We start from the raw sequence: 132,500 nt of genomic DNA on the forward strand, positions 1-132,500 counted from the left end.
CAGAGCCTCGCATAGCTGAGATTAGCATGGGACTTTAAGCTAGCCTATTCATAATGAGTATAGCACATAAACATTTCCATAGGGGCCTTTCCTTCTCCTACCTCCCCCTACCAACCGCTTTGATTTTCACTCCCTTTCTCTCTCTCTTTCTCCCTCTCTGCCTCACACACACACACACACACACACACACACACCGGGCATACCTTGAATCTCTTTTAACCTCGGCACAGGAAATGCTTCCATGAATGGAAATGTAAATAATAGAAATTCGCCATCGTTGCCAGATGTGGGTTGGGATGTCATCGACGTTTTTTTTTTTTCTTTCTCATTATGGTTCTCTCTCCCCTATCCCCCCGCCCCCCCTCGAAAGAGGAAACTACGGGACCTCCTGCTGACCTCTGACCCGGTGAGGTCAGCATCCACAGAATTCCCAGATGTCAGAGTTCAGAGAAGCCGTTCAGAGGCTCACGTTACGTGCGGGGCTGTGTGGCGCCAGGACGCTTCTACACCACACACACACACACACACACACACACACACACACACACACACACACACACTAAGCTTGGCCCCTACCTGCCACCCACTCCGTATCCAGACCTCTCAGTCTCCTGTCACTATCACTCCAGTCCCTGAGCTGCCATTACGCTCAAAAGCTCGCCATTTTAGTCACCCATGTATTCACTTGGAAATCACCTGTATGGGTTTAGACATTTGAAATCCCACCTCAAAAACTTTGAATATTCACAGAAAACATAAAGACATAAGGACAAGATGAAGACGATTTCAATTAGCCTTTCATAAACAAAGGTAGCAAACTGTAGGCTAGGCCTACTTGTCCTTAGCCTGCTTTACCTCTTCTGTACCTTTATTATACACCTTTCACCTATACTGATTTCTACCTTTAATTAGCTTTTAACGAAAATAGTAGTCCTTAAGGTCTTTATTATTAACCTTAAATTATTTGTAAATGTTTCCAGGTAGCATGCTCATTTGACTGTATCACCCTAACAGCAAAGACAAGTAGCATACAAGTTACCTTTATTTCAAAACAAACACGCGACCGGAAGTGGAAAATCTGATACTTGCTGTTTAGTCATGTCACCACAATAGAAGTGGTGAATCAGTTTTGCACCAGTGTCTTGTAAAAAAAAAGTGTTTGGGTAATCATTCTCTGGAAATTTTCACGTCAGATAGTGTGTTCGTGCCATTATTTAGGTGTCTGACAAGCTCTGAATCTCCAATTTACAGAACCTATGCAAAGTGTAAAAACCCTGCATGAACATCGCACGTGAATAATCACACGATTAGCTACACACGTGAAATAATGACGTGCAATCTACACCCAATTCACGTTTTGTCTCACACATTTTCTTTTGTGTTTATTTTACAGTCACGTGATTCGTTTGTTTTCCACATGATTAAATTGTTTCATATGTAGTGACAGATGTGATTTTCTCACGTGATTTTTTTTTCTGTTTCACGTGAGTTCATGTGCAATTTCAGAGGGCAACGTGCCGAAATACTGAAACCTTTACATGTTTATTTTCCACATGTGATCACATATTAATCATATAATCACATGTGGTGTGAATTTTTCCTAAGAGCAAATATGTTGTCCCAGAAACAAAATTAGGCTAGTAAGAACAAATGAATGTTTTATTTAATTTATTTAATTAGCACATATAACAGAATAATCATATATATATATATATATATATATATATATATATATATATATATATATATATATATATATATATATATATATATATACACACACACACATACATACATATCTTGTAATATAGAAGCACTTTGTAGTGACAGAGCAACTAAGCATCCAACGCTCTTTTGATTAAAATTAGCCTCCCCCACCCACCAGTCAGCATCATGCATATCACCCCCAACCACCAACCAAGCACACCACACTACATCACACCACACAGGCCCCCCAGTCTCACACACACACACACACACACACACACACACACACACAGAGCCCTAATCACGTCTGAAAACGCCTTTCCACTGCCAGTGAAGCTGAAAATATCTTCATAAACAAGGTATGCACAAGACACACAGTCTGATGTTTTGTTTGTTAAAATTAAAACGTGTTGTCGAGTTTAATTTTTCAAAGCTAATTGTTTGGGAACTTCAGAATTCGTTTCCATACCCACACATTTTTTAAGCAATTAAAAGTAAATGCAACTGATTCATTGTTAATGCTGCAGATTGTTGTTGTTTTTTTTGTTGTTGTTTATTTATTTATTTATTTATTTATTTATTTATTTATTTGCTTTCTAGTTCCTTTTGAACCACTCGGATCTTGCTTCTTTTTCACGAAATGACCCACACGCTAATTAAAATAACATTTGTGCTGTTTTTAATTAAAGTAAACGTTTTTAGTTTCACAAGTAGAACGCCACAGTTGGTGCGCGAGCAGCATTCCAAAGTGGGCGTGGCCGCGCTCGGCGTCAGACTTCCTGCCTCTGAGAGGGAAAAAAAATCCCACCACACACACACACACACATACACACTCACATACTATCCAAGAGTGTTTATTCTGCATTTTATCTCATTATTTCACGCTACACCGCGTTGTCATTTAATATTTCGTTTGTCGGAGATATTTTCTTGTTTTCTGTACTTATTTTAAGCGAGAAGTTGCTTTCTAAATGTAATAAATAAATAAATAAAATTCCTGACGGGAAGGAATTGAGCGGTAGGAATATTTCTCATGTGAGTTCATCCAAGTGAACCCAATCCATAATTCCTGCCAGGATATTTAGGCTACCTCATTTGGATGAAACCAGGGTTAGATATATGTCGAGTTACAATCCTGTACAAACGCTTTGGGCTGTATGTGTATCCATTTATTTACCAAGACTAATTAATTGCACATTAATTTAGTAATTACACCGACATAAAACGGATAATAATGTTTAATGTGTAGGGCATGATCGGTTTTAACGAATTATTGCTTGTAAGTCCAAATGAAAAGGCACATTTATTGCAGACTAATAAAACCAAGCATATGAGGAGGAAAGCAGAAAGTTTGTGTTTCATAAATATTTCTAAAATATTTACAAAATTGTTTTAATATACTTGGAATGAGAAATTGTGTCTGAAATTGTTGAAATAATTGACTAATTTAATGCACAAGCAGCTTGGCATTTTTATTTACAGTCAGCTGTTTGTTGTTTTTCAGACAACTAAATACAGCAAATAATAAGAAAATGATTGATTGTTGATTGTTGTCCTGCAAAGTGGTTAAACTGAGAACTTGGAAATGTTATTGAAAATTCAGTTTTAGAGTGTGGACAGTACTTTTTTTGTTGTTTATAATATTTGGCACCAAATTTTCTAAAATAGAAAAGAAAAGAAAAGTTATAATGTATACAGAGAATTGCACTAAAATCTCATGTTTTACAAATGATTGCGGAGTTTATGTTTCATTGCCTTTATGCCCCTTTTCAACGACTTAAAACATTTAATTACATATCACTTCACACTAGGTAGAATATTTAATTTTAAAAAATCACTAAAATGACAGTGTTCTGTCAAACTATGTAACATCAGCATCCCTGGAATTTGAGAAAACACAACACCTTCAGGACATCTGGAAACACCTTATTCATGACTAAAGAATAGTTCTCATTTTTTTCTGTCCTTCATGAAAACTCGTTTTTTGTTGTTGTTTTTTTTTGTTTGTTTGTTTGTTTGTTTGTTTGTTTTTTTAAATGTGTCAGGTTTAAGACCTAATAGTTTACTGGTTTTAAAGTTTACTGGTGTTAAAGTTATTACATCATGCCCAAGTGTGGTAATCTGTAGTATATGGATTTGAATGGTTTCTTCTGTAGTCTTCAAACATTAGCTCCTTCAGGCAGCGAGGATGAGGATGATGAAGAGCCTCTCTGACAGCAAAATGAAAGAAATGATGGCAGAGTCCTAAGTGATTGATTACTTCTCCTATTGATCATGGTGTGATTGATTGGGTTTCACTGGGGGAGGGGGGAGCTGTGTGCTCTGTGTGTGGCGTGTGGATGTTGTGATTGAGCAGGTTGGACTAGGTGAGCTAAATATTCTTTAGCTTATATTTGCCACATTTGGGTAATTTGACAGGGAGTATTTCGAAGTGCCAAGCACATGAAAGATGTTCCTTTGCCATGAGTGTGTTGTTTTCCCAACCACCACTCATGTGTTTTTATACTTGCCCCTCTAGTGTGTGTGTGTGTGAATGTGTGTGTGTGTGTGTGTGTGTGTGTGTGTGAATGTGTGTGTGTGTGTGTGTGTGTGTGTGTGTGTGTGTGTGTGTGTTAATCCCCAGGTTAGACTTCAGACGAATTCCAGGCCTTTGAGGTCTCAGTGTACATACCTCATGCATCAAAGGTCAAAGGCCAATAGCCTCAAGCAAAAGGAACACCCATGACAAGAGGACTGTTCAAATAACCCTGAAATTCCAGGTTCCCAGGTCAAAAAGATGGAGAGGAGGAAAAGGATAAAGAGGAGAGGCAGTGAGAGGAGAGGTGTGTCTGGTGAGGTGAGAGGGTTGGAGATGGAGGATGGATTTTTTTGTTTCCAATTAAAAAAAACATCTCAGGAAGACGGAGCACATCATCAATTCTGTCAAAAAAAAGGAGAAATAAACAGAGAGAAACTTGGAGAGAGAGAAAGAGAGAGAGAGAAAGAGAGAGAGAGGTGGTCCCTTAATGTATCATTGCAAATCAAAGGAAAGCACCAGGAAGTAGAGATAATCTGCTAAGCGAAATATCAGTGTGTTCTCAAAGTATCTTTACACTTTAGAATAAAATTAAAATTCTTAGACTGCTAGTATTTTAGACTTGTTCTTTGACTCTTTTGCTGCTGAGATGATGAAGATGTAAGCATGAGGGGGAGAGAATGAAATAATAAAGATTCCTTTATCAGAAATATCTGCAACCCTTTCTCTAAAAGCATGCATAGCAGAGATGAAGAAGTACAAATGTAAGTCATGCACATGAAAATTTAAACAAAAAGGTGTAACCTAGAATTCAGAAACATTGTCTCTTTATGAACCCTTAAAGATTCTGTGTAGAACTTTATGAAAAAGGGTTTCAGGTTGAATGAGAATTATAGTCATACTCTGTATTTCACTTGTATATGTTTTCAAATGTTAAAATAATATACACACACATTACTGTGCAAATGTTTTAGGCACCCTAATGGTTTTTTTAATACTCATTTTGTCTTAGGTGTTTATTTGATGCCTGCTACATTATTGGATTCATAGCATTTAGAAAGTAACATATTAATTAAGAGACTAAAAACAAAAAACATCAGTTTGTCAGGGATTACATCCAGAAACAGATGCAAGTGTGACAGTCAAAATCTCCAGAAGAACTGTAGCAGGTTCTCAGTTTCCTTATAAAACTACACAAAATGTAGGCCTACGTGAGATTACTGATACATTTCTAAAGGCAAAATTATATCATACTCTTCATATCAGATTTGTTTCATGTAGAGAATTTTTAATTTCATTCATTTTGTTCATCTTTTGAGTACAGCTTTGGTTAGAGAAAAAGAGACAAAACGTACTCCTGCTGTTCATCCATTGATTTCGTCTTTCCTTTTAAAGTGCAAACAAATTGGAAATCACTGTTGTATAATAAAAGATTCAGAGGCAGTTATATCCAAGTGTCCTATTCCTTTTCTATAATTTCCACTAAATTCCTATTCTCGAATATTATTCACTCAAAGCAATATCCTGCCTTTTTTCACCTAATTTCTATCGACAACACACATCCGTAGTGTATGTGTAAGAACACTAGAGTGGAATTTATTTATATATATATATATATATATATATATATATATATATATATATATATATATATATATATATATACACACACACACACACACACACACACACACACACCAGTCAAAAGTTTGTGGACACTCGACTGAAATGTTTCTCATGATCTTAAAAAGCTTTTGATCTGATGGTGTATGATTAAATGTTTGAAATCAGTGTTGTAGACAAAAATGTAATCGTGCCGACGTATATGTTTCTTTCATTAGAAAACAAAAAAATCTAATTATTGGTTTTTATTATTTACAAAAAATTTTTTTAAACAGATGACTCTATATTCAAAGAAATATTCAGAAAAGCAGCCAATAAGACTCCAATGTAGGTGGGAACTCCTGTAATACTGTTTAAAGAGCATCTCAGGGAAATTCCTCAAGAAATCGGGTGAGGAAACGACGGGTGAGAAAAATATCAAATTATTTTGATTTATTTTTGATTTTTTAAATCACAAAATAATTCCCATAGTTCCATTTGTGCTACTCCAGAGTTTTGATGACTTTATTATTATTCTAAAATGTGGGGAGGGGAAAATAAGTAAATAAAGAATGAGTGTGTCTAAACTTTTGACTGGTAGTGTATATACATGTATGTATGAATGAGTTTCCCAAAAGCATCGCAAAAAAGTTGTAATCTTAGAGTATAATATATATATGATGGTTAATTATTGAAAAAGGTTTTTATTCTGTGTATCTTTGAAAAGTACATAAAGTGTATAACCTAAGAACATAAGAAAATTTAATGCACTAAATATTTCATACTTTTATTTGTCATACTGTCTTACTAGAATGTCATCATAAGTTGAAAACATGTGCACGTTTGTTCATAGGTCTGCAGGTACACATGTGCTGACATTTGCATATATTTGTGTGTGTTTGTGAGTGTGTGTGTGTGTGTGTGTGTGTGTGTGTGTGTGTGTGTGTGTGTGTGTGTGTGTGCGCTCAAGTCTCTTCACATGGAGCTGTAAGGTGCTGTGGCCTTCAGGCAGAGACAGAGGCTCCTTCACATTCTTCCACTCTTCTGTGAGATGCAGGGTCAAACGGAGTGCAGGATGTCACTAAAGAGAAAAAAAGAGAAAGATCAGAAAAAACAGCCACCCAGTGAGAGAGAGAGAAAGAGAGAGAGGTGGGGGAAGAGAGGATGGAAGTCTAAAACTAGTCCATCTAGTTCCTCTGTGTCAATATGGTTGTCGTTCCATTACCTCAGTGTACCAGAACATCTTATCTCTCTCTCTGTACCATGTCTTCTGTCTGTTCTCATTTATGTCTTTGGTCACTTTTTTTCCTCTCATGCTTTCTACATACATTTCTGATCTAACCTGAAAACACAAAAAAAGGCATATTTAGCCTCTGTATTGACATTTGTATTGTACAATGTAGCCTTGTAGAAAAGTCACATAAGCTTCACATGTTAACAATCATGTTCCACATGTGCAGTTTCAGAGCATAAATCTTTTTCACATGATCAATTAAATAATCGCATGCGAAAAATGTGTGATTGTTCTGAAAGATATCATTTAAAAAGGTGATTTCTTACTTTTTTTTTTTTAGCTTAGTAGTTTATTAGTTTTCTTGTAAATCAAACAATCAGGAAAGGAGGAGAAAAAGAGGGGAGAGAGTGAAAATAGACAGAAGAGATAAAGAAACTAAGAACAAATGAGAGAATTAACCTAAACGTCTAAAAAGAATGTGCATGAATAACAAATGAAAGAAAAATGGTCAGATTCATACAGATGAAGCTGTAAGTGCAAACACTATCACTACCTTTAACCCCAACCGTATCCTTCCTCTGAGACATGCACATTTTTAAGAGAAGAGAAGAGAAAAGAAGAGAAGAGAAAAATGAGAAGAGAAGAGAAGAGGAGAGGAGAAGGGGAGAAGAAAAGAAAGGAGAATAGAATAGTTGAAGTGCAAACACTATCACTACCTTTAACCACAAACTTATCCTTCATCTGTGTCATGCACACTTTCAAGTGAAGAGAAGAGAAGAAAAGAAAAAATGAGGAGAGAAAAAAAATGAGGAGAGAAGAGAAGAATAAAAAATGAGAAGAGAAGACAAGGAGAGAAGAGAAGACAAGACAAGGCAAGATATGAGAAGCCAAAATAAGAAGAGAAAGGGAGAAAAGGGAGAAAAGGGAGAAAAGAAGAGAAGAGAAGAGAAGAGAAAGCGGAGAAAAGGGGAGAAGAGAAGAGAAGAAAAGAAAAAATGAGATGGGAAGAGAAGAGAATACAAGACAAGAGAAGAAAACATTAGAGGAGAGAAGAAAAGAAGACAAAAATAAAAAGAGAAGAGAAGAAATTAAGAGGAAGAAAAGAGAAGAGACTAAATGAGAATAGAAGAGAAGAGAAGAGGAGAGGAGCGGTGAAGAGAATCAAGGCATGGGTGGGTGTGTTTGAGAGAGAGCGAGAAAGAGCGAGAGAGAGAGTGAGAGAGAATTTGTTCCCCTCATTTGTTGTTCTTTCTTATCTCTTCTCTTTTTTTTAAACAAAGATATTGTTCCACACACAATCCCTCACTCTGCTTTAACATCACCTCAATACAGAAAGGCAGAAATGTATACAGTATGTGTTCCTGCACATCTCTCCTGCTTTTCCTCTCCATCTGTGGTTTTGTGAGGAGCAGAGCTGCTCTGTGATTACGCTTCTCTCGTGCTGTGCTGTGTGATGTGGCGTGGATCAGCGTGGAATACTGATGAACTGTAGGCTATAGATCAGCCAGTTACACCAACCATGACTCATCACATTACCCTACAACCACCACACACACACACACACACACACACACATCAATACAGATGCAGCAATGGCCATTTAATTGATCATTTAATTGACCATTCTTATGTTAACTTATTCGATAATCTGATAAATGTTTCCAAAAAATAGCATGCCAGAATTTTCCTGTGTATTTACATATACACTCACATCTTATCCATTTTCTTATACATCATTGTTTTGAAAGCACAACAAAATCTTTCAATCTTTTTTTCACTTTTTATTTTAACTGAATAATAATTTTAACTTAATTAAATTAAACTTCCCGTTTTTTAGTCCTTTAGTCTTATATTTAAAAAAAAAAAATTGTTTTCACAAATTTGTATTACAGAAGCAAATCTTAGCTTGATTTAGGATTCTTATCTTGTCTTACAAAATCTTAGCTTATCTCTAGTTAAGAAATCTTAAACTGCTACATCAAGTTTGATAATCAACTCTCAGGTCTGTTACTAAGCAACCAACTACAACCAACAACTGCGAAGTAAACTTTCGATTTAAATGGAGTATCTTGAATAGTAAAATCTGTGATGGTTCCTTGGCTTCTGTAATGTTGGTCGCAATTCTTGTGCTAAGTGCATTATCATATTTCAAGGAAGTCTTTCATTATTAACAGTGTTTTTTTGTCAAAGCACAGACCATCATTTGGGTACTCCAAAAGTCTTCCCACAATCAAACATCACAGTTCTTCATCTTATATCATTAATAAACGTAACGCCATTCTCGGACATGGCTATAGTAATGTGATTGTTATCGCTGGCTTCTGACATCAGTGGGATTGTCCTAAAGATAAGACACTTTTTAGATTTTTTTTTTGTCACGTTACGATGCTTCTGTAATACCCTATCTGTATCCTATCTGTAGTTAAGATAAGATAATGCACTTAGGAAATGTTATTCTGTAATATCTTTTGTCCTAAATGAGGTCTTAACTGAAAATGCCATGGTTACCAAACAGATAAGATAGGATTCTAAAGTTAGGATCTTTCTGTAATACACCCCCAGGTGTTCAAAATTGGATGTCGGTGATTAGGGAGTGCAGGTGGAACCTGTCTTATTTACACCCCTCCCTATCTAGTGTCTGGTGTTCCCTTTGCTATAGAAGTGTGTGGTGTCATCATGCCAAGATCTAAAGAGTTCTGTAAGGCCTTCAGAAAAAACATTGTAGATGCCTATGAGTCTGGCAAGAGATTTAAAAAGATCTCTAAGTTATTTGAAATACATCATTCCACTATAAGGAAAATAATCTACAAATTTCAAATTTCAAAGGACTGTCAATTTGTACAGGACTGAACGTCCAAGCAAATTCAGCCCAAGAGCAGACCGTCTGATGCAAAATGAAGTATTTAAGAACCACAAAGGTTCATCACAGGAACTGCTAGTAAGTCTTGCATCTGTTGGTGTCAAAGTACATGTTTCTACAATCAGAAAGAGATTTGACCTGCATGGGAGATTTGACCTGCATTAGACAAATTTGACCTGCATGGGAGGCGTGCCAGGAAAAAGCCTTTGCAAGACCACAGTTTGCCAATGAGCATATAGGCAAAGACTATGATTTTTGGAATAATGTGCTCTGGACAGATGAATCAGAGATAGAGTTGTTTGCCCACAGTAACAGCAGACATGTTTGGTGCAGACTAAAGACAGCTTTTCGGGAGAAGCACCTCATACCAACTGTGGTGGAAATGTTATGGTTTGGAGTTGCTTCACTGCCTCAGGGACTGGACAGCTTGCATTCATTGATTCAACTATGAATTCTGCATCATATCAAAGAGTGCCTGAAAATAATGAGAGGCCATCTGTTCGAAAGTTGAAATTGAACCAAAAGTGGACCTTTCAACAGGATAATTATCTGGAGGGTTATGGAATGGCCTAGTCAAAGCCCGGATTTGAATCCCATTGAAATGTTGTGAGGGGATTTGAAACGGGCAGAACATGCAAGAAAACCCTCAAACATCTTGCAACTGAAAGAATACTGTGTGGAAGAGTGGTCAGAAATTCCAGCAAGCCGATGTCAGAGACTGGTGGACAATTACGCAAAACACCTACAAGAAGTTTTTTTTGCTTAAGGAGGCAATGCTAACTTCAGAGGCCAAGGGTGTAATTACTTTTTCCACAGAGGAATATCACATCTGTTGCTATTTCTGTTCAATAAATGATTGAAAAGCTAATTTTCCTTGTGGTTTTGTTCAAGTATATCAACTTTATTAATAGGCACTGTTTCAAAGATAATCAAAAAATTTGCCAAAAATATCAAAAAAGCCAACAAGTTCCATGGGTTGTACTTATTTTTTCATTTTTTCTTTCATTTTTTCATTATTTTTTATGACTGTAACTGGACTTAATCATCAAAAATAAAAATACTGAATTATTTCAGTTTTATAATTTGGATGGTAAATTTCTAGGGACCTTTTAGGAGCTTATGAATTTAGAAGCATTAATTTCCTCAAATTTGAGACACAGCAACACATATCTCAAAGCCAAGAGTGTTGCACTACCCAGGCAACGTTTGAGCTGCTAGACATCTTCCCACCTTCGGAACCTCTCGCTTTTCCACTAAACCACGTAACTTGGACCATGTAACTCCAACTTCTGACCAGGGGTGTTAGCTGGACTGTTAATCATCTGTGGCTGAGTCCAGATTTTTCTCTATCAAACAAAAATGTTTTTAAAACATTTTAAAAACATACTTCTAAATAGACTGTTTCCATGCAGTGTTTTCTTGCATGAGGGCTAGTTGCTTAAAAAATGTGAAAATTGGACAAAAAGTTGGATTTTATCATTAAAAAAACTTGCTTTGGGTGTTATCACTGTTTGTAGGACTACCAGACCAATAAAATCTCAAACTTTTGGCTATCTAACACGAGACTAGGCTAGTTTGGTGTCGCTAACCAAGGGGAGGCACAACTAAGCTATGGGTTTAACTGCTACAGAGCCATGCAGAGTACGTTATCTGTCCTTATGCTCTGCTCATATCATATTCACGTAACCTGGAACTCAAATAAACCTTTATGCACCTTTTCCTGCTCAGCATATATTTCCACATATTTTCCTGTCTGAGTCCGTTCACTGAAGATAAAATAGAACAGTCTATTCACTGTAGATACAAAATTACAACACTGCTGTCTTCTTTTACTCACATTCAGTTACGTAGTGACAAACCGCTCCAAGTGGAGAATTATTCGGGGCTAAAGCCCCTAATGCCCAGGCCGGGTTATGCTCCTGCATCTGACTAGGAAAAACCAAACAAACCACCTCTTCAACTCCAAAACCTGGGATTGGTCTTCTCAACCCCGAATTCACCAAGTGACTGAACTCAAATCAACATGGCTGCTCACAGCATCAACAATAAACAAAGTAGCATCTCTTACCTTTAAATGAGTTATACTGTATATATTATGTAATGTTTGCTTTAGAATGTGCATTTTTGTCCACACACTACCACTACGGCTCATCACACATGTCTAACGTACAGTTTTAAGCCTGCTAACCTGTAACATATTTCATACAGTTAATCTGTACAGGAATCTTAGTCTGTAAATATATTGGAGACCTATTGATATGCACAACCCCAGTTCCAAAAACGTTGGGACACTATGTAAAATGTAAATAAATGTAAATAAAAACAGAATGCAATGATTTGCAAATCTCATGAACTCATATGTTATTCACAATAGAACACAGAAAAAATATCAAATGTTGATATGTTTTTATATGTTTTAGAATTTGATGGCCGCAACACGTCTCAAAAAAGTTGGGACGGGGCAACAAATGGCTGGAGAAGTAAGTCTTACTAAAAATAAACAGCTGTAGGATAATTGGTTAATTAGATTTGCAGATCATTGCATTCTGTTTTTATTTACATTTTACACAGTATCCCAACTTTTTTCGAATTGGGGTTGTATATTTTTATTCTCTTTAATATGTGGTGTATTGTGAGTTTATTGTGAACTGTTATGTTAAGTCTTAGTCTTCCCTTTTGCTCCTGTGTTGTGGCTGTTGTGGCACCAAATTTCCCCTTGGGGAGCAATAAAGTACTCTCTCTCTCTCTCTCTCTCTCTCTCTCTCTCTCTCTCTCTCTCTCTCTCTCTCTCTCTCTATCTATCTATCTATCTAAATCTGCAACACTGGCTATACAGTTTGCTGTTTTGATGAGGAAGATACACATCATTCCTCACAGGTAGCTAGCTTGTTGCCAACAAAAGTTGAACATGGAGGCATCCATGTCCGTGTTTTTCCGTCTTCATAACTCAAATGCACTGAGGTATAAAATGACATCTGACTTCCCACTCCTCAATGAAGTCGAATGCAGTATCAGACTGTATCACGACATCTTACTGCTAGGTTTAAGTCCAGCCAATTAACAGGTGCGCTGCACTGTGATTGGTCTGCTTCACTCTGAAACTGTCTCATATTCAGATATTTTAGCCAAACCAGTTTTCTAGTACTTCAGAGTAATAAGTAACAGTTGACATACTGCAGTAAGTAATGGAGTGAAAGCAGAATAGTTGTAAGTGCAGTAAGAAGTTCCATATACTTTGTTACTCTCCACAATTGACCAAAATCGTATGATTTCATAGAAGTCACATCAACTTGTAAAACAGAATGTGAAAGATTACATAAATAATACATTTCACTTGCTTTAGTATTAAAGCTCGAAATCCTATTGCTTCCTATTATAATAATTATAATTAGATATAACTGTAATATAATAATTATTATTATCATCTTCATTTTACATAGCTTGTTTCAGGCATTCAGAGACAGTTCAATAAGCTTTTCGACACATGTCCATGAAGATACATGATGAAGAGTTTAGATGAGATGTAATTAAACTGTGAATGAATTTAAATTGTAAATAACTCTTATGACTTGTACAGGACACAACAGGACCAAAGGTTAAAAGTAAAGGATTTTTTTTTTTTTTTACATTATGTTTTATTACATTAAAGTGCAGTACATTGTGGCTGTTTTGTGGTTTGTATTTATTATTTGTCTAATTTGATTAATTGCATCATAAATAGTGCTAACACGATTAATACGAATTACAAATCATCTCATTATTATAGAGATAGATCGAAGATTGCTGAATGTTTAGTCAGTGAGTATGAAATCTATTCATTTTTTTCTGTTCATTATCTTGAGGATTTCACAAAGTCCCAGTATGCAGTCTGATAATAATGAATTTATGACAAAACACTGGAAATATCAAAAGTGTAAAAAGGATATCTGTGTTGATCTAGTTTCACTGAACATCTCTGAAATCCCAGAAGCTTAGAAACAAAATTTAGTACATTTCATTTGACCACAACCTACGAATTTTATACTTTATATTTTTGTTTTATCCATATAAACTGTGAAAACTGTGATGTGACAATAAATCTGAAGTAAATGTTTATAAGAAAGGTTGCACATGATGAAGTGAGGAAAAAACTGAGCACTTTCATTAATCATAAAGTGTAACTAAAAAGGCTAGAAATAGAAATCACTGCTGTATCTAGACTGTTAAAAACAACAGCACCTGAAAAGGTTATTTAGCCTGATACCATAGAAGAACAATTTCCTGAATAAACTTTTAATTGATAGATCTTTAATCATTCTGTTGTGGACACAGAGAGCGAAAATAAATATTATCATTATGTGGAAGGAGCTTTGTGTTGGAAAGATTATCAATCAATTTAATGTCAATAAAAATGGTTAAATAATTGTGAACTGGAAGTTTCTTTAAGGAAAACAACATTTCTATTATTATTTATTGTATTTATTTATTTATTTTACAAAGCCAGACATTGCTCCTCTATGGCATTGCTTTAAAGAACCTTCACTGACACTTCATTTTAAAAACTAAGTATTAGTAAAAGTATTTTGAAGGGATGCAAATGGGACACATGGAGACTGTGTTTGAAAAAGGAAATTGCTAGAAATTTGGGACACACCCCAGGACCAGAGAACTCACTTGACACTAACAGATAATTGAGTTAACCTGTAAACTGTCCTCTAAAGGTGACAGTTATAACACTGTTCATGGTGACACTCACAGAAATAATTAATAAGCTTTCAACAAAATGTTTTAGTGACGCAAAATGGTTCTTTCATGCCATTGCTCTATAGAGCTTTGCTCTTTTATTTTTAACAGGGTGTTTCATAAGAGACGTTTTGTTTTATATTCTGGGTTTTCTTTTGTCTTCTTTTCTTTTCTCTTCTCATTTTTGTCTTCTCTTCTCTACTCTTATATTCTCATCTCATTTTTCTTTGCTATGCTTTTCTTTTGTTCTTTTCTCTTCTTCTCTTGTCTTCTATTCTCCCCTTCTTTTCTTTTCTCTTCTCGATTTTCCCTTTCTTTTCTTTTTTCTTTTCTTTTCTTTTCTTCTCTTCTCTTCTTCTGGGTGCTAGAAAAGCGCATGTTAATTGACCAAATAATCTCAGATCAATATTCTATCCATTTTAGTTTTACTTACAACAAGGTATCAGACTACAAAAAAATTAAAAGCCAGTGTAGCAGCTGAAGGTGAGTTGTACTGACTAAGGAACTCGTTGTATTTCTAAGCCGCTTACCCCGCCCCTTATTTGGTTTCAAGCTGTCGTTTGAACGGTTTAGGTTTGCTTTGGAGCGCCGTTCTTAATTTGTTGTGATTTGCTGTCACCTGGCGGTCATGTAGTGTAACTCTACTTTAACATTTGAGACGGAATCCAATCCAAATAATCCAAGAGCTATTACAAAAAGTCGACAGTGAAAGAAGTCCTGAAAGAGTTTTAAACAAAATGACCAGAAATAAGTATTTTAATTAAAACAAGTTTTTCCCCTCCACAATTCAGGGCAGATTGTAGTTTTAGACAATACATCTTAACAAAATGTACCAGATTTTAAAAATGACCTAAAATACTTGCGTTTTGACATCATTTAAAATATTATTTAACAATAATTAATAAATGTGTGACGTTGTAGCTTTGTCTACCTGTAGGTAAGGAGGATACCATTTCCACGACCCTCCTTTTTTAAATCACTGCACAGAACGATTTTATTAATTTAATTCAGTATTTAAAAATTAGCAAATTTCAATAATGGACTCATTAGAACTTTTAGTTCTGAGATTTTTTTACACACACAGACTCCACACCAGTGACACTGGAAAATGTGAATTTTCAAAGAAATCAAAATAACAGCACTTTTCCTGGTTTTATTGAAATAACAGTTAAATCTTCCACTTAAAGGAATTAATAATAAAACTTTAGGTTGTCAAAAACATTGATTCATTTGCTGATTTTAGGAAAGTTGCGTGAAAGTGAAGATTCGAGCTGAATTTCTCAATCAAGTAGAAATATCGTGGAGAGTTAATAAATAATCATCGTTAGAGGGCGCTGTTTCACAACACTGAAAAAAAGCAGATCATGAAAACGACGTCTTCCCAAGTGAGACTGAAATGGTTTTCTCCGGGAACAAAACAAAACAAAACAAAACAAAACAAAACAAAAAAAAACTGTTGCGTTTTTCTTTTGTGATGCTTTTCCAGGCTTGTACTACAGCTTCTTTCAGTTGTTGTTTGTTTCAGGGTTTCTCCCTTCAGTCTCCTCTTCAGGAAGTGAAATGCTGTTCAACAGGATTAAGGTCTGGTGATTGACTTGGCCAGACAGCTCTCTGATCTTCATGCTGTTTTAGCTTTCTTTCTTTTTTAAAAGAACAAATGCAGTCTTCACAGGTGAAACCTAGGGCTCAGACCAATAGTAGACATTCAGAGCTATTAATTCTTTAAACAATCAATTTAGCAGGGTACAGCCGGGCAGGAAGAAACACGTTCCAATATTTTTTGATCACTTGAAGAAGATAAAAATGTGTGGGTTTGAACAAAAGGTGCCATGTATTAAGTATAAATATAAGGAAATGAAAGCTGAAATTCTGATCTGGCATCTCATATTCATCTTTTGATCTCAGATGTCTTCAATGTATAATGAAAACAATAGAATTTGCCTTGCTGTTCCAATACTTTCAGAGGGGACCATATGTGACATGCTTCTCTCTCTCTCTCTCGACAGAATGCTGTAATTCAGAAGTCAGTACTACCCTGGGTGGTGAAGTGGGTGGTGCTGCTGTCTCCCAGGTTCCTTGGTTTGATCCTTACTATCTGTGCAGATGTTTGCAATTCTCCCCGTGTCTGTGTGAGTTTCCTCAGGGTTCTCAGGTTTCCTCACACTGACCAAAAATATGGATTTAGGTAAGTGTGTGTGTGTGTGTGTGCATGATACCCTGCGTTGAATGGGCATCCCACCCAGGGTGAATTCCCCCACCTTGCACCCAGAGTTCTTGTGATAGATTCCAGGATGTTAAATGAATAAATGGAAAAATAGCCTAGTACTCTGTTCATATCAGCTTCATTCTGTTACACTTAAAGTAACAAGGAGCTAAGGTCAAGCTCTGATATGGAAAACGACATGGAACAAAACATCCAATCTATGCATCAGTCTGATGAACAGGAGTCATACCGATGGACGATCCTCAAGGTAACTTCAGAAGCTTCCGCTGTTTTCTCTACGTCCTCTTGAGATATCCGAAACCATATATTAAAGTGCACACACATATATATGTAAATATATTATACTTATAAATACTGTTATTTTTAACACTTTTTTTAAGCACAAAGATTTTACTGAGTTGAATTTTTTGTGCAATAAATAGGATTAAAAATTACTGACACCTTTAAGACTGAATTTGAGGTTGCTATTTTACAGTTCTTATTCTTCTTCTTCTTTCCACAAAGCTGTATGATGCATAGCAGGAGAGCTTTGATAACAGAGCAAAATATCTCTGTACCCCAAACTACACAGATATCTGTGAATTTGTAGGGGAGAAAAGAAGAAAAAAGAAACTAAGTGTAAAATCATGTTTAGATTACACCAGATCAGCTGTAGTTATACCAGGGACTAGTTATAGACGGATGTGCCTGAAAACTTCTCAATTAAACACCAATGTAATACATACAGCTATGATTATCGAATATTATGTGCTTCAAAGCAGAAATGTTTATGCGTGGATTTTGAAAGGTGGGGGGAAAAGGTATCTGCATTTATAATGACTTTGATTACGTCACGTAGTTGAAAGAACTTTTATTTTGTCGAATTGTGACCCGGAAGTAAATAGTGTGCTCACAGACGGTTAAAAAATGCTGCTCGATTTTTAATATAATTTACACTAAAAAGGTTCAAGATATATTTTCTGTGTCGTAAACTGAGGTTTGTTTATTTCTTTTCGAGGCAGAATTAATCGCGGTTGAATGTATTTGGGTGAGAAATTCAGCTCTTAGCTGTTAACTAGTGCAGAGATGAAGACAGTACTGATGGTGGCTGAAAAGCCCTCTCTGGCTCAGTCCATCGCCAAAATCCTCTCTAAAGGTGAGTGAGAACATCTAAAAAGAAATAAACAAACAACAACAAATGTTAGATTAACTATTTTACCAATTATTTAATTCTTTACTTTTCCTGCTACCATGAAGTAAATATTAATAGTTATATACAGGGCTGGCTGGTGTAAATGTTCTATCAGGGCTAAGCCCTACTTCTCTAGGAAAGAAAATAATACAAACTTTAAAATAAGGTTCATCTTTTGACATATATCAGATTATATGCTGTAAAAAAATTATTATTATTATTATTATTATTATTATTAATAATAATAATAATATTAATAATAATATTTTGTACTTTTGCAGAACCAAGAACAACAGCACCATAAGTGGTCATAATTAAAAATACACAGAATATCATGAAGTAAAAGCTGAGGCTGATTCCTTACTATCCCAGACTGTAGATTCATACGGATCAGTGTTGCTGACTCTTTTCAAGGGAAATTTAAAGAAGCCCTAAGAGCCCATTTATTATTATTATTATTATTATTATTATTATTATTATTATTATATATTTTTTTCCTGTTTTCTCATGATATCCACATAAGAAAAGTTGTTTTCTTGTGATCTTGACTTAATTACCTCATGATCTCGACAAAAAGACGTCATTTGATCATGGGGAAAATCTTGTGCCTTGCGAATGGGACTGATGTTAATGTCAATCACAGTAACACTAGCCAATCGTATGCTCTATATCTGTGAGCTCATTTATGTGGAAGAGGGTAGATGGCGCTTTCCTCTGTGTGTTACTCTGCCTTGTGATGCAGCTTTTTCGAAAACAGATGAGGCTCACTGGTTTCTCAGAGGAGGCACATGTTGACCCTGCCTGCCCTTGGAGCCTTCATCCTCCCTTGTAGTTGTTGTAGAGATGGAAGGTGGGTGGGAATTAGTTAAGACCAAATTAGGAAGAAATGGGAAAAAGTATGAAATACTGGCTTTATAACATTGAACTTTATAACATACAGTTACAATCAAAATGATTAAACCCCCAGTGCAAATCAGGTTTATTGACTTTCAGCTGTTTGCAATGATCAACTCAAACAAAAGCAATTGAAATAGTTCAACACAACAAATGCTTGAAGTGGTGTCCTCAAATTCATCTGAAAATGCAACTTATAATTTTAAAGCTTCTCCAGTTTCAAAATGATTCAACCCCCTGAATTGAATCACTTGCAACAGCACAAATGTGCAAAACAGGTGTTGTCTTAAACACACCTGATACAACTAATCAAGGGCTTCATTAGTTGCACCAGGTGTGTTTGAGCTGGAACACATGAAAGAGCTGAACAAGCTAGGGGTAGAAATGTATGAAATACCTGGACGGGGCAGGAAAAGGAAGATATCAATGGCTGCAGACAGATTTCTGAGAAGGGAGGTTGTGAAAAACCCTTGAGTGACTGCAAAAGACCTGCAGCGAGACCTGGTGGGAACAGGCACTGAGGTTTCAGTGAGCACGGTAAGGCGTGTACTAAACACAGAAGGTGTTCACCACTACTGACCCAAAAGCACAAGAAAAGTCGCTCAAAATCATACGAATAAGCCACAGAAGTTTGGGGATTCTGTTCTGTGGAGCGATGAAGCAAAACTGGAACTTTTCAGCACAATAGATCAGCGGTACGTCTGGAGGAAGAAGAGTGAAGAAAGAACACTCTGTTCACAGTCAAGTATGGTGGAGGCTCGGTGATGCTCTGGGGCTGCTTTGCATTCTCTGGCCCTGGAAACCTGCAGCGTGTGGAAGGCGAGATGGATTCATTGAAGTACCAGGAAATCCTAGGAGAAAACATCAAGCCATCTGTGAGAAAGCTGAAGCTTGGGCATCATTGGACCTTCCAGCAGGACAACGATCCCAAGCATACCTCAAATTCCACCAAGGCTTGGTTGCAGAAGAAGTCCTGGAAGACTCTACAGGGCCATCACAGTCACCTGACTTGAACCCCATAGAAGATCTCTGGTGGGATTTGAAGAATGTGGGTGCAGCACGCAAACCCAAGAATATTACTGAACTGGAGGCCATCGCTCATGAGGAATGGGATAAGATTCCTCAGGAACGCTACCAGAAGCAAGTAGTAAAGATGTTTGCCATGAAGGGGTTGAATAATTTTGAAACTGGAGAAATCATTATAAGTTGCATTTTCAGTTGAATTTGGGGAAACCACTTGAAGCATTCGTTGTGTTGAACTATTTCAATTGCTTTTGTTTGATTTGTTCATCGCAAACAGCTGAAAGTCTGTAAATTTTGACAAAATTTTTTTTGTAAATTTTGATTGCAACTGTATATCTAATGACATATCGACTGTCTTCTTCTGATTTTCTTTTTCTTTATTTTTTTTAAGTTTATCATGAAATTCGCAGGAATTACTCTAGCATCTTTGGCATATCATAAAAACCAAAATCAAACCTTTCTTAAAAAAAAAAAAAGCGTTTTTGAGGTAATTTGATTACATATAATGTAGAAGCTATAAAAGAAAATTAGACCAACAGTTCATTTGAATTTTTTATGCTTTATTATCCATTAACTTTGACAAGTTTTCAGGATATCACTGACACTACATGAGCATTATTGATGGTGCATTTAAAATAAATAAGACAACTTCTGTTTCTGCACACAAACAGAGTTTAACCAGTAAGTTGCTTTATAATAATAATAATAATTACAGGCGATGTTTAGATCCGTCGCGCTGCTGCACATATACAAGCGATGTTAACAGACTCGAACTCCATGGAGTGGTGCATGCATCCCGGGTTTCTCCTGAGCACGGGTATTTTGATGGAGATTGGGATGCTCTCCACACTGAGGCTGCTGTCCACGCCGTTACACGTGTGTTTCGAAAGGCACACGGCTTCGTGAATGACCTGCGGCACGCGCTCCAGATCGATTCTCTCGCTGCAGATAAGAGAACAGCAGAACGTCAAGCTGATTAGTTGGAAAAGTCAGTGAGTTACTTGAGGGTTGCATGGGCACGTGTGACAAAATTATATCATATCATATTAATAGACACCTGCAGGACCTGCGCAAGGTGTGGGGTTCAGTACAGCAAAAAAATGGAGGTTTTTAAAACGAGGCTTGTGGCAAAATCATGAAAATATGCAAGAAACTACAAAGACAATCTGACGAGAAGATTATGCCCTTCTTGCTCTTCTTTCAAATCCTGAATTTTAATTCCTTAAGCAACAGATTGCTGAACACAGATTGCAGGCACTTGTCTGTCACCATTAAAACAAGAGTCAATACTAAACTCATAAACTAGCCTTAAATCAGAATTCTCTAACCTGCCTCCAGTGTGTTTGGAGCCAAAATTTAAAATGTAGATCTCCTGCAAGTCCCTTAGCACTGCATTGACCATCAAAGGGGAATTAAAGGGGAAACGACTTGCATGATAATCTATAGTTAATATTAGGTCTTCCGTGGCGTTCAGGATTTCTTTTGTTATGAAATTCTGCATTCAATTTGTTAGTTTAAAGCTACTTTCTTTCATCTATTTACACTTTGGCAACCAACTTTTCTCTCACCATTGTGACTGCGCTTGTGATGTCCCTCCCCCTGTAACATCAGAGAGGGACACAACCACTAACTAGTCACAAGAATAACTTAAATACCAGAATCACTAATCGCATCAGGAATGTTTTAATCATTATATAATGTGCTTCAGGGTGGAGTTTTCCTCTAACCAAACATGAACTGATCAGCAGAACTCACATGTATGTCCATGCTGCCAGGCTGCGTTCGTTGATGTGACTGGGCAGGTTGGTAACTTGAGTGTAGTAATCCGTCAGACTGGGTATGCAGGCGGGAGATATTGCCTCATCCACTACACAGCCCACGGTGGGGCTGCACAGACTCTGTGGCAACATCAGCAGAGTCAGAGTGAGGAGACTCAAGAGCTGCGAGAGAGAGAGAGAGAGGAATACTACTACTACTACTACTACTACTAATAATAATAATAATAAATTGCATAGCACATTTGAACCCTTTCATGCATAAATTATTTATAAGCATATCCAGGTTTACATGTTTTGAATGAGTAAAATGGGTAAAAAAAAAAAAAAAGGATAACGTTACAACTGGAAAAAAAAATACTTATACAATAATATATAAAAATACAACAATAATATATATATATATATATATATATATATATATATATATATATATATATATATATATATATATATATATATATATTTAAGTGTTTTATATATGAAAGATTAGGAGGTCAAAATTCAATATTTATGATGAGGCATAATAAAGAACTAATATATAATAATAATAAAATTAAAAAAGTATTTTATCACAAAAACAACAACCCCAGATCCATTAATCTGGAGTTCAAAACACAGATCGAGCATTTTTAATGTTTGGTTTGCCAGTGAATGTGTCTGTCCCAGTGAGAGAAGGTGTGACATTCTCTTCTGTAATGTTGAAACATTTTACTAAATTGTATGAATTGTACTACGTCGTATTGTATCCTATCACCTCTTTCATGCGTTGAATTATTGATTGTCTCGTACGTCGTTTATAACCCCGATTATGCATAAAATGGAATATGCCCTCCATGTTAAACTGCCGTTGTAGCTTTCCTGTTGTGCAGAAAGTAGAGAGGGTCCATCCCAAACTTTAAACGTCCATTCTAGAGGAAAGCAGAGTTCACTGAGACACTCACCTGTTGCATGCTGTTCAGTAGTGGAGACGTGGGGAAGTTGCTGGCGAGCGCTGAGATGCAGTCAGTCTGCAAAATGAGAAGCTGCGGATTGAAGCTGATGCTGTTTCCTTCCTATTTATGTCGTCTGTCCTGAATAGGGCCCACCTGAGGTAACCCATGGTTTAAGAAGAAAAAAAAAAAGGGAGCACATCTTCTCCCTCATTATGGTCCCTAATATGCAAATGAGAAGCTCGGCCTTGAGTGAGACACGACAGCAGAACATTTAACCAGTAGCCACTAGTCATCCACGTCTTTGAGTTTAGATTGATTGAGTGAGTGAGTGATTGGGGAAGGGGGTGGTGGCGGTTAAATATTGTATGAATGGCTAGAGAGGATGTACAATCTGTTTTTTTCTCCCCGTCCCTCTGCTCTTTTACTCTTTCACCCATTTGTTCACTAGTTCGCTACGACTCAGGATGGTGGGAAATGGAAGCATGTGTGGTCTTTTCGCTGTGCTAAGTATATTATTTAAACAGAATTTGAGGCTGTTTCAGGACGGGTGTCTTGAGATGACCCCAAGCCTCCCGCTTACCTTAAAATCTACTGATATTTTCCCTATATAGCAATTGTCCACGTGTAGGAATTAGTAAAATTTTAATAGTAATAGTTTAAAAAAGGATCAAACATTATAATTAATTATTTATTTTTTTAAATCTTCTACTGTGTTTGTTTTTCTTTGGGTTTTTTTTTGGGTGGGGGTGAAATCCTAGAAAATGTATATATTTTTAACCAAATATAGCAATATATAGTATTTAGCAAAACATACACTGTAAAAAAATTTTAAAAAGCAGAAAAAAAACGAAGTTTTTAATACGGAGTTGTTTAATTGAGTCTGAACAAAAATATTTTTTTCTTTCAATTCCTTTTTTTTTTAATGTAGAAAGTTAGTAAAGATATACTGGATGCATTTTGCATTGATAATGACAACGTAGGCTAGATCGCAACAGTGATCAGAATAATGAATAGGTTAAAATGATGTTCTGAAGTAATTTGGAGGTGCTTTACAGCTTTTTTTATAACATATATATATATATATAATATATTTTTTTTTGGACTGAAATTGAATTGGGGTCATCTCAGGTGTTTTGAGATGACCCTAAGCCTCCCGTTTGCCTTAAAATATACCGAAAAACGATTTATAATTTGAAAATTTTAAATTAAAATGTTGAAATATAAACACAAATTTGAAAATAATGTCCATTTTTTCCTTTTTATTGTAGAATCGCTGTATATTCGTAACGCTCTCTGTGTTTAACAGGCGGCTGTTCTAGCCGTAAAGGTCTGAACGGAGCATGCTCGGTGCACGAGTACACGGGATTCTTCATGGGCCAGGGCGCGCGCTTTAAGATGACGTCAGTTTGCGGTCACGTCATGAGTCTGGATTTCACAGGCAAGCCATAATTTTATATCCTTAATTTAAAAAAAAAAAAAAACCTTTTTCAACCCAATTCTCCAAATAGTTTAGAGTATATCGTGGGTTCGCAACAATTTCTATAAATTTGTTTTGTCATTATAGATAAGTGTTTACACAGTGCAGTTTAGATAAAATAACTAGACTAGAGGTTCACTAGTACTGTTTATGGCTATTAAAAATGATATTTAATGTAGTTTTGTTCTACTTCTTTTGTCATTATCTATTGAAACTCTTTGTGTGTGCGTTCTTTATAATAGGGAAATACAATAACTGGGATAAAGTGGATCCTGCCGAGCTCTTCAGTAAAGCACCGACCGAGAAGAAAGAAGCCAACCCTAAACTCAACATGGTCAAATTTCTACAGGTACATTTCTTTTTCTTCCCGTATAAAAGCGTAATATGAAATCCAAATAAATAAATTTAATTACAAATGTACTATTTAATCTTTAACATTATAAAAAAAGGTTTTACAGATGATCACTTTTTTCCTGCTTTTCAGTGTGTATATATACCGTGCCCTCCACTAATATTTTGTGTTGATTTTGATGCATGTTTTGGATCATTGTCCTGCTGGAAGATCCAACCACGGCCCATTTTAAACTTTCTGGCAGAGGCAGACAGGTTTTCATTTAATATCTGTTAATATTTGATAGAGTCCAGGATACCATGTATCATAACAAATTGTCCAGGTCCTCTGGTTGAAAAACAGTCCTAAAACATTGAAGAGCCACCACCAAATTTAACCGTGGACAAGAGGTACTTTTCCATATGGCTACCTCTCTGTGTGCTCCAAAAATACCTCTGGTGTTTATTGAAGACGCGAACTGAAGACGCTCGAGTTTGTTTTTGGATGAGAGTAGATGCTTTTTTTTCTTGAAACCCTTCCAAACAACTTGTGGTGATGTCAGTGACTTCAGACTGTAGTTTTGGAGACTTTCTGACCCCAAGACGCAACTAACTTCTGCAATTCTCCAGCTGTGATCCTTGGAGATTTTTTGGCCGATCGAACCGTCCTCTTCACAGTGCGTTGAGACGGTATAGACACACGTCCTCTTCCAGGTTGATTCATAACATTTCCAGTCGACTGGAACTTCTTAATTATTGCCCTGATGGTGGAAATGGGCATTTTCAATGCTTGTGCTATTTTCTTATAGCCACTCCCCATTTTTTGAAGCTCAACAACCTTTTGCCGCACATCCCAGCTATATTCCTTGGTCTTACCCATTGTTATGAATGACTAAGGCAATTTAGCCTATGTGTTACCTCATATTTATACCCCTGTGAAACAGGAAGTCATGGTTGAACGATTTCCTGTTCCTAGTCACCTAGGTGTACTACAATTTTTTATTTTTTTTTTTAATTTCACTGGGAATATACTTCAAATCTATTTTTCTCATATGAATTCATTGGGGTGCCAATAATTGTTGAACACCGATATTTAACAAAGATTTTTAAATATGAAATATGACTAAATATTATGATTTTTAAAAAGACAGTATATTAATTTAAAATAAATCATTGATCTTTGTTTTTTATTTAAACATTACGGTATTCCTGGCAGTTTGTGAGCAAACCAGTACATGGTGTCACAAATGTCTCCATGCATAGAGGACTATGTGTGCCTGCACCACTTCAGTTATGCCTTCATCAGTGGATGCTTGTTAATAAATTCAGCAGCCATGTTTTCTGTTAAAGTCTATCACAACATTATGGAGACTTTTGGGACACCCTGTAATATTTTGGTAAATATCATGTATTAAAATACCTTTAAGAATCATGATGATATATTTTTGTCATATCGTCCACCCCTTGGCTTTAACCATCAGTCCAGTACCAGCTTCCAGTTGTAGAGTTTTTGGTACCTGGTCAGTATGGGTACTCAGCGTTACTTTAGGGGTGTGGCTAAAGGCACTGCTGAAAAATGTTCTTCAGTGACAGGTGTGATGTTTTGTGCTGTGAAAAGCAACGCTGCACGGTTTTATCTTTCCACCTGAGTAAATGTTCATTTCATTGTAACAGCACCAATAAACATGTATGTTTTTATATGATTCAAAAAAGTGTGAAACTTTACAGGGTTTTATGATGCTATTTTCATTTTGCGATCATGTTTATTTAATCAGACAAAGGTATAGTATAGTAAATATGTGTAAGGTTTTCAATGAAGTCCGTTTAACGTTTCATAATCTTTGGTTACTGTAGTAGCATAATCATATGCTATGACCTTCACACTTACCAGATCAAAACACTTATGGAGAGACACTTGAAGAGAAAGACTGTGCCTCAGATAGCGTCCGTGGAAATCGCTGGCTATATATATCAGAATCACACACGGTGTTGATAAAACGGTCACTTTCAGTTTCAGCGTTGCAATTGGTGGAAAATGAACTATTGCTTTTGGTTCAGGTTTGGACCAGTTCTTATTCTGGCCTATTTTTAAAAAGATATTTAATATAATGTGGGGGCATGGCAGCTTATTGATTAGCACGTTTGCCTCGTACCTCCAGGGTTGGGAGTTCGAATCCTACCTCCACCCTGTGTGCTCAGAGTTTGCATGTTCTCCCCGTACTTTGAGGGTTTCCACTTGGTACTCTGGTTTCAAAGACATGCTCTGTAGTCTGATTGGCATTTCCGAATTATCTGTAGTGTGTGATTGTGCCTTGCAATGGGTTGGCACCCCGTCCAGGTTGTCCCCTACCTTGTGCCCTGAGTTCCCTTGGATAGGCTTGATTCTCCCAGCGACCCTGTGTAGGATAAGCGGTACAGAAAATGGATGGATGGATCATTTAATTCCTTTAATCTCTTATAGGTTGAAGCCAAAGGTTGTGACATTGTTGTCTTGTGGCTGGATTGTGATAAAGAAGGAGAGAACATCTGTTTTGAGGTAAGTCTAAGTCCAGTATAATTGATGAGAATCTCACTCTACACATTGTTAATTTTGTGTGTGTGTGATTTAGGTCTTGGATGCCATACAGCCGGTGATGAATACGCCCTACAGTAACGAGCGCACTGTGTACCGTGCCAAGTTCAGCTCCATCACAGATACAGACATCTGTAATGCCATGAACCAGCTGGGAGAACCCAATAAGAACGAGGCTCTGTCTGTGGACGCTCGGCAGGAACTGGACCTCCGGATCGGCTGTGCTTTCACACGGTAAACAGTTGTACGCCGCCGTGCTAAAAGGAGTAGAATCTGACTTTGGGTTTTGACGCTTAGTCAGTTATATATGATTTATATGTACACGCTGAATGCATATATTTTTGGGGATTAACAGCATAATGGTTGTTGGCATATAATCTACCTAAAATGTTACCTTGATGTGTTGTATACTTTTAATACCAGGATGTGTACAGAGTGGCCAACATATACATATTAAGGTCTTATGAGCCAATAGAAACCAAGTAAGTGGGCTCTTTGATCAGTAAAAAAAAAAAAAAGAGGCGCTGGTTATTTCTTACTGTTGCTTGGCGTATATTTGAAAAAGGTAAAAAAAAAAAAAAAAACAGCCATCGATTCCACTGACATTCGTTATTGAAAAGTTTTCTGCTTTTTTTGATCGCAATATCACTTGTCGTTCATTCAGTCCTCGTTCTTAAACCATTCTCATTCCTTCATTCAGATTCCAAACCAAGTACTTTCAGGGAAAATACGGGAACCTGGACTCCTCTCTGATCTCGTTCGGCCCATGCCAGACCCCAACGCTGGGCTTCTGTGTGGAGCGACATGACAAGATCCAGTCCTTCAAACCTGAGACATACTGGGTTATCCAGGCCAAGGTCAGATCATAGTCACCAGTAACAAGGACATGCAGTGTTAATGTTGCAGAGATGGGTGATTCCATTCAACCATGTGCTTTTCGCATTACTCATGAGTTGTTTTGTTTGTTTTTAAACGCAGGTGTTTAAAGGGAAGGAAAGTCCGATCACTCTGGATTGGGATCGCGTGCGGGTGTTTGACCGAGAAATTGGACACATGTTTGTCAATATGGCAAAGTCGGCTAGAGAAACCCTGGTGTGTCCTCAGTCTCCCCACTCCCTCTGAATATCAATGCAATAGAATGTCCTATACATTAAGACAACCCTCTCGTTTCTCAGGTTGAGTCGGTCACTAAGAAAGAGAAAGCCAAGCAGAGACCTCTGGCCTTGAACACAGTGGAGATGTTAAGAGTGGCTAGCTCTGCTTTGGGTAAGAAGCCTTTTACAATAAGACCACTTTCCATCACAAAGTTATTTAGTTATTCTGCAGTGTGTAACTTTTTTTTCGTGAAACTGAAATGGGTAACAACAGTGGCTTAGTGGTTAGTACAATTGCCTCGCACTTCCGGGGTTGGGAGTCCTGCCTCTGCTGTGTGTGCGTGGAGTTTGGATGTTCTCCCCGTGCTTCGAGGGTTTCCTCCAGGTACTCCAGTTTCCTCCTCAGTCCAAACACATGCACTGTAGCCTGATTTGGCATTTCCAAATTGTCCGTATTGTGTGAATGTGTGTGATTGTGCCTTGCGATGGGTTGGCACCCCGTCCAGGGTGTCCCCCACTTTGTGCCCTGAGTTCCCTGGGATAGAGTCTCCCCACGTCCCTGTGTAGGATAAGCAGTATGGAAAATGGTTGGATGGATGGATGGATGGATGGATGATGTTCTTGTGGTACCATGGGTTGTCATGGATACATCATACATCATCATGGTACAACCTTGGATGCACGTTAGTGGTTAGTCATTTATGCAGTTTACATATACCTGCTTTGTGATGGACGTTTTATGAATTAATGTATATAGGAACGGGGGGAAAAAACATCATTATGGTATCCATGTAAGCGAATATTGTGTTTATTTTTGTATATCATGGTTCAATGAGGTTTGTTTGATGTCTGTTGTTGCTTACATTACCCAGCTATCTTTGAACGACTCGCATTCGTTAAAACGTAAATAACCAAAATACTGTACATGCAAGTACACAGAACACAAACCGCTGATCAACTAGTCAGCCAAAATTAGCTAGGTAATTTGCTACAACAACTACAATCATTATAGGTTATTTATTAGTGAACAGCTTAAATGTGGTATTTGTTCAAAAATATCTTGCGTATGCCAGGCGCTCTAGCTCTTTTTCTCTTTTGTGACCTAAAATTGTGGCTGAACATTATGTTTATGAGATGGCACATGATGCACGCCTTCAGAAACTCTCAACAAATCCACCCCCAAGCAGCTCTAACTGGGAAATTTTAATTACAGTGTTTCTAGAGTGACATAGGAGCATCATGGACATTAAAGAGTTATATATTTGGGGCTTCAGCACCATTTCAAGCATGTTTCAAGCGTGTTTGTGTGTGTTTGTGTGTGTGTGTAGGGATGGGTCCTCAGCACACCATGCAGATTGCCGAGCGCTTGTACACACAGGGATACATCAGCTACCCTCGCACTGAGACCACCCACTACCCTGAGAACTTTGACCTCAAGGGGACGCTAAGGCAGCAGGCCAACTGCTCTTACTGGGCCGAGACGGTGAGGCTTATCAGGGACGTCCTAAAATGTCCAGAAAGAAATTTCTCCCGTGCTTAACTTGCTGTCAGAAGTCAAAGATAAATAGAGTAATCAAAATGTCATAACTACTGTCTGCTATGAAAAGAATGGCTGCGTGACCTGGATATAAAGCAGAGTTTCACATTAAGCTGCAGTGTTGTTCACTTTGTCAACAATATGCATGTGAAAACAGGTGAGAGCACTAATCACTGACGGCATTAACCGACCCAGGAAAGGTGTAGATGCAGGAGATCATCCTCCCATCACCCCGATGAGGGCTGCCACTGAGAGCGAGCTCGGTACCAATCCACACATACAATATACAAGCAACCACGTTCTAGCAGATAGAACAGATTTATTTGTGTACATATTGTGTGTCATTCAGAAATGTTATTAGCCTGAATGAACTCTTGTACTAGTGTTGAGTTTTCCATGCTCTCCACGCAGGAAGTGATGGGTGGCGTTTGTACGAGTACATCACACGTCACTTCATAGCCACGGTCAGTCACGATTGCAAGTACCTGCAGACCACTATCGCTTTCCAAATCGGCACTGAGGGATTCTCCTGCACCGGCAAAGCTCTTCTTTCTGCAGGTTCGTGTACCCATGAGTTAGTTAGTGATGTTTGCGAACCATTTCTGGCATGGCTCGTTCGCAATAGTGTGATGTTTTGCATTGGATAGACAAAGGTGATTTAGCTGACAAGTGGAAATCTATCATCCAAAATCTTTGCCTCAGACCAAGTCCAGTTCAGTAGTGATGTCACCTAGACATGCTGATGTGGTTTAGGACACTGTGTGGCTCTATAAACATGAATAAAATTTTACTCTGGTGCTCAACATTGGAGCGTTATAGGGGCGGCCATATTTAGCGCAGTTTGGTATCGTTCCACACCTAGGCCAAAAGGTTGAACAAAGAATTGTACCAGCAACTAAGTTACTAATTATTTTATCTCATATTCGACTCGATACTGATTTTAATGACATTTTTAACAATAATAAAATCCTACACACTGTAGGTTTAACATGCTGTATCTCTCCTCCAGGTTTTACAGAGGTGATGCCGTGGCAGGGTATTGCTCTCGAGGAGGCTTTACCATCATGCGAGAAAGGAGATGCATTTACAGTCGATGAGATTAAACTGCTGGAGAAGCAGACGAGCCCACCCGACTACCTCACCGAGGCTGAGCTCATCACACTCATGGAGAAACACGGCATCGGTGAGAGACCAGGGGGGAGATTCAATTGAGATTCAATTTCACTGTTTATTTATACCCAAGACCTGCTGCTGGAATTATAAAGACTATCCTCTGATCATCCCAAGAACTCTTACAGTCTTACTTTTGAAGTCTCACTGCCAAGTATTGAAATATATTGACCAGCTTCTTTCATAGGAACACCTGTAAACCTGCGCATTCATTAAAAAGAAAAAAGAAAAAGTAGCAGTTCCGTGGGTGGATGTTTTTTGTTTTTCGCACCATTCTGTGTAAACTCTAGAGGGCGTTGTATGTGAAAATCCCGGGAGATCAGCAGTTTCTGAAATACTCAAACCAGCTCCTACAACCATGCCAAATCACTGAGATCACATTATTTCATCTTTCTGATGTTTGATGTGAATATTAACTGAAGCTCTCGACTTGTATATGACTTTATGTACTGGGGGGAGTGGTGGCTTAGCAGTTAAGGCTCTGGGTTACTGATCGGAAGGTCGGGGGTTCAAGTCTCAGCACTGCCAGGCTGCCACTGTTGGGCCCTTGAGCAAGGCCCATAACCCTCTCTGCTCCAGGGGCACTGTATTATGTCTGACCCTGTGCTCTGACCCCAACCTCCTAACATACTGGAGTATGCGAATAAAAGAATTTCACTGTGCTGTAATGTAAATGTGACCAATAAAGACTCATTATCGTTATAATTATCTTATTGTACTGTTGCTACATGATCGACTGATAATTATGTGAATGAGTAGATGTACAGGTTCCTAATAAAGTGGCGATGGTAGCTAGTCCTTTGTGCCAGACTACACCATTTGGATCAGCATATTGACTTATTGTTTTTCCTTGAATTATTGTTGTTCCTTCTTCAGGTACTGATGCTAGTATCCCCGTTCACATCAACAACATCTGTCAGAGGAATTATGTAACCGTGGAGAACGGACGCAAACTCAAACCCACCAATCTGGGAATTGTCCTGGTGCATGGCTACTACAAGATAGGTGAGTGAGGAACGAGTTGATGGAATGACGATGCTTCCTGGTTCAATAGCTGTCATTTTGTGTCTACATGTGTTTATATTTCTGTGTTGGGGTGGGGTGGCGTAGTGGTTGGTATGCTTGCGTATTGTTTGAAAAAAACAAAATGCTTAAAAATGCCTAGAAATAAGTTTAATATCATAATAGGAAATACTAGATACATTTGAATACATTCAACTTTCACTTGCTAAGATGTATTTATTTGCAGTGTGATTAAGTAAACTTAAATTATAATTAATTCTGTGATATCTCAAGGCTTTTCTCTCTGATCGGGGTGTATGTGTGTGTGTGTGTTAGATGCGGAGTTGGTATTGCCCACTATCCGCAGTGCCTTGGAGAAGCAACTGAATCTTATTGCTTTGGGCAAAGCGAACTTCCACCAGGTACTGCAGCACACACTGGACATCTTTAAGAGGAAGTTCCACTACTTTGTCGATTTCATCGCTGGTAAGTGACTTAAACTGGCTTTCTGTCTCAAAATCGGTTTGGTATTACAGAATAGGTTGCTAGATAAAACAGTGCTGCTTTGGTTGTCAAACACGATGGCAAGTTTGAGTTCATATTAGTGTCATATTAGACTTTTTTGGGGGTTTTGGCATAGGGCCACTTAACATGGCTTCACGCTGCTGTTCCAAAAAGCTACTATATAAGTAAGTTTAAAATTCAACAGGTTTTTTGCTCTATTGTTAACTATATCTTGAGGACCGACAACATCAGAGCCACACTCGTCCAAAAAGCTTGATTGATATCTGCAGTGCTATATTAATATAGCACCGCAGTGCTATCCATAGTTTTAGTAAGCAAGTAAGTGAATTTTTTATCAAGCACATTTAAAACAATGTCCATTGTCCAAAGTGCTTTACAACATATATATATATATATATATATATATATATATATATATATATATATAGAAAGGGTTGTATTGAAATTTTATTTAGCTTTAAAGGACAGAGAAAGTGAGGAGGAATTCTTTCCGGAGGAATTGCTTTGGGATTTAATTGGGAGTGCGATTAAAAACTGGCCTTTACTTCAATGCTAAGCTTTCTTTACCATCTCGTTGTTTTTTTCCACCACCCTGACTAGTCAGCATGGCGACTAGTGAATGTATTACTCAACTTGTCTAATATTCACGTGCCATCCCTACTGCTGTTATACAGCCTGCATATGCCAGTAATAGCAGCAGCCATATGTAGTATCTGGACATGTCACGTCATCTCTACAATTAATTGTCGATCCTCTCTGTGTTGTGCAGGTATGGATGAGCTGATGGAGGTGTCCTTCTCGCCGATCGCTGCTACAGGGAAGCCGTTCTCACGCTGTGGGAAGTGCCATCGGTACATGAAGTATATTCAGGTCTATACAGAACCACTAATCACTTTTTTTTTTTCTTTTCTTTTTTTAAATGAGGTCTGGATTCAGAACCGTTATACCGGACAGTTGACAATCCACGGAGTTTGCTTGAATGACATGAAAATGCATTTGTCCTTAGCCATGACTCTATACAGGCAGAATTAGTGGCCTGTAGTTCATTAACTTCTTCACTAAAGTAAGTAAAGCGTTCAATCAGAATGATGTGATAACGTTACAGAAATTCATGCTTCCATTGACGATGCTCTGAACGACCTTCAGCAGTGGAAATGAATGATGCATATGCATGTGCCCAACTGTTTGGACGTCTCTAACTGCAGTCCCTCTGGAATAAACACACACGCACAATACAGCTCTATTTTTATTTCTAAACTCATGATTTAATCATAAATGCTACTCAGTCTGATGTTCTCTTTTAATGTATTAAAGAGATGTTTAGTGATTTAATTTGCCTGATAAGTGGTACACTGACTGAGTGACGTTGGACATAATCAATGAGCGTTGATGTCAGTGGCATGTTTTTCAAACTTTTTAAACTTGCTGACCTTATTAATTCAGCTATTTAGTTTTACTTCCAGTTGAATCCTGTTGAACATTGAGTTCTGAAGTATGAAGTTTTAAATAAAATACATTGAATGACCAACATGGAATGTTTTGGAACAGGGAATTTTTTAAAAATCAACTGGGATAAGCGACCACGTATTAGCATGAACATGTACTAACGTACAGTAGGAAAGTACTTTTTTTAAATAGTGTTAGTGCAATATTTAAATGCAATATAATAATGCAGCAGACCTTGGATATCAGTTTAGTACATTCACTCAATTTTATTTGTGTAGCGCTTTTTTCAGTGGATATTGTCTCAAAGCAGCTTTAAAGAAACGTATAAACACAGGATACAGATTGTAAGTGTGTGAATTTATCCGAGCCTGGTCTGCTTATCCGAGTCTGGTTCGCTTATCCGAGTCTGGTTCGCTTATCCAAGTCTGGTTATTGACCTGAGCAGTTTGCTAATTAAGTAAAAAAAAAAGCATTAATTAGTTTATGGTTTTCAGTTTTCGAACCTGTATATCCTGAATTCTGGCTTCACCCCATGTGCTGTGTGTTTCTTTCAGGCCAAGCCGAGCCGTCTGCACTGTTCACATTGTGATGAGACGTACAGTCTGCCCCAGAATGGAGCCATCAAACTCTACAAGGAGCTCAGGTGTCCTCTGGATGAGTTTGAGTTGGTGCTGTGGACATCGGGCTCCCGCGGGAAAACTTACCCGCTGTGTCCCTACTGCTTCAGCAACCCTCCTTTCAGAGACATGAAGAAAGGTAAGACGAGTATCTTGAAACATGATGCTAACTCAGGGACATACCTTTTAACGTAGTCAGTGATTTCATATGTTTTGATTTAGAGCTGTTACAGTGTAATACAAAGTGGGGTTCACTGTTGTGCAAACAGTTCACTTCTATCTGAAAAAAGTGGTGGCTTTAAAGAGTGGAAGGCCATGTCCTTTATGAGGACTGACAGGCACAGAGGCTGCATTTTCTTTAATGAGACAGACAGGCAAATAGGACATTCCTCCTTTGCTCTGTCTGACAGTCACAGAGGCCACGCCTAATTCAATAACGATGACAGACACAGAGACCATACCTCCTTCACTGGGACTGACAGTCACAGAGGCCACGCCTCCTTCAATAACGATGACAGACACAGAGACCATACCTCCTTCACTGGGACTGACAGACACAGGCCACGCCTCCTTTACTGGGACTAACATACAGAGACCACGCCTCCTTCAATAACGATGACAGGCAGAATGGCCACACCTCCTTGACTTGGACTGACAGACCGAGAGGTCACACCTCCTTCAATAACAATGACCGGCAGAAAGGCTACACCTCCTTCACTGACAGACTGACAGACATATTTGGAAGAGGAGAATTTTGTCAGATATTATTTTATGTGTCATGTGATTTTAACAAGAAATGGCAACATACTCTGTCCCTTTTTCCCTTTTATCACCTTCTCTCTCTCTCTCCCTGCCCTGCAGGTATGGGCTGTAACGAGTGCACCCACCCTTCCTGTCCACACTCTCTCAACTCGCTCGGCATTGGTCAGTGTGTGGAGTGTGAGACAGGCGTGCTCGTCTTCGACCCCAACTCCGGCCCTAAGTGGCGCATGGCCTGCAACAAGTGCACTGTGGTGGTACATTTCTTCGAGCAGGCCCATAAGGTGCAGGTTTCTCAGGAGAGCTGCGAGTCATGCGAGGCTTCTCTGGTTATGGTAGACTTCCATAAAGCGCACTCGCCTCTAGCCGACGGAGAGACGCAACACACCGGCTGTGTTTTCTGCGATCCCATTTTCCAGGATCTGGTGGAGCTCAAGCATGCAGCCATGCGACATCCTATGCACAGAGGAGGCGGGGCCCGGAGAGGAAGGGGGCGGGGCAGAGGGAGGAGGCCTGGAGGACGGGGCAATCCTAAAAAACCGAAAGACAAAATGGCTGCCCTGGCTGCATATTTTGTATAAAAATATACGTTTAGAATATTACAGGGTAGTGTGGAAGTTATTCTGAGGATTTTGACTATTACATCAATAAAATTTTAGTTATACTTGGTTTGTTTCGTCTATTGTTTATTCCTCATGTAGCTTCTGCTGATAAAGTTTAGTAAAGACTCAATCACTGAAAGGTTTCTAAAATGTTACCGATTCAAGAATTTAAGGGAATACGCTATGGTTTTTCAACCTAATGTCTATCCAGCACTCCTGTAGCATATAAGTGATTACCACAGATACTGTCTATACGTTTCGCTGTACTGAGAAGAAAATACTCCAACAAACAGAAACTGGATGTTCTTTTCTCAGCGAAGAGAAACATGTTGAAATTCTTGTTTGTGCTTCTCACACATCCTGGTCTATTGCTTAAAAGAGATTATCAGTATGATACCTGACATTGTGATTAAACCACTTTTAGTTTGCTTTATTCCCTAAAGTGAACAGCTGGTGGCAGTATTGGGCTGTTAGTCTAATGTAACTCTTTATCTGTAAAATTACACAAAAATATCATTCTGTTGATCTCAGAGGAAACGATCTTCGTCTGCGGCTCGCTGATGATGCTTCCTAATGTCTCGAACATTCAAACAATAAGCAGTGCCCAGTCACAGTGTGCAGAAAAGTAATGACTCCAGGATGCAACACAAGTAAACACCCTATTACAGTATGTCTGTGGCTCAGATCAGAACCGAGTTCATTAGAAAAGCTACATTAGGATGGGATGGAATTTACTCTTTGCTAGTCATGGTTAAAAGATAACCTAAGCTAACTGGACAGTTTCAGTTCTAAAATCTGATTGGCTGATTGTAAAAATCCTCAAAATACCCACACTGAGTTGTGCATTAATGCACCAGGTTTTAAACCAATAAAACCGTTATACTGCCACTGAACTTTCCTTAGAATACCTTAATCAATCAAGAAACCATTACAGCAATTCTAATGGTTTCCACTACAAACCATCCATTAAAACCATTACCGTATAAATATCAATTTTTGGTCCTAAATGGTATCCACTAGACATAACATGGCACCAATAAAAGGCAACAAATTACCAGTAGAGACCAACAGGGACCATTACAGTTTTCATTCAAACCAGTACAATTCCCATTAAAACCATTACAAATTCTATTAGGGTTTCTATTATTATTATTATTATTATTATTATTATTATTATTATTATTATTATTTCTTTTTTTACAGCAGGGTTGTCCATTATGTTGCTTAGCAACTAAATCTTACTGTTACCAGACTATAAAAGAACTGTTAGTGTGGAATATTAATAATAAATATATTTATTTATTCAACACTAGATTTCATCATAATTTCATCGCCATTTTTATAAAAGCCTTTATCAAGGGTTTGTGTTACAGTGATTTGTATCAGGGTAAGGCTTTGTGTCGTGCTTAAAAACATCCTTGCTGATGATATACAGATTGAAATGTCTCAGCAGCACGATATGAACTATGTCATAAAGTGTGGGATGAGTTGGAAGTGCTTGGTCTTTGTTTACTTTGTAATAAAGTGATAATGTGGCCAAAAATGAAATGAACACAGTTACCCCTCTTACCTCAAATATGGTCAGTCGAGACCTGTTGTTTGCTTTAGTCACTTTTTTATTGCACGGATAATGTATGTAGCTAATAAGTAAGGGAAAATTATAGCTACCAGTTTACATGCTCACCTCAGATTGTAAAACTGAATGAGAAAGAAATAACCAAAAATGGAGTCATAAATGTACCCGTAAAGAGCTTGTACATCTTTCTCTGATGTTCTGCATTGCATTCAATGCTGAAAAAAACCCAATAGAAACCCTCATAGAATTTGTAATGGGTTTAATGCTTATAATGGGAATTGTATTGGTTTTAATGAAAACTGTACTGGTCCCTGTGGGTCTCTACTAATAATAGTATAATAGTAATGTTGGTCTTTACTAACATTAGTCATTTGCTACCTTATCTTGGTGGCATATGTCTAGTGGATACCATTAAGGACCAATAATGGTAATGGTTTTAATGATTAATAGCTGATGGTTTGTAATGGTATCTGAAGTGGAAACCATTCGAATTTCTTTGATGTTTCTGTTGTTTTTTTCTCAGCAGGGTTTGAAGCTGTTGTGAGGGAAAACTTCACTGTTATGATGCTCGGACACTGGAGACTTCTTCCATAGATGATAAATAAACGTCTCTTTCACCATATAAATGATTATACGTCTGTTAAATAACGTTTAATTTTTTTAATTTGTTTACATGTAAACATGGTAGACGAATACAAATCCCTGTACCTGTAGAAGTTTTTTTTTTGTTTGCAGCTGCTGTTATAGAAAATTAAGCAACACCTCCTGACTAATTAGATTCAAGAATTCAACAATATAATCTTTATTTATTATAAGGGAGTAATGACGCAAAGCAACCACTAGGGGCAGATTTCCTGATGATGCCTCCACAACAAAAACAGATCTCTCAACCAAATCAGACCTTCACAGTCCTGGATGGGCTGTTACTCGGTCAATGCGGATTGTATACGTTGTGTTTTCTGCTCATTTCCGGTCTCCGACTTCCTGCAGAGTCGCATTTGAGCTGAAATCTTTTATATTCGAGAGAAGGGAGTGTCGGAGAAGGACTGAGAGGTTTCTCAGGTATGTATCACGTTTGTGCACATGTACAACAAGCTGTGCTTTTCTGTGCATTCAACAGACACGCTGTGGAACCGGAAATGAAAGTTTGCAGGATGTTGATAAAAGGCCTGCTCGTGCACTGTTACACTGTTACAGCTCTGAATATACAACTGTGACCAAACAGCTGAAAAACGCAGAGCATTTCCAATGCGTTAACACTTAAAATAAGAGGGAAAAGAGGTTAATCATCAGCCTGGTGTTTGTTCTGTAGAAACGACTTGCAAAATAGAGATAAGTGCAGAGATGACACACAGCAGGGCGGTGCAATGTATCGTTTATCAATTAGCATCGTGATAATATTGATCTCTGTGACACCGATATTGCAGACGACTGTACACATTCAGTACGTTTCCATGGACAATATTTTGATATTAACCGAGTAAGACGATACTCTGATTAAGAAACTAGCATGTATACAGCGATTTCTGATGACTTTAATCCGACTAAAGTCATACTCGAAGTAAACACAAATCGAATTAAGACGTGTGGAGTATTCCTGTTTTAGTCCCATTATCGACGTGTATTATAGACACCTTAATCACACTATTAACGTCGTGTAGGAGTTTACAGGACACGTACACACACGGCAGTGCTCCGCCGTTTTACGGCAAACAAGAGAGCACGGCTGCGTCCCAAACCGCGTACTTACGGATGCAGCCCATGGCATCGAGCAGTCGTCTATTAACACGTATAGCACGACAAATAATTAACTCCACTTGAAACTTTCGTAAAATGAAAAATATAAACACGCAAAACTGTATACGGTTCCATAACGAAGACGAACTGTACGTCGATACGTGAAATTCTATAGGGAACGTCGTCTGCTGTTAATCGATCTATGATCTATAACACGTAAAACAGGAACATAAAAGGAATATCCTAAAAGTGACTTATGTAAACACCTTAATCAGAATACTGTCTTATTCAGAATAAGGTCAGTAATTAGATTACTGCTGTTCATGTAAACGTAGTCAATAATATGGATATTGACGCAAGTTGTTCCTTTTCTAAATCACAATAAATTATTTGTTGCTGGATTATTTTACTGATATAGATGTACGGTAATAAATACTAAACACCAGTTTTGTCCTTTTGAAGACGTGTGTAGAATATGCAAGCATTAACTACCTCATGCAACAGGAAAGCTGTTCAATCATGGAGTCTGTGCTGCAAATTGAATTGATTTAATTTATTTATGAATTTATTTGGGTGGCTTAGCGGTTAGCACGTTTGACTCACACCTCTAAAGTTGGTGGTTCGAATCCCGCTTCCACCCTGTGTGTGCAGAGTTTGCATGCTTCGGGGGTTTCCTCAGGGTACTCCGGTTTCCTCCCCCAGTCCGAAGACATGCGGTGGCATTTCCAAATTGTCCGTACTTTGTGAATGTGTGCGCTTGTACCCTGCGATGGATCGGCACTCCATCCACAGCGCCGACCCCCGAAGTCCCTGGGATAAGTTCTCCAGGCTCCACTGTGACCCCGTGTAGGATAAGCGGTATGGAAAATGGATGGATGTATTTATTTATTTTTGGATGTCAGTCTACATTTGTAGCCTCCCTTGGTGTTGATTTGTTTCTATTGTTTACATTCATGTGTATACGTGTATAATGTCCTTATCTTGTTGAGCTTTGCATTTTTAAAATAAATTTTAAAAAATACCTTCTTCTGATCATGTATAATTTTAAATGGTCTGCACTTATATAGCGCTTTTATCCAAAGCGCTTTACACTATTTCATTCACACACATACACACACACACACCAATGGTAGCAGAGCTGCTATGCAAGGCGCTAACTTGCCATCGGGAGCAACTTGGGGTTCAGTGTCTTGCCCAAGGACACTTCGGTACGTGGAGTCACGTGGGCCGGGAATCGAACCGCCAACCCTACGATTAGTAGACAACCCACTCTACCACCTGAACCACAGCCGCCCATTTTAAGTGATTTTAAGTGATAAAACCCCAGAGTTAACTGGGGGGTGTGGCTTATTTAACACAAGTGCTCACTAAACACATTTGCTTGTGTTCATGCAGACAAAGAGAGAAAAACAAGCCCCTCTTTCTCTGTGAATTAAAATAGAGCGTTTGAAGAAGGACAGCATTGTATGCAATTTTGCAACCAGACTACGTCAGGGTCCAGTAACCTCTAGTCCGGCGATTATCAATGATTGACTCTACACTTGAACCAGCACATCTTGTTTAGCAGATCCTCTGTAGAAACTAGCTACGGGGCTAGAGACATTAATCGTAGATTTTCCATTTAATTTATTCTCTCAGACGTTCGTGACAAAAACAGAATGTTAAAAGATGACTGGACAGAGAGGTATGCATTTATCCTCCTCATGTCAAATCCGGAACAGATGTGTCTAATCTGTTCGGAGTTCAAGGCTTTGCCTATTGAAACACTAGCTGTTTGGATTTTGAGCTTTAAATGATGCATGTATAGGTTGCAAGGTATTGCAGAGCATTGGTGCAATCGCTGTAAGCGTGTGAGGCATTCATAATGGCATTGTCTCTGTATCACACAGCTCTGACTCACACGCTTCAGCTTTGCCTGCATTCCAGCGGTCGAGTGTGCTCATCAAAACACGGACTCGCAGGATTAAACCTGTTCAAACAAAACACTGTAGTGAGACGGCAGTGAGAGAATGTGGAAAATGTGGACTGTGTTTGTGTGTGGTTGAATTTTTTTTTTTTTTTCTTTTTCTTTTTAGGTGCGAACAGGAACAAGGCAGATTGCAGAAGTGTCCAGTGTGAGAGAGACGGACCTGTCATCAGTTTGATCACACTCACAAGATCGCGGTGGGGATGAACGAGCAGGACGGAGCTCAGAGTTTTCTGGAAAGTTTTGTGGAGGAGTTTGCGAACCCGCTGGGCCAAGATGACCCGCTTCCTCTCAATCCGCTCAGCCGCACTGTGACCCTGGAGGAGGTGAAGGGTGAAAGCCTGGACCTGGGGCTCCGGCTGCTGTCTTCCAGGTGAGTTACATGGTGTGTGTGTGTGAGTGTGTGTGGCAACGTACAGCAAATGTTGATGTGAACTTTCAAGTCCATTTGTAGCAGTTTGCCATTCTTGCACTTTTGTCTATGATAGAAATTTCACTTTCAGCTGGAGTGAAGTTTATATATAACTGTTTTCATTTCTGAAGCAGGTTGTGTTATGTTCTGTATTCATCACCATGTCATTAGGAAAAGCAATAGCATCAGCTGTCCATTTGTGTCCTGTGTGTGTGTGCGGCGTGGTACGTTATGTTTTTCTTTTTTCTAAGGCATGTGGTGTGGTGAACATGTTTCTTTTACTGTGTGTGTGTGTGTGTGTGTGTGTGTGTGTGTGTGTGTGTGTGTGTGGAGTCACACCTGCCCCTCTCAAACGAGAAGTGTTGCACATTCCTGTAATTCCTCTACACTTTCCTTAATGCTTGCTTTTTTTAAGTTCTTATTATTGATAGCAGCTGCACAAGTTAGCACACTTGGTGCTCTCTCTCTCTGTTCTTGCGCATGTCTCTCGCCCGTCTAAAGCAAAACTCGTACAAATGTAGTTTCCTATCTATTCTCTCTCTGTCAACCTCTCTCTTTCCTCCTGTTGTTCTCTCTGTCTCTCGATCTGTCACTCTCTCATTCTGTCTCGCTCTCTCTCTCATTCTGTCTCGCTCTCTCTCTCGATCTGTCTCTCTCTCTCTCTCGATCTGTCTCTCTCTCGATCTGTCTCTCTCTCTCGATCTGTCGCGCTCTCTCTCTCGATCTGTCGCTCTCTCTCTCGATCTGTCTCGCTCTCTCTCTCGATCTGTCTCGCTCTCTCTCTCGATCTGTCTCGCTCTCTCTCTCGCTCTCTCTCTCGATCTGTCTCGCTCTCTCTCTCGATCTCTCTCTCGATCTGTCGCTCTCTCTCTCGATCTGTCGCTCTCTCTCTCGATCTGTCGCTCTCTCTCTCGATCTGTCGCGCTCTCTCTCTCTCGATCTGTCGCGCTCTCTCTCTCTCGATCTGTCGCGCTCTCTCTCTCTCGATCTGTCGCTCTCTCTCTCGATCTGTCTCTCTCGATCTGTCGCGCTCTCTCTCTCTCTCGATCTGTCGCGCTCTCTCTCTCTCTCGATCTGTCGCTCTCTCTCTCTCGATCTGTCGCGCTCTCTCTCTCGATCTGTCGCGCTCTCTCTCTCTCTCGATCTGTCGCGCTCTCTCTCTCGATCTGTCGCGCTCTCTCTCTCTCGATCTGTCGCTCTCTCTCTCGATCTGTCTCGCTCTCTCTCTCTCGCTCGCTCGCTCGCTCTCTCTCTCTCGATCTGTCTCGCTCTCTCTCGATCTGTCTCGCTCTCTCTCGATCTGTCTCGCTCTCTCTCTCGATCTGTCTCTCTCTCTCTCTCGATCTGTCGCTCTCTCTCTCTCTCGATCTGTCGCTCTCTCTCTTTCTCGATCTGTCGCTCTCTCTCTCTCTCTCTCTCTCTCTCTCTCTCTCTCTCTCTCTCCCTCTAGTCAATTCAAAGTACTTCATTGGCATGATTGTTTACATACAATAAGCATCAGTATAGGTAAGAAAGGAGAAGTAAAAAACAATAATAATAGAATAATAATAAAATAAAGATGATAATAAGAATAATAAAAAAAAAAATAGTAATCTGTCACTCTCTCTCGCTTTTGTCTCTCTGTCTCATTTATCTCATTTATTATTATTTTTTAACTATTTTGTCCTCTATCTCTGTCTCTCTTTCTTTATTTCTTTGTCTGTCTCTTGCTCTCCCCTGCACTCTCACGGTCTCTTCCCCTCTCTATTTCTATCTATATCTCTTTCTCAGTCTGTTTGTGTGTTCGTGTTTTTCTTTCCCATTCTCTCTTTGTTTGTGTCTCTGTCTCTCTCTCTCTCTTTCTGTCTTTCTCTCTCTGTCTGTCTGTATGTGTGTGTGTTTATTTCCCACTCTTTCTGTTTCTGGTACATTCCTCATGGCAGACTTCCTGTTCACGAAAGAACCATTGTTCTACCCACTTCCTTTCGATCAGAGATCATTTCCTGTTAGCATAGCTATAATATTCAGACTGTTGCACCGACCACACTTATCTGATTCAACTTCGAATGGACTGGATCAACTTGTTCATTATTCTGTGACAAAATAAAGTGAAACAGCATGCCGTGTTTTTAGGAAGCAGTGCTCTTGGTGCTCCAGTGTGCTGATCAGCTTCTCAGTGAAGTATAAATATGGGCCTTATATGAAGCAAAAAGAGGATCTAGGCCAACTATAGGATTCTCTTTTTAGCTGGATAATGTGGATGGTAAAATTTTAAAGGTGCAGTTTGTAATTTCTTAAGTGTTTCTACATTGATGATGATGATAATAATTTCAGACAGTGATTTGCATAGTTGCAATGCAACGAACATGGTTTTTTAAGCTGTGTTCACACCAGTGTCTTAATTACGAGATTCCGACTTGTAAAAAGTGTTCATGTCCTCGTAGAACTTATAATTACATCTTGTAAACTAGGAATTTTCGGAGCGCTCTGACTTGTACCTCCTGACCGCTGCAACATCATGTGGAAACGCTCAAAACGGTGGCGGCTTCAGCAGTAAAATGTAGTTAAGTAGTTATCTCATAATATTTGTATAATTGACTATTATTAATGTCTTAATAATGCAAGCTTAATCTGAAAAGAAACAAAAGACATACGCAGCGTATTTATTTTACAGTCGTCAACAACGACGCATAATTCCGAGTCCGAGGACATGAACAGCTCCGAGTAGAACCTCCGGGTTGTCATCTAGTAATTACGGTAATTCCGACATGACGTGAACGCAACATTCACACGCTTCAGGTATCTGTTTACATTTTTATGAACCACAAACTAGCTCCGCCCCCAGCCACTTATAAGGTATAAGTAGTTTGAATAGGGGATGAGGAAAAGAAGGCGGGATCTCAATGGAATATATCACGTTTGAACTTTTATGCTGGGATTCACTGGGAATTGCTTGGGGAAAAGGTGTGAAGGTGAACTCAAGTCGAAATCCTGGGATGACCTGTATAATTCCCACGAGATTAGCAGGAGTGCTCGTTAATTGAGAGACCCCGATATGTTGTGAGGAAAGACGATGATGCATTTTTGACATTGTTTGATTAAAACGTTTGCACTGTATAATGATAACAGCAGGAAAAGTCAAGGAAGAAGTGAAATCTGGAAAATTAGAGCGATTCAGAAATGAGAAAAGGACAAAATTGTTCATCAGATTCATAAACAAACCCGAGCGATTAAAATGTGAATACTCTAAATGAATTGTAGCTATGTTGGATTCTGTTGTAGGTCATATTCTATACAGTGAGATACCATCCAATCACCGCAAGTTTGAGTGACATAAAAGCTGAATATTAGCATTACTCTGATAATCTCCCGGGTTATGAAAGAAATCTCTGGATGTTTTCAGTAACATTGCAGTTCGCATTACGATTCCACCACGCACCTTTAAATAGTTTGCTTTTCCTGTGCCTGTGTTTGCATGCAGGAAGGCCCCTGGCTGGCTGAGCGCGTCGATGTGCCATGCTGCGGTCACTGAGCTTCTGAAAGATGACCTTTCACCTTTCCACTGCCCTAAGGACCCTGAACAGCAGCAGGAGACTGAAGCAGAAGTAGTTTGTGAGTGGCAATGCATTTTGGCTTTCAAACACGTTTTTACGTATCTATCTCAACCCTTTTTGCAGCTTTAGGTTTTTTTTAGAACATGTTGTCAGTGTAAAAGTGTACTGGAGTGGACAATGCAACATGGCTGCCCTCTAGTGTTCCTATAGAGTACTACAGCCTGGCAGTTTTATTCTTTAGATGTTCTCTATAGAGACTATTCATTCTCTTGTTTTGTAAAATCTAATTCTAAAAAAAAAAAAAGAACTCTAAAGTCAATCCAATTTTCTCTCCACAGTGCTGCAGTCTGAGCCTGTTCAGCGTCTGTTTATCAACAAGCTGCAAGAAGTGGGTGTGGCCTGGCAGAAACAGCTGCCCAATCGCACGCCTCGGTCTTCACGGTCTCGCCTCTGTTCTGTCCACGCCATTCGGAACACGCGCAGGAAGATGGAGGATCGTCACGTGTTACTGCCTGAGTTTAACCAACTATTTGGGTTACAGGTCAGGGGTTAGGCTCAGACTTCTTATCACGCTGTGCTAGGTCTTATCACCTTGGCCTGGTTTACTAGAGGCGAGTCCGCTCCTGTGTGAAGTACTGATGTGCCACATCTGAAGGATTGCAGATGTTTTTGTGAGGCAGGAGCGAGACATCTGAATCTGACATTTAATAGGATCATAAAAGATTTGACGAATATGGCAAGAACAAACTCCTTGCTTTGAGGAAAACGTGTAGAAATCTGGGGGAAACGTTTGCGTGGGTGGAGTCATTTTACTTTGTTACTGTACTTATTAAACGTTAGCTTACCAGCAAGCAAAACATTTTTAGGATTGTTTTGAGTTAGCAAAATATTTTCCTCATACCACTAATCGCATAGCGAACTAGCTAGTCATGCAGGGTCGGGATGATGAACGTGCAGTCAGATCTTTTCATCAGTTAAAAATATTGACTTTTTACTCGTGAATACTTGATTTGGACACTGTTTGCTTTCACTCAAGTCGATTTTTAGCGCCGTAGGATTTTGACACCGTTCCCGTACGTTTACTGAAGTACAGTTTCTCTGTGCTTTTCCCTTCCCTGGCTGTTTGTTGTACAGGATGTGATACCTGTAAAGGTTTCTTTCTGAAAACGTTGTCTGGGACTGGTAGGATGGATGATGTCATCGAAAGCCGCAGGGATGGAACGCAGCTTCAGTTGTGAAACTTCTCCGTTTTAAGAACAGTGAAAGGTTAAGTAATGTGATAACTAAACTAGTCATGGAGCAGTCAAGCTAGGAATGAAACTATATTAGCCGTGGTAAGTCTGATCACCTAGCAGTGGAGGTTTAGAGCAGTAGTAGGTTGGTGGTTAAGGCTCTGGGTTACTGATCTGAAGGTCAGGGGTTCAAGCCCCAGCACTGCCAGTTGGGGCTCTTGAGCAAGGCTCTCTGCTCCAGGAGCGCTGCACTCTGACCCCAACCTCCTAACATGCTGGGGTATGCGAAGAAAAGAATTTCACTGTGCTCTAATGTAAATATGAACAATAAAGACCTATTAACTATATTACAAATTCGAAAAGATTTGAAGCCGCGTAGCGAGTAACACGGCATATAGCTGCCTGGTAGAAATGATACGACGTCTATCCTTAATCTACTCCGAGAATGCTGCTGATGAATGTTTTCTTCTTTCCTACAGGACGGTGTGGAGCGTGAGTACTATGCTGTGTTTGATGGTCACGGAGGAGTCGACGCAGCCACCTACAGTTCGACTCACCTGCACGTCATCCTCAGCCAACAAGCGGTGCTGAAGAGTGACCCCAGCACAGCCTTTAAGAAGTCCTTCATACAAACGGACGACATGTTCAGGATCAAGGCCAGGAGAGAGGTACGAGCGAGTGAAGGAGAGGAAACGGAACTGTATTTCATGATAACACCCTGTATTACATTAGGGTGTAGCTCCTATATAGGTATAAAGACTATTTATGTGTCTTAAGTAAAGAATAAACCACTTGGGGGTGTGCTGTTATTGGAAAATAATCAATGATGTGGTATTGTGGTGTGGGCCAATGCAAAGTGGAGTCACTCTTACCACTCTGAAGAGATTTATTTTGCAATAACACGTCCCAAAGTGTTTTATACTTCTTATGACAGCATTTTGTCAACAATGACATTCCTTTATTTCTTAAGAAAATGCCAGGTTCAGGTTACACTCTTTATCCGTTTCTAGTTACACTTAAAGTTGCAGGACACCTGTGAAACAAGTGTTCCTGTCATCACTTACGTTTTAGCAGTTATTCAGTTTAATTCCAGTTTATTTATGTAGCACTTTTTACAGTGGACATTGTCATAAAGCAGTTTTAAAGAAATCTGGATATAAATTTGGTGGCGAGAAAAACTCGCTGAGCCGACAAGAGGAAGAAATCCTGAGACGAACCAGACTCTGATCCATCCATCAGACAGTGCGATTATAAATCAGTCCGGTCATAGCGAGTCGTTTTTCATCGCCTTCTCTTGAAGTAAAAACACAAAGCGCGACATCCTGAAGACTTTCCTGTCGGTAGCTCAGTTGGACTTCTGATTGGAAGATCTTGAGTTCAAATCCCAGCACCGCCAACCTGCCGCTTCTGGGCCCCTGAGCAAGGCCCTTAACCCTTTTGTCTGAATTGTACAACACACAATTGTATAAGTCGTTCTGGATAAGGGCGTCCGCCAAATACCATAAACATAATTGAAAACGCTTTACTATTCCAAAGCCCTGACGCTGGAGACTCCTTCCATGAATGTTAAATAAACATCTTGACTTAAATAGAATTTTTTCCATCCCTTGATAACTGAATGAGCAAGTTTTGAATATTTTGTTGTTGTGCTGTTACCTGGTTGGCTAAAATCATAATTACAATTATATTGCTCTATATTAAAGATTATCATTGTTATTTATCCGAGATATGTAGGCGATTTAGGAACAAACTAGTTTGAAAGCAGCCTTTCACTTTGCACCTGAATTCCTTTAAATGTACACGTTTCTGAATCGTAGGAAGTGAGTTATTAGTCACATTTACTGTGTGGGTCTTTGAAAGGTTGAACACAAATAGACTTAATAAAGTAATAAGTATACCACCTGAGTAGCCAATGAAACATGATTATAATTCCCCAGAGTTAATAAAAACCAAAACAGCAGCTTAGATACAACAACCCCAATCGTATTGAGTTAACAGAGCGATCATGATTAAAATACTGTTAGTAGTGTTATTAATGTACTATATAATTAATGGGACATTGAGTTTAAATATTAGTTATGACAATATTGTATATGGTGGGAAAGATGGTGGTACACAGCATGGGTTAAGATTCTGTCCCAGGGACCAGAAAGTTGTGAATTGAAATCCTGGGACTGAAATAGAGCTAGGTTTTATATTCTGCCAAAGGAATAAGTACAAATGCAACATAAAAAGTGCTCAGAGCAGAACCATCAAGCGTTATAGGAACTGGGCCAAGCCTTAAGAAGAGGTTTCGTCCTCAGGTGTTATTCCAGTGGAAAGTTTCGATAACATTTGTTTAATTTCTGAGAAAATCTCCTACACATATTCACACAGTGTGGATAGATGTTTGGTAAGAAGCTTTTGGGTAGTTTGTGTTGTGTGTGTGTGTGTGTGTGTGTGTGTGTGTGCGTGCGCGCAGGTAGAGATATTAGTCAGCATGGTTGCACCGCTGTAATGTGGGCGCACTGAGAGGCAGAGAAAGTTGCATGAAAGGCTCCGAGTTTAGTCACTGGATGGAGAGAGCTGTGTTGTGTTTTTTTTTGTTGTTGTTTTTTCTGCTCAGTGTTGTTTCTGAGAACAGATCAAATGCTTGGTGCAGCGAGCTGGATTGTATCAGTTCTGATTTGATTGTAGTCTATGAATGTGCGATTGTGTAACGTGTGTGTATGTGTGTGTGGTGCATGTGCAGCGCATGCGCAGTGGCAGTACGGGCGTGGCCGTGTTGCTGGCTGCTGATTGGCTGACTGTGTCCTGGCTGGGCGACTCGCAGGCCATGCTGGTGAGGAAGGGCGAGCCCGTCATCCTCATGGACCCCCATAAACCGGAGAGAGAGGTACGACACACAAATCATGGACGGCCAGTCATACGGTGGATATAAAACGTTTACACGCCCCTGTTAAAATGGCAGGTTTTTGCGTTGAAAAAATGAAACCAGGATAAATCGGGGTGGGGGGGCGGAGGATAAAAAACGTACAATAACCTGGTTGCATAAGTGTCCACACCCCTAAAATAATACTTAGTTGAAGCACTTTTCAATTTTATCACAGCATTCAGTCTTTTTGGGTAAGAGTCAATCATTCTTCCTTGTAAAAGCCTTCTAAATCTATCAGATTGGCTGGGCATCTCCTGTGCACAGCCCTCTTCAGGTCACCCCACAGATTTTTGATTGGATTTAAGTCTGGAGTCTAGCTGGGCCATTCCAAAACCATGAACTTGTTTTGGTGAAGCCATTACCTTGTTGATCTGGAGGTTTGCTTCGGGTCGTTGTCCTGCTGAAAAGTGAAATTCCTCTCCACCTTAATTGAGATCACACTTTTTTCTTCATTCTGATGTTTGATGTGAAGATGAACGGAAGCTCTCGACGTGTATCTGCATGATTTTATGCATTGTCCTGCTGCCACGTGCTTGGCTGATTGGATAACTGCATAAATGAGCAGGTGTATAGGTGTTCCTATTAAAGTGGACAGTGAGGGTTTATCCACACTAAAACGCTCACATGAGCACGGCGATTAATATTCCATACGCTGCTATGTCAAACACCTCAAGATACCGAGCAGCAGAGAAGGGGAGAGGAGAAGAAACACCAGCATGACCAAAATGCAGAGGAAAAACCATACTTTTTTTTTTTTAATGTTTAAAAATATCCATCTACGTGTGGACGGGTCCTTTGCTTCCATGTTCGATAAACTTCCACCTTACACAATACAATCTTTACAGGAAGATAGCCCAAGCAAAATTACAAAAGAAATCAAAACATTTACACACTTTTTATTGATATATATATATAAGTTGAAGTGTCTTAAAGTATGTTGCATGAATGAACACGACCTATTTAGGAGATAATCGCGGTGATAATGAAAATTACTGCAAATTTTTTGCGTAAATGATGACTTTACTTTCTTAATATAAAAAATGCTACATGAATTGAACCTAATCGTAGGCTAGAGGCTATTACTGTGTGGCTCAAACTTTCTGTAATCAGGAAAACACACTTCCAAGTACATTAATCAGCTAATCAAACAGTTTATGTAATGCATTCTAACAGCACTAAACGTGTTCATACATCGGCTGTGTTACGTCTGACGTCCCTTTCGGTGGAAAAAGGGGCACGTAATTATTGTAACCTTGCTAAAGAAATACAAAAGTGGACCAAAAACCTGTCTTCCATATGCAACGTCTGAAAATATGAATAAATGGGATTAAAAAAAAAAAAAGGGTAAAAAACTTAAAGGGCACAGCAATGAAAAGCTAACTGGATTGAAGTCAATTCCCACTATATTAGTAGTATATATGACTGTAGTTAGTTGCATTCTGGACATTCGCCTTTTCCCTCTTCTATTTCTCATGAACAAAACGTCCCAAACGGATATTTTATCCCACCAAAGTAGACGAAAAAGAAAAAAATGTTGTTTTTTTTTGTTTGTTTTCTTTAAGTGTACTTTTGCTCAATCTTGCTGAAGGGAATGTTCCAGAAATGGAGATTACTGCTCTTTTAATTTTGAAGTGAATCCTTAAGAGACCGTTAAGTGCACGAAATGGACGAAGATTTATTTTTCTTGGATTTGTTAAGAGGAGGCTAAAATGGGTGCTGAAAGGGTCGGTTTTCTTCACCTTAAGTGATTTCATGTGTTTAGCCTTCTTTTAGCCGAATCTGTGGGAGAACAATCTTACCAAGTCATCCAATTCATGCACTTTTTACACGGCCTTTTAACTATGCTTTAACTTTTTTTTTATCGTGGATAAAATATTATTCCTTTTAATAGAACCTGTAATCGGCGTGTGAAAGCGGAGCGTTTTAACAGAAAAAGTGCGATCTTTTAGACGTTCCAGGTTTTCTCGTTATTATTTTGGATAAGCTTTAGTTAGTGTAGAATGTAAAGACGTTAGTATACATTTACTTCTCCTAGCTGGTTATTATTTCTGCATGCTCCTGGTGGTCTCTGATGCTCCGCTGTCTGTGCAGGACGAGAAGAAGAGAATAGAGGATCTGGGTGGCTGCATTGCTTTCATGGGCTGCTGGCGTGTTAACGGGACATATGCTGTTTCCCGGGCGATAGGTGAGTAACCACGAAAACGACGTCATTTTTTTTTTTTTTGTCTGAGTGATCTGACTGGAGTTGAGTAAATTACCTCATTTTTAGGTCACTCACTCGCTGTCCCTGTAAGTTATTTGTAGATGTCAGTGCATTGTTACTGACATCTACTGATGTCATTTCTTTTGTATGTTTCTTCCAACAAGCTTCGGAGTTAAAAAAATAAATAAATACTGTACCGTAGCAGTGCGCACGGTCATGTTTTATTCCTCGTTTGTTTTTTCCGTCTCTGACCTTCAGGTGATTTCGATCAGAAGCCGTACGTGTCCAACGCGGCAGACTGCTCCTCGGTTCAGCTGAATGGAGATGAGGACTACGTCCTGTTGGCCTGTGACGGTTTCTTCGATGTTTTGCGGCCAGCTGACGTTCCCGCTCTGGTGCTGGAGGCCCTGCGTGAGACTGGTGGCTCGGGGGAGGACGTCGCTCAGAGCCTTGTGGCTCAGGCTAAAGCTGCAGGCTCCAGCGACAACATCACCGTGCTGCTGGTGTTCCTGCGCGAGCCTCGGGACCTTCTACTCTCAGAGATCACAGCAGGGCAAGTGTGAGAGAGACAGGAGTGTTAGCGCAGACCAATAGAGGGCTGATTATCTCTTTGCCATCTCAGTGTATCTAACATCAAGGCATCATATTGCTCAGTGTCATACTTTTATGCTTAAGGTCGTCGAGGAGCGAAATGATGCCAGTGTTGTTCTTAATATCAGACAAACAGTGTTTTTTTTTTTGTTTTTTTTTTATAATGCTAAAAAGTGATGCCGTTTATTTTACATTTTTTACAGCCTTGTTTTCTATTATACCATTTTTACATGCATAAATCTGTAAGATTGTCACTATTTTTGAATCTCAGTCAAGAGGCGTCATCCTTTTTTTTTTTTTTTTTTTTTTAAATTTAATTTTTAATTTTTATTTTTTCCTAACTTAGCTTTGCCTTGACATATTGACTGTTTATGATGTCCCAGGTGCTTATTGTTCCAAAAAGGAACCGTTCTTAGGGATCACTGTTCTCTGTTTAAAAACAGCGCAAAGTGTGAACGCATCGGTTGCGTATGGAATTAAATTTGTGCCAAAAGTATTGAACGTAACTTTTCAAGAACTGAGCAAAAATATACAATGAGAGAAAAGAGAAACACTCTGAAACTGAAAACGGTGAACTCGGTGGCACGCTCTTCGAATAAACGGCGTTCTTTAACAGTTTTCTAAGCTTCCTTTTCGCTAATCATGGTTTACGAATGCGTTTTCGTTTACGCTTTCCAACTTTCCATTTACGCTCCGCAAGGTTGCGTTCACCATTCTGGCACAACTCTTACGTGTGGGCGGGGCTTAACAGCGATTCATTCTCATTGGCTAGTGAGATTTGGAGCGACAGCTCCTTGACCTGGAAGTAGAGCCTTCAGTTCTCTGCATAGTTATAAGTGTTTGTCCTTTGTAGTGGAAATTATTTACTTACTTAGTCAGTATATTAGTTGGTAATTTAATATTTGAGGTTTGGGTAGTCTCATACGACAATTTTTTCCGAGATGAGCTCTCAGGAGTCTTCATCATCATCCTCCTATTCAGCCGGTTACTCGAGCTATCGATCCAAATCTCACTAGCCAATCAGAGTAAATCGCTGTTAAGCCCCGCCCACACGTGAGAGATGTGCCTGAATGGTGACCGTAAACTTGCAGAGCGTAAAAGAAAACTCTGGCAGCGCATTTGTAAACTGTGATTAGCGGAAATGAAGATTAGAAAACTGTTAACAAAGGGACGCTGTTTATTTGAAGAACGGGTTACGTTTTTGCCACGGAGTTCACTGTATTCAGTCTCGGAGAGTTTTTCTCCTTTCTCATCGTATTTTTTTTTGTTCGTTTCTTGAAAAGTTGCGTTCAATATTTTTAGCACAAATTTAATTCTATAGTTGTGAAGTTATTTTCGTGACATTAGCAAAGTATTGGGTTCAACTTTCTGTTAAGATGTTATGATTTGCCAGTCTGTGTTTTTTTTGTTTTTTTTTTAGTTTCTTTTATTTTTACCTTTATTTATAGCTGTTACAAAGCAGTATAACGTTATAGGCACACCAGCCTGTATTGGTCAAAGCGTCATGCTTTTATAAATATAGATAAAATGCACACTTTTTTTTTTTTTTTTTTGGGTCTTCTTTAGAACGTCAGTCAGTGTTTTTGCATAATTTTTAAAAAATGTTTTAATATGCATTTGTTAATGACATGAACTGTTAGTAGCCTTTTAGTGCCAAAAAAAACAACGTGTTTGCAAGAGTCTAACTTAGCCAGGAGTTCTATGTGTATGTAATCTCCTTTAGTATGTATGTATATAATTAATATAATTAATATAATTTAACTTAAAGGGGCTGTTTGTAATTTTTAGAGTTTTTTTTTTTTTTTTTTTGGCCTGAGAGCTGAACTGCAGTTGCAACAAAAATATTCATAAACCCCACCTCCTCTGTTAAAACTACATATGATTTTTGAGTTTCCTTGTAAATGAAAGTGGAGGAGCTAATTTCAGGGCCAGAAAAATGTAACCAAGTCCTCAAATTTTTTAGGGGGGAAACCCTAGCAACAATATTCAATATTGCAAACCCCAGTTTTCTGAAAGTATTTTTGAAACTTTGATTATTACAGGCCTAGAAGCACTTCTAAACTTTACAGACAACAACTTTAATCCCTTTTCCTCATTGAAAACAGTGTTATGGTGATTAACGTGGTCAGTTTTCCAGACTTTAATTTATTCTAATTCCAGACTAAGACAGATTTTTTGAGTCCAAGCCTGGAAAAACTGTTCCTCCAAACATGTTGGTTCCTCCAAAGAGTAGTTTGTTTGTGTTTGTGTTTGAGGAATATTAACTTGCAGCCAGGCCGGCTTGCTGTCGGGCCACAGGTCCTGCATGCGCTGGGCCGTCTCACGTTACCGTCTGTTCAGATGTCATGAATATTTGAAAGCCTTGTGACATGGAACTAATATGACTGGACCGCGGCTTTAACGCAAGCAGGCTAAAAATAGAGCTAACTATACAGCGAGACGAGGAATGAGAGTGATGATTTAGTGATTTTGGTCTATAGAAAATGCTGAGGAGCGTGACGTGCCGTGATTTTCTTTCACATTTTCATTTTTAATCTGTTTTAACAATCTTGTGTGTGACTATGAATAACTGACTTACAATATCTTCTATCTGCCTCAGAAACGTGTCTTTACTGTTGTTCTGCGCAGCATTGCAGTTTGCAACAATGGTCGGACATTTTGGAGTGATGTATGTGTGATTTTTATTTTTTACAAACTGATAACGTGCATTTTGTATGTGAATAATTGAATAATTCAATGATCTTGTATCTTTCTCGGTAATGACAGTGGTTGCCATGGTTACTGGTATAAATGGACTAGCAGTGCTAACCTCTATTGTGTTTCAAGGATAAAACGACATGAATAGAGGTTTTCCGTTTTTGGCATCCGTACCAGATTATTTCCTGGTTAACAAATGTCGTTAAGCGATATATTTCAGATTTTTGTAGAACCAGCAACAGCACTGATATTAGTTGTAAGAAAAATACACCGAAGGGTATGAAGAAATGCATTATGGGGCTGATTTCTTTCCAGCCCACTCTGGAGATTCATGCAGCCGATCAGGCTATATTTTCTTCGTTGAGTTGATGATGATTAGATTTGAACCCTTAAAATTTTAGGATAGTAGAATGGGTTTTTTTTTTTTTTTTAAACTTCCATTTCATTTTTTAAATTTTTCTCTCCAATTTGCTCACCTGCAAATTCCCACCCATCTCCCCTATCATGCGACAGCTAAGCTACCAACAAGGAAGTGTGAAGACTAGCACGTTTCTGAGATACGTGAAAACCAGCCAACAGCATTGTTTCAAACTGCTGCTCATGCTGCATCACAGGGCAGCGTAACACACTCGGAGGAAAGCACTATCTGCCCTCTTCCGCATACTAGAGCTCATGGACGCCCTTGATTGGTTAGTGTCACTGTGATCGACACTCGTGAGAGAGCATGCCATCCCTCCCACCCTGAGATCACGGCCATGGATGGTCGTAGCGTTGTCGGGGTTCGAATTTACAATCTCCTGACGGATGCTTTTCTGTTGCACCACTTTCACCTTAAGAGCATTCGATTTCTATGACGAGTTTCCCGAGAACCTTTTCTAAATGTTCCTGCAATGTTTTTTAGTCAAGTAAAGTTCTGTCCAACTTTAAACGTGTGAGAAAATCCGTTATCCCCCGAAAGTTTTCAGAACATTTCAGAAACGTTATTTTTGTAACATCACAGCCGAATCGTCGTAGAACCTGTTAAATATGTGACTGAACACCAGGTTTGGATGCTTTTCTCTTGGGTGCTTTCCTGCTATGTGTCGTGTCATGACGTTGAAAACCCTTAGATCAGGAGTGTATGTATTTGACTGTGACCTGCTTTGATTTGGCTATCAGTTATCTCTCTGCTGTTAGTCTGTACAGTCATTGTGTGCCCCTTGCATAATGTGGAAACTTAACCCGTCTGATCTCACATTTCCCATCAGACCAGTAATACTTCATGACTTCACTGGAGATGTAATCAGACATGTTTAGATCAAACTAATATCCTGCGTTACCGATGTATAATGTTGTGTATCAACAAAACACACTTCTTTTTTTTTTTTTTTTTTCCTTTTTTTTCCTTCTTTTTCCGCAGTTGGGTACAGTTTGTCTCATCTCACGCAAATTGTTTTTGAGCAGAGTTAACATTTATAATATTGAACATCATGTATTCTGAGTTTTTATTAACATTGAACAGCCTGTGGTGAATTACTTTCTGTTGCTGAAACAAATCAGTTCATTATTGACTGGATGCAGCGTTCTAAGGGAAACTAGTAGCTTGTTGATGTTTGTATTATTAGAGGACGTGAATCCAGAACACTTAACCCATGTATAACGCATATCTCACACTTTTGTGCCTTATTTTGTTGTAATACAAAAACTGGATTCTTTTTCACATGTACTGAACTGAACCGACCGGCTTGTTCATTCCACTTGAACTTTTCTACGTGCTGTTGTGCTTGTTTTAAACGGTTTATACACTTTTCTACTTTATATCGACGAATAACTTTGATTCCACACTGTTTTTGTATGTCGTTAATACGTAATTTAATGATAACATCGGTCATTTAGAATTGATTCAGGTTTCTGTAAGGAAAAGCCAGTGGATATATTTTGGAAAGCTTTTCCTGGAAAGTATTACATCTGCATTTCATTTGCATTCAGTAACACGAAAGTTGAAATCTAATATTCAGTCGGAATATTAAATAAACGATAACCACATGTCTCATTTGCAGTCTCATTTGTTGCGATTTATCGTAAATTCCATACGTAACTGCTGCTGTAGTAGGCCATCGTTTTTCAAGGTGGTTCAATGTGATTGGTGGTTAAAACAATTAGTGCAAGTCAAACATGGCCAGTTCTTTTACACGTACTGTACCTTCTCACTTTCTACTCATAATAACTTCCAAACATACTTGAATAAACATGTTCATTTCTTTTCTTTCTCTTCTGTTAGAATTTCAGGTGAATGGAGGTATTTATAGCCTAGTGTCCTGATAAATATGTGAAATATAATCCTAAATTGTGGTTCTGTAAAGAGCCGGTGAAAAAAATAATATTAAAATCTGCATTGTCTCACAGCTCCAAGGTCCCCGTGTTCTCGCCTGTGTCTGTGTGGGGGTTTCCTCTGGATTCTCCGGTTTCCTCCCACGTCCTAAAAACATGCGGCTAGGTGAATTGGCTACGCTAAGTTACCCCTAGATGTGAATGAGTGTGTGCAAAAGGAACAGTGTCCTGTCCAGGGTGTGTCCCCGTTCCGTGCCATGTTCCCGGGATAGGCTCCAAACCCACTGGAGTTCTTACTGAAGATGAATTATTGGATATATTGAAAATATTTAAGAAACACCTAGTAGTGTAAATGTAAAAAAAAAAAAAAAAAAAAGGAAATAAATACTCACAAGGAAGTACTTTTGCCAGTAAACTGTGTGTGTGTGATTGTTCCCTTTAATTACTGATGGCTCTGGTCTCAGTCCACATACCCTAAGGAATTATTAACAACTGGGACTGTACAACTACAGAGTTCTGGCCCTGTGTTAATGATGTGATTGTTAGGCTCAGTAGGTGTCAGTTAAAAATTACACACATATACACTTTAAGAAAAAACCTTAAAATAAACACACTCAGAATTTTTTTTTTTTGCTCGAGCACGATTTTCAAACTTTTTGCAGCCAGGGACCCCTTTAACTCTAAAATGAATTTCAATAATAACTTTGCTTTAAAGATAATTTGGATGAATAAAGGTTTGAGCAAAGGGGTTCTTCTTGAAACCTTTTCCAAAAGGAAAGCAGTGTCTTGTAAAGCTCTACCTTTATTTGTTATCCCAGAGGGACAAACTGAACTAGGTTTAGGGCTTTTATAATAATCCCTGCTGAAAAAACCCCCAATAGAAACCTTCATAGAATTTGCAATGGTTTTAATAGTTATAATGGGAATTGTATTGGTTCTAATGGAAACTGTAATGGTACCTTTGGGTCTCTACTGGTAATTTGTTACCTTCTACTGGTGGCATGTTATGTCTAGTGGATACCATTAAGGACCTACGTCCTTAATGCATCTTACTACATAATGGAAACCATTTGGTAATGGTTTTAATGCTTAACAGCTGATGGTTTGTAATGGTATTTGAACTGGAATTTGAATTTCTGTGATGGTTTCTATTGATTTTTCAGCAGGGATGATATGATATATTACATTACATTAATTTCTCCAAGCCGATGTGCAGGACTGATCAACAGTTACCCCAAACTTTTTGTTGCAGTTATTGCTGCACAAGGGGGTCACACCAGATACTGAAAGCAAAGGTTCACATACTTTTGCCACTCACAGATGTGTAATATTGGATCATTTTCCTCAATAAATAAATGACCAAGTATAATATTTTTGTCTGCTTTGTTTAACCGGGTTCTAAAGGGTTCACAAACTTTCAAGCACCACGGTAAATTGGTTTCTTATACAGCTTCACAGCAAAATGTTGGATGAGAACCAGTTTAAGAAGTTAAATAACATGTACTATGTCACATCATGCATGGTCTTATGCACTGCGTTCCTGACACATGATTGGCTGATGGATAAACCTGACTGGAGATCACCACCTGTAATGAGCAGATGTACAGAAAACACTCCTTATCCAACTCGACACTGGATCTCGTACGAGTTCTTGTGGAGTTCTTCACACTCCAAGCAGCGCTGATGAAGGATCACGTGACCTCCCCCGTTATTTCCTGCCGCAGCGGTTTAGCTCGCGCTCCGCTCACAAGCTCCGTCTGCAGTCTCCGTCGCTTTCACTGCATGTCAGCTCTCTCACACACACACACACACGCGCATTATACACTTTTTCCCCCCCTCCTCCTTTACAGCAATTTTTCTTCCCCCCCCCTTTTTTTAAACTCTGCGGAAGAGTAGCGCGTTCAAACTCGGAATACATTCTGGGAAAAATTTTGGGACTCTGCTGTATTAACACCGGAGGTTTCAGTGTGTGTGTGCGCGCGCGCGCCGTGTAGTTTATTTATTATTATTTCCCCCCAGCGATGTCGACGGCAGCAGCAGCTGCGGTGTGTGGCCCTGCTATTGCCGGCGGCGGCGGCCCGATTCCCGGAGCCGGAGCCGAGCTGGTCCGCGGGCAGGCCTTCGACGTCGGGCCACGGTACATCAACCTGTCTTATATCGGCGAAGGCGCTTACGGGATGGTTTGGTAAGTTTAACACATGTTTTACCCCCTAAAAAACATTTTCGCTTTCTTTCCTTCTTGATAGTAAGCGTTCATTCAATCAGTGCAGTGCCAGTTAGGCACTGTTAGGAACAGTTAGAGTTCGGGGTCTGTACACTAGCATACTAAACGGTACGCCAGAATACAGCGTTAACGTTACATTACAGTGGCGTACTATCTCTCCTCCCCTGCATACTACTTAGTGCGCTAGTATGCGCTTTCGGACGCAGCCTTAGTTAGTTAGGTTAGCTCAAGTGGCTAACACATTCACCGTAGAATTTGCATGACTTCTGGGTGAATGTTTTGGCTTGATTACGACCAGAATGTTCACTTTCCGTCGAAAATAAACGCATTTACTAAATTTGCAGCAAATTAAGTGTCGAAAATGTACGGGCTTGCAGCTTTAAAAAATATATATTTCTACATATTATTATTATTATTATTATTATTATTATTATTATTTAAATAAAAAAAAAAAAAAAAACTAGCTAGCTAACTTGAATCACTTGTTGATATGCTGTTTGGTCAAATCATGGGCTAAATACTAAATATTCAGCCCTACGTAGATGTAACAAGCTAAAAAGATTAGTTTTTGTTTTGAATATATATGCTATTCAGTTGTTTGTCGAAGCATAAAATGAAATATGGCGATTTAATGTCTAATTGAAATGAAAGCTTGCTTAAAATATTCAGACATTTTCCTGTACATAGGGTTTGAGCTCTTTCTTACTTATTTTTGTTCTTCTTAGAGACAGATTATTCATAATGGAGGGTGGTTGCAGGCAAGTGATTGCAGTAAGGATATTTTGCAATCTTGGGTAGTTTGCGCCAGGATCAGTGGTCTGGTGCAGTGCCATGTTGCAAAAGTAGCTAACGCGTAACCAAAATGATGCTGGAAGTCTCCATGTGACGTCACAAACGTACTTTGCATATTCATAGGCTTGTCGTGATCATTTGCATATCAACACATGAAGAAGGAAGATTTTACGATTGAACGTATAATAATAATAAAAATGATCAGAATATAAAATACAGTTTCTTCTAGAAATAAATCGTCTTTGATCATGGCACCACAAGCTATTTATGTATTTACGAAATACTACAATTTCTATCAAGAATGCAGAAAACAGAAGCTGTGGTATTGAGTAGTCAGGAAATGGACGGAAAGGAAATATTATGGATGGAATAATGTGCTTTTATTACTTACTTAAATATTGCCAAGAAGACCCTAAACAACAAAGAGGTGGGACAAACAACAGTGATCAGTGATTGGTCGCTGGGAGCAACGGTGCTCAGTGATTGGTCGCTGGGAACAAAGGTGAGCAGTGATTGAATGCTGGGACCAAAGGTGATCAGTGATTGGTCGCTGGGAACAATGGTGATCAGTGATTGGTCGCTGGGAAATACAGTGATCAGTGATTGAATGCTGGGACCAAAGGTGATCAGTGATTGGTCGCTGGGAACAATGGTGATCAGTGATTGGTCGCTGGGAACAACAGTGATCAGTGATTGGTCGCTGGGAACCCCGTCTTGTGCAAGAGCAACTCGGTCTTTACAGACAGGTGGTGAGTTGAGTGAACCTACTCTGTCAACTTGTATAACCAGCAGCTGTGATTTGATCCAGTGCAGGACTTTCGCAAACGGCTGCTGCTCAATTTACTTCTCAAGAGGTCTCAAAATTGGCAACACTGGTGCGGTCTATTATCAACATAAAAACTAGGAATATATCATTTCTGAAACACTGTTGTGATATAATTGACCTTATTGCAATATATTACAAAATCATTCAATATGCTAATAAACCTTCTAACAAATTCAGTTTGTTAATCTCCGTACAATTGTAGGCGCTTTGATATATGTCCCAGTATTTGCTTGATTGATGATAAAACTGGAAATGATTTTGGTCCAGATCATTTGGGGCTGATCAGTGATATTATTTATTCCTTGCCTATGAGTCGAGAGGTTTCTTTTAAGTGATTGATTAAGCATGCACAAAAATGGGTCAGTTTTGATTTCTGCTCGTCCTTAACCAAGTCGAAGCGCACATCCTGTCTGATCCCAGTCCGATGCCGTCCATCTGTTCCCAGTGAGAGGAGTGGTAAGGCATTGAGGGTGATCTCATTATTGGCCCTAGCCTGCTTTGGGTTCTTACACCGAGTGGAATGAATGAGCTGCGCCGCTGGTTTACACCCTGTACGCTACAGAGACGACAGCAAAAAACAGCTCTCGGTGTAAACTTCGCCTCCAAGCTGCAGTATGTCACTCTGTATGGATGTCTGAATCAGGAGGAAGTGAGCTGCTTTCTGAACTTGGCAAGTTGAGACCGACAGGGATGAAATGAATCCCAGTGCATATTTAACTAGCACAGGCATGGAACAAACTGTTGCGTTGGATTACACAGATGGGAAGGGTGTTCTGAAGGCCCGAGGCTTTAGGGACGGGAATCAGGACGAGGCCGTCGAGCCGTTGAACACGTCAGAGCAGCATATTTCTCAGTTTAGATTCAAGTCAGAGGAGTGTTTTTCAACCTGATTTTTATCACATCTGTAGATCACATCTGTACATGCGTTTCCCTGTACTGAGCCAAAATCAGAAAACTGCTTGTTTTCGGCCGCTTGTTTTTGTAAAAATTTTAAAGCTATTATTTTATTAAAAATTGACTCATCTGGAAAGTAGACTATTCTTTCACAGTGAAGAGTTTTCAGATCAGTAGAGATGCATGAAATCACGTTAACCCAGAAAAAAACAGTGCCATTAATAACGATTAAAATAAGCAAAATCAGTTTTTATCATCTTTCTTTACGAACTTTTTTTTTAAGTCACGGTTGGTTGACCCTCCTGTAGATGTAAACACCTCCATATGGACGTGGAGGTTATGGTTTCTATAGTAACATCTCATTCGCATGGACTTGTATGTCGGATGCTCCACCTAATCCTAATCTAATATAAAAAATTTTGTTCTTTTTTTAACAAATACATATAAACATTGGTAATGTGAAGCTATCTGTAAGGAGACATTTATCTAACATACACTATATATGAAAGGAGTCTTCAGCGTCAGTAAGTTTTCCACCAGAGGAAAGTGTTGAAGACCGAGAACAGGAAAGAATCATTGAGTGCGCGGGTGACAATCCTGCTCCGCGTCGGGTCACGCCATACATTTTCAATGAAACGCCCCATATACCTCCTATTTTTATGATTTTGGAGTTTCCGTACTCGCACAGATGCGATAGTTGGAGATCAGGTTAAAAAATGCTGGAGTGGCCTGGAAATCTCTTTCCACATACTTGCGCTCTGTGGGAGCCGTCAAGTCTTCATTATGGCATGTCGCAGCTCGGGGAGATCTCCTCCTTCCCCTCGAGTCCTGCAGTCCCCCGTTTGGCAGATCTTGGCATTCGGATGGACTTTCCGTCCCGCCTTCAGCGCTGAATATGAAACCCTCATTTCCTGTAGCTTCGCATCGGATCTCCCGCATCATCCGAAAGCAGAAAATCACAGAGACCGCGCCTGTCAGCAACTAGCCACATAGTATTCCAGCAGCGGGGGCCAAGGTTTGCTCAAGTGTCAAGGATGACTGATTTCGAAACCCTTTTTTAAATGAGTAGACTCTGTGAGAGTACACCCATATCTGTTGGATTAGAGGATGAGACTTTATAACTAATTATTATTATTATTATTATTATTATTATTATTATTATAATGCAGTGCTGTGGAATTCTCAAATCTGATTGGTCAGGTGATTTTCATTTGATATAAAAGGAGCTCGGTGACGACAAATCGCAAGTTTATCGTTTCTATAGAAACAGCTCATTCACAGGGATATTTATTCAGCATTTTTTTTGGAAGGAGCCTCCAGTTTTCCAACATAGGAGAGTCCTCATGACAGCGGACTTTGTGGTTTCTCTGTAACAAGCTGCATTTTTTTTTTCTCTATTGCTGCTCATGCCTTGTCCCACTCGGAGGAAAGTACTATCCGTCGTCTTCCACATACATGAGCTCACAGACACCCACGATTAGGTCATGTCACTGTGATTGACAGGGTAGAGAGAGTGCGCCATCCCTCCCACTCGGAGAGCACGGACAGTTTTGCTCTCGTTTGATTCGAAGCTGCGACCTCCAGACAGTTGGGCGAATACCGTTCAGACAGTTGTGAGTTCAAACCCCAGCCACGCCAAACTCCCCGTATTGGGTTCTTGAGTGAGATCTTTAACCCTCAAATGCTTGATTAGATCCTTTCTCTGTTGTAAACAGCTTTGGATAAAAAGTCGGGCAAATGATGAAATCAGTAAGTAAATGTTCATGAACGCTTTGGGAATGTTTCTAACCGGATCTGTTTAGAGTTCAGTTGGTTTCAGAAGCTGAAATGAAAGCAGGGAGTGTGTGATGAGGAAATGAGTGATTGAGTGAGTGAGAGAGAGAGAGAGAGAGACAGGAAGAATGGAAACAGGAAAGAGAAAGAGCGAGCGAGAGAGAGGGATAGTCTGAGTAAAAGAGTTAAAAATGATGGGGTGGATTTGGCAGAGATAGAGAAAGTGAGTGCTCAGAGGGAGGGCATTTCAGTTTGTTGTTCACGATCACTGAAGCGGTGGTTCCTGTAAATGTGTGTGTGTGTGTGTGTCTGCTCCCAGCCATCCGCATGCCAGCACTCGTGTCCATTGTGTTGGATTTGAACTCGGGACCTGCTGGAGGTGATGTCACGTCTTGTTCCCTGTGCAGATTTGACTGTTAGGCAGAAACGTTATCTCCTGTAACGATCTCCACGCTTGTGCTAGAGCTCCTGTTTGCTTTAGAGAGGTGTTACACTTTAGTCTTCACATCTGCCCTGCAGTGAAATCACTCCTTAATCATCTCTCATGGTTCCTGATGGCTTGCTGCAGTGTGTGTGTGTGTGTGAGTGATAAGCACCTATTTTGCTTCACACCCTCGCAGGATTTCCAGAGGAACGTGCTTGCTTTTTTTCTTTTTTCTTTAATGGAGCGTGCTGAAAAACCCAACCCTGCTTGTTCTGACCAGCTACGAAAAAACACACCGGCAAAGTTTTCTGCAACCTTAATCCGCGTTCCTTTTTTTTTTTTTTTTTTTAACTTTATCTCAAGAGATGTGTTTATAAGATTTGTAGATTTTTTTTTTTTTTTGTCTTCTGAAGTAAACTAGAAAGGCCTGGGGATTCGCTTATAAAGACCTGCTTTGTTTACTTTGAATTAGACATCCTTTTAGACACGTCCGTTTTCACCTGCTTGTAAATCATTTCAAAATAATGCGCATGTAAACAAGTACACAGACTTCACTTGTACAAATTCCCACAAATGTGCTTCATTAGTTAACAGCTGCTTTCGTAATTCGTCAGGGAAGTTCACTGTTAAAATGGTTTACTGATACTGAGACTCAGCAGCTGATACTGACTCCTCATTGTGGGACAAAAAAGAGAAGGCTTTACATTTCACATCTTGTCAGTTTTAATTGGATTTTTTTTTTTTAATTAAAAAAAAAAAACCTTGTTTATTTATTTATTTATTTATTTATTTCATGCAGATCATAGCCAGTATTGCATATGAACATAACTGACCATTAAAACATGCTGAATAGGTTATATGAACATTAAAAATCCCAACAACTGTGCTAATCTTCGTCAGCTCTCAAAACACAAGCTACGGCATTAAAACCATGTCTTTAATACGTAAGGAATACAATGCTTTATTCCTTATTCATTCTGTTTTTGTGTGTATCTCATACTAAATTGTTTCAGAAATTAAACCAAAATCTAAGATAGAGCAAAGGCAACCAAAATACACTTTTTGGATGATGTTATACCATGTTATGTTAATACCAATTGGGCCTGCGTTAAAATGTATTTGTCCCCATATTTGTTAATTCCCCAAATCTATGAAACTGCATTCATAATGGGGTTCAGCTGGACTAGACACAGCCAGGCCTGATTACTGCAAATCCTGTTCAATCAAATCAACACTTAAATAGAACTTTTACAACAGCATGAAGTTAGGTAAAAGGTTACAAAGCGATTTCAAAGGCTAAATAACCACAGTGAGAGCCATTATCTATGAATGGAAAAACTCTGCACAGTCGTGAACCTTCCCAGAAGTGGCCGGCCTTCCAAAATTCGTCCAAGAGAACAACGACTCATCCAGGAAGTCACAAAAGATTCGTGGACAACATCAAAGGACGTACAGGCCTCTCTTGCATCAATAAAGGTCACTGTTCATGATTCCACTATCAGAAAGACACTGGGCAAAAATGGCATTCATGGAAGAGTGGCGAGGTGAAAACCACTGCTGACCCAGAAGAACATTAAGGCTCGTTTGAATTTTGCCAAAACACACCTTAAGATCCTCAGACCTTTTGGGAGAATGTTCTGGATTGATGAGTCAAAAGTGGAACTGTTTGGAAGGCAGGTGTCCTGTTACATCTGGTGTAAACCAAACAAAGAATTCCACAAAAAGAACATCATATCTATAGTCAAGCATGGTGGTGGCAGTGTGATGGTGTGGGGATGCTTTGCTGCTTCAGGGCCTGGGTAACTTGCAGTAATTTAGGGGAACATGAATTCTGCCCTCTACCAGAAAATCCTAAAGGCGAATATCTGCTCTTCAGCCCGTAAATTGAAACTCAAGCGCAACTGGATTATGCAGTAAGACAATGATCCAAAGCATAAGAGTAAGTCCTAGTCCTAGAAGTAAGTGAAAGACTGATCTCCAGTTATTGGAAGCATTGGGTTGCAGTTATTGCTGCTAAAGCTGGCACAACCAGATTTTAAGTTTAAGGGGGCAATTAGTTTTTCACATTGGTAACAGGTGTTGGATAACCTTTTTTTTTTTTTTTTTTTTTTTTTTGCTTCAGTTAATAAAAAATAGTGTTTAATCAGGGTGCCTTTGTTTTGTTGTATTTCATTTGAAGATCTAAAACTATTTAGTATGAGATGTACACAAAAAGAAAAGAAATCAGGATTTATTCAGGACTTTTTCACAGCGCTGTAAAATGTGACAGACCGTGCTGTTATACGAAAATAATGCACGCCATGCACTACCACCAATACGGGTCAGCAATTTCGATGATGTCATTCTGCACTTCAGTTTCTCATCAGATTTTCTTTCCAATCAAATTCTCTATACAATCTGAAGTGTCCTGTCCCCCCCAATATTATAAAAATCACCTTGCCGAAGTTGCCGCTGTTGAGCCAAAGAAATCATGTCAGTAGTAGTAATATTGGTGGTGGTGGTGGTGGTAGTAGTAGTAGTAATAATAGTAGTAGTAATATTGGTGGTGGTGGTGGTGGTAGTAATATTGGTGGTGGTAGTAGTAGTAATAGTAGTAGTAATATTGGTGATAGTAGTAGTAGTAGTAGTAGTAGTAGTAGTAGTAATATTGGTGGTAGTAGTAATAATAGTAGTAGTAATATTGGTGGTGGTGGTGGTGGTAGTAATATTGGTGGTAGTAGTAGTAGTAATATTGGTGATAGTAGTAGTAGTATTATTGGTGGTGGTAGTAGTAATAATAGTAGTAGTAATATTGGTGGTGGTGGTAGTAATATTGGTGGTAGTAGTAGTAGTATTATTGGTGGTGGTAGTAGTAATAATAGTAGTAGTAATATTGGTGATAGTAGTAGTAGTATTATTGGTGGTAGTAGTAGTAATAGTAGTAATATTGGTGATAGTAGTAGTAGTATTGGTGGTGGTAGTTGTAGTAATAATAGTAGTAGTAGTAGTAGTAGTAATATTGGTGGTGGTGGTAGTAATATTGGTGGTAGTAGTAGTAATAATAGTAGTAGTAATATTGGTGGTAGTATTGTAGTAGTAGTAGTAGTAGTATTGGTGGTAGTAGTAGTATTATTGGTGGTGGTAGTTGTAGTAATAATAGTAGTAGTAATGGTGGTGGTGGTGGTGGTAGTAATATTGGTGGTAGTAGTAGTAATAATAGTAGTAATATTGGTGGTACTAGTAGTAATAATAGTAGTAGTAATATTGGTGGTAGTAGTAATAATAGTAGTAATATTGGTGATAGTAGTAGTAGTATTGGTGGTGGTAGTTGTAGTAATAATAGTAGTAGTAATATTGGTGGTAGTAGTAGTAATAATAGTAGTAATATTGGTGATAGTAGTAGTAGTATTGGTGATAGTAATAGTATTGGTGGTAGTAATATTGGTGGTGGTAGTTGTAGTAATAATAGTAGTAGTAATATTGGTGATAGTGGTAGTAGTAGTATTGGTGGTAGTAGTAGTAGTAATAGTAGTAGTAATATTGGTGATAGTAGTATTGGTGGTAGTAGTAGTAATATTGGTGGTTGTAGTAATAATAGTAGTAGTAATATTGGTGGTGGTGGTAGTAATATTGGTGGTAGTAGTAGTAATAGTAGTAGTAATATTGGTGATAGTAGTAGTAGTACTGGTGATAGTAGTAGTAGTAGTAGTATTGGTGGTGGTAGTAGTAGTAATATTGGTGGTGGTAGTTGTAGTAATAATAGTAGTAGTAATATTGGTGGTGGCGGTGGTGGTGGTAGTAATATTGGTGGTAGTAGTAATAATAGTAGTAATATTGGTGATAGTAGTAGTAGTAGTAGTAGTAGTAGTATTGGTGGTGGTAGTAGTAGTAGTAATAATAGTAGTAGTAATATTGGTGGTGGTGGTAGTAATATTAGTAGTATTGGTGGTAGTAGAAGTAATATTGGTGGTGGTAGTTGTAGTAATAATAGTAGTAGTAATATTGGTGATAGTAGTAGTATTGGTGGTGGTAGTAGTAGTAATATTAGTATAGTTTGGTGGTAGTAGTAGTATTGGTGGTGGTAGTAGTAGTAATATTAGTATAGTTTGGTGGTAGTAGTAGTATTGCTATGAGTGTAAACACTGTGGAGATAAAAACAATGAAAGGTGGGGGAAAAAAAGTCTGTGTGTTTGGTTTGCATCGTATTAATAGTTCTCAAAATAAAAAAAAAAGATGAACGTGCACTAGGGTACTTTACAGTTTGCATGTAATTTGTAACCCTTATTAAATTTATTTAGGATAGTTTACGATATAATCTGAGTGTATGGTTTGTTTTGTGTTTTTATTTAATTAAATGATGTCCCCTTTAGCTTTAACATTACCGTCAGATTTATCTATATATATAAAATTCCATTTTAAAACTGAGTGTCTGTTTGAGCAAATAAAATCCCATGAAGGGGGAAAATGCAAACCTGGTTAGACTGGAACGGATTATAGTTCTCTAAATACAGCATCCTCTCAGCTTTAGTCTACTAAATATACCTCGCTGGTCAGACCTCTGTGTGTTAGTTTCTCACTCTCTGGCTCTGTTTATGTCTGCGTTAGTGATTTGAGATGCTTATCGGCGGCCTGTAGTAAAATGAGCTCTGTGCAGCCCTATTGTGTTCGTCGGAAAGCGCTGAGACGCCGTCGAGTTTATTTAGAGGTAAGAGTTAGTTTTGGAGAAGCGAGCCTTGCTTCGAGCTTTCTTGATCGCTGCAACAGACGGGTGTTGACTGAAGAGATCGGTGCCCTTGATGATGTTGCTCTTTACTGATAGAAGTTTCGGTTGTGTTTTAAGTATCATTTTAGTCTTGCAGCGCATTTCTCACACACGCGCGCACCTTCGGTTCTGAATGGTGCTCTCGACCTTTGCCTTCTTACCTCCGCAGCTTATCTTTCTTTGTACACACACGCGTGCAGAGACATGCAGAACACTCACTCCGACACACCCTTTATGTTTATGTACTAGACACATGGCTGCACTCTCGAATGTACAAGCTCGCATCTCTATACACACATATATACACACACACACACACACACACACACACACGTACATGCACACGCACTTTGCTTGTAGGGGGCTTACTCCGTGGCTACTGCCAGGACTGCAGTTCCATGCCAGGCACTGCTATGGTGCCAGTCGCCATGGTAACATTCCTGCCAATGACGTCAGCGTACCGCCATTCAATCTGGCTGGACGTAGTGTGTCAGGATGAGGAGAATGAGTGAGTGAGAGCGCGCTATATTATTCTGTGTGTATTATTATTATTATTATTATTATTATTATTTCATTCCCCCCAGCCCCCTTCCTCTTGAAACCATTTCTTTTATCAAGCATTGGTTTTGCTTTGTTACACAGAGCCGCCATTCCACATCCAAACGCAGTGGCATAAAAATAAAAAATTCTTCTCCTCCGATTTTCTGCCATTTAGTTGCGGCACAGTAAATTGTCCGTTTCAATTTGCAACAGTATATTTCTCATGCCTGCTTGAACTTAGTCCAGTTTATAGGTGCAATATAAGTGGGAGGGGGAAAAACCCTTTAAACTTCCGTAATTTACCCAGACCTCTAAAACACACGTACGCCAGTACGTTTATACAGTTTATTTTTGGTCATGGCGGGTAAAGTTCTACTTAGTTTTATTAAAGCGGTGAAAGAAGCCGGAATTAGCAGACGACCTGGAGTCTGACGATGTAATGGCGATCTCGCCTGATGTCTGTGCCTGGTGTTGTGAAAGGTCAGACCCCGGTTAATAAGCCCGTGGTCGCCAAGGTGCTGTCTCTGCGATGGCGGGCGGGAAATGTGAGGACCGGACGGCTCGTTTTCATCATGAAGCGCTAACCGTGATGCTTCATGCTATGCAAATCCGTATAGATCTGGTTAGAAGTGTTCAGGCAGCTGTGAAGCTTACACAGACTGCACACTGCTTGCCTTTAATAAAAGATATGTCGGATGAATTCCTGTCTGCTTTTCCAGCGTGAACGCTTGCAACGAGAAATGCCAGACAGGCCACGCCCACTGGTGATTACCATAACTAATAACGTTACCGTTAATAAGTAAAAACTCCATACACACGAGCGACGTTTGTGCATGTGTACGGCGCTTGTTGCTGGTGTGAATGCATGGGTGATATAAGGTTGATTTGAAAGCTTGACTCATCTTTTTATTTTTCCCTGCACACACACTTTTGTGGTAGACTCTGGGCGTCAGAGCTGCAGATTGCTCATCTGGTTGTTTACAGACTGTAAAAATTGCACCGTCTTTCCGTCAAACCCTCGTCTGCCCCCGAACGTGCAGAAATCATTCCTCTTTGAGCTTCTTTATTTATAGATAGAGTTATTATTGTCAGCATCCCCCCCCCCCCCCCCCCCCCCCCTCATTTCACATTTCACAGTCTTCCTTTGTTTCTTAGACCAAAGCTGTAAAGAACAAAGTGAGCTCGGTGTAAAAACTCACTACGCTCTGTCGCCGCCCTCCTTTCGCATCGCCATGGCAACATCCTGTTGCATAACTCCTCTCTGCAAAGTCTTGCCTGTCCGTCTCCGTGGAAACCATATCTCTCTTTCTCTCCCTCTTTATCTTGCTCTCTTCCATCATGCTGACTTTTTTTCTCTCTTCCTTTTTAAAAAAAAAATCTTTCTCCCTCTTTTTATGCTTCTACAGTGTATCTCTCTCGCTTGCTGTTTCTTCACTCTTCATTCCTGTGTGTGTGTGTGTGTGTGTGTACATACATACGTGTGCATGCATGCATGGGTGTTGTTGACTGCGGTAGTTTTATATTCGCTAAGCTAATTGCTAGCCCATCCCCGAGCTGTCCACTCCCTGCAGTAAGTCACTACATCAGCCTTCTGGCAGCTCACAATTACAGCCAGTTTTAAAGATGCAATAAGCGTTTCTTTTTTTAGCGCCTGCTCTGAATGGGGTTAGTCTGTGGAGTTAAGTATATTGTCGAACGCATAACAGCACATATTTCTTGTGGTTACGGGTAGTCCGAACTGAAACGTTGCATCTCTGTAAAACCTGACACATCTATCGCATATATCGTGTGTGCCGACATTGCACTATCCTGATCTGTTTTGTGTGTTTTAACCATGCAAGGCAGATTCACTAGCCAATCACGGAGAACGAATCCAAAAAACGGTTTCTTTATGGCTTTTGAGCGAGTGTTTCTCTGATTTTAAACAAAACCATTTTCATAGAAATTGCCCGAAAATAGCATTAACAATGTGGCTACTAAACTGCGAGGACATGCATGTAGGTTTATAGGAAAAGTTATGAAACCATGAGATTAATAAGCAGGAAATGATTATACGTTTTTCTTATAGAAAATGGCCAAAAAAAATATGGACACCCGATCAATCAGACCCATATGTGCTTTGTTAAACATCCCGTTACAGATTTAGTCCTCCTTTGCCGTTATAATAACCTCCACTCTTCTGGGAAGGCTTTCCACTAGGTTTTGGAGCGTGGCTGTGGGAATTTGTGTTCATTCAGCCACAAGAGCACTAGTGGGGTCAGAGGTCGATGGACTAGTGGGTAGTCCACTTCAGTTCTTCTACAACAACCTCGGCAAGCCATGTCTTCAGGTAGCTCACTTTGTGCACAGGGGCATGGTCGTGCTGGAACATGTGTGGGCCTCTCAGTTCCAGTGAAGAGAAATCTTAACGTCTTAACATTCTACACATTTATTTGCTTCCAACGCTGTGGAAACAGTTTAGGGAAGAACCACATGTGGGTGTGGTGAAGAGATATCCAGACAGTGTTGGTCACTCAGCAGAAACACTATTTCACTGAAGGGGAAAGGACACGGGACGTGAAAGATGCATTTACTCCTGGTCGCAGTTATGTTTGCTCCGAGCCCAGGTGAATTTCACCTGTGTATTCACATGCTTCATTCTCGTGAGCCAGTAGAAAGGATTCAAGCGAGACTGTAGTCGGGAATATACTGGAGGAACCGATGATTATTAAGAAACAGTCGCAAGATTTTTGCCTCGTCTCATCCACATACACATGACAAGCTTGTTAAAATAGTTTTTTTCTACGCTTACTAGTATTTTCTTGTTGGCCATGTTGGCACCTCTGGTGATTATCTAAACCATAAAAGTATGAAGAGTTTGAAAACCGCCTAAAATTTCTTCCCAAATTTGCATCCTACAAGACAGCCGAAACCGACGATGCATCTTTTTCTAACTTTGTTTCAGTGCAACATTGTGCGTTGTAGCGTTACACACCCCGAGGAAAGCGCTATCCGCCCTCTTCTACATGCATGAGCTCACAGACGCTCATGATTGGCTTGTGCCTCTGTGATTGACATGGGGAAGAGAGTGATGCTGTCCCTCCCACCCAGAGAGCACGGACGATTTTGCTCTCACGGCCACGGATGGCCCTGTCGTCGTCGGGATTCAAACTCTCTCCCGGTTACGAGGCGAACACTTTTGCCCCGCTCCAGAGCCCAGGGCGTGGTGTTAATGGAAGCATCAGCGCAAACACGGAGTCCTGACTACACGAGTAGTCCCGGCTTCTCCGTGCTGACTATATATCACTAGTTCTTCATCATTTACATTTACATATTGATAGATTAATGTGGGAATAATCGAGTGATCGATTGTGGGATCGGAGATTGCAGAGTTAACACGATGGAAACATTAAACATCTGCATTTAAACATCTGCGGTTGAAGAAGTTGAAACTAAATCGAGCTGAGATACGGCAGAGAAAGGGAGGACGGTTACCTCAGAGTGAGAGAAATGCAGCGAGTGTTTGAAAGAAGAGATGGATCTGAAGGTCAGCTATAACGGGAGTGTGCGAGTGCCTCTGTTCTACCGTACCGTCAATTTCAAAGAGTCACTATGGCAACACACTTCCAAGCCTTTTCACCGCGCTGAAGTCTGTTGTGTGTAACGGACCATGAGCCGTACACGATCCTTTGAGGGATACGTAAACAAGGTAATATATATTTTTATTCAGTTCGGTGTCCTTATGTTTGCAGTCCTCGTCGTTTCCTCCTGCGTATCGTATCGCACGTCGTCGTCTTCCTCGGCCTTGGAGTTCTGCTGCTGTTGCATGTTTGTGAGAGTAGATGTACACAACACTGCACAATATCACAAATGTCTCACCATGCACATAACACCAAGAGGTCTTCCGACAACTAGGGCTGTCGAATTCGATGGTGAGAAACCAAACGGACCAACCTCCTGTATAGCAATGCATGATGGGAACTTTCACACAAATACCCGTCACGAATAATTTACATGACTATAAACGTTTTAAAACGTTTTTAGAAAATACGTCGATGAGGGATCGATCTGCGGATAACCACGAGCGTACCGGATTGATCTTTTGGTGTTGAATTCCGTGGGCGAGCACATCATGGCAATTCAAAAACAAAGCATTCATTTTAAAATGACGTGTAATGGCTCTTCTCCGGGGTCTGAAAACGCACGGAGATGCTTTTCTGCTCTCCACAGCTGTAAGGAGTGGTTATACGAGTTACCTTTCCCTTTCCGCCTGGCCGTTCTCCTCCGACATCTCACGTCAACAAGGCGTTTCTGCCTGCAAAGCTGGGATTTTATTTATTTATTAATTATCTGTGTAAACTCCCAGAAGATCTGCAGTTTCCGAAACCGGCACCATAACCATGTCCTGGCCAAAGTCCCTTTTTGAGATCCCATTTTATTCTCCATTTCTTTTGATGTGGACATGAACTGAAGCTCTTGACACGTAGCTGCATGATTTTCTGCTTCGCCCGAACGATCGGTCGATCTCACCGGGACAACCTTAGGCCGAATTCCAGCTTCATCCTAAGCGTTACTGTGTGTAAATAAATAAATAAACTGTATATGAAACATTGATGTTTTTTTTTGGTCACTGATATTTAACTACCTTAAATGTTAATAACGCAGGAATACTTTAAACAGTTAGGTTTCATCCTAAAGACTTTTATACTCGCTTATAAAGACTCTGGCAAGAACTGCTTACTACGTGATTTTATCAGTTTTTATATTTAATTAGGATGCGGAATTTCTTCACTTGCATGAAGTATGAGTGAAGAACCTGTTTGTTCAGAACATGCGTCACTGGAAAAACAGGCGTACTTTCACATGTGGATTTCATTTCTTCCCTTTTGAATATGTAAATCTTATTCAAATTTGAACAATGAAACTTCTGTCTGCTCTCATGTTTCCTGAGAGGAATACATTAATAAATAAGTGTTCAGTAATATGTTTTTGTTCAATCTGCTGGTGTACTTTGACGTGGTGTTGATGGGCATCGCTTATGAAAATAAGGCTTGTTTGGGGGGGTTTTTTTTCACGCTGTTTTTGTTTTTCCCCTTAGTTCGGCGTATGATCGGGATAATAAAGTGCGCGTGGCCATAAAGAAGATCAGCCCGTTCGAGCACCAGACGTACTGCCAGCGCACTCTCCGCGAGATCAAGATCCTGCTGCGCTTCAAACATGAGAACATCATCGGCATCAACGACATCATCCGCGCGCCCTCCATCGACCAGATGAAAGACGTGTATCCTTTCCGTGCCACTCGGACTCGTCTGAGCGGACGAAGTAGACCGAACGCACTTGCGCATACACACACACACACACACACACACACACACACACACACACAACCTCTGCATCGCACTACTCTCGGTATCAAGGACGTACACACCTGTAATTGATCCACATCCTTGCCCTCTCAAAACTCAGCTCAAGGTCGACTTAATCATATAGACGGGTCTTATAGGCTGACCTTCTGAAAGTAGCCTGTCTCTGACTCCCTAATCAGATCCCTCTCCATCAATAAAACACCGTCCGGTCAGACAGTCCCAGCGGGTTCATTTCATGTCTGAAAGCTTAGGGTTCAACTGCCGAGTCGGACTTTTTTTCGCCGAAGCTCCGTCTATCTTTCCTTTACGTAACGTAGTAGATGAGTAGGCAGCGGACCCCGTAGTAAACGGTTAATTTTGGCGCAGAAATCAATAGTCCGTAGGCGTTCGGTTGCTCACTGGCAGCGCAAGCGTTCCTGTAGAAAAGGACGAGCCTCTTCTGTTCTGTACACTCAGTCCCTCTCGTGCATCGTGCTCAGGAAGAAGCGGCTTCAAACAGCACTAAGAGATCCTCCTCCTCTTCAGCGGAGGGGTTTTTTGGCTGGATGCACACGTTCACACTGTGTGGGATGGCAGCTGAAATGGCATGGGTTGTTGGAAGCTCTGCCTTGAAATGTACTTTGAGAAATATTTATTTATTTATTTATTTTTCCAGGGTTGTCATTTTCTGTCCTGAAGAGTAGATTATAGAGGGCTTTTTTTTAATTATTTTTTTTATCTAGGTTACATCCTGATCGATGCTACTACGAACGAGAAAAGAAACGTTTCGGTTTGCGTTGGTGATGAGTTGGCGATCACTGTGTTTGGAAGGTTGTGAAAGTCAGTAGGAAGTACGGTTTGTTTTCTTTTCTTTTCTTTTCTCTTTTTTTTTTCTTTTTTTTTTCCGGTTGTTGAACCGGCTTGTCCATTGGGTTCCTACGAATTAAAAGCAGACTCTGCTTATCCTGGGTGCCTGATTTTATTTTTATTATATTTTTTTCACCACTGAATTGTCAGACTCTTTCATCCAAAGCAACTTGTAGTGGAGTCGAAACAGAATCTAAGCTTCGACCTGAGCAGTTCAGAGATTATAGTCTTGCTCAACAGTGGGATTTTCCAGATTCTCGGCCCAGAACCTTAACCACTAAGACACCGCTGCCAGCGTTTTGTACAACTTTTCTAAATAGGATATAATCCGTACATTACTTTATGCTTGAATATACATTTAAACAGTGATAAACATGCAACCAATTTAAGAGGAAACATTAAAAACCAAACCCACTATTCAACACCCAGCAGTAGAAGCGGATAGTTTTTTTTTTTTGTTTTTTTTTCTGAACCAAACAGCTTTCACGTTTGTCCAAACATTACAACCTTCAGTGTGTGTGTGTGTGTGTGTGTGTGTGTGTGGACTTCAGACTAGAAGTTTCTCTAAACTGTATACAACACGTCCTTAACTTGCGCAATCCCCAGCTACATCGTTCAGGACCTGATGGAGACCGATCTGTACAAGCTGCTGAAGACACAGCACCTCAGCAACGATCACATCTGCTACTTCCTGTACCAGATCCTGCGTGGCCTGAAGTACATCCACTCAGCCAATGTACTCCACCGAGACCTGAAGCCCTCCAACCTGCTGCTCAACACCACCTGTGATCTCAAGGTGCACCTTAATAAGCTTAAGACAACTTGAGTAACTGATTCAATGATTATGTTCACAGTCTACGAATGCTTATTAATTCGCCCTGTGCTTCCAGATCTGTGATTTCGGGCTCGCGCGTGTAGCCGATCCGGACCACGATCACACCGGGTTCCTCACGGAGTATGTAGCCACACGCTGGTACCGTGCCCCGGAGATCATGCTCAACTCGAAGGCAAGATGCTTTAATAAATACGATCCCTGTTTCCTTCAGCAATAACCGACCAATAGCACGGATAATCAGGATTAATTTATTCAAAATTGTTAAAGTATCAGAGTTTGCTCGGTTTGGCTCGGATTGAGACAGACCTGTGAACGAGGGATGTCAAAATAACCTGCAAGTTATTGAAGACGTGGCAAAAGTCCCCATGAGATCAAAATTTAGAATGTAGAAAATGACTTCAGTTTGCGAAATTGTTTTGCACGGTTTTTCACAGTGATCTTTGCTGGTAAACGAGACCTTTTTAGCTGTATTCGTGTTCGAGGAGGGCTTTGGCTGAACGTGCAACGTGATGTCACATGACGCGTCTTGGCCCGAGTTTGATCGATTTTTGCGTTGGTTTCTGCGATCGCGAAGTCCTGGAGGGACTGATCCACACGTGTTTTTGATGATACAAGTCCTTGTGAATTAGGTGTTACTATGGAAACGCTGACGTATTAGTGCAAGCACATTAATATCAACCTGTGCTTTGAATTACAGCCAGCAAGTCCACCACCATTTAAGAATACTGAGCGTTTAGATATTTATTCTGTTTGACTTGCAGGGTTATACCAAGTCCATCGATATCTGGTCAGTGGGATGTATTCTGGCTGAGATGCTCTCAAACCGACCCATATTTCCTGGCAAGCACTACCTGGACCAGCTCAATCATATTCTAGGTACGTATTTCTTTTCAAATGCTTAATAATTCAAATGGCTTGCACCATTAAGTAAACCAATAAATATTTAAGGTCTGAAGCAGAAGGCTTTTCTTAAACGCATACAAGAAAGGGTTCAATTTACACGCGCGTTGCTTCATTTTGTGTTTGTGAGCTCTCGGGCCTCAATAAATTCGGGTCTCCATTTTGCCTCCACTGCAGTCACAGTCATTGTGTGTGTGTGTGTGTGTGTGTGTGTGTGTATTGTTTTTAATTCTGATTCATACCCACATTAAATTGTTGTAAAATGTGAGAATTTTACATCGAGAACGTTTCACACCGAGAAAGAAGTGAATCAGGAGCTCAGAGACGTGCAGCCTGAAAGTTATGACTATGACTAGGCATGGGCCGGTTACCGGTTTCAAAGTATGCCGCGGTTTGAAAAAGTCACGGTTTCAAAACCACTAAAATGTTCCGTTTATAATACCGTTCCTGCGGTATGAGCTGGTCTCTCGTCAAAGACGGAAAGTGCAGGAATCCCTCAGGTTGTGTGCAGCGCAGAGAGTAACATGACCCCTCCCCCTCCTGGTTGGTGCGAGCAGTCAGTCACCTGCGTGTAGGATGGCCGAAGGAGGTGAAACCCTGGAACTTTTTCCCCCTGTCGAAAAAGGAAAAAGCTGCAGGTTTCGGCTCACTCACGTGACTGCATTTACATTCATTTAATTAAGAAGAATTCAATTATGTAGTTTATTTATTTAATTATTTAACCTGACATCCATGTTGACGACTGTTCCAAATATTCTATATTTTGGTTAAAAATAAAGTCTAGTGTGTTCAGTGGGGAGAAGGAGTTTTTATTATTTATTTATTTATTTAACCCGGACATTTAAAAAATATCACACTTCAGAGCCGTAATCGTGAAACTACCGTGATTTATTTTTGCGTAAGGTTATCCATCCATCCATCTTGTACCGCTTACTCCTTCTTCAGGGTCACGGAGAACCTGGAGCCTATCCCAGGGAGCATCGGGCACAAGGCGGGGTACACCCTGGACAGGGTGCCAATCCATCGCCGGGCACACTCGTACACACTCACACACCCATTCATACAATACGGACACTTTGGACACGCCAATCAGCCTACCATGCATGTCTTTGGACTGGGGGAGGAAACCAGAGCACCCGGAGGAAACCCCCGCAGCACGGGGAGAACATGCAAACTCCACACACACATGGCCCCGGCGGGAATCGAACCCTGGAGGTGCGAGGCGAACGTGCTAACCACTAAGCCACCACGCGCCCCTGCGTAAGGTTATCATACCGTCAAAATCTCATACCGGCCCATGCCTCACTATGAGTAAGATAAATAAATAGGAGGAAAGGAAGAAAGCGAAGTGACACCTCTGCACATTTCTGAAATGTTTTGTGGTCAAATCTGCACACTAAGAGCCAGATCAGCACTCGATGGTTAACGGATGAAAAAGTCTGAATCGGCTGTTCCTGTAAAGATACTGGAGCCGTCTCGGGTAACTCTCTCTTGCCCTTCTCGCTGATGTACAATCTGATGTTTGATACATTCATCAGCTTCCTGTGTAGTTCACCGTGTGAGATTTCTATCTCTCTGTGCTCGGAGTTGAGAAACGCTTTAACCTTCCACTTATTGCACTGAAATCTTCTTTTTTTTAATTCCCAAGTAGGCTTGGGTAATACTGGTGCAAGAAAGCAACTGTAGAAGTTTTAGTTTTGATGAATTTCCTCTCTGTCGTTTGCTCTGAGAACACTTCCACCGTGCTAATCAGAAGGACGTTTTCCAGTTGATTTGTGTGCCAAGGCAAGCTCTGCCAGAAACAGCAGACGAGCCGATCATCATTCGGACCTGGAACGATTAACAGCCGAACTCGTCAATGTTAACTAACGACCTGGAAGCCCCGCCCCCTTCTCCATCACACCTCAGTAACATTTTAGCCAGCGATCTCAAAGTGAAGTGTGTTTGCGCCGCAAGACCCTGTGTTGAAGCTCTTCGTGAGGTATTGAAGAAAACCTTGCATCATTATGACTGTAAACATGATTAATCATGCACCTCGAGTGTGTTGTGTTGAAAAACTTGTTGCTTCAGATCGAGTTCAGCACCGATCGCGATTTCCCTCTGAGAGTTTGGGGACATGGCCTGCTCAGTTAAAAGCGGTCTTGCTAGATAAATGGGAACACGTGTAATTGTTGTGCAAGTATTCATTTTGGCTCGAGCTGTCTGGAGAAGGCGGCGCATTGTTGGATGGAGATGGTATCTTTTTAGAGATAATGTTTATCCTGTGTTTGGAGGAAGTGCTTTAGCAGTTACACAACAAAATACTGATTCTCAGGAAGCCGAATGCAGAAGCACTCGCTAATTTTACGTTTCCCAAGCTGTCAATCAGATGATGCAATAACGACACTGCTCAGGCGTGCGCTCGACTTCTCACCGCTTCTCACCCCTAATCCTCTTGCCCTTTTTTCTCCACCGGAGTCTGAGTCTTATACAGTTCAGTTCAGTTCAGCAGTGCTTTAATGGCATGGATGTTAGAAATTAGATTGTTGCCAAAGCAATTGGTGCAGGTAGATTAAATTACAATTTACACAAATAAGAGATTTTATATCTGTATTTAAACATTACAAACTGACAGGTATCTGAACATATAGTGCTTACTCAGGGTGTGTGCAGGACACCGGGGGTCTCACTGTTCCTCAGGCCGTCACGTTCACATGTGCGATACAGCGAGTGCTGCAGTGTGTCCTTCTCCTAAGATGATTTTTAGTCTCTCATCTTCTGTTAGTTCACGGAAATTTGGTATTTTGTGAGCGATTTATACACTTTCCTGCTCTCGCTCTCTCTCCATCTGCGAAATCATGGTTTCCCTATACTGCATCATGCATTTCTCACTTATTTATTCTTATTACACCCCACCTCTCTCTCTATCTATCTATCTATCTATCGCTGTCGCGCTCTCTCTCTCTCTCTCTCTCTCTCTCTGTCTCTCTCTCTCTCTCTCTCTCTCTCTCTCTGTGTCCGTCTAATCTCTGTCGTTCTCTCTCTCTCTGTGTGTCTGTCGTTCTCTCTCTATGTCTGTCTAATCTCTCTGTCGTTCTCTCTCACTCTGTGTGTCTGTCTCTCTCTGTCGTTCTCTCTCTCTCTCTCTCTGTGTGTCTGTCTGTCTATCTCTCTGTCATTCTCTCTGTGTGTCTGTCTGTCTATCTCTGTTGTTCTCTCTGTGTCTGTCGTTCTCGCTCTCTCTGTGTCTATCTATTGCTGTCATTCTCTCTCTGTCTATCCCTGTCGTTCTCTCTCTCCCTGTGTCTGTCTCTGTTGTGTTCTCTCTCTGTCTGTCTGTCTGTCTGTCTGTCTGTCTATCTATCTATCTCGGTCGTTCTCTCTCTCTCTCTCTCTCTCTCTCTCTCTCTCTCTCAGGTATCCTTGGCTCTCCCTCACAAGAAGACCTGAACTGCATCATCAACATAAAGGCCAGAAACTACCTGCTCTCTCTGCCGCTGCGCTGCAAAGTGCCCTGGAACCGTCTCTTCCCTAACGCCGACCCTAAAGGTCAGAGTTCATGTCGCGGTTTTCAGTCCAGTACTAAACAACTGAACAGTAGCGGGGCACGATCATGATTCAGGGTTTTCACGGTCTTGCTGTTTTATTGTCTAGCGTTGGATCTGTTGGACAAGATGCTGACCTTTAACCCCCATAAGAGGATTGAGGTGGAGCAGGCCCTGGCGCACCCCTATCTGGAGCAGTACTACGACCCAACTGATGAGGTGAGGTAGCTCTCGAATCCAGGAAGCTCCTTTAATAAGAGATCAGTGAGTCCAAGTCTAATCCTTAACCTTAATTTGATTTTCACCAGCCTGTCGCCGAGGCTCCGTTCAAATTCGACATGGAGCTTGACGACTTGCCCAAAGAGACCCTCAAGGCGCTCATCTTCGAAGAAACGGCACGCTTCCAACCAGGCTACAGACCATAACATAACCGACTACATCTACTACATCTCCAAATTTCACTCTCCGCATACTATTCTTCTTCTTCTTCCCATCATCATTATTACACTGTTTTTTTCTCTCTTATTCTCTCCTGCTTTTTTTTTTCTAGATCAGAATCGCTCTGGATTTCTGTCTCCTCTCTTCTCTCCTCTCTGTCTTCATCCTCTTTCCTCTGTCTCCTCTGAGATTTGAGTTCAAACAAAGTGTGTGTGTGTGTGTGTGTGTGTGTGTGTGTGTGTGTGTGTGTGTGTGTGTGTGTGTGTGAGGTGAAACACGGAGTGCAGGCTGACCAGAATATCATCCGAGGATTCGCTTCTTCGGAGGAAACTCTTTTTATGCTTCAGTAAAAAGCCTGTGATCGTGTAACTGCTGTGCTTAATTATTATTTTCTTTTTAAGAGCTTCTTGTCAGTCTCACTCCCGCTTTCCCGTAAAGCATCCGTAAAGCCATTTTCAAGTCGACGCCAAATTTGGGGTTAAAAAAAAAAAAAAAAAACCCCAAACAAACCCACAGTTCAGTTTGCCACGGTGCCACATGTATAAGGCTTTTAATTAAACTTCTTCAGCTAACATGCCACGTGCCCCTTAAATAATACGGTAATATAATAAGTTTGTTTGGTTTTTTTTTGTTTGTTTTTTTTAATGAAATATTGTATTACTGATTTAGTATAGCGTAGACATTCCTTAAATGTTCCAGATTGGTTGCTGTTTGGAAAAATAAAATAAAAAGAGCTCAAGCACCAAAGACAAACGGGTTATTTGGGCACTTGCAGGGGAGGAGTGGATAGAATTATTATTATTATTATTATTATTATTATTATTATTATTATTTTGGTCCATATAGTTAATAGAGGTAGATATAGAGATGAGCTCCGAATCATGTCGAAGCACAAACAGGGCTATCAGGGATGCAGGAATGGAGGGGGAAGGGGGGGGGGGGGTCAGATATTCTCAAGGGGTAATTTGTGGCTACATGTTGCCACGATTAAAAAAAACAACAACAACAGATTATTACTGAAACATGAGCTAAAAAGTACAGTGCCTCGTCGTTTTTCTCTCCTATATCTTCTTGGCTCTTTTTGCTTTCCTTTTCCAGTGTGTTCCTGCCCTCTCTTTGTCTCTCTTGTCTTCTCTCAATAAGACTGTGTCCTTGCATGACTGTTAAAAAAATCAAATAATAAAAAAAAAGCTTTCTATACAAAGAACATGGAGGTGCCACACTGCTGGGGATTCCACTTCGGGACTCTCAGGTCTTTTTTTTTTGTTGTTGGTGGTGGTGGTTCTTTATATTCCCGCAATCTTTTCTTCTTTCGTCGTTGCTATTGTTGGGGTTTTTGTTTTTTTGTTTTTTAAGTTCCCTCCTTCAACTTTTTCAAGCTTTCAGAACATTTCGGAGAGTAGATTTTTAAGAAACTCGGTCGGGTTAAGTGGGAGAGCAAGACGACAGATTGACGTGGACGTGACGTGTCCAGCCATGGAGATTTTCACTACACAGCAAACCTCACCTTTTACTCGACGCCAATCAAAGCCACGCTTTCTCACGTTAAATCAGTCAAAGTCGTGGACCTTATAGAGCAAACTAGCACTTATCGACTGAACAGTACAAAGAAAATGAGTTTAGAGAACGAGAATCAGACTGCTCTTGGGTTCACTGCTGTTTATATCCAGCATGGCGCCATCTAGTGTGAGGTGCTATAGAGGACATTGTTCAGTTATTAGAGCAGAGAAAACTGGCTGGGTTTTTTTTCTTTTTTTCTTTCTTTTTTTCTTTCTTTATCTTTTTTTTTTCCTTTTCTTTTATTGTTCCTGAAAGGCACTGCAAAATCCTGTAAGATAGCTTCAGCCAAGTCCATGTGCAGCCTGTCTGTTCTGTGTGCCTTTACTCATTATAAATAACGGTTTATTATCGTGCAGTTTTGTTTCGTCGGGGATCAGTTGTGGATTTTTTTTTTTTTTTTTTTTGGTGGTATATTCTTATATACATATATTTAAAAAATAAAAATAAATTAAAAAAAAAAAAAAAGGAAAATCAACAACAACAACAAAAAAATCTTTACTCTGATTTATGTCATTTTAAGTCCAGCGCTTTTGTGATTTTTGTGATTGAGTTTGGGAAGGTATTAATTAAGTAATTAATTAAAAACAAGGCTTTTATTTCTGCCTCGAGTTGCCCCACTGCTCTTTTTTGGTGGGGCACTTCTTGAGCTTTTTGAAGAATTTTTTTTTTTTTTTTTTTTTTTTTTTATTGTAAACTGAATGTCATGTTTCTAGTGGTTATTAATCTTGTTACAGAATTGTAGCCACATATTAAACTCTTCTGTAAGTAATGTTCTAAACCATGGAAGACTTGTTGTGGATTTCACTTGCAGGTTTAAAGTTTCCCCGCCTCTCCCTCGGCTCTCGCCTTCACTGGGGGTGTTGATGTAATCATTTGGGGAAACGTTATAATTGAATATTAATATCTAATTAAAATATGTTGCACCTTGAAGAAAAAAGTAATTACAGATTACAGTAATTACAGATTTTTTTTTTTTTTTAATTACTACTACTACTACTACTACTACTACTACTATGGGGGTAATTTAGCATCTGCCAAGTCATGTAACCTGAACACACCAGAATAAACACTGTATCCTGTTTCACCTTGTTGTTGTTGTTGTTGTTGTTGATTTATTATTATTCCACAGGACTGAAGTCTTCTCCTTAAAGCAGTCACCTGCTCGAGTGTGAAGGTGGATGACGTCATAAAGCGGCTTTAAGCTAATTTGCTCTTTAAGGCCATGGCTCCTGGAGTCTTTGTTGCCATGGGAGCCTGTTGTCCTGATGGCAACAACGTTGGCAGATTAGAAATGAGATTCAGATTCTGCTAGATTTAGGAGACTGGTATAGTGATGGAGTGGATTATATACACACACAGATTTCACTGATTATGCAGAACAACTACAGTTATAAAGGAATCATGTATATGATCATGGTTGATATTGATTAATAATGAGTTGGATTTAGTTTTTGTCAACTTTATGTGCCAAATCAGTGGAAACCTTCATCACTGAAGGGGAAATTGAAATATTGAACCTGAAATATGGATCAGGTGAATAAAGAAATAATCTTTATGGTTTTTGGATCTTGGTTCCATCCATCCATCTTCTTATCCTACAGGGTCACGGGGAACCTGGAACCGATCCCAGGGAGCATTGGGCACAAGGCAGGGTACACCCTGGACAGGGGGTGCCAATCCATCACAAGGCACATTCACACATTCATACACTACGGACACTTCGAACAGCCTACCATGCATGTCTTTGGACTGAGGGAGGAAACTGGAGGAAACCCCCGCAGCACAGGGAGAACATGCACACACAGGGAAGGGACAGGAATCGAACCCCCAACCCTGCAGGTGTGAGCGAACGTACTAACCACTAAGCCACTGTGCGCCCCTGAACCTTGGTTAAAACTATAATACGTAGTGTAATTATGCGTAAGTCTTAATAATACACTCCACACAACACAGATTTACATTAGGGAATGAAGCACTTTAAAAAAATAAATACATAGTTTAAAACACAAATTTAAGACACTGCCCTGTGTGTGTGGAGTTTGCATGTTCTCCCTGTGCTTTGGGGGGGGTTTCTCCAGGTACTCCAGTTTCCTCCCCAGTCCAAAGACCTGAGTTGTAGCCTGATAGGCATTTCCAAGTTGTCCTTAGTGTGTTCATGGGTGTGTGAGTATGTGTGTGATGTGATGGGTTTGCACCCACCTTGTGCCCCCTTTGATAGGCCCCAGGCTCTCTGCAACCATGCGAAGGATAAGCGATACAGAAAATGGATGGATGGCGTTCCAGCCCTAATCAGCTGATGATTATGATGAGCCGAATCAGCTCTGTTTGATTAGCACAGGAATTAAATTGCTTAGGAAAGGTATAGGATCCCCAGGAACAGTGAACCGGGTTCTCATTTGGGTTCTGTGGGTGGAAGCCACAGCATTAAAAATATCTAACGGTTACAGTCAATAATAAACATGATTATACATCTTTGTCTAATGTTCTTAATATGCTCCTAAATCTGCACCGGAATCATAACGGGGTATCTAGAACATGTTTACGCTTCAAGGCGATAAATGTTTGTAAAGTCCTGCATTACTGCATAGTCTCGGCAGAGGGCGACAGAGGGACGCAGATAGTTTGATCAAATGGGCTTGTGGGTTTCATTTAATACTCTAAGAAAATGAATCAATGGGTACCTGTTAACCAGACAGTAATAAACTGTAAATGCTGTATAGACATTTATGCATATTTTATTCATGTTAAATAGAGGATTTGTTATATTTTAGATTCAGACTGATGCTGAAATAATGTATTATTATTATTATTATTATTATTATTATTGTTATTGTTAGTAGTGGTGATAATCATCATCTGAGGTCTAAGCATTAAAAAAATAAAAATAATAATTGTCATATTACTTACATGTCTGTCTACTCTAATTATTATTATTATTATTATTATTATTATTTAATTACTACTACTACTAATAATAATAGCATTTTAAAATAAATATAATTACAAAAAAAATTAAATTGGATTTTTATATTAATTACTTCCTTTAGTTTATGAGACACGCCTGCATACTATATTATTATTAGTAGTAGTAGTAGTAATAATAATAATAATAATAATAATAATAATAATAATAATAATAATAATTCTTGTTTTAAGATTGGTTTAAGATATACAGTTGCCTATTATATGGAGAAAAAGTGGATCTAGTTTTTAGGTTGCAGTCATTTTCTCATGTTACTCTGCTGACAGTGCTGACAATAATTTATATATATATATATATATATATATATATATATATATATATATATATATATATATATATATATATATATAACAAATTATTATAAGGAAACGTGGACTCGAGCTCATAAAACCGCTCAGCCGTGTGTATTTATTTCTCCACCATGTGTAAATTAAGCCTCTTGTCTGATTTTTTTTTAAATTGTTTACCTCTTCCACGTGTCTCGACGACGCGAACCCGCCGCGCGCTCCCGCTGCGACTCCAGCACGTGCCTGCGGCCGGGGAGCGCGCTTGGTAACACAAAACATGGCCGTGTGTGCGTTTTGTCCCGGAGTCACGTCACAGCGCAGCGCTGATTGGCTCGTGGGAGGAGCGAGATGCGCGCACGACACAGAGATAGTTCGAGCAGGTGATTGGTTGAACGCTGGACGGTGAATACTGATTGGTTGTCATGGCAGAGGACGGGCATGGCGTCAATGGCGTGCATTATTTATTTATATTACCCCCCCCCCCCCCCCCCCCCCCCCAGCTCAACACGTTCGCTGCGGCTGGTATCAAAACAAACGCTCAGAAATAAACCCGAGTCAGTGTGGGAAGGCGTGCGGACACGGATGTGCATCGTGGTTAGGCGGTGGGAATATATAAATAAATAAATATATGTAATAATAATTAAAATCCGCATTTAAAAACAACCCGACTAGGCATGTCCGGTTCTAATTTCTACACCGTTTGATGTCGCGCAGAATAAAATAAAGGAAATCCGGCTCCATTGTGGAGATAAAACAGTGATAAACAGGCTATGAACAAGTTATGCCTCCGTTTGCTTGCAGTGTTTCATGGACATCAGGCTCAGTGCTCAGTGGTGCATGTTTGCGCAGACTGAAAAACACTTCTGACTGTAATGCAAGTTCAACTGGAGCGCGTTATTGACAAACCTCGCCGCACAGCCAGGTCGCTTTTTATCTCTTGCATGAATGCTTCGCAAAAATCCGCAGAGTCGGTGTTGACAATAAGGGAAGAAATATGATTAAACACTGAACAATCAAAAAAAAAAAAATTTAAAAATCACAAATCCGTCAGTGGGACATCAGTGCTGCTGAATGAGTAAAACCCCTCCACTTCCTGCAACAGAAAGGTATTTGCATTAAACATTAATTATTGTTTGTTTTGATAAGACTGATAAGGCTAATAAACACATCAGTTCATGCATGATCTCTTATAATGTCTACAAGTGCACGAGTGAAGGTCACACACCTACATTTCTTACCATATATATATATATATATATATATATATATATATATATATATATATATATATATATATATAAAACTATGTATTACTGTATATCATTTTAGATTATTTATATTGCATCTATAGATCTATAAACGCAATTATTCAGTAGGATAAAAGAGAAAGTGTGTAATTGAAGGGAGACGCAGAGTGAAAACAAATGACATCATACCTCTCAGCTTCCTTATATAGCCGATGATCATTTAACACTGAACAGCCTTGCTACTGTGTGAGTAATAAAAGGAGGCTGTTTTATTAATTATTTCCCCAGTCATAAATGAAATCCTAGTGAAACGATGACAGAATGTAAAGCTCTTGACATTTAGGCTGCCTTTTCATTTCCAGCTGGAATATTCTACAGGGATGCTTTTAGTGTCCGTCTTTTATTTTTAGTCCATCATCCCTTCACTTATTATTTATTAGGCATAGCAGATGCTCTTTGACGCATAAGGACGAAGGGGGCCATCATGGATGGATGGATTGGTTTCTAAAACAACCCTGCTGTTTATTCAGCATCGGGACCGCCCATTAGTAGCCTATAGCAGTCAGAAATGACAGTCAGAGTTGTGTTTTTGGTGTTAAACATCAATATGTGTATATTTGTGAGGTTGTCTAGGACACTACAGGGCCGAAAAACTAAGTACCCAAAGCCTACAGGTACATTTTGTTCTTCAAGCTACAAACAATGCATATGTAACCTCAGAAGTGGAACAGTCCAGGTGCTGTTATGTTTGAAATCAAATTCACTTTCATACTAAAAGGATATAAGTATGTACCGTTCAAAGCCAAGTGTTTATTCCTTGGATGTACGCTTTTTCTTTGAAAGTGTATGCAATGTTTACCCCTGTTGACTTTTGTACTATTTCTAGCATAGTAATTAGGTGAGCATTCATGTTTTTAGTTGGAGATCAATAAAATATCTATCTATCTACAGTATCTATCTGTCTATCAAAAATTAATGGTATTGTGCAGGAATATTGAGTTCCTCGAGATACAATCAATGTAATTGTACCCTGAGTGCTATAAATGGACTCCTTAAGGTCTGTCTATCTGTCTGTCTGCTTTCCAGCCATTTCAATACTTTTCCAGTTTTATTTTCCAAGCTTTCAACATTTTCTTTGCCGTGTTATTTTCTTTGTCTTTTTAAAAGGTCATGAAAATGGAAACCAGACAACGTGGTATACATTAGGGAAGCCGATTGTGTGTAGAATAAGGGAATATCTTTAAAAAAAAAAAAACATTTAAAACCTTTGTGTCTACATTACCTTGACAACAGAATACCCACATTTGTCCAAAATCATTTTAATCCCATTGTTTTTCCCAGGTTTGGATATTAGCATGTTTAAATTCCATACTTTTCCTAAATACATACATTCCCACCCACGCCGTTCAGTGTGAATCCTATATCTATATTGCGATTTAATATAAACGCAACCTTGCACCTTGTTTTTATTTACACATCCGGGTTCTCGTTGCCTGCACGGCCCCGCCCCCTCGCTTGTTACTGCACGCCTTGAGTGTCAATCATTTAACGGTCCCGCCTCCCGGTGACGTCCTGGACACAGAGCAGCTAGTCTATCACAAACACAAAGGAGAGCAACAAAGCAGTGACATGAACACAGCAGTTGACACACAACACTGCTCAGGATTCAACAAAACTGAGACCAGACAATCACACAACAGCAAGCAGTCTGCTGTGGGGAAAAATACATCAACAAATCAACAGTTTAGTGTTTATGTCAGAGCTTTGCGCTGAGGAAGAAGATCCTGTTCAGGTGGTGAGTTGAGAGTTTCTATACATATATCATTGTAAAATTCTGCTACTATTATTTTTATTATTATTATTTAACAGCTATATATATGCGTTAATATTCTTTGTATAGATTGAATGGTAATGTAATGACAACCCTCTTCCTTGATTTGCTTGGAGAGAAGAGGAAGCGTTAGCTATGTGGGTATTAGAAACACAAAACAAAAACAAACAACAACAACAACAACAACAAAAAAACGTGGTAGGCATTTAGTCGATATTTAGATAAGGTACAGAAACACACATGGCTTCAGGTTGATCGACATGTCTGCATCATCCAGAGCTGAAATGTGCAGCCGTGTTGCATTGCTCTTCCTCCTGTTAATGATTAAAGTAGCTCTTTGTTTTGCATCCTCGTGCTCACTGGCGCTTTTCCTTTGTTTCTCCTAAAAGATTTTCGCTGACAACTATTTTCTGTCCTTGTTATCCCTGTGCATGCTGTGTTGCGTGTCCTTCTCTATTTGGTTGTCACGCAACGCAGGTAACTATAATAGAAGCACACGCAAAAAAAAGGTAGACAAAGCTTAAGGTTAGAGACGAGGAAGTTTGAGCTGACAAAGTCACAACCATGAAACACTCAAGCAAAAGAGACTCGAATTGTTATTATTGATGGGTTCGGTCCTATTCCAGGCCTTTTTAGCAAGAATGTTATTGCTTTATATAGTTATACTTCAACACTTGTAATCCGACTGATTAGCTTTTATCCCTGAGCCTGAGCTCGCTTCCTTGCGCGGGTGATTCGGTTAGAGTCGATTCTCTGATCTGTACGCGTTGAGGGTTCAGAGTCGAATCTTGGCATGCGATTCCACGCTGTGAAAAGGATTCGATTCAGGCTCACGCGCACACGCACGCACGCACACACGATGCAAACTGAAAGCAGTGGATAGTAGTGTTAACGACACAAAGAGCTGGTGTGGGTTAAACATTGGCGTAAAACACTACAATGTTGTAACTAGCGACAAAATAACGTGTATGTCGAGAGCGAAGAGCTACTGTTAACGTTAAAAACTAACTTGGGTTGCTAACTAAGTCATCATAAAGTATAGTATGTATGTGAGTAAACGTGTCAGGTTTTTGTTTGTTTTGTTATTTTATGGTTTCAATAACACTATACTGTATACTTTACTGTATAAAGCACTCTTCGATATTCTGTTTTAGTATTTGGAGTGAATCGAATGTCTGAATCGATTCCTACAACACCTGAAACCAGAATCGGAGTCGAATCCCAAGAAAAAGTCTGGAGTCGAATCCTTACGATTTGGAGGTTAGCACGCGCGCTCGGTGAACCTCCTTTGTTCTTAAAACGGACGACAGTGACGTCTTTATCTCAACGAGTTAACGACATCGTTTTGTAAAAAAAAAAAAAAAAAAAAAAAAAAAACACAGACTGACACCGAATTAAACTGAACCAAACGTGATAGAATTACTCACAACTAGTGATGTCTCTAAAGATACTAATAAGTATCTTTCATATCAATTCATATTCCTTGTATTTGTACAGCCTTGTCAGTTTAGTTGTCTATCTATCCATGATCTGTTTATAAACAAGCGTTCTCGTGGCACGCTCGCGCCCATGTGTGCGCTCGCTCCAGGTCCTCGTGCGACAGAAGGCAGGCCTCGCGCGCGCGCACACATTTTTCTTGTCTGCATGGCAGTAGCCAGACTTCCTGTTCTGTAGCGGAAGCGTCTTTGTTTTTCTTTTGCATGGTGTTATTGGAGCAGTCCATTAGCTGAGAACTGTAACATTTTCCTGTGGGTTTTTTTTTCCTCCCCCATTGTATGCGCCAGGATGAGAGCTATGAACGGATTTATTCAACCCACATCGTCTAATATTTTGGGAATTTGGCTTACCAGGTCAGCCAGTTTATACCAACAATCAGAGCACGAGCGTCTTGCCAGTGCAAACAAGTTAAGAGGAAGCTGACGCACTGCTGTGAAAGGAAACAGGCAACAGGCTGTAACAGCTGTATGACAGCTCTTTTATTAATAAAGGGGAAAGTAGCTAATGCATGTTTTAAAAAGTCACCAGAAGTCGTCATTGAATCATATTCATTGATTATTGACTCATTGTGATCAACGTGAAGTTTGTGAAAAGTCATAAAATAGAGTTTTTATCAGAATAAAAAATAATGCATTCTAACTTATTGCTTATAGAAAGAATAAGTCTTCGGTCATGGCACCAAGCTATTACTACCAAGAACACAGACAAAAAGAATCAGTGGTAGTATATCATTGGGAAACAAACATGAAGGAAATGTTATGGGTGGAATAACTCGCTTTTATTACTTGTAAATATCTACAAGAATATTGTTACATACGAAGAACATGGAAGTGCACAGGTGGGACAATGGTGATCAGTGATTGTTTGCCGGGAACAATGCAGACGAGTGATTGGTCGTTGTATACATACAACTCAGTCAGGCTTTACACACTGGTGGTGATGAGTCGACTGTATCCGCTCTTTTAACTCGAGTGTCCAGCAGCTCTGGAGAGCCGTATTGCGTGCATGACAGTCACTAATGTTTGCTCAAAAAGTAATTTGATTTGATCTTTTTTTTTTTTTTTTTTTTTAATAGTCACAAACGGGTATTTAAAACGTTGCCAACGCTGTACACCTGTATGCCAACTGGAAGCAAACCATGTCTCATTAGGTGATTTATAACATGAGACATGATAGTCGTTTGCAGGGTTCAGCATGTCTGATTAACACAAAGGTGTCTCGTTCTAACTCCTTTAACACATCGCGTTCATTCATTAGCTCATTAACAAAACAATGGATCTGGATCGGACACTTCTGACTTTTAATGTGTCCACTGGTGAAGCTTTGGATGCAGGTGGTCACTGTTCAGGTTGTGTATTTATTAAGAATAATGCTGATTGTCCCTCAGCATTAATGAAAGGCTTGGCTTGATCTCCTCAGTGCATTAAACAGGTTGCTGCCTCTGTAACATGCCTAAACAAGGATTCAAGTTATTTTCTAGAGGGCAAAAACTTACTCATTCACAATCTGTTCGATGAGAAGCAACTTTTTCCTTATTCATATTTCGGTTTGATTCAAACTATTTAGTTTCACAGCGAACAGTCCAATCCATAAACACATAAAAGTGTTACCATTTTATTTTAAACACTTAATACGTTGTATATGCGCCTTGGGTAAAGATTAGCCTTTAACACTGTAGTCCTTTTGAGTGATCGATAATGGGGTTTTTTTTCTTCCCTGTTCTCTCTCTCTCTCTCTCTCTCTCTCTCTCTCTCTCTCTCTCTCTCTCTCTCTCTCTCCCCCCTCTCTCCCTGGCTTGTTACTCTTCCAAGGTTGTTTTTTCTCCCGTGGTGTTTGTGTGGAGCGTGCCACACACCCACTCCACAACAACGACGGCTTTTGCTTGCATCTTCCAGTGTTTCTTCTGTCAGCAAGTTCAGCAGAGCTGCAACTCATCCAGCGCCAGCGCAGACGAGCCCAGCGAGGAGAACCACGACTGTGAGATGGTGAAGATGACCAAGTCGAAAACCTTCCAGGCTTACCTGCCCAACTGCCATCGCACCTACAGCTGCATCCACTGCCGAGCACACCTGGCCAACCATGATGAGCTCATCTCAAAGGTGAGCAAACGGGTTTGGTGGGGACACGCACACACACACACGCACACGCACACAAATGCAGTGTTGATAAATATGTACACACACTCAACGCCATTATTTATAGGATCGGTAGAACGTCCCTGGAACATAAGCAAGCTCACGAATGCGCGTAATTTAACACTCGCCCGGTAATTAATGACAGGCATTTAAGTGCATTTTAAGGCATTTAAAAATGATTTAATAAACAGAAAAAGAACCTTTCACTTTTTGGTCAAGTTGGTAAAAACTAGACAGCAACGGCGGAATCAGTTTACTATCTAAATGCGTTTCAACGTTAATCATTCACTATATGTGTTAACGACATAGTGTCGAACATAATGGGTTTGTAGAACCTACATAGTGCATTACGTGCTCAATAAAACATCCTTTTTGCACTCGACATTCTTTCCATCAGCATGAAGATTAAAGTATTGACACCCCCTTGCTTTGTTTTAATACAGACTGGCGGATTTGCTGCATTTTGAGCGTAGTCAAGAAAGAGTGCTATGCCAAAGACTCGTACTACAACATTAAAAAAAAAAAAAACTCGACCAGTGATTTCCATTCGTGTCGAGTCAGGGAAAGTCAATTTGCCAATTTCAAGCAGCCTTTGTGCTAATCGATTTGCTGGCTGTGTAGTAGTAGCAGGTTAATCAGCTACTTGTGGGCAACACTGGGTGTAATACAGTGTAATGCCACTATACACTCTTGGCAATACACAGTGCTAATCCATCATACTGACTCCATACAATCTCTGTAATAGGTTCTGAGGTTAATCCACCCTACTGGGTTTCGTTGTTTGTAATAAAAACGCATCAAAGCAGCCGTTCTACATCATGTGTTTTTGCTGATTAGAACCTCGAGTTCATCGGTTCTGGAAACACCTAAGCTGATAATGCTGCAGGCGGATATGATTGCACTCCCGGCGTGTACCGTGCCAGACGCTTCTCTAAGTGTAGTTTGAATAGGATCTCTTTGATGGACTTTGTTTGCTTGCTTGTTTCCAGGTTGCATCGTTTCTCCGTGTTCGTCACCTCGGTCGATCTGAATTCGCCTTGCTTACGGTCATGAAGAAAAAGATCACATGTTAAGTCTTCTGTACTGCAAATGTCTTGCGATTTAGATGTGAACAAACTAAGAATGAAAGTACTACAGTTCATGGTTTTCAAAGCAGTTTCCTGTTTCTGCAATCAGGCTAATGCACGTATGTTGACCTTGAGAACCTGAGGAAACGGTTTCTCAGCCACTATAAGTTGTGATTCTGAAACTGCTGAACACGCAGTAAACAGCTGTTCTGTCAGAATGTGAGCGAGCTTGTATTACTAGTCTACTATTAAAGAACGGAATGAAGTTAAGCGACTATCCTTTGGTAACTTGGTTCAAGCTACCTTGGGGTTGAGATTATTTTTAAACCGAATCACGTGACCTATTTTCCCAAAGCACACTGTGGTCTGCTTGACTCAAACAATCCCAGCTCCACCCAAACAAAAACCCTGCAAGCAAATCCTACATCTTTTATCGCCTTATCACAAGAACAGTAAGCCTCCATAAAGCTAAACAAACCATATGCATGAGGGAAAAATCCACCAAGGCCAACTTTTAGCACCGACCGTGATGTTTATGCTGCAGCTAATCGGCTGGTATTTAGGGGTAATAGTTACATGTTGACATTCTGGTTATGCAAAGTACACCCATTTCCAGTGCACTTAATAACCTTCCTTTTCACTACTTCTTCACTAGAAAGGATCATTTAACAAGTGAAATGCTTGACTGCGCTCGGTATAAAGGACGGAGCTGCTGAAAATTGGCGTTAGTCCATCTAACATGTCCTGAAAGCTTCATTTATGAGATATAGCAGAGAAGAAATGGACAGTGTTAAAGGAGGAATGAGATTGGCCTTTGATAGGGTTCATACTCGTGGCACTTGAAGTAAAAAATCTTGATGTTGAAGTACTATGAAAAACCTCTTTTGTTTGAGAAGTACTTGAAATGAAAATACATTTAGTATGCAGTGTGTTATAAAATGTTTTTTTTTTTAATTATTATTGGTTTGTTAATTTATTTAATTTTGGAAAATCATTGTGCGCCTCACACTTGACAACTTCTGCACTAGTTTGTTGATTGTGTGCATGACGTTTCCAGTGTTTAAGATTTAGCCATAGCATTTATGGTGTTTTATATATACCTTTCTATATGTGAGACACCTGAAAACTTTGCAGACCAAATGGAAATAATGTCCGCTCACCAGAAAAGGCAGTTCACTGAAGGAGACAGGACTTTTGCTTCTGGTAGTGGTTAATTTCGCTTTGTGCTAACTTTTTCTAAACTATCTAGTTGAACCTTGACCTGTGAATTCAAATGGTTTGATCATGTGTGTCAATAGAAACCAAGAAGGTGGGACTGTGGTCACTTTTATCAGTAAAAAAAAAAACAGAGGAGCTCCCCATCAAAATATCCCCATTATGCTTTTTCAGATATAACCGTTCATGTAGTGTGTTATAGAGCTGTGTGCGAATGTAAAAAGTCTGCAAAGTTTCAAAAATCAAAGCGCACGACAAACACTTTTGGGAGTTATTGTATCCCAAAAGAAAGAACCGATTCTGAGCAGCTGAAACGAGTCGTCAGTAATTCCACACTTACTTCCTGTACTAACCTACATAGGTTTGTAACAAACAAAAAAAAGCCACCTCTGGTCTTCATTGACTGCTCGCGAACAATGTGTACTTAAACCCGCCTTCGTTGTTGCCGTAGTATCCGAAGCACGAGCTGTAAAGTGGCGGGGAGCAGCAGCTCATTTGCATTTAAAGAGACACACACGAAAATAGCATGTTTTTGCTTCCACCCAAAAAGGGGCATTTACAGCATGGTGTAATAAATGTTCCAGGGGGGATGGGGTACACTTTGAGCTGAATCTTCAGACACATTCCGGGGACACCTGAGACTAATATTACATCTTGTAAAAAGGGACATAAAAGGTCCTCTTTAAGTCACACCAAACTCTCTGTTTTCTAACTGTGACTTGGCACACGCATGAAAAAAAGATTCTTTTCGCTAACATATGCTGGGGGTTTTTGTGGCAAAGTTCATGTTTTTTTTTTCTCTCCGTCTGCGAGGATTTATTTGTTGGCCATGTTGTCACCTCTTCTTGTGAAATCTCTTGTGTTGTCGCACTGCGTAAAAAAACTTTTGGAAAGTCTTTGAATATCATTGATTACATGAACCCTTGTCCAAGCCCTTCATTAACTCATATTAGTAGGTGATAAGTAAGAGATAAATCCCCCCAAAAAAACCGTCCCAAAAGAAAATAACAGATCAGCATGACGTTAAACAAATTCTTTTTTAGTCTTTATGGCACTAACACCGAAGCAGAGGTTCTGTATACGTTTTGAGTACTCATTGCAAATTACTTGATTTATGCATCATGTAGGATGATGGAAATAAAGACCTGTCTGTCATCATGTCCTAGACTCTGAGGTCAGTCTATAAACCAGAGCCAGTTCAGTCAAATGAGGTGTTGGGCCTTGACCTCAGTCAGCATTCGTGTCTAAACTAATGCAGTAACACTTTCAGCACTCGAGATGCTTTACAAACTCTACATGCTTTATGTGGAAATGTAATTATAGCGCAGGGTTCCTTCTCCATCCCTCTCTCTCTCTCTCTCCTCTACACCATTAGCTGATTGTCACTTTGGGACGATGATATTCTGAGTCCTGCGCTTTATATCTGGCTCGTGCCAAAATCTCTGCATTAGCCTGTTCAGTGTAAGAGCCTCCATGTTTTTGTATATTCTGGGTTTTTTTTTTCTTCTTCCAAGCTTTAGAAGCAGTTTGTATAGCCCAAAATACTTTAGTTTAATATTATAAAGGCAAAATGTAAGCAGACAACAAAATATTTAGTTAAGCAGTGGGATTATTGTCAATTCAAACGAACATTCATAGACATTTGAAAGCGATCATAAACACGAAGTAATTTAAATCTCAAGACTGTCAATTTGAATCCCGATGAGGTCACGGCTCTCCGCACCCAGGAATACTATAGTATACACACAAAAAGCACTTTTTCTGACTATGATTACAGTATGTTCAGTAGCATCACACTCATGAATTTTCCCATTGAACGTTTCAAGAGCATTTAAAGCAGCAGTTTGTAATGTTTAGAGCCCTCTACTGTCTGTGCAGTGAACTGCAGAGTCTACGGAAACACTAAGCTCCTCCCACACTCACCCGATGGTAACTCGCCCACAAAGTAGCTGTGTTTAGGCTATGGGGTGGAGTCTGAATCGATGGGGAAAAAGTTGGATCTAGAAACACTGCCGCTTTAACTGATTCTGCATATCCTTTGCCATCTACACGTATCACTGCCGAAATGAGGCATGATTTTTTGGACTGTCAGGGGACCGCCGAGAATCGGTGCAGCATTCAAAAGAGGATTAGCTATCCAAAGTGTAGCCAAAGAAAATCTCGGATCTCATGCTGGATTTCTGGAGAGGCATCAAACGAGGTTGTCTGCCGGAATGCATGCTCCATTGTGAAAATGCTGCACTCCGGCGTCATCAGGCAGGAGCCCTCTATCCTCGCTGTCTCACACACAGAGCATCTAGGGATGGACGTGTCTCCTGGCTCGCTGCGTTACGAGCAGAAGTAATGAAGAACGAGGACAGAAATCTTTTGTAATACAGATGGAAATGAGTTCAGTTGTTGGTAGGTTTGCTTGGTGACGGATTACGGAAGCACGTGGTCCTCGGGTTGACAAAAGTTCCATTCGATCAATCGATTACAAGTGTGATTCTTACGTAAAGCACAAGAGTTTACGTAATGTTAGCTAGCCCGATCGTGAACTTCACTCCTCATGTTAATTACATAATATCTAATGTTAGTAAGCTTGTTGGTGCATGGTTTTAAATACATAATCGGTAACTTTGTGGACGCTCACTGATGCGTGTTTCCAGCCCTCTGATAGATTTGACAGTTTCTGTTCTCCCGGGTGGCTTTTGTTTATCGTTTGGATCATGTCAAGCCAGCTTCATGCAATGTTAACGTAGTGCTAGTACTGCATGCTAGACATAATGTCGAGCGAGTGACATGTTATGTAATAGCGCTTGGGACGAAAGCCCCGCCCCCTTTCACCCCGAGATCCTATAACGTGGGATGCAGATGAAATTACAACATGTACACCAAAGTGGCTTGTGCGGTCATATAAATCGGTTCATATTGATGCAAAAGCCAGTGTCACTTCCTTTCAAGGTTGAAGTTTGACCTTTTATTATGCAGTTATTTGTTTAGAGCTACCTTGAGGAAATCCTGTCACTGGAAAGCTGCTCTCTTCTTTCTGCCCCATTTACTCTTAACAGATTATCCACCTCTATTTATGTGATTGAGGCTTGTACCTCTTAACTGCACCTGCAGTCAGGCTCTGATTGTAAAGCCCTGGGACAAACCCATCATTGACCGCAGGTCCTCTCAGGACCAGGTGCCTGTGATGGAAACAGTAAATGACCCACTTGTGCCTATTGGCAGATGGATCTCGGGTTACTTGGGCACCAGGAGCCAGGGGAGAGACTGGCTGGTTTGAGTTTTCTGTTCCCAAAGACGTGCAGGGGCTTGGAAAAGAATGAGCTGATTGTGCAGCGATGAGACGACCTCGACTGGGCGTAGACACCCACCATCGTCATGGTTTTGTTCGACGTCCTAAAATCCCAGACAGGATTTCGGCTTTTTGATCTTCCTTGACGGCTCAAGAAGGAGAAAAAACCTACTAGGGCTTGTTTGACTTTAGGGAAATATCCTGACGTGTGTATGCTTAAAAGCTTTTGAACCGCTCTTAGCAGGCATTATTTTCTAAATACATCACATAGGTGGCATACTTACTCCAAATTGCAATTATTTAAGACTGGAAGTTCTGTACTGGTTCAGCTCTCGTTGTGCATGGATCACAAGCTAATGATTACCTTTTAAACACACTTCAGTTAATATAAACAGCATTACGCCGGAGAAAAAGGTTAACCTTTCACTAATCCCCCCCACCCCACCCCAGAAGGACAAATTTGTCTTCAGGTGAACCACCCTGAGCCCTGATCACATCCGCACGTACCACATGTCCACCTGGACCACAAATTGATATCATCTTTCTTGCAGAACATGATGTATTATAAAAAATCATGAGGAGGGAAAAAAAAAAAAGATAGTCAGATAGTCATGCTCTTGTTTTTTTTTTTTTTTTTTTTTATAGAGATCTCCTGCTGTTCTAGCAACAGTTGGCACTCTTGTTAGAAACCTGGCAGCCAGAGAATGCCCTCAGATCATGTCTTCCAGTGCCAGCATGGTAGGGAGATGGAAAAAATATCGTATTGCAGTACTTGAGGACATTTTTACCATATGCGGTATGCAGCAAGATGTTCTGTTTTGCTGAGGTTTTAATAGCACAGAGAAAATTGGAGTCGTATTAATAATAATAGTCATAACATGGAGTTAGAAATTTGAAATGCTTCACAGACAAAAGATCAGAAGGTCAAATCACAGGGTTTTTTTTTATTTTATTAATGCGCTCATTCAAATACTTTATCGTTTCTATAGTAACGGTTTGTTCACAGGGACTTGTATGGCAGGCGCTCTGTATAAGCGGATTAAAAACTGTGTTTAACCAGTGACATGGTGAAGTTCATTTCACATTTATGGAAATAATGTCTCGAGTGTCATATAACAAATGTATTTATGATAAGACATGTTTATGAACCGGTATGTAAAGAATAAAACACTCAGCTTCATATTGGGCTTCATCACACTACCCTGAAGTCGATTCTTCTCCAGTAGCAGCATGTCCTGAAGTGTTTTATTCCCCTTGTACCACAGCAAAACTTTCATTAAAGAACATCATATTGTAGTAATGTTGTGGAATGCTTTAGAGCAGCTATAAACGTTCAGTCGTTCTCTCACCACCGTCTCTCTTTTAAACTGGGAAAAGTCTTCAGGACTTCCGTGCTTATTATTATTATTATTATTATTATTATTATTATTAATAAAAGTGTATGCAACGATCATTAAAAAAAAAAAAACCCTTGAAATCCTGTACGGACTGAAAAGTGTACCATGATGTTAAAAGATCATATGTGCGACGTCCATATAATATTGTCACGTCCTCCAGCCGTACAGCATGCACAAATACATGTAGATGTCTACAAACACTAAAATTGAGCCCAGACTGGATTTGCGCAGGCTTTACAGCTCAAGTCGAACGCTGAAGCGGTCATACAGGATGGTGCGGATGCTTCCAGAGCAGAAATACAACTTCTGTAAAGTTCCTTGAAGATTAGATCGATTAGATTTTAAGGGAAGAATGTGAAAGCCTCTTTGATATGGTGTTTAATAGTAAAGGAGTGGTACATAATGCCTTCGGTTAAAGTTTCATCACACGGTGTTTATGTAACTCTTCTTTGTTGATTTGCACAAGGCCGGTTTTATTACATAACTCACGTAAGTTCTGCTGCATGCCACATTACAGTGCAATATTCTGTTCTTCTGAGGTAGGTAGATGATGCAATCACGCATTTCGTTAGAACACTTCTTACTGAAACAGCGTCTAGTCGTGTGTGTGTGTGTGTGTGTGTGAGGCGTTCAGGGTGAAAGGAGTGGCCGGCTTTATTAACCCGCGCTAAGTCTGCAGGACTTCCTCCGGGTCATCCACAGCGGAAAAAGTAAAGCCGATTCTCAGCCTGCGTCTCACCACAGACGTCAACTGTCTCGCAAAGGCGTGCTGGCTTACTGCCTCAGGAGCTGGCATCTAGTGCTGCAACAGTGAGGAGGAGGAGGCTCACATGCAACCTTCTTCATACTGAAATGCTTGCAACCTATAAATTTCACAAGAAGAACTTGCAGTCCTTCCTTTTGTCTTTGGCTTTTACTCAAGCCTGCATATTCCATGTAGTAGCATAGAAGCAGCAAATACAACTGTTTAACGTTCTCTTTCTTTGTCTAGAGAGAAAGTAGGGCTTAAAGTAACATCAGCTAAATAAATAGTGCAAGTTTGGTCTAGTCCATGTTAAATTTCATGCTTTTGAAGTGTTCTGGGGAATTTTTATTTCTCACGGAAGAAGCCATGCTTTAGGCTTTAGCACGTGTGCTTGAGATGCTTGCAATGCCACGTGATATCCTTTACTTTAAAGGAGCAGTTTGTCGTGTTTAGAGCCCTGTGTGGCCTGTGAGGTGAAGTACATTTTTGATAACAGCACTGCCCCTTTTCCAAAGAGATCGCACGTCTTCTCTTGAAACTGTTCGTCGTGCGAGTCGCTTTTTACGGAAAAGAGGCCAAGCTTTTCGTTGCTGGAGGAGGAGCTAATTTCCGGGCCAGAAACGCTTGTAAACTTTGCGCACCTCTGTATAAAATGAGTCGTCGTTACTCCGTGTCGGTATCGGAAATGATGTGTCGGGAAATATTTTTTCTACATAAACGCAGCTGAGTGCTTTTAGATAAATGAAGTAAAATGTTTATTTTTATATATATGTTAAAGAAAAAGAAAGTAAGTGTAAGATTTAAGCATAAATTTCCAGCGTGAAGGTGAGCGAGCAGCAACGCTAACTGTTCAGGGTTTCGACCCCATTTTCTCCCAACAGACTTCCCAAACACTAGTCAGCTCTTCTCTATCATACGACAGCCACCAACCGGAGAGGGTGAAGGCTAGCACATGCTTCTTTGGAGACAGGACATCACAGGGCAGCGCAACGCACTCAGAAGAAAGTGCTATCTGCCCTCTTCCACATACATGAGCTCACAGATTGGTTAGTGTCGCTGTGACTGACGAGAGAGAGAGTATGTTAATAATGTTAGTGTGTATATGGTGTATAGCTTTAGTGATGTCATTTTGCTGTTTAGCAGTGTGCATGTTAAGGTGTTTGCCCTTGAAACAGGGACTGCATTGATGGTGTATAACTGTTGATGTACGGAAACTCTTCCTGATCTGTGTTCTGATGCGCAGAGCGAAACTGAAGCAGGCTAATGCTTTTTAAACCACCAAGTCAGGGAGAGTGAGGACATGAGCATGTGAGTGTCTCGGAGAATGATGAAGCTTAAAATGCACAGCCAGAGCGAGCGAGCGTGAGCATGAGAGAGAGAGAGAGAGAGAGAGAGAGAGAGAGAGAGAGATATGGCCAATGGAAAACCAAGGTCGGCGTGCTCGCCAGGTCAGTGTAGGACTCGCTGATTTATGATTGTTTTAATGCTGAGGTTTAGAAAGACATGTCTGTAGACTTGCTCTCTCCACCCAGGGCATTGTGGGAAGCATAATGTACAGAGCAGTTTAGCAAGTCACACAGACACGGCGTCCAGACTGGTGTAATTGTACACTATTATAAAGTGAAGTTCGAGACAAATGGACTGTTTCATGGTAAAAACACACACACACACACACACACACACACACACACACACACACACACACACACACACATTATGAATTGATGAAATGCACATGTTGGCTCAAGTCCAGAGCTTGGCAGTCACAGTTTAGTTAGACTTACCACAACCCCCTCCCCCCCTTCTCTCAGTCACATACACACACTTTAACATAAACACAAGCATATATACAATGAACACAAGCTTTAAAGCAAAGGTAGCGTTTTTGTTACACACACACCCAAAAGGAGCACACAAGCGCACTTATTTATTAATTGCATGCAGACCTTAGATCTTGGCCATGATACATTAGGAGTACTTTCCACTAATATCAACACACACACACACACACACACACACACACACACACACACACACAATTGTTCTGCCTGCTTGCTATTCAGTCTTCCTAATATGGAACCCAAATTGTGTGTGTGTGTGTGTGTGTGTGTGTGTGTGTGTGTGTGTGTGTGTGTGTGGCACCCTGGGGCTGTCAGAGCAAATTTCACTGTTCAAAATGCGGTTTTCATATTTACATATTCAAGGACAAAAACCTCCACATTTTTGAAAATTCTTCATTAAGTATAAATGTACTTATTAAATATGCCGAATCGCTGTGGCTGAATTTCAGATGGAGTTCTATTAAACCTGTAGTGCACTATGTAGCGTGTACAATGCTGTTACAGTACAGCCGATGTCGTGAGCATTGATAGTTAAATGAAAGGAAATCTGCGTCGAAGGCGTTCTATTCTGGTGCGAAGCCGTCCTGAAGGCGCGGGATCTTAACGTGTATTTCCGATCAAATCTAGTCAAATGTTCGCCGTTATGGCGGGTGAATAAACCAACGTAAATCTGAATAATTAACTTCTTCTGATATTGCTTTATCAGAATCCTGTTTTAAACACTCACCGTCCACCTGTACACCTCCGCACGTATGTATAAGAGCATGCAGATACAGGTCCAAAGCTTCAGTTAGTGTTCACATCAGACAAAAACATCAGACCAGGTGAGATTTCTCACATCGTCAGCGTTCCCGTTTGGTGAATCTGTGCCGACTGTAGTGTCAGATTCCAGTTCTTGGCCGACAGGAGTGGAACCCCATGCGCTCTTCTTCTTCTGCTGTTGTAGCCCATCTTCAAGACTTGGTGTGTAATGCGAGATGCTTTTCTGCTCACCATGGTCGTAAAGAGTTGAGTTACCGTGACCTTCCCATGCCAGCCCAAACTAGCCTGTCCAATCTCCTCTGACCTCTCTCAACAAGCCGTCTATGCCTGCAGAACTGCAGCTCACTGGATGGTCTTTTTTTTGTTTTTCGTACCATTACGTGTAGGCTCTAGGGAGAATGTCGTGTATGAAAAGATCTCAGGAGATCAGCAGGTTCTGAAATACTCGAACCAAACAAGCACGTCAAACCCAAGTCGAAGTCACTGTGTTCACGTGAACGTTTGAAGCTCTACGTTCACGTGCATTGTGCTGTACTTTCCTAATGAAGTAGTCAACTTGGAGAATAATTCATGTTTGAATGTATTTACATTTTAAATCCAATTCAAATGCCATTTTGAAAATGATTGGAAATTCTCTCTCTCTCTCTTCCCCCCCCCCTTCCTCCCCCTCCCCCCACAGTCATTCCAAGGCAGCCAAGGACGAGCCTACCTCTTCAATTCAGTGTGAGTTTTTAACCCACTTTCTCTACATCAACATTTACACCTGCCCCTGAAATCTGATCTTTATCACCTCAGCATGTCTAGACCATGTTCTCCAGCTGTGTGACAATAAAAAATAAAAATAAAAAGTAGCAGGCCGAGGAAACGTGTTGGTTTAAATCTTACAAGGCTGAACGGTTGTGCATCAAAACACTCCTCGCGTAGCTTAGGGCCGACAAAGCATGAGGGTCTGAGCGTGATATATGAGAGAGGAAATTTTCACAGAAAGTATTGTGTGTGTGTGTGTGTGTGGTGTTGCTAAGCCCAAACCTCTGCAAAATTCTATTTTTGAAAAAGTATTTATGGCAATGCAGCTGCTGGTAACTGGTGCCTTGCCCCCCCCCCCACCCGAACCTGAGAGTTTTTACTTTTTTCGAGGTACTGCTTTACATAATTCAAATTTTTTTTTCCTAATGTAGGCTTGAATAAAAGAAGCCGAGAAATAACCTTTTGAGAATCACTCCCCCACTCTGCGTTACTAACTAACTATTAAACAGCGCGACCCATAATCTTCCAAATCACATCTGGTCCTGGTTTAACATGGCTTTTTGTAAAGGATCAGTGAAACACGCTGAACACTGCGCTATTGACAGATGAATTAATCCCCCTCTCTCTCTTTCTCTCGCTCTTTCTCTCAGGGTGAACGTGGGCTGCGGTCCAGCAGAGGAGAGGGTTCTCCTGACAGGTTTACATGCCGTGGCAGATATCTACTGTGAAAATTGCAAAACCACTCTGGGCTGGAAATACGTACGTTTCTATTCTTGTTTTTCTTCGTTCTGGCAACCTGGTTCCTAGAATTTTTCTTCTTCTTCTCTTCTCTTTTTCTTCTTCTCCCTCTTTTATTCTTCTTCTCTTCTTCTTTTTCTTCTACTTTTCTCTTTTTCTTTTCCTCTACTCTTCTTCTTCTTTCCTTCTGCTCTTCTTCTTTTTCTTCTACTCTTCTTTTTCTCCTTCTCTTTTCTTCTTTCTTCTACTTTTTTATTTTCTCCTACTCTTCTTCTCTATTTCTCTACTTCCTCTTTCCTTCTTTTTCTTCTTTCTTCTACTTTTCTACTTGTTCTTTGTATTATTAATCTTATTCTTATTCGACAGCCACATCAGCCTTGTAGCTTTGTTTATAAACCGAAAAAGCAGATTTCAGACCAAACATGTCTTGGCAGATGGACTACAGTTTGGGGTGTGGGGGGAAATTATGTCATTAGGTTTTTCTCTGAATTGCTCTGAGAAAAAGCCTTTATAGCCCAGCCGGATTGCCATGGTCTTACCAAGTGGTTGTCCCGAGTGTGCTGAGGTGTGAGTAGGTTCACCGGATCCCTGTGTGTGTGTTCATTTATTTATATCCCTGATATCTTGTTTCTGAGCTGGACCATGTACTGAAGGCTGATGGATTAGTAAGACAGGCCGTTTCCAAATCCTCCCACTGCGTGATAATGGAGAACAGGCAATGACACCATCAAGTACACCATCTGTAACTGGATTGTGTAGTTTTTGTTTTCTTCCATACACAGCAAAACTGGTCAGTTAGCACATAGATGGAGCATAGTGGAGATTTCAGGTGTGTCTCGGTACCTCCAGGCTGAAACGAGCTGTGTTAAATACAGATGAGCGAGTGTGCGAGTCTCGCATCCCGTAGGGAACTTGGCAGATAGCAGATCATGTGCTAATTCTCTGTGACTTTTTAGAAATAGAATGTCAGCCATCTGCATCAGTGTGGTGTTAGTGTATGATTTTTAGGGCAGATAAAATTAAAAATGTACACCACCCCCGACTCCTGATCCAACTGAAGCTCAACTGGTGTCACAGGATACTGATTTATACTTTGAGTTTCTGCAAGCAATCAGTAACACGATCTGACATCAACATGAAGCACTGTAGCCATGATCTTGACGCGGAATGTTGTTTATTGACTTCACGTTAGATAGGTTTGTCGTATTAGTCATATTTCAAACAGGGACAAACCCAAATCGATATTGTATTTCTTATAATTATGACAGAATTTTAGTCCTTTGGTGCACTGTTGCAGGAAAATAATCAACTGTTATCACCTCAAAGTTTATTATTTGACTATAACAGCATGTCCTGAAGTGTTTGAATCATCTTCTACAGCGACAATTTAGCCATGATTACATTGTGGGGTATTAAAGAACAACACGTACTTTTTATCAGTTTATAGTTACATTTAATGCTGTGGAACATCCGTGAAACAAGGTAGTTTCTGTTAATTTAATGAGCGGTAAAAATGCAGTTACTTACTAAGCGCTTACTAAGCGCTGACACTGGAGACTCCTTCCAAAATGCTAAATCAACGTCTCCGTAAGGAAAACGTTTTCAAATCCTTTTAAGTGGATCAAACGTATAATCTGTTGTTACTTTTGTAATGATACCGTATTAGACCGAGCGCATTAATATAAACCCGTGATTTGTCTTGCAGCCGGAACTACTTTCCAGTCTGTACAGGAGGTGATGGTAGATTTTTCTGCGGCTTTTTTTTTTTTTTTTTAATTTGCGACGCATTTTGTTTTTTATGCTTTTTTTTTTTTTTTAACGTGGGAAACTACTTGAATTGGTGAAATCGCAGTCGCACCAAATAGTTTTGCACGGTTTTTCCGCAGTGATGTTTGTTGGTAAACGAGACCCTTTAGCTGTACTCGTGTTTTACGCACGTGAATCGAAGAGCGCTTTGGTTGAAGGCGTGTTGTGATGACATCATATGACGCGTCTTGGCCCAAGTGTGCGGAAAATCTGCAGTAATTTTGAAAATTGTCGGAGTTGCTGTTATATATATATATTTTTAAAAAAAATGATCACCACCTTCTGACCAATCAGCTTGAGCTTTAACAGTGTTGCAGTATGACTGAATTCGAATGCAGTGACCCGAAACGTTACGATTTGTCATTAGTGCTTAATTTTTGACATTGTAGCGTATCCTAATTTGTCTTCCCAGATCTTTTACAGTGGGGGGAAATAAGTACTGAACACGTCAACATAATACACAACTTTATTTATGGACTGTAATGTTGTGAATTCTTTATATGTGTGGATTTCTTGAGTTAATACTGATGTCTGGTGAGAATTTCATGTGAAAAGCCTCATTGGAAATATATTTACTGAACATAAAATGTTCAGTGCGTTCACTGCTTATTTCCCCCCACTGTATACAACAGGATATGATTTATTTCATGGTGTGGCCACCAAGCCGAGTCACAGCGTTAATAAAGCCGAGGTGAAAATGTTACTCGGTGCAGTAGTTAAACTTTTTCATTCGTAACCCTGTATGTTGGCTTGTTCCATTGATTTATACGTGTATGCAGTGTCTTTTATGCATGTAAATCAGGTGCTGTTTGTTTTTGCTCTGTTACTGGATAGTTAAAATGCGGATGCCGCACCTACTAGTGCCAATTTAAACTCCAGTAAGGTGCAGGGGGATATTTTTAGTAGTGGCAATTTTGTGCTCAAGGTTATGATTAAAAATTAAAATGATGCAAATGTCAAGTGTAAGAGTCAGATTAACATTTTTAATAAGTCATAATGAATTTGCTTATTGACTTTTTCCTGCTCTCTCTCTCTCTCTCTCTCACAGGAGCATGCTTTCGAGAGCAGTCAGAAATACAAAGAGGGAAAGTTCATCATCGAGCTGGCGCACATGATTAAGGACAACGGCTGGGAGTGACTGCCTTGTCCATTTTCTTTCTGCTCAGTGACCTTTCCGGCCGCTCTGTAGCGGACTTCAGAGTGATACTGCGCACTCATACACACACAGATACATGCACACACCCAGATACACACTCTGTCATTCTACCACCACCATGCTTTACACCCCGACGCATTCAGACTCCCCCTACCAGTGTTCTGAAACTCAACACGATAGAGCGATGGGGAGAAGCAGAGGGGGGGAAACACCGAGCTCTCGCTCCTCCATCCGCACTCCTCCATCCGCACTCACTGTCCTCCGAGATGTAGATGCTCGACTTGAGGATTTGCTCCGCCTCTCTAACTGGTTTTTGTGTCGCCGCCCATCGTGAGCAGTTAACAGTATCTGGAAGAATTTTTCTCTTTCCTCTTTTCATTCTCACCCTGTTTCAAGAAGCGAATGATAAGGTGTGTGTGTGTGTGTGTGAGTGTGTTTTCATGTAGGAATCCTTTCTGATGGACTGATGTTACTGGTTAGCATTACTCTCAGAGACAGATTTTCACAGAGCACGCTCTTTTCTGTGTCGGGATGGGGTTGGGTGGGGTGTTTTGGGCGGGGCCAGATACGATCGACATGAAATGTTTTACCTGGAGATTTATAGAAAGGGGTGTGGCTTATGTAGCAGTATGGCAGACCCTATTGGACCAGGGAGGGTTTGAGGGCAGGGTTTGAGCTTTGCAGTGACATTTTGTATTTATATATCCCTATACTTTATCTATTGTAAGTGAGATTAATCTCTTTTTGATTTCTCAACCCCCCACCACCCCCCTTCCTCAGATGACTTCACTGTGCAATTATTTGTGCGCCCCTCTGGTACAGTTCGTCCCCTGTCTTTAGCTGTAATCGGTGCTTTAGGCAAGATCATAAAAAAAGTGTTGCTTTTAGTGTTGAGGTGGCATTTGTGGCAGGCTCCATGTTTGCATCAGTACTATAAGTGAACTTGTGTTTGTTTGTTTGTTTTTAAATGCTGTCTGAAACGCACTGGACAGCAGGGGAAAACTGAACCTAGTGTATGTGATCCACAGCACCGCTTCCTCTCCTCACCTCACCTCTTCTCCATTCATATATCAAACTCATCCTGTAGTTTTTCTGATCACGCCATCTCACACGCATACGCATATGTTCGGACACGCATGCATGCGTCAGTGTGTGTGTGTGTGTGTGTGTGTGTGTTTTACTTGAATGCAGTTATTTTGTTTGCACTTTGCAGAGGCCTTGTTCATGGGTTTAGAGGCAAAAAAAATCTTTCAGTCCAGGTTCTCGTGGGTGATTGTAGCTTTGGATGAACTTCAGGGTCAGGTGATTGCTGGCATGATCATCTCCCTCTTTTTTTTTTTTTTTCCCTCTCTCTCTCTCTCTCTCTTTTTAATTTTCTTTTCTAAAAGACGTGTAGAAAATTCTAGACATTCTGCTGCTTACCTTTTGCTTCTGTTTCACAAGTTGGCGAATTAAACCATAACTGTAAAAACACTAGGAATCTGGCCAATTTGATCAAGAAAACGGATAAGAAGCAGAAATGATGATAAAAAAAACAACAACAACATCAACAAAATGAAAGAAAATTGAAGTGGTGCGACATATTGCAAAGAAAAAACTGCTGCTATTAAACGAATGCAATCCGGAGCTTTCACTTTATACCTCCTGCACTTTAACTGTGCGTGCGCGTGTGTTTACGTGTACCTCGTCCTCCTCCACATCTTTGCCTCTAAGCAGCATGAACCTTGTGCCTCTCCAAAAGGACAAAAAAATAAAAAAGAGTAATTTCTCCCTTTCCTGTTGTGCAGTGCATGACTCCACGATGATAGAGTTCCTTCTGTGGCTCTACACGGGTCAAAAAGAACCTCACAGAAATCTTTATCCACTTAAAACTATATTCAGAAGCGTAGCATGATCCGATTTTTTTTTTTTTTGTAGTCGCAGCGGGTGAAATTAACACTTGTATTATTATTATTACGAGGTGGGGATCGTGAGTGGGCGGGTTACTCGTTGTAACGGGAAGGGGCGGGCTTTCTTCCAGTACCAAGCAGGGCGTTGGATGTTTCACATAGATTTCTATCGAGTATAAATCCACAGATTATTGCGAAGTTTTTGGAGTTGAATCAGTGGCAAAACCTCCGTTTATCACATTTATCGCCAATAAGGTCAGTCAGGTCACATGACCTTTTGTTTTAATCAGCCGAAGTCAATGCAAACGGGAATAGTCGTAGAGATCCTACTTGAAAACAGAGTTACAGACAAGATATTGTCCCTGTCTCAGATTTTGTACATAAAGTAACATATTTAAGGTTTTATATATATATTATATATATATATATATATATGTATATGTGTATATATATATATATATATATACATACATACATACATACATATTTCTACTGGGTTAGTTCCTCTACTTCCCTGACTTGAAGCACTTTTGTTGACTGTACCTCTAGCTTTCTGTATGTTTGTTTGTGTGTGTGAGACAGAATGAGTGAATGAATGTGACTTTTTTTTTGTTTGTTTGTTTGTTTTGTTTTTCCTCTCTCTCTCTCTCTCTCTCATTCAGAAGTAAGTTTTTATTCATTTTTATTCATCTAGCTTTCCCATGTCGTTGCTTCTGTACTTCCTTTCGTTTTGCTGTCTCGTAGCTTGTTGATGATAAACAAGGCTATTTATTTGGAATCTAAAGACTTGCTTTGCTGGTTGTCTCAGTAAGAGTGGGTCTGCTGGTCCTGGTTTAGCATTGTGCTCAGCGGTGAGCTGGATTCACCCGCCGAAACATTCACGATAAACATCGACCGAGACCCGATTCTCGGGGGGAAAAAACACACGCAAAAAAACAAAAAAAAAACAAAACCCAACCATCATGAACCTTTAAGTTTCAGAACTCAAACAAGCTGAAGACAAGCGAGACCAGTGTCACTGCTGTCAGTACGCAACCGTGAATGTGGACTGCTGAAAACTCAAACCAAAAAAAAAAAAAAAAAAAGTTCAAAGTTGTGATATTTCAATTTTATTCAACGTTGCCATCATTTTATTTAAAAATTTTTTTCCAAATGCCTGAATCGGCTGCTTAGTATAGTTTGATCTTCATCGGTCGTTGAGACACAATTTAATTTTCCTCATTTCCTCCCCTCGGTTTGCCGTCTGCATTAGTGACACTGGTTTCTAACCTCTAGTTTTAAAGCATCACAGTTGTGCAGAGGAAACAGTTGGAAGTTTTGAAGAGTGATTTTTCTTAGGACTGTTATACGATAAGGTCTGAAGCATGTTGTATTTATAAAGGCTATATTAAGTCTTGCCTGTTTTATTTTTCTCTCTCAAAGCAAAAAAAAGAAAAAAAAGCATATGCTTTTTTTTTCTTTTCTTTTCTTCTTTTTACTTGATTACATCGCTTTTTCATTCTGTCCTAGTGAAATGTCACGTCTGTTTTTCACTGTATTGTAAACTATCAGATATCACAATAAAGCTTAAATGGAATTTGGGTGGTGTGAGTTAATGAGGGGTTTTTTTGTTGTTTTTTTTTGGTTGCCTTTTTGATGTTGAATTTGTAAAGAATAAAACACTTTGGGCGGGGGGTTGCCATCAAAGGAAAATAATCACTGATGCAGTAATGTGACTGTTGCCCGATATTTTCCAATAACCGCACAGCCTCAAGTGTTTTATTCCTCTTCTACCACAGAAATTAGCCCAGTTTAAACTTACTATTGAACAACGCAAACCTTTTAACGGTCTATAGCTCCATTTAATGATGTGGAACATCCACAAGACAAGTTTTTTTCAGCGTTATAGCGTTTAACACCGGTCGTTCCCTCACTCTTTTTATTTTTGTCTGATACAAAGAAACCAAAAGCGTAAATCCCTCTGTCCTTTCCCGTGGTGGGAATCTTGCTGACCGTTACAAAAGCACTGACACTGGAGACTCCTTCCACACACGTTAAATAAACATCCTCAGATAAATCTTCACCATATCAATGAGTGTGCGTTTTTCCTTGTTAGATTACAAAATGTTTTTTGAATCCGTTTAAAACTGGATTATCGTGGCGTGTCGGTCACAGTCCCTGTGAACGAGCCGTTACTACAGAACCGATAACCTATTAGAACGAGAGCATTACTATTATTGACTTGTAGCCAGCACTATTGTCAGGGCTTCTGTTATAGAAACTTAATCAACACCCTTTGACCAATCAGAATCTAGAATTCAGCACTATGTTGTGGTGTAATGTGAATTAAACTGTTTATAAAAACCCCAAAGGGAAATTTTTGAATATGGATGAAAGGGAAAACTTGAAATTGAGCGTTTGGGGAATGTTCCAGTGCCTTTCATATTCATCTCAATAATGCATGTGCGAGTACAATTCTTTCAGTTTCTTTGTACTAAAAGACAAAAAGAACGTTGTTGGCACACACGTATACTCCTTACTCAAATATTTTTAGTAAATGGGTTGGGGGTTTTTTTTACTCCCTTCTCAATACATGGAAATTCTTGTCTGTGATAATCAGACGTACACCACAGATGTGGAGGATTAGTTTGGGGGAAAAATGCTGGCAGCATTCTTTACAATCTTTCAGAAATGTTCTCATGATGTTCAGTTGATTCCTGGTAGAAACACTCCTCTTCACTAACTACAGTCTGACCTTGTTCACCTTAGATGCCAGACAGAAGCTAAACAGCTGACGTCAATGTTGTATCCGGCTTGTTAATGTGATCAACTCGTGGGTCACTGGGCCAAGAAAGCTAACCCGGTGCAGTCGTGCAAAACAAAACAAAAGAGTATTTCATTCTTCTCTACAGACAGCCATGTGAGGTGCTTCATCGTCGTTTATATATACCTTAATCTGCCTGGTTGCTATTGAAGAAATCTGCTCTGAGCTGAATTGAGGGTCTCTAGATAAGAAAATGAAAAATACTGTCAATTATAGTTGAAGTTCGCTGAAGCTAGCAGTTCTGAAATGCAAATATATATATATACAACCCACCCTTTAATTAGCAGGACATTTGATGACACAAAATATATTGTATGGCCAAAAGTTTCTGATCACCTGACCATCACACACGCATGTTGTTCTTCCCCATAAAGTTGAAGCACACAACTTTACAGAGTAGGCTGTAGCATAACAATTTCCCTTCACTGGAACTAAGAGGCTCAAACCTGTTCCAGCATGACCAATAATGCCCCTGTCCACAAATCAAGCTCCGTGAAGACCTGACTTGCCAGGGTTGGAGTGGAAGAACTCGAGTGTCCTGCACAGAGCCCTTGACCTCAACCCCACTGAACACCTTTGGGATGACCTGGAACACCGACTGCACCCCAGACCTCCTCACACATCATCAGTCCCTGATCTCACAAATGCTCTTGAGGCTGAATGAACACAAATCCCCACAGTTACGCTCCAAGATCTAGTAGAAAGCCTTCCATTTATGGCATTTGGCAGACGCCCTTCTCCAGAGTGAAGAGTGGAGCTTATTATAACAGCAAAGGGGGCGTAAATCTGATTTGAGATGTTCAACAAGCACATAGAGGTGTGATAATCAGGTGTGCATAAACTTTTAGCCATATAACGTATGTTTTGAAGAGCTTCCGCACATCTAAAAATGGAAAATGGTTCCATTAAGCAGTGTTACAGTGTTACTAGCATGGCAGGATACCACATATTTTATTGAACCTGCCAGAATTTGAGAACTTCGCCACATATGTTTTTAAAAAGGTGTCCTGACGTCTCACACCATCAGGTTTCACTCAAATCAATTTCTTTTCTTGCTCACCGTTTTCCAGCAACGTTCAATATGATATTAACAAGAAATCCATTGTAGAAGTAGTAGACGCATTGGTCAGACAAAAGCTGTCTCAGAACGCAATGCAGCTATATGACAGAGTTACAGCTCGGCTAGTTAGCAATCGAACTAAAGTCGATGAGTGTGATAGCATTGATGCCAGTGTTAGCATGAAAGCTTTGGAGGCTGATCTGTTTGAGCAGACTGGACAGATAGATGAGGAGGTGAGAGAGATAACAGACTGAAGGACTAAAACACTGCTGCATCACTCTCTTTAGCTGGAGATGAAGTGAGGGTTAAATCCCACTGGCACCACTATGAGTCGGTAGAAAGGCATTGTGGGTAATGTTAACCGAGGTGAAAACAGACCAACATGTCGGTGAAAGAAGTTTAAACCAAAAACTCGTTACAAATGAAATGTTGGGCGCTGTTGCGGGCCGTGTTAATCGAAAGATGGATGTTATTAAGGGTGGAATCAACAGGCTTCCTGTGGAACATTGGCATAGCCACTGAAACTCTGAGTGGTATTAAAACTGAACAGTTATTACACACCACCATGAGTATAGACTGGCTCGAAGCCTCTACACTGCTGAAAAGAACTCTGTGTTACTGAGCGAGCGTGATGGAGACGCTGCATCTCAGTGTGTGTGTGTGTGCAGCTGGTGGGAGACGTGTATTTTGGCATTCCAGTTTATGTACAAAGAAAACTCTGGAACTGGACCACCATTCATACCATTTGGCCTTCAAGGTTCTGTTTGAACTTTAAGCAAACACACACACACACACACACACCTATTTGTGCACTTTGACCCCATTAAAAGTCTTTACATGGCTGGTCATAAACCACACTTAGCAACTTTCCCTTCCATTAAAACACAACCTCCTGCCTTCTGCTTTAAAGTAACAACAGATGCTTTGTTTCAAATTCTCAGGGTTACAATAAGGTGTACTCATGTAGCAGGAGCAGAACTGGCACAGCCCTGAGTGAGAACATATGGAAGAGTTAAGTGTAAAAGTCTGTCAGCTCTCAGTGTGTGTGATTCTGCTTTACCAACATGGGATTTACTTTACTTTACTCCTGCATAGAAGATAAAATATAGAACTGAACTGATTTTCAATAAACATTGATAGGGTTAGACTTGCGCTAGTGTTAGGGTTTGATGGGGTTAGACTTGCGCTAGTGTTAGGGTTTGATGGGGTTAGACTTGCGCTAGTGTTAGGGTTTGATGGGGTTAGACTTGCGCTAGTGTTAGGGTTTGATGGGGTTAGACTTGCGCTAGTGTTAGGGTTTGATGGGGTTAGACTTGCGCTAGTGTTAGGGTTTGATGGGGTTAGACTTGCGCTAGTGTTAGGGTTTGATGGGGTTAGACTTGCGCTAGTGTTAGGGTTTGATGGGGTTAGACTTGCGCTAGTGTTAGGGTTTGATGGGGTTAGACTTGCGCTAGTGTTAGGGTTTGATGGGGTTAGACTTGCGCTAGTGTTAGGGTTTGATGGGGTTAGACTTGCGCTAGTGTTAGGGTTTGATGGGGTTAGACTTGCGCTAGTGTTAGGGTTTGATGGGGTTAGACTTGCGCTAGTGTTAGGGTTTGATGGGGTTAGACTTGCGCTAGTGTTAGGGTTTGATGGGGTTAGACTTGCGCTAGTGTTAGGGTTTGATGGGGTTAGACTTGCGCTAGTGTTAGGGTTTGATAGAGTTAGACTTGCGCTAGTGTTAGGGTTTGATGGGGTTAGACTTGCGCTAGTGTTAGGGTTTGATAGGGTTAGACTTGCGCTAGTGTTAGGGTTTGATGGGGTTAGACTTGCGCTAGTGTTAGGGTTTGATGGGGTTAGACTTGCGCTAGTGTTAGGGTTTGATAGGGTTAGTTCCGCTAGTGTTAGGGTTTGATAAGGTTAGACTTGCGCTAGTGTTCTCATTCTCATTCTCTCTCTCATTCTGTCTCTCTCCCTCTCTCTCTCTCTCTCTCATTCTCTCTCTCTCTCATTGTTCTAAGAATATTCCATGGTATCATGGCAACCTTAATGATGATTGCATTGGTTGGTTGTTGAGGCTAATGGACTGACCAGACCTTCAAACACACACATGTAAAGGAAGGGTGTGTGTTTGCTGGTGTCACAGAGGTTCCCTGTTTCCACTTTCAGTGATGAATGATTTATAATCAGGGCCTTAGAAACACTGAAACACACACAAGGGACCTTCTGAAGGATGTGGAACTAAACACAAAGAGAGCAGACACACCTGACAGTAAATGCAGCTGCGGGATCAGAGGGCACGATTTGATCAGTTCCAGTCTGGTGGCTGCTTCTGCATCAGTTCATCATCAACTGCTGGTTTTTGGGGGGTTGCTGATGCTTAGTCATGCTGGCTGTAACGGTGTTTCCATGGAGACTCGCCAAAAACCAAACTGATCCCTGAAAAACACCAAAACACCAGCATGCTCCAAGTGGATGCTTATATTTTTCAGGAAAGAAGCTCCATTTTATCTATTACAGGAATATTCCAGTGTCTTTTATACCTCATTTCTGTTTACAACATCTGTAGTGTATGATTAAAAACAAGAATTGACACATTAATGTTAAAAAATTACTGGGAAAAGAACAGAAAACCTGTTCGCTCAAAACTCACTCATAATGGTAGTCTAAGAACAGTTGTGGGGAATCAATATAAAAATGTATAGAAAACATATTTGTCTAGCATTTTTGTTCATTACCTGAGTCAGAGGTGTTTAAAAATTCAGCCTTAAATTTGTATTTAAATACCTGTTTGGATCTATTTAAATACTTATTGGGGTGTATTTAAATACCTGTTAGTGCGTATTTAAATACTTATTGGGGCGTATTTAAATACCTGTTAGTGCGTATTTAAATACCTGTTGGGGCGTATTTAAATACCTGTTGGGGTGTATTTAAATACCTGTTGGGGTGTAGTTAAATACCTGTTGGGGCGTATTTAAATACCTGTTGGGGTGTAGTTAAATACCTGTTGGGGCGTATTTAAATACCTGTTGGGGCGTAGTTAAATTGACAAGAATTGATGAACCTTCAAGGTTCAAGGTACCTGTTGGGGCGTATTTAAATACTGTTGGGGTGTAGTTAAATACCTGTTGGGGTGTAGTTAACTACCTGTTGGGGTGTAGTTAAATACCTGTCGGGGCGTATTTAAATACCTGTTGGGGCGTAGTTAAATTGACAAGAATTGATGAACCTTCAAGGTTCAAGGTACCTGTTGGGGCGTATTTAAATACTGTTGGGGTGTAGTTAAATACCTGTTGGGGTGTAGTTAACTACCTGTTGGGGTGTAGTTAAATACCTGTTGGGGTGTATTTAAATACCTGTCGGGGCGTATTTAAATACCTGTCGGGATGTATTTAAATACCTGTCGGGGTGTATTTAAATACCTGTTGGGGTGTATTTAAATACCTGTTGGGGTGTATTTAAATACCTGTCGGGGCGTATTTAAATACCTGTTGGGGTGTAGTTAAATACCTGTTGGGGTGTATTTAAATACCTGTTGGGGTGTATTTAAATACCTGTTGGAGCATATTTAAATACCTCTTGGGGTGTATTTAAATCTAAACCTATTTAACAATATGTGATCATATGCTGAAAAGAAACAATCATGTGAGCAAATCAACTTCATGCACTACATGTGAAAAATGACAGAAACATAACATGTCTTAAGGCCACATGTGTAAATTTCCCAAGAGACTCACATAATTATTCACCCGTGAAGTTCACATGAAGCATGAAAATGGAGAAAAGAGACGAGGACGAGTTTGTCCATTTGAACAAAGCCTTATAATTAGTGAAACAATTATCTATAATTAGTGAAATGGGTTTGTGTGGATCATGCATGAAAAAAGACGTGGTTCAAGCTGTGTAGGTGTGTGTGTGCGTGCGTGTGTGTGTATGTGTATGTGTGTGTGTGTGTTCTAATGACAGAGTCTGTCAGACTTCCTGCAATTACTCACCTGCATCACAGCTTTTATTGTCTTGACGCACAACGGTTCCCCCTCTCGCTCTCTCTGTGATGTCTCCTGGCCTGTCATTTAAAGTCATGGCCTTTAGATATAGACTCTTTCCCACATGTCTGCATCTCAACATCATATAGTTGCTGTTGGAAAGGAATCAATTATGCAGAAGATGCATGCAGAATCCTGAGGATTTTTCTGAAGAACAGTGGGTGGTTTAACTTCTCAGGACAAACAAGAAACTCGTGAAGAACTCGTACAGAACGTAAACACAGTCGTGGATCATCCAGGTAACGACACACAGTATAAATAATCGAGCGTGTGTAAACTTTTGAACGGGTTCATGTGTGTAAATTCAGTTATTATTGTGTCTTGTGGGCTACATGGAAACATCTGTAATTTGGAATAGCTTATTCAGGGCAGGACTCAATCATTTAAAAAAAAAAAAAAACATGCATTGTTATAATCTCTCATTTATTTGTTTAATGATTAACATTTTGCAGATTCTTCAAGGCGTACGTAAACTTATGACCTCAACTGTATCCTCAGAAGCCCATCTAGTACATTTTGTATCCTTAGCAGGCCACAAGTTTCGGGAATCTTAAACGTGTCATCTGACTGGCCGTGCGCATTTCTGTGTACACGTACCTTTTTAAAAGAGAAAGCCAATTTGAACACTGGCCTTTTCAGAGCACAGTGTGGTCAACAGAATGAAAACGTTCACAACATCCCGTCTTTGAAAGTTAGTCCAAATAAATTAGCGGTGAGGAAAGACGTTCCTTCACGAGTATGTAAACAAGCTACAGGAAAAGATGGTGTGTTCCAGTGAATGTAGGTGGTTCAGGGTGATGTTTAGTGATGAGAAGAACCAGCCTCTCTAGTGAAAGCTAGAAATCTGGCGGATGGAACCAACTCCAAATCACGCTCAAGCATGAGCTATGACGTAAACGCAATCAGGTTAGCAAAAGGAAAAAAAAAGAAAAAAAAAAAGACGCTAATCTGTTGTTAGAAAAAAATCGGAACAAAATGCTCTCGTTAGAAAAAATGGCCAGAAAACACTGCGAATTTTCAGTGTTAGTCTGAGAGGAAATACGCTTTTGAAAATACAGTAGAGTTTATTGTCTGTAGATTGTTTGACCGCTTCTTGAGACCAGCTAATCCCTGTCCTCAGGTTTACATTATACCCAGCGCTAACATTTTATAACGACTCGCGTCAAACTGTATCGATTTGTTCAGTATCTCAGACTCGTGTATGTTTCTCTCACACTTACCTATAAAAATGAATAAACTGCTAAAACAGTGCATTAGAAGTCATTCCGGTGAACACAGTTTTAATGATCTGACTCACATACGTATTTTCTAATTCAAACTCGTTCTTTAAATAAACTGTTGATGTACAAATGACATGAGGCAACTGATATCTTCTCAGAGAAGTGTTTAGCTACAAGCTACCGTTACGTGCTAGCTCCGTTAGCCTTGTAGCGCCCGTGCCGTGTACATTTTCTCTGAAGAAAGATTTCTTGAAAGAGTTCAGCATTCAGTCACTGGGAACTATAGATTGAAAAGTCTTTCTGAGAATAGTCACTAAAAAAAAAAAAAAAGAAAAAAAAAAAAAAGAAAGAAGCTAACAAAGCAAAGTGCTGGGGAGGGATTGTGAGTAAGAATGAAGCAGAATTTCACACACTTTCACACCATGGTGGCATTGTATAACACGACAAAAAAACACAATAACATCTGCACTGTTACTTGGACACAGAGCCAAGAAATACAAAGTTAAACAGGACATGAAGTACCAAAGCCAATAGCTGTGTGTTTGTGCGTGGGCATGTTTTTATATCTTAGTGGGGACCAGCTATGTATTTTAGTAAAATAAATAAATAAATAAAACATCATGAATAAATAAAAAAGTTTCCTTTTGGTTCCTGAGTTTAAAATTAGGGTCAGATTTAGGTCTAGTCATAGCATTAATTAACTGCATTAATAATTACAGTTGAGGTCAGGAGTTTATATACCCCTTGCAGAATCTGCAAAACGTTCATAATTTTTTAAAAATAAATAAAGGTCATAAAAACGGCATTTTGTTGTTTATTAAGTCCCGCCCTGAACAAGCTATTTCACATAATAGATGTTTACATATAGTTCACAAGACCTAATAATAACTAAATTTACACACATGAACCCGTTCAAAAGTTTCCACACGCTCGATTCTTAACCCCGTGTGTCGTCACCTGGATGATCCACGACTGTGTTTATGTTCTGTGAGAGTTCTTCACGACTCCCTCGTCTGTCCTGAGAAGTTAAACTGCCCACTGTTCTTCGGAAAAATCCTCCAGGTCCTACATGTTATTTACTTTTCCAGCATCTTCTGCATATTTGACCCCTTTCCAACAGTAGTTATATGATTTTGAGATCCGTCTTTCACGCTGAGGACGACCGAGGGACTCGTACACGACTACTACAAAAGGTGCGAACGTTCACTGATGCTCACGAAGCAAACGCGATACATTAAGAGCCAGGGGGGGTGTAAACTTTTGAACAGGATGATCGGTGTAAATTGTTTTTATTTTGTTTAAAGATCTTATATTTTTCATTTAGTACTGCCCTTCAGAAGCTACTTAACATATTTACATGTTTCTAAGAAAACAAAATAATAATAATTTACACCGATGCAATTTCTATGATTCGTCTTTTTTGATGATTCTGATGATTTTTCATGATTTTATGATCCTGCTAGGTGTACATAAACATATTATCTCCACTGTATGTCAGTGAAAGGTCCTCACAAGGATAGTGAGATAAAGGTGTGTGTGTGTGTGTGTGTGTGTGTGTGTGTGTGTGTGTGTGTGTGTTTGTATGCGAAGGCTGATTCAACCTGAAGCGCTGAAGGTCAGAGAAAAACCATAACGCAATCAATACTGTACACACACCTCAGCTCATATCCTTTCTAAACCACACGTTTGTGAATAATGCAGTATTGATTCCAGTTATTTTGGGAAGCATGAATTAAAACCACGTTTACAGGTTTGAGAGTAGAACCAGGCTCTGTTCGGACCCGAGTTTGTGTTTCTCAGGAGCATTTTACACAACGGGTTCTGGTATAACTCGGACACGTTTAACAGCTCTGTTTAACAGCTCTGTCCTGCGTCACTAAACGTCACCTTCGATGAGTCAGTCAGTCATGTATAAATGTGTTACTTCAAATCTAACATCTGCTTATATGGTGCTGTTCGGCATGGGAGGTTCTGGGAGGAAACGAGGTAAAGGCGATTTAACGACTGTAACAGGCCTGGGAGAAACACTGTTTCCATCCGGAGCCACTTTTAAAATAATGCATATATATTTTTTATAGTATTTTTATTTGTATTTTTTGGCAAATAAAACTGCAGTCGTATTGTGTAACGGCTATTTTTCTCGTTGTATTGTTATAAGAACTGATTTCTTTACATGAATGATTTTATTAAGAATACGACCATGGGCACAGGCTCACCGAATCTGGATCGTTGAAGACATTTTCAGCTTCCAGTTTGGGTAAGCTCTATTCGTTGTAGCCCGAGATTCTCGTTCTTGGCTGACAGGAGTGGAACCCGATGTGCTCTTCAGCTGTTGGAGCTCATCCGCCTCACGGTTTGACATGTTCTGCATTCTGAGATGCTTTTCTGCTCACCACGGTTGTAAAGAGTGATTATTTTATTATTATTTGATTATCTGACCTATCTCATCAATAAAACTATGCAACAGCCAAAGTGACTGAGCTCAAAAACTTTCCTTAATTCTGATGTTTGAAGCTCTTGACCTGCATCTGCATGATTTAATGCATTGTGCTGCTTCCACATGATTAGTAGATTAGATAATGACTCCATGAATGACCAGAAGTACGGGTGTTCCTATTAAAGTGGCTGGTTGAAGGGGTTTACTCTTTACCAAAAACGAAGCCCATCAGCTTTACATGCTGTTGTATTAAGAGTTTAACAGCATCCTGACTCTCAGCCCCCTTCTGCATTAGCCTGTCAAACATCTCTAGCACACGGCCATCATCGTTATTGTGAGAAATTATGTTTATTTCCTCTGTTTAAAAGCTATTTTCTCTCTCCGCTTATCTCTGACTCTCTCCAGAGCCCTCATCAGTCACTGTTATATAACCTTGGGTGTGTGTGTGTGTGTGTGTGAGAGAGAGAGAGGAGTCTTCAGAGACCCAGGAGCCACGTCTCCACGATTAAGATCTTAATTAATACCCTGTATGCACGAATGAGTGAGAGAGAGAGAGTGTGTGTGTGTGTGTGTGTGTGTGTGTAATTGAAGAAGAGAACACAGATGCAAAATCAGAGATAATTACACCTCTGGTTCAGATTTTTAAAAAATGTTACAACATTTTTTTGTAACCGTATCAGTCACTGTGTATCCTCTCACCATTTTCAGGTCTGATCTTGCAGATGGATCAGATATTCTTTTCAATTATTATCCATTAAGATAAATGGATATATCTGTTTTATACCCCGGCTCTGTTGAAGTCTCGATTCTGATTGGTCTGACAGTAATTCCGGCTGCAAGGATTATATTATTGAGCGCTCTCTCTCTCTCTCTCTCTCTCTCTCTCTCTCTCTCTCTCTCTCTCTCTCTCTCTCTCTCTCTCTCTCTCTCTCTCTCTCTCTCTCTCTCTCTCTCTCTCTATGGTCTATGGTTTCTATAGTAACAGCTCATTCAACAGCAGCGACTTGTACGGTAGATGCCTCACATAAGCAGATTTTATAAGGTGTGTAATTGTTCATTGATATGGTGATGTAGTTTTTTCTGTAAGGAGAAAATGTAGCCTTTTTGGAAGGAGTCTCCAGTGTCAGCGGGTAAAGAGGAAACTTTTCAGGGCCGAGGAGTTGACGCTTTGAGTTCTGAGTTTTCTCTGCAACGTGACAAGCTGCATTTTTGTCTTATTAACTTCAAGAATGGGAAAGAAAGAGAGGGGACAATGAAAAAGTACATGTCGTTCTTTAATAAATAAATAAATAACATTTATTAGTGGAGCATGATCGGATGAAACGAATCAGACTCTTCGGTTCGTTTTGACCTCCCTAACGGACGGTATGAATTTTATGTGAATCGGAGTATGATGAATTTTTCACCCCCCCAAAAAAATCACAAAGGTTAACTAACCCCTTATCATTTTTCTATTTTGGGTGAAAAATTTGACGTTCTCGGATCTTCCCCTAATTCACAGTGTGCGTTAGGGAGATCGAGACTAACACATCAGTGCACATAGTTTTGCTCTATCATGCTCCTAAGCTGAGCTATAGTATATTATATTCTAGTACAGTACAGTAGGTAAAATAGTAATACTATTGTGTAGTATAGTACGGTTTAGTAGATTAAATAGGGTACAGTAGATAAAATGGTTAAAGTCTAGGATAGTAAAATATAGTACAGCATGGTATCATATAGTATAGCTGTTAAAATAGCTACGTTATAGTAGATAAAATTGTTATAGTGTAGTATAATATCTGAAATAGGTCAAACATACTACAGTACAGTTGATAAAATTGGTATAGTACAAAATAGCAGATAAATCCGGTATATTTCAATCAAAACTCATACACTTCATGTGTAGTTTAACTGAAATTGACCATTAAAATGTGTACATTTGTGTATAAACCTGTATATTTTATTGAGTGTAATATACTGGAAAAGAAAGGCTCAGATCTCGGCTGTGGAGCATGATAGAATGAAACGAATCAGTCTCTTCTGTTCGTTTTGACCTCCCTAACGCACGGTATGAATTTGGTGTGAATCTGGGAACGATGAATTTTTCACCCCCCAAAAAATCACAAAGGTTAACTAACCCCTTACCATTTTTCTATTTTGGGTGAAAAATTTGACGTTCTCGGATCTTCCCCTAATTCACAGTGTGCGTTAGGGAGATCGAGACTAACACATCAGTGCACATAGTTTTGCTCTATCATGCTCCTAAGCTGAGCTATAGTATATTATATTCTAGTACAGTACAGTAGGTAAAATAGTAATAGTATTGTGTAGTATAGTACGGTTTAGTAGATCAAATAGGTACAGTAGATAAAATTGTTGTAGTACAAAATAGCAGATAAAACAAGTGTTTCCATCAAAACTCGTACACTGCATGTGTGGTTTAACTGAAATTGATCATGAAAATGTGTATATTTGTGCGTCTTAAACCTGTATATTTGTGTAATATATTAGAAATGAGATGTCATAAGACGTTGAAGTCATAAAATAAAAATCCATAAAAGTTTGTACTTAAAAAAAAAATAGGTTGCCTAAGTAGACGTGCTGCTATTAGAAAATAATCAGCGGCGAGGTGGTAACAGTAATCACGTGTCGTGCCGGGCCGCATCACGTCACCACCAGTGTTGTTTGTCTCCATATAAAGGCACACCCCCAAGTGTTTTATTCCTTATTGAAGAGACAAGTGTAGTGGTGTCAACTTTTCCTGTTTCGATATTACAGTGCTGTGAATTCGTACTGAAATGAGTTGAAACTCGTAATTGATAAACACATACAGCTGAGGTCAAGATCTTTTTTTTTTATATAATTAATTTTTTTATTAGTACAGCCCTTCAGAAGATATTTACATGTTTCCCAGAAGACACAATTATAACAATTTACACAGATAACCCTGTTCAAAAGTTGACACCCCCCTGGCTATTAATGTATCGTGTTGCTCTCTTGAGCATCAGTGAATGTTTGCACCTTTTGTAATAGTCGTGTACGAGTCCCTCGGTCGTCCTCAGTGTGAAAAGATGGATCTCAAAATCATATAGGCGTTGTCGGAAAGGGGTCAAATATGCAGAAAATGCTGGAAAAGGAAAGAATGTGCAGAACCTGGAGGACTTTTTTTTGAAGAACAGTGGGCAGGACAAACAAGGGACTCGTGAACATCGATCACAAAACGTGAACACAGTTTTTCTGATCTCTTTTAATTATTATTATTAACATTTTCGCAGATTCTGCAAAGGCGTATGGAAATTCATGGCCTCAACTGTGGATTAAAAGAGACGTGGATTAAAAGAGACATCCAGGGCCAAGTCTCAGAGCATATAAGAGAGAAGACGAACTAGAAGTGTCTTCATTTACAGAGTCGACGACTCTGTGGCCCAGTTTTGCCTCAGCTGAGAGTTAAAAACAACATGACACACTGAAAGATGGAGAGGAAAAAAACACACCGTACATTAAGGGCATGGGACACACACACACACACACTCTCGCTCTCGTCTAGAGGAAATGTAGAGCGTCTGAACACGATGTGACTTAAGGCCATGTGCACACAAACACTACAAACACACGTGGCATTTTTCACATATTTCAACCACAAGAAGTAGTTCAAAGCATCAGCTGCAGCAGAGCAGACATACTAGCGCACACACATACACACCCACCCACACACACCCACACACACACACACACACAGGTTTTCAGAGACAGGAAGATGAACCCATTTGCACCAGCTATGGTGCATGGTAGAATCACTGAGACGGATCTATTTATGGCTGAAACGTAATGTCACTGTACATCCAACACAGCACATATAAACTCAACCCTCCTTCTGTCTGTCTGCATGCCTGCCTGTCTGTCTGTCTGCCTGCATGCCTGCCTGTCTGTCTGTCTGCCTGCCTGCCTGTCTGTCTGCCTGCCTGTCTGTCTGCCTGCCTGTCTGTCTGCCTGCCTGTCTGTCTGCCTGTCTGCCTGTCTGTCTGCCTGTCTGTCTGTCTGTCTGCCTGGTGCACTGGGACTCTTAGTCACTTCTCTGAGACCAGGCCGAGATGGGATTTCGAAAGGGCATCAAGAGGACACACATTTCCAGTTCCTTATTCACTATTTTATTTTTTCTTTCTCTTCCTGCTGCATGAATGTATGAGCATAGTGAGTCATTATCATCAGGAATCCATCAACAACATAAACGCACATCAGTACTGCTGTCCGTTTTTGGTCATACTTGATTTCTGATTTTATTTTGTTTGAAGTTGTAGTTGCTTCTTAAAAATGTAAAAAAAAAAAAAAATTTAGATAAAAAAAGAAGAAAAAAAGTATGTTATGTAAGGAATAACACATCATGACCCATGATGTTATACAAAAATAGTACGTGCACTTCTGAAGCGTCTTATTCTGCTTATACCTCAGAGATTTGCCAACAGTTACTATATTTAATTAATGAACGATCGACATGTGGCGCTTTTTAACGGTTTATAGTTATATATACTGTTGTGGAATGTCCACGAGCGGCTGTAAACTGGCTGTTCCCTTCACCGGCATCTCCTTCTCTCTCAAGAACTTAATGAGACAAGGATTTTGCGCTGGTAGTAATGAATGCAAAATCAAGCAACCTCTTTTATTAAAATGCCTGCAGATTTTCTGCAGATTTGGGCCGAGACACGTCACGTGACTTCATCACGACGAGCATTCGGCCAAAGCGCTCTTAGAATTCACGTGCATCGGACACGAGTACCGCTAAAAAGTTCTCAATTAGCAACAAACGCCACTGTGAAAGACCGTGCAAGACAATTTTGTGCGATTGCAATTTCGCCAATTCAAAAAAAGCACAAAAATAAAACTCATTCTGGAAAAATCCGCAGCAAAATCAAGCATTTTTGGCCGCAACAATCACAAAAAAACTCCCTGAACTCCTGTATGGAGTGCTTATTTAAAATCTGTTCATTATTAGTCTTGGATTATGTGGAGCATCCGCCATACAAGTCCCTGTGTATGAGCTGTTAGGATTGAAACAATAACCGAATAGATAGAGTGCTCTTAGTATACAAAAGTAATGCACACCTTCTGACCACTCAGATTCAAGAATATAATCGCACTGTAGCGTAATCATATATTATATTACATTCATAACAGTTGGCAAGAAATTTCCAAATACGTAATGCATTAAATGAACTAATTTACTAGGAAACAAGTCCACAATGAGAAATGACGAATATATACTAAACTAATACCTTAAAGGGGCCATCAGTGACTTTTAAGTCTGACATATCCTGCATCAGCATGCAGGTCTTCTAGCCTAGGAAGGGGCATGCATGCTGAATTTTGAGTTACATAATACATCTACCACACTGTTGTGTCTTTAAGATTCCCCTCTGACTTCTCAAACCGCATAAAACCTACATAAGCCAAACAACAGGAGGAAGGAACAACTGGGAGAATCGAGTACACGAATGTATCAAATCGAAAGTTGTAAATTACTTGGGCTTTTACGGAACAGGAAGTGAGAAGCAGTGTTGAGTTTGAACATTGAACTCATTTCTGGGCCAGAAAACTTGAAATGAAGAAACTAGCCAGTTTAACAAGTCGCACCTTTAACATTATTATTGATGGTATATTCAAATACGTACGGTTTGTTACCGATAACTATTGCTGTAAATAATGATAATGTTATTAATAGGAACTTTAATGGGAAATAGGCCGGAAAAAGCTTAATTGAAGAACAAAAAAAAAAAAAGAGAGAGAAATCATGGATGCGACGCTCTAATTGCAATAATTACAGTTTTCACTCTTAATGTTTCCGCACGTAAACATCGCCGTGCACTTTTCTATTAAAGCAGAAAAGTGCTAGATCTATGTGAGTGAGCAAGAAATGGAAGTGGGGAAAAGTGTGTGTGTGTGTGTGTGTGTCTGCGGTGTGCATATATACGTGTGCATGTCCTCGTCTCCCTGCAGTGAATCTGGCGGCTCCATTAGCCTTTAGTGCTGCAGCTATTCATGCCTGCTGATGACATCACTGTAACTAACCCATAACTGAATCATATACACACACACACACACACACACACACACACACACAATCCAATTCTGATTACTCTAAAAACTCCACAGATTTGCTCAAGATGATCTGACACTCTCCTTTCAGCCAAAGTGCTGGTTTTGACCGTGTTTGTGGTCTGCAATGCAATAATCTTTGAAATAATATTTCCAGCAGGAAAACTGAGGTTGAGATGAGAGCACTAGCCAAAATATTAATAATGTGAGACGGGGAAAGGGGGCGGGGTTTCCTTGGGGGGGGGGGGGGGGGGGGGGGTTCACAGAAACACCTATTTAACTGTCAATCACTCTAGATTAGTCTGTCGACTGGCTCTAAAATTTGAAAATCTAAACAATAAGGAATAGGTGTAAGTACATCCAGATATTTTTTTAAAAAATGTTTTAAATTTTTATTAATGCTTAGTGAATTTAGACACATTAGAAATCAATTTATTGTATTGAAACGTTCTAATAAAAAATATATATATATTGTTTTAATTTGGGTCTCTATACACACCATATATTTATGTTTTAATGCTAGTGCTGTCTATCAATCTTTTATCTATAGGCTTAATGTCTTTACCCTCCAAGCGCATCTGTCTTTAATAACACACTCATTGAGAGTCTCATGAGGATCTGAGAGTGAGCACTTAAGTTCCACACAGAACTAGCTTTCCTTATTTATCTTCTCATCTGTAGCAATTATTTGGTCTTTGGCACTAGTAGTGGTTAAACAATATAATAATAATAATAATAATAATAATAATAATAATAATAATAATTATTATTATTATTATTATTATTATTATTATTATTATTACAACTACTATTATTATTATTAGTAGTAGTAGTATTAGTGGTAGTATTATTAGTAGTAGTAGTAGTAGTTGTATTAGTAGTAGTATTAGTATAAGTGGTAGTAGTAGTAGTAGTAGTAGTATAAGTAATAGTATTATTATTAGTAGTAGCATTAGCAGTAGTATTATTAATAGTATTAGTATTATTATTAGTAGTAGTATTAGTAGTAGTAGTAGTAATATTAGTAGTAGTATTAGTAGTAGTATTACTAGTAGTAGTAGTAATAGTATTACTATTAGTAGTAGTATTAGTAATAGTATTAGTATTATTATTAGTAGCACTATTAGTAGTATTATTAGTAGTAGTAGTAGTAGTAGTAGTAATAGTATTATTATTAGTAATAGTATAATAGTATTAATATTATTAGTAGTAGCACTATTAGTAGTAGTATTAGTAATAGTATTAGTATTATTATTAGTAGTAGTAGTATTAGTAGTAGTACTAATATTTTATGTATACTAATTAGTACTAATTATTTGTGTATTTTATGTATACTAATATTTTATGATATTGTTTCTTGTACTTGTACAACTTGACTTGTACGGCAGATGCTGCACATAAACGGATTTGAAAAGTGTTCTATAATGAGACTTTTATTTAGCATTGTTGTAAGGTGTCTGTAGTGTCAGAGTTTTGTAACGGTCAGAGGTAAAGCTGTAAATTTAGGCTTTCCACCATGAAAAAGTCTTCTGGATGGAGGGCTTTGCGGTTTCTCAGTAAATGCATTTTTACTGCATTTAGATCCATTTAAAAAAAAAAAAGTCCTTTATTATAGCAGGTATAACTCGCCCCGTCACGATAAATACTTTAGTCGGATGATATATAGTCTCAGAAATAATTGCGATAAACGATATTATACGATATTATTATTAAGACCATTTTCTTCCACTGATATAATGATAATATAACAGCTTAATAATGCAAACACGCCCGTTCAAAGAGCGATGAATTTTTCATTCTTAAAGAGTGTTCAGACTTTAGTATTAGAATGTCAGAAAATCGTTTTTTTTATATTCTGACGAAAAGATCCTTAAAATTTAGTCAGTATTTCCTCGTGTCATATTTATTCATTTCAGTCAGTCTTTCTCAGACTAATACGGCATCGAATAATCACTCGACCGCATTTCAGCTGAAGAGAAAATGCAAAAATGATACCAAATATTCACACGTTTGATATATTCACGATAATGATAACGATAATGAGACTTTATGGATCACATATATGTATGCACAGTGAGAGTCTTTTCTTCACATAGCCAGAGGGTCAGCCATGTTTTATATACCGTATCTCACAAAAGTGAGTACGCCCCAGACATTTTTGTAAATATTTGATGATATCTTTTCATGTGACAACACTGAAGAAATGACACTTTGCTACAATGTAAAGTAGTGAGTGTACAGCTTGTGTAACAGTGTAAATTTGCCGTCCCCTCAGAATAACTCAACACACAGACATTAATGTCTAAACCGCTGGCAACAAAAGTGAGTACACCCCTAAGTGAAAATGTCCAAATTGGGCCCAATCCCCCCCCCCCCCCCCCCCCTCTCTCTCTCACACACACACATGCTACATGTGTAATTACTACGCTTGTAATCCACTAACAAAGTGATGTGTTAAACGGTCATCAGAGATGTTAGAGATTTTCCTCCATAACTGTTAGCTGTTTCCCATCCTGTCCTTCATAATGATGATGTGGAGGGAAATAATTACATGTTCCAGCTATAATTATTATTATAAAGTGTGTGTGTGTGTGTGTTTGTTGAGCAGGACAGGAAACTGTTTTCCTGGATGATGTCACAGCTGCTCAGCATCCCACGCGCCTCTCACAGAGCAGCTCTCAACATCGACTGTTACCACGGTGACAGTGCTGACGTGCACTCTGGCTCGTTCACTCTCCAACACTCACGCGCACACACACACACACACATACACCCTCTACCTGCGTGTGTTTCATCCTGTCTTTTAGCATAATCTTGACAGGAAGGAGCTCTGCCCAATCAGAGAGCAGAGAGATGAGGTCACTTGTAGATGGGATGGACCACATCACTCAGTAACAAGTGATTTATAAACACCAGCTGGTTATCACATTGTTCTATCCATCTTCCTCTCTCTCTCTCTCTCTCTCTCTCACACACACACACACACACACACACACACACACACACACACACACACACACACACACACACACAGAGTTCCTTCTTAAAGCTGCCTTTAAAGGTGCAGTCTGTTACTGTTTAAATCTAAAACGCTTTGGATCAAAGCGTCTGCTAAATGAATAAATGTAAATGTCAATAAAAGTAAATGCTATACCTGTAATAGTGGAAGGATTTTCACTAGAAAAACAAAACTGACTTGCGACAAATCTCTTTCGTGTCTGTTAAAAATCAATTATCTGCACCCTGATCGAACTTTTCAAACTGATCGAAGTCATTAGAATCAATTCAGGTAAATCCATCCATCCATCCATCTTCTACCGCTTACTCCTTTTCAGGGTCACGGGGAACCTGGAGCCTATCCCAGAGAGCATCGGGTACGAGGCGGGGTACACCCTGGACAGGGTGCCAATCCATCGCCGGGCACAATCACACACACACTCACACACCCATTCATACACTACGGACACTTTGGACACGCCAATCAGGCTACCATGCATGTCTTTGGACTGGGGGAGGAAACCGGAGTACCCGGAGGAAACCCCCACAGCACGGGGAGAACATGCAAACTCCGCACACTCAGAGCCGCAGGAATCAAACCCACAACCCTGGCGATGTGAGGTGAACGTACTAACCACTAAGCCACCACTATTCATACAGTTGCACGTCATTTAGGTTTGCTAAAATGAACATAACAACCAGCTTGACTGGAAAGATATATATATTTATATTTATATTTATATATATATATATATAATCTTGGATCAAATGATTTTATGACATGACCTGTGTAATTCGCAGTTACATGCTAGAGCCCAAAATCTACCCAATGCGCAGTTAAAGCAGCGCTGAAATGATGAGTCGGGAACATGCTCTTTAAATATTCATCAAAAAATAATCGCTGAGGAGATCGGACAAGAGCCGAGTCGTAGCTTGGTGTGAGGACCATAACACATACACACACACACACACACACCGCCAACCTTCTCAATTCCAGGAGTTACAGAGCTACAGTCAGCGTTCTGGAATTGTGCCAGCTACCTCAACACACACACACACACACACACACACACACACACACACACACACAACGCCCATCAGAGTTGCCTCCAAGTGGGCAAGAGGAAGAGGGACAGGAAGAGAGAAGGTGGGGTAAATAACATGCTAGACGACCTGGTGAACGCGTGTGGTACATGGATAATTTGCGTTTTTGACTCTGAGTCACGAGTCATGTTCGATTGTAAAGGAACAGTTTAAACAAATAGCAAATTTACACAAGTTCCCACCGCTCAGATGTAGTCGATCAGCCGAGACACGCTTGTTTGATGTCTGCTCATTTAGTATTTGGAGCTACAGTGCTAGTGTAGTTAACAGGTAATGGAGGTCTGTCTCATACAAAGACTGTTCTGTAAAAATTACTTCACTCTACATCCAATTACTGGGGTTAGGGGTTCGAATCTCGTCTTTGTCGTGTGTGCGTGGAGTTCACATGGTCTCCCCGTGATTCGGTGGTTTCCTCCACCGGGTACTCGAGTTTCCCATCCCAGAACAAAGACATTCATTGTAAGGCTGATTGGCATTACCAAATGTGTGCGATTGGTCCCTATGATGGATTGGCACCCTGTCCAGAGTGTCCACCCCACTGGGATAAGCGGTACAGAAAATGGACAACAAATCCTGCAGTTCCACTCACCCCGTTGCCCCGCCCACTCGTTCAACAGACAGCCTGTAAATAGCGAACAACCTCCTCTTTTTAAACATACAATTTCATATAATACCCATCACAAGTAAACAGCTTTCTAACACCTTGCAATTTTGGGAGGTGTGGCCTAATTGTGTTTTTACTGCAATTGAGGCGTGACCACAAACTGCCCGAAATGGTCAATTTTCTTCATTTTGTATCATTTTACCTGAACCCTGGATGACAAAATTTTTAAAAAATTTTTTGATAGTTTATTTAAAAATAAGATTAGCATGTAGTAGCTTAAATGAGGCTGTTAGGTGGAACAGATTTCTGTTACTTGTTAGCTACGTGAACTTAAGATAAAGAAGCAAACTTCCTTAGCTAATGGACGACATTTGGTGTAACTGGAACATTTGGAACGTTTGTTTTTGGACTCTCTTAAACTTCCTTTAAAGCGCAGGATGTTCGCTATTACTGGAATGGTATTTGCATTTAAATCCGGAAAATCACAGCAATTACGGGACTTTTTATACGTTTATCCCATAATTGTTGAGGAAATAAAGACCAGTGATCCTGGACATGTTCACTGCTGCAGTCTCAATTGGTTTTTTTGGGGGGGCCTGTATTCATTTACCCTCTCTCCCTTTTTCATATACACACATTCTTTTCCTCCACAGAGCCACATCATAGCACGGTATGATGAATGGCTTACTGCAGCATTACAGCCCCATTAAGAGTTACAGCCTCGGGTCAGAGCTAATGCTAAATTTAGCCTGGTGTTTATTTCAAGCTCAGCATGTGTGTGCCATAAGCTTTCTCCTCTCTTTCCTCGCTCTTCTCTCTCTCTCTCTCTCTCTCTCTCTCTCACACACACACACACACACACACACACAAAGAGACACTCTGTCTACGGCCTGAGCTCTGTTTTACCAGTAATGAAAATATGT

The 132,500-nt window shown here is 39.8% G+C and overlaps 4 protein-coding genes and 1 long non-coding RNA gene across 11 annotated transcripts; 4 read left to right on the plus strand and 1 right to left on the minus strand.

Annotated features, from left to right (window-relative positions):
- The first annotated feature begins 17,709 nt into the window (after positions 1 to 17,709).
- top3b (DNA topoisomerase III beta) lies at positions 17,710 to 35,860 on the plus strand. 2 transcript variants are annotated; one of them, XM_017452499.3, is made up of 17 exons: positions 17,710 to 17,999; positions 23,969 to 24,100; positions 24,382 to 24,488; positions 26,931 to 27,005; positions 27,079 to 27,275; positions 27,742 to 27,898; positions 28,020 to 28,133; positions 28,217 to 28,307; positions 29,464 to 29,618; positions 29,830 to 29,935; positions 30,084 to 30,230; positions 30,682 to 30,855; positions 31,719 to 31,847; positions 32,181 to 32,330; positions 33,139 to 33,239; positions 34,370 to 34,571; positions 35,294 to 35,860. In XM_017452499.3, the coding sequence occupies exons 1-17, from the start codon at positions 17,930 to 17,932 to the stop codon at positions 35,770 to 35,772; spliced, it is 2,586 nt and encodes an 861-aa protein (XP_017307988.1). In that variant the 5' UTR covers positions 17,710 to 17,929; the 3' UTR covers positions 35,773 to 35,860. The 2 variants fall into 2 exon arrangements, with proteins under 2 accessions (XP_017307988.1, XP_047005827.1); XM_047149871.2 differs by lacking the exon at positions 35,294 to 35,860 and having other exon boundaries at positions 33,139 to 33,220.
- Positions 35,861 to 38,296: 2,436 nt separating this feature from the next.
- On the plus strand, positions 38,297 to 56,686 carry ppm1f (protein phosphatase, Mg2+/Mn2+ dependent, 1F). Of its 4 annotated transcripts, none has more exons than XM_017452418.3 (8): positions 38,297 to 38,431; positions 41,182 to 41,445; positions 44,945 to 45,075; positions 45,356 to 45,558; positions 46,729 to 46,917; positions 48,981 to 49,124; positions 51,255 to 51,348; positions 51,625 to 56,686. In XM_017452418.3, exons 2-8 carry the CDS (start codon positions 41,276 to 41,278, stop codon positions 51,927 to 51,929), a joined length of 1,236 nt encoding a protein of 411 aa, XP_017307907.1. In that variant the 5' UTR covers positions 38,297 to 38,431; positions 41,182 to 41,275; the 3' UTR covers positions 51,930 to 56,686. The 4 variants fall into 4 exon arrangements, with proteins under 4 accessions (XP_017307907.1, XP_047005758.1, XP_047005757.1 ...); XM_047149802.2 differs by lacking the exon at positions 38,297 to 38,431 and adding an exon at positions 40,656 to 40,790; XM_047149801.2 differs by lacking the exon at positions 38,297 to 38,431 and having other exon boundaries at positions 40,874 to 41,445.
- Positions 56,687 to 58,654: 1,968 nt separating this feature from the next.
- Positions 58,655 to 83,710, plus strand: mapk1 (mitogen-activated protein kinase 1). The gene is made up of 8 exons (XM_017451988.3): positions 58,655 to 59,149; positions 74,256 to 74,438; positions 75,976 to 76,165; positions 76,260 to 76,376; positions 76,966 to 77,080; positions 80,501 to 80,632; positions 80,738 to 80,847; positions 80,937 to 83,710. Exons 1-8 carry the CDS (start codon positions 58,986 to 58,988, stop codon positions 81,051 to 81,053), a joined length of 1,128 nt encoding a protein of 375 aa, XP_017307477.1. The 5' UTR covers positions 58,655 to 58,985; the 3' UTR covers positions 81,054 to 83,710.
- A 2,721-nt stretch (positions 83,711 to 86,431) lies between these two features.
- Positions 86,432 to 110,828, plus strand: ypel1 (yippee-like 1). Of its 3 annotated transcripts, none has more exons than XM_047149753.2 (5): positions 86,432 to 87,002; positions 92,283 to 92,570; positions 103,596 to 103,639; positions 104,314 to 104,422; positions 107,256 to 110,828. In XM_047149753.2, exons 2-5 carry the CDS (start codon positions 92,454 to 92,456, stop codon positions 107,343 to 107,345), a joined length of 360 nt encoding a protein of 119 aa, XP_047005709.1. In that variant the 5' UTR covers positions 86,432 to 87,002; positions 92,283 to 92,453; the 3' UTR covers positions 107,346 to 110,828. The 3 variants fall into 3 exon arrangements, with proteins under 3 accessions (XP_047005709.1, XP_017307478.1, XP_047005710.1); XM_017451989.3 differs by lacking the exon at positions 86,432 to 87,002 and adding an exon at positions 87,270 to 88,938; XM_047149754.2 differs by lacking the exon at positions 86,432 to 87,002 and adding an exon at positions 89,452 to 90,234.
- Positions 88,825 to 90,576, minus strand: LOC124626169 (uncharacterized). Its single transcript, XR_006980841.1, has 2 exons — positions 90,402 to 90,576; positions 88,825 to 89,455 (listed from the first exon to the last, which is right to left on the minus strand). It is a non-coding gene; the product is annotated as an uncharacterized LOC124626169 (long non-coding RNA).
- Positions 110,829 to 132,500: the final 21,672 nt, after the last annotated feature.

This window comes from Ictalurus punctatus, chromosome 22 (genome assembly GCF_001660625.3).
Source record: "Ictalurus punctatus breed USDA103 chromosome 22, Coco_2.0, whole genome shotgun sequence".
NCBI lineage: Eukaryota > Metazoa > Chordata > Actinopteri > Siluriformes > Ictaluridae > Ictalurus > Ictalurus punctatus.

What these genes read in the sequence shown, in the direction of transcription:
- ypel1 (XM_017451989.3), top strand. Translation starts at nt 88,897, where the DNA reads ATGTCAGAGCTTTGCGCTGAGGAAGAAGATCCTGTTCAGGTG. An exon ending in AAGAAGATCCTGTTCAGGTG is followed by an intron (nt 88,939 to 92,282) that starts GTGAGTTGAGAG and finishes TACTCTTCCAAG; the next exon opens with GTTGTTTTTTCTCCCGTGGT. An exon ending in CCACTCTGGGCTGGAAATAC is followed by an intron (nt 104,423 to 107,255) that starts GTACGTTTCTAT and finishes TCTCTCTCACAG; the next exon opens with GAGCATGCTTTCGAGAGCAG.
- ppm1f (XM_017452418.3), top strand. Translation starts at nt 41,276, where the DNA reads ATGAACGAGCAGGACGGAGCTCAGAGTTTTCTGGAAAGTTTTGTGGAG. An exon ending in CTCCGGCTGCTGTCTTCCAG is followed by an intron (nt 41,446 to 44,944) that starts GTGAGTTACATG and finishes GTTTGCATGCAG; the next exon opens with GAAGGCCCCTGGCTGGCTGA. An exon ending in ACCAACTATTTGGGTTACAG is followed by an intron (nt 45,559 to 46,728) that starts GTCAGGGGTTAG and finishes TCTTTCCTACAG; the next exon opens with GACGGTGTGGAGCGTGAGTA.
- mapk1 (XM_017451988.3), top strand. Translation starts at nt 58,986, where the DNA reads ATGTCGACGGCAGCAGCAGCTGCGGTGTGTGGCCCTGCTATTGCCGGC. An exon ending in CCAGCTCAATCATATTCTAG is followed by an intron (nt 77,081 to 80,500) that starts GTACGTATTTCT and finishes TCTCTCTCTCAG; the next exon opens with GTATCCTTGGCTCTCCCTCA. An exon ending in ACTACGACCCAACTGATGAG is followed by an intron (nt 80,848 to 80,936) that starts GTGAGGTAGCTC and finishes GATTTTCACCAG; the next exon opens with CCTGTCGCCGAGGCTCCGTT.
- top3b (XM_017452499.3), top strand. Translation starts at nt 17,930, where the DNA reads ATGAAGACAGTACTGATGGTGGCTGAAAAGCCCTCTCTGGCTCAGTCC. An exon ending in CGCCAAAATCCTCTCTAAAG is followed by an intron (nt 18,000 to 23,968) that starts GTGAGTGAGAAC and finishes TGTGTTTAACAG; the next exon opens with GCGGCTGTTCTAGCCGTAAA. An exon ending in ACATGGTCAAATTTCTACAG is followed by an intron (nt 24,489 to 26,930) that starts GTACATTTCTTT and finishes AATCTCTTATAG; the next exon opens with GTTGAAGCCAAAGGTTGTGA.